A 144,179-nucleotide genomic window follows, 5' to 3' on the forward strand; every position below is an offset into this window, starting at 1 on the left:
TTACAATCACTTTATTTTTATCAGGGAGTCAAATATGTCTTATTCATCACATTATTTTTACGTAAATTCTTTTTTTGTTTTGTTCTTTTCTTATAGTTATTGTATTATTTAATATTTCATATACCATCATATAATTTTTTGTTAGCTTATAATTAAATTAATGTCTTGCTTATTATTATCCTTTTAATAGTATGTGATAAAATAAATGTTTTAATCTCGAAATTTGATATATTTTTATGCTTTTATCCTCTTATTCGTAATATTTTAATCATTTAAATTTGTCAGTAATATTTTTAAATATAATTAATTATTTTATTTTATCTATATTAAAATTAATTTAAAGTATAAGTATCCTCACACTACCTCTATTTTCTTTTTAATATACATTCTCTTTCCTACTATAAATGTTAATTAGTTTTATATTAATATTTTACCTATAACCAAAATAATGTCATATTTTGTTTTAAATTGTAACTTTTAATTAGTCTAAAATATTAATACATAAGTTATTTGATTATCATGTTCCAAATGTATTGAGTTCTCTTATAATTAATTTTGTATTAGATGCAGTTAAATTTTCTTTCTTTTTTAGCTATAAGATACAATTTAATTTTTAATTTTCATTAGTAAGATTACCAATATTAGAAATTTATTTTGTATTTTTAAAAATTTATTTAATCATAGAAAAAAAAATCTTAATTTTATAAACACATTATTTCTAAATATTGTAATAATATTTTTACTATCATTTTAATTCTTTACGTAATATGTTTTTAAAAAAGAATTTCATCTCAAACTCAAATAATTCTTATCATTTTATTTTCTAAATTGGACCACATTTTCAAAAAATTATGCTATGCATTCAAACTCAAATTAACTGCACTCGATTCAGATATTAATCATAAGTCCGAAATATTAATACATAAGTTATTTGATTATCATGTTCCAAATGTATTGAGTTCTCTTATAATTAATTTTGTATTAGATGCGGTTAAATGTTTGTTCTTTTTTAGCTATAAGATAAAATTTAATTTTTAATTTTCATTATTAAGATTACCAATATAAGAAATTTATTTTGTTTTTAAAAAAAATTATTTAATCATAGAAAAAAAATTCTTAATTTTTTTATCACATTATTTCTAAATATTGTAATAATATTTTTAATGTCATTTTAATTCTTTACGTAATATTTTTAAAAAACAAATCTCATCTCAAACTCAAATAATTCTTATCATTTTATTTTCTAAACTGGACCGCATTTTCAAATAATTATGCTATGCATTCAAACTCAAACTAACTGCACTTGATTCAGATATTAATCATAGAAAACTGTTTTCTTAGTTGTTTGAACATAATATATCCAAATATTATTGTAATATTTTCACTCTCATTTTACTTCTTTACATAGAAAAATTTTTAGTTTTAAGATACAAATTTAATTTTTCTAAAATTACCTATATTATAAATTTATTTTATAATTATAAATTTTATTTTTTATTATTGTTTTATTTTTCATAAATAAGACTTCAATTTTGTGGTATTATTCATAATTTGAGCATTCGCATCGTAGTTTTAAGAACTTTCTAATCTTAAATTCAAATAGTCTTTCCTTTTCATTTCTAATAGTAAATTTCTAATAAGTTAACATAATATTTCTATTTTTTAATCTAATATATAGTCTTATTACGTTTTATGTGGCTTTTCATTAACTCGAAACTTTATTTAATATCATTCTCAATTACTTTTCTTTAATAATATAAGATAAATATATAATTTTTTAATTATAAAATAAATATTTATTTTGTTTCAAAAATATTGCTAGAAAATTTAATAATATTTTAAGTATTGTATATTTATTTTATTTTATTTTCTAAACTTATGATTTATAAATGTCCTTGCATTATCTCTAATTTATTTTTATTATTCAATATTTTTAGTTTTTTATTTTACTATTAGACTTGAGTTATGTGGACTTATCTTATGACTTTTCTTATCATAATATAAAAACTTTCTCATCTCAAATTTAAATAAGTTTTACACTTTTTCCTATGATAAAAAATCTTAGTTTTTTTCTTCTATTATTCTTTATTATTGATTTTATATTATTCAATACCTAATATTATTACATTGTCATGTGAATTTTTATTAGTCTGTTTGAATTTAATATCTATTTTTACCACACTCATTCTAATATAATATAGATAATGTCACACATCCTTTTTGCACGCCTACCCCGAAGGGTAAATGCGCGAGGGAGTTTTTTCCAATTTAAGTGACAATATTCAAAATAGGATTATTTATTTAATTCAGAGTCGCCACTTGGGAAAGGTTTGGCTTTTGGTGTCCCAAGTCACCGGTTTATCTTGAATCCCAAATCGAGGAAAATATTCGACTTTCCAAATGAAGTCTGCGAACCAGAAATTCTAAGTAAGGAATTCTGTTGACCCGAGGGAAGGTGTTAGGCACCCTCGAATCCCGTGGTTCTAGCACGGTCGCTTAAATTGTTATAATGGCTAGATATCTGATTTAATACATGTTATTACTTATGTGCTTTCATTAAGTTTAAACCGTTTTTATTATTATCATTTTTATAGAATTACAACGTCGTGAAAATGCGTCTCGAACCACGTCACAGTCAATGCACCCATGGTTGTTAATACATTCCGACTCCGTTGAGATTTGAATTTGGGTCACATAAATGCGCACCCGAGTTTAAGAATGTAATTTAATTAAGTCGCGCCTAAAGAGTCTAACGCGTTTATTGTCTTTGGGGAAGGCAGTGAAATTCACTAAACAGTCCATCCCAAATTCTAAGTATTTTATTGTGACCAGTTATTGAGGGCCCCACAATTTGCATTGTTTTATTTGGTGAGGTTCATCTCATTTTATGAAAGGATAAACCTACAATGACTACATTTTTCTATTATGTCTCTATAAAATGAAAGAGAAAAGATCTTAATTTATTTACATGCTTGAGTTGTTATAGTTGGGTTTCGAATATGATTCATAAATTCTGAAAATGATGCAAGCAGGGCAGTCCGTTGCCAATGCGGGCCCAGGCCCAACGTGTATGACATAAAACTAGACCTGGGCCGTCTTATTCACATGTTACTACCTAGTTACATTATACTAGGCATGTTCTCAGTTTGTCAAATTAAAAAAAAACTTAGCAATCTAATTTTAATCCTAAACCATTTACATGCTGAAATTAACCAATATTATTTAACTAAACAATACTCCTACAAGTTCCGAAATGGCCTATTCGTTTGATTTTTAACTAGACGGAGTTGCTACACCATTCATTTATTTTTTAGGCAATATATAGATAGTTCAACCGTTAAGCTATCGTCAGATGTTCCACTATATATATTAAATAGCTACATGATTCTGATTTTGTAAGCTAAATAATTTATATATACAAATAAAATTCAGAATATAATTAAAATAAATTTAGAACTTCAACTCTTCATTTTTTCGTATTCATGCTTCCTGTTTCAGTTTACAATAATCAGCGTGTCAGTTGTGTACCTGATATTGGAAGCAAAAGAAAAGGGAGATCAGCAGAAATTCAGTAACATACAACAACAACAACCCCAACAACCAGTAACAACCAGCAACGAGAAACTTAGTGACAGATTTTAAAATCAAGACAAAAATCCAGAAACAACAACAACAGTCAACGGACAGAAGCAAAGGGAATCTTTTTAGATTTTGAAAGACTAGTTAGTGTTTAACCCTTAATTTCTGAATCTGTATATCAGAATATTTGGATTATATATCAGGTGTATACTCTTCTTCTTTTGAATTTCCAGAATGTTTTTCTTTTTATTTTTTCTAAATTCTTAATATTTTTTCGGAATTTTCTCTCTCTTAAAATTTTTCTTCTGTCTTCGCCCCCCTCAAAATCTGATCAAGTTCCTCATTTATATCTCATCCCAAACCCTTTAATCTATTAATAAAACCATCACTTTCTCCTACCAAACCCACTATATTCCCACTCATCCCCCACTACATTAAACAAATATATCAACTTTACTCCATTACATCTTGTCCCCCATGCCTAACATTAACAATTACCATATTCCCATCCACTACAATTTGTCTTGTCCCCCATTTATATTAAACAATTATATCACCCACACCCCATTACATTTTGTCCCCCATGCTTAACATAAAGAATTATTCAAAATGTTCAATTCCCAAATTACCCCTCCGACCCTATTGCAATTACCATTTTACCCCTGAACGTACTGCAAATTACCAAACTACCCCCATCAACTATAAACAATTCACCTAATCAATTTTAACCAAAATATAGCCAATATGATCAATTTCTAACAATGTTCAACAACAAATTCAAACTAAATGATGAACAACAAAGAAACAACTAAAATTATCTTGATTGAACAAAATCTCTAACAAAAAACAAACCTACTTTCAGATTCAACAACAATAACAACAAACAAATATATTCAGATTTCTAAATTCAATAATCATTTGAACTTAAAATCTAACAACTTTACAACCAACAATTCCTATATTAAAACTAAACAAAATCATGAAGCAAACTGAAGAAATAATCAAAAATGATAATCAACAAACAAGAAGATCAAACTATACTAATTTCGGATTCAAGATCAATCAAACAAAGTATGAACATAAATGAAAAGATTCAACAACAATAACAAACAAGCTTTATTCAACTGTGAATTAAACTTAAACAAAACAAATAAACATATTCAAATCACTAATCTTCAAATAATCAATTAATCTTTTTAAATTAAATCCAACAAAATTATAACAAAGATATATGATCCAAAAATTAAAAACCAAAACATAACTTCACATTAAATCACTGAATTAAAAACGAACTTCAAAAAAAATGAATACGAATTAAATCTATATTAACAACAAACAACGGATTCAAACGATTTAAGCTAACACTTTTCTATATTAAAACTAAATCCTCTTAAAATTAATAAAACAAACTGAAAAATAATTTAATTGAATCTTCAACTTAAATCTATCAACAATATAATTAATCAAACTAACAATTTCTACAAAAACAAACAAGAAAAACAAAACAAGTAAATAAAAATCAAGAACAAGAATCAAACATTTAATAATTTCATATCCGAAAAATATCAAACAAATTACGGATGGGAACGAAACTTAAACCAACTAACCGGATCGGAACGATGATGAACTCGAACGAAAACAAATCTGCCCGAAAACAAATATCGCATCAAAACCATTTGACGCCGAAGACGATCACGAACGGACAAACGAAGAACTTGAAGGACAAGTAACAGACAGCAGCAGCGCGGGCAGCAGCGAGCAGCAGTGGCGCAGGCAGTAGCGGCAGGCAGCAGCGCAGGCAGCAGCGTACGAAGAGAAAAAGACGCAGCAACAGTGGTGTTGTTCATCGAGGGAGGCAGCCATGGGAGCTCGAGCTCGAGATCGACGAAGACGAAGAAGATGAAGCAGAAAACGCAGCAACAGTGGTGCTAGACGAAGCAGTCACACAGCAGCAATGGCGGGACGCGAGGAGGAGGAAGGAGGAGTCGTTCATGGATGGTCGTTCATGTTGGTGAAGCCGCGGGTGTGTGTGTGTTACGTCGTCGTGGTTGTGTGTGTGTGTGTTGTCGACGTGGTTGTGTGTGTGGCATGGGGATGAAGGGAACGGGAGAGGGGCAGCCATGGGAGGGGCTTTGAGCTCTTTTGGAGAAGAAGGAGAAGAGAGAAAGAGAGGGGGGGGGGCGGATGAGTTTAGTCTAGGGTTTTCTCTTTTTTTTTTTTTTTGTAAAAAATGAAAAAATGAAAATGAAGAGGGGGAGTTGGGTTGTTGGTACTGGACTGGGTCGACCCGGTTTGGGATGGACCGGGTCATAGGGAAGGTTGGGCCATTTTTTGGGCCTGTGGCTTGAAATTGAAGAAGAGGCCCAATTCCGACTTTCTTTATATTTTTGCTCTCTTTTCTTCTTTTATTTTTCTAAAACTAAATTCTAAAACTCCTTAAATTATTATTAAGACTAAATTAAGTTATAAAAGTGCAAATTAACTCCCAATAACAATTAACGCATAATTAAGTAATAATTAAGCATAAAATTGTATATTTGGACATTAAATGCTAAAAATGCACAAGATGCCTATTTTTGTAATTTTTAATTTTTGTAAAACAAACTTAATTACTAACAATTGTAGGATTAAATCCTAAATGCAAAAATGCGACATATATTTTTTTTTGTATTTTTTATTAATTTAACAAATAAACATGCACAAACAAATACAAATAATTATCCAAAAATGTCACAGAATTCTCAGAATTGCACACCAAGAAAAAATCATTTTATTTTGAAAATTTTTGGGAGTAATTCTTTCATAGGGCAAAAATCACGTGCTTACAGCTGCCCCTCTTTGCCCGAAGACACGAAGGGTTTTTGTGCAAAGATAAAGTGAGCGATTTTTGCCCATCCGAGTACTCCGTGTGAAGTATTTTTTTTTAAAAGATTTGACCGAACCTTTTCTTCAAAGGTTTCCTACATATCCTGGGCTAAACAGGAATCATGTCAATGTAGTTCGGGAAACTTTGGTAGCTGGGACTACCCTGGGATTGCGATGCTTGCTGTTACTGCTGTTGTTGCTGCCACTGTTGCTTTACTGATCGCCTTATTACAACCAAAGGAGAATTGAAATTGAACTAACTACTTATGCGTGTCAATTGCTAGTTACAAGATCCCTATCTATAATTCCTTTGCAACTTGATCTTGGGTCTTAGCTGATTCTGCTTGTAGACTTCGATCCGAATCTTGATGCTCGCAAGTTGTAGGTGCCTGTTTATTTCTGTGGTATTGAGTGAGACGGGATTGGCGGAACTCGGGACTTTGATCAAATTTTGGAGCGACCCGCCATTTGTTTGTTTCAGTATTTGGGGACATCTTCTCCTTTTGTCCTTTTCTTCTTTTCTTTATTCAAGATTGAGACTCATCCCGTAGGTCATCTTGATCAATGCGCCTCGAGGTCAAACCTGCTGAGACAAACAAAACAAACGAACGAAAATTTTCTGCCCCAGTTTCACTAGGAAACTTTTGTGAGTTAATTGCCATAATAATCTACAGCACTGATGCGGGGATTGGAAAAAACCCTAGTCTACGAAGCGCAACTCAGGGATTGGAGCCCTAATGTTGCAAAAGGTAAAAATGCACAACTTAGGGATTGGAGCCCTAATGTCGGCTTAACAGAAAAACGCTCAGTTCAGGGATTGGAGCCCTAAGGCTGGCTAAACAGAAGAATGCTCAGTTCAGGGAGTGGAGCTCTAATGCTGGCTAAATGGAAACTTGCTCAACTTAGGGATCGGAGCCCTAAATTAAGAGGATCGCCAGGTTATGCTGGAAAGGGTCCACGGGTTATGCCGGGGAAGTCATCGGGTTATGCCAGAAAATTCACCGGGTTATGTCGGAGAAGTCATCGGGTTATGCCGGAAAAGGGAAAGAGGTCCCCGGGTTATGCCAGGGAGGTCCACGGGTTATGCCAGGAAAGGGAAAGAGTCCTCGGGTTATGCCGGGGAAGTCATCGAGTTATGCCGGAAAAGGGAGAGAGTCCTCGGGTTATGCCGGGGAAGGGAAAGAGGTCCCCGGGTTATGCCAGGGAGGTCCACGGGTTATGCCGGGAAAGGGAAAGAGTCCTCGGGTTATGCCGGGGAGGTCATCGGGTTATATCGGAAAAGGGAGAGAGTCATCGGGTTATGCCGGGGAAATCATCGGGTTATGCCAGAAAAGTCCACGGGTTATGCCGGGACGATTCATCGGGTTATGCCGGGGAAGTCGTTGGGTTATGCCGGAGAAGTCATCGGGTTATGCCGGAAAAGGAAAAAAGTCCTCGAGTTATGCCGGGGAAGTCATCGGGTTATGCCGGAAAAGAGAAAGAGGTCCCTGGGTTATGCCAGGGAGGTCCACGGGTTATGCCGGGGAAGTCATCGGGTTATGCCGGAAAAAGGAAAGAGGTCCCTGGGTTATGCCAGGGAGGTCCACTGGTTATGCCGGGAAAAGGAAAAAGTCCTCGGGTTATGCCGGGGAAGTCATCGGGTTATGCCGGAAAAGGGAGAGAGTCCTCGGGTTATGCCGGGGAAATCATCGGGTTATGCCGGAAAAGGGAAAAAGTCCTCAGGTTATGCAGGGGAAGTCATCGGGTTATGCCGGAAAAGGGAAAGAGGTCCCTGGGTTATGCCAGGGAGGTCTACGAGTTATGCCGGGAAATCATCGGGTTATGCCGGAAAAGGGAAAAAGTCCTCGGGTTATGCCGGGGAAATCATCGGGTTATGCCGGAAAAGGGAAAGAGGTCCCTGGGTTATGCTAGGGAGGTCCACGGGTTATGCCGGGAAAAGGAAAGAGTCCTCAGGTTATGCCGGGGAAGTCATCGGGTTATGCCGGAAAAGGGAGAGAGTCCTCGGGTTATGCCAGGGAAATCATCGGGTTATGCCGGAAAAGGAAAAAAGTCCTCGGGTTATGCCGGGGAAATCATCGGGTTATGCCGGAAAATGGAGAGAGTCCTCGTGTTATGCCGGGGAAATCATTGGGTTAGGAAAAAAAATGTAGGAAAGAATCGGGAGGAGACTTCCCTTTTGGGTTGATTATTGCAACATAGCCATTTCTAATCCTTGCGCATTTCCTTTTGGTTGCACCTGCCTCTCGCAGGGTTGTACCTGCTTCCTGCTTAGTTCGTTTTGTATTGCAACTGCTTCAACTTCAAACAAAGGAAAATTGTTAGTTTGAAATTGTGGTCGGTTTTGTGGCCTTCATTGTTTTTCTTGGTCCCAAGCCTCATTTCTGTTGAGAAAATTCGCCATTGATTGGCTTCCAAGGTGACCTCATTTCAAACTGATAAGACTCAATATTTCAGGATTTCACGATGATTTGTGCGTGTACGGCTCTGTTTCTTCTGTCTCACTATGCTTGGGGATTTTGAGGTAATCAAACGCCACGATCAGTCGGGATTGGACTGACGCATCACTGAGGCCGGGTATGTTCTCCACCTCTTGCCAGACAGAGCCCTGTGAAACCGGTCCTGCCACCTTTTCTTTCTAGCATGTTTTGGGGCTTAGGGTTAAACCGAAAAGGAATCCAAAGAAAAGTAAACAAAGAGCGAGGAAATGAATTTAAAAAGAGAAGCGTCCTTTTCGGGGAAAAGAAAGACTTATCTGAGGTGCATGTTGGCTTTAAATTGACATAACCTGCTTTTTAGACTGGATGCCCGACTCTCACGAACCTACATTTTCTCACGAACCAAACGGATCTATGTTTCCAAACCAGGGAACCTTGCCAGAACCTTCTGTGGTGAAATCCTCTTTTCGGCCGACAGCGCCCTTTGCGAGTTTTCGCTAGCCGACCTCTCTCATTTCTCTTCTTACCGTCGCCTTATAGTGCTCGTCATGAGTTTTCACTAACAAGACTCTCTCATTTTGATTTCTCTGCTCGCCATCGCCTTATGGTGCCTGTAGGTTTTCACCAATAAGACTCTCTCATTTTATTTCTCTCATCCTGACTGCGTCGTATCCGAGCAACTGCATCCTTTGATTTTGAAGAAACTTTTGCCGATTGATCGGAAGGACTTGCAACAGGTTTGGGGTCAAAAGAACTTGGATTGAATTACAACTTTGGAACCGTCCAGGCGGGATTATCGCCGAATTATTATAACGTCTGCCCCAATTTAACTTTTGGGGAAAAAACTGGATTTTTGTTTTGGTGTGACTGAACCCCATAGAGAGGCTGCCTACGTATCCTTTCGGAATCAAGTTAAACGTAGTTCAGGAAACTTTCATTTTTATTTTTTTTATTTTTTTTTAACTAGCACTTCCGGGTTCCAAAGAGGGTAATGAAAGAAAGGTAAACGGCTCAAAGGGTTAGCAAAGGATTCGAGTGTTTGGGTAGCGGGAATGAAAGCCTTCATCCTCTCAAATGTGCAAAAACATCGTCAGAGCAAGTTCAGACATAGTATCTTTTTACTGCATCCGCATTCACGGCTGTGTCGGGATCTTTTCCTTCAATATCACCTAGATACAATGCTCCCCTGGGCAATATCTTCCTGATGATGTATGGACCTTTCCAATTAGGAGCAAATTTTCCTTTCGCTTCCTGGTGATGTGGAAGAATGCGCCTTAACACCAGTTGACCTACTTCAAAATTCCTGGGTCGCACTTTCTTGTTGTAAGCACGGGCCATTCTTTGTTGGTACAACTGCCCGTGACAGACCGCAGCCATTCGCTTTTCATCGATCAGCGTTAACTGTTCCAAACGGGTTTTGATCCACTCACTGTCTTCAATTTCAGCTTCAACAATGATCCGGAGAGAAGGGATTTCTACCTCTGCCGGTATTACAGCCTCGGTCCCGTAAACCAACAAGTATGGGGTTGCCCCTACTGATGTGCGTACTGTAGTGCGATATCCCAGCAGGGCGAAAGGTAACTGCTCATGCCATTGTCTGGAACTCTGGGTTGTCTTCCTCAAAATCTTCTTGATGTTTTTGTTCGCCGCTTCAACAGCGCCGTTGGCCTTGGGCCGATAAGGAGTGGAATTCCTATGCGTTATTTTGAACTGTTCGCACACATCCTCCATCAAATGACTATTCAGGTTTGCTGCATTATCTGTGATTATAGTTGCAGGAATACCGAAATGACAGATAAGATTTGAATGTATGAAATCCACCACGGCTTTCTTAGTGACTGATTTGAGAGTGACAGCCTCGACCTGTTTTGTGAAGTAGTCGATAGCGACCAATATGAATCTGTGCCCATTTGAAGCTTTGGGCTCAATCGGACCAATGACATCCATACCCCAGGCAACAAATGGCCAAGGTGCAGACATGGGATGCAGTTCTGTGGGAGGTGTGTGAATTAGATCTCCATGCACCTGACACTGATGACACTTTCGAACGAAGCTGAAACAGTCCTTTTCCATGGTCATCCAGTAATACCCGGCCCGCAAGATTTTCTTTGCCAAAACGTACCCGTTCATATGAGGTCCACACACTCCTGCGTGTACTTCATGCATGATTCTGCCTGCTTCTTCGGTGTCAACACATCTTAATAAGTTGAGATCAGGGGTTCTTTTATACAATATCTCACCGCTCAAAAAGAATCCACTTGCCTGCCGCCTAATAGTTCTCTTCTGATCTCCAGTAGCATGTTCGGGGTATTCTTGTGTTTCCAAGAACCTCTTAACATCCTGGTACCATGGCTGGATACTTGGTCCTGCCTCGATGGCATTGCAGTAACCATGCCTTTCCCTGATTTGGATTTCCAAGGGATCGATGTGGGCGTTGCCTGGATAAGGTAACATTGAAGCTAAAGTGGAAAGTGCATCGGCTAATTCATTGTGACATCGCGGGATATACCTGAACTCTACTGATCTGAACCGCTTGCTGAGATCCTCTACGTGCTACCGGTAAGGAATAAGCTTGACATCTCGAGTTTCCCATTCACCCCGGGCTTGCCGGATAATCAAATCAGAATCCCCCATAATCAACAAATCCCCAACATCTTGATCGATCGCCATATTCATGCCCATGATGCAGGCTTCATATTCAGTTGTATTGTTCGTGCAAAAGAAACGAAGCCTAGCTGTAGCCGGATAATGTTGACCAGCAGGTGAGATCAAGATTGCCCCTATTCCTACACCTTTGGCGTTTACGGCCCCATCAAAGAACATCTTCCAAACGTGAGTGTTTTCCGAGACCACTTCTATGGTATTTATTTCTTCATCTGGAAAATAAGTACTCAATGGCTGGTATTCCTCATCAACCGGATTTTCCGCCAAATGATCTGCTAATGCCTGGGCTTTAATTGCCGTGTGGGTGACATAGGCTATGTCAAATTCAGTAAGCAAGATTTGCCACTTGGCCAGTCTTCCAGTAGGCATTGGTTTATGAAATATATACTTCAAAGGATCCAGCCTGCTTATGTGGTAAGTAGTGTGAGCTTGAAGATAATGTCTCAATTCTTGAGCAACCCACGTCAAAGCACAACACGTTCTTTCCAGCAAAGTTTACTTGGCCTCGTAGCCGGTGAATTTCTTGCTCAAGTAGTAGATCGCCTGCTCCTTCTTTCCGGTTATGTCATGTTGCCCGAGGACGCAACCGAAAGAATTTTCCAAGATTGTCAGATACAAGAACAGGGGTCTCTCTGGCTCTGGCGGGACCAAAACTGGGGGATTTAAAAGATATTCTTTGATCTTGTCAAAGGCTTCTTGACACTCAGCCATCCATTTGATCGTTGCATCCTTCCTTAATAGCTTGAATATGGGCTCACACGTGCTAGTCAGCTGGGCAATGAATCGACTGATATAGTTTAACCTGCCCAACAGACTCATCACGTCTTTCTTCGTTCTTGGGGGAGGTAGATCTCTGATAGATTTTATCTTTGTTGGATCTAACTCTATACCTCTCCTGCTTACTATGAAACCCAAAAGCTTGCCTGATGGGACTCCGAAGGCGCATTTGGCCGGGTTCAGCTTCAAGTCGTACTTTCTCAGTCTCTCAAAGAATTTCCTCAAGTCTTGGATATGATTGTCCCGAGTCCTGGACTTGATTATCACGTCGTCCATATACACCTCTATTTCTTGATGCATCATGTCATGAAAAATGGCAGTCATGGCTCTCATGTAAGTTGCCCCAGCATTCTTCAGACCGAATGGCATAACCCGGTAACAGTAAGTCCCCCATGGTGTAGTGAAGGCAGTCTTCTCGGCGTCTTCTTCATCCATCAACACCTGATGATATCCAGCGTAACAATCTACGAAAGACTGGATCTCATGTTTGGCGCAATTATCAACAAGGATGTGGATGTTGGGCAATGGAAAATTGTCTTTGGGACTCGCTCTGTTCAAATCTCGATAATCCACACATACCCGAGTCTTCCCATCTTTTTCGGCACTGGAACTACATTCGCCAACCACGTGGTGTACTGGACTACCCGAATTACTCCCGTTTTCATCTGCTTGGTGATTTCTTCTTTAATCTTGTCACTGACATCAGTTTTGAACTTTCTTTGCTTTTGTTGAACTGAAGGACAATCAGGGTGAATTGGCAACTTATGCACCACTAGATCAACGCCTAATCCTGGCATGTCATCGTATGACCAAGCAAACACATCTTTAAATTCAAAAAGGAGTTGAATTATCGCGTCTCGCGTTCTCTCGTCCGTGTGAATGCTTATTTTGGTCTCTCGGATTTCCTCAGGAGTTCCCAAATTAACCGGTTCGGTGTCATTCAGATTCGGCTTAGGTTTGTTCTCAAAGTGTTCCAATTCTCGATTTATTTCCTTAAAAGCCTCTTCTTCATCGTATTCCATTTCTTGGTTCATTATTTCGCAGCTAGACTGCATGTTTGGATCCGGGCATGAAGTCCGCAAGCATGTCATGTTATTTAAAACCGCATTATTAGAACTGAAAGAAATAAAACAAAAAAAATAATAAAAAATCAGAGAGAATAAATAAGATGAAAGATGAAATATTAATTTCATTTCATTGAATTTTGAAGATAATAGGTTTACATCAGAATTTAAGGACAAGAAACTAAAAGGAAATCATTCGAGTTACACCCCAAAATAACTCGTGATGCAGAAAAGGTGGCAAGACTGGTCTACCAGGATTCCCGCTTGATCGGAAACGGAGTAGCCTTCCAGTTTTGCAATTTGGTACCATGCCCCATGTAAAGCACCTCAGCGGTGCTCGAGCCTTCTCCCGGCTGAACCATATGGGTTTCGTACAACATTTGCCTCATAACCCCACAGATTTCTTCAATTTCCTCGATCGTGAAGGTCTCATCCTCTCTTTCTTCATTGTATTTGGGTCTGACGAATGTTCTGTAAAGATGCGGAATTGGCTGAGATAAAACCCAACCATTGCTCTTCCGTTGGTTTGCCCACATTACGTCAGCTTCTTCGGCGTAAAAACCAACACCGAAGAACTTTTCGGCGGCAGGTAAGGTGATAGGTTCGGTGATACCTTGCAACGATGCCCCGAGTCCCTTCCCCAGTTTATAACCATGCCTGATCATTTCCTTGGCAACCATAACTGACGCTTTTGAGAGGAAAGGTTGAGGGTAAGGGATTCCTTCTTCGCATTGGTTTGCGACCACAACCTCGAAAACTTGATAGACTATGTGTTCACTACCCTCCTTAGCTTCGAGGCATGGAATCGACGGGTCTCGATAAATTGAATGCTCATCCTCTCCGTGGACTATAATCTCTTGATTTTCATATACAAAATTTACCATCTGGTGGAGAGTAGAAGGTATGGCTTCCGCCGCATGAATCCAAGGCCTTCCTAGAAGGAAATTGTAAGAAGTATCCATATTTAGGACCTGAAAGGTCACCTCAAAATCCACAGGTCCAATAGTCAAAATCAAATCGATCTCACCTAGGGTGTCCCTTTTGATGCCGTCAAAGGCACGAACACATACGTTGTTGGGCCTGATTCTCCCTGTCTCGATCTCCATTCTTTGCAGAGTCGAAAGGGGACAGATATCTACTCCGGACCCGCCATCCAGCATGACCCTCTTCACATAGTACCCTTCACATTTAACTATTAGGTGGAGGGCCTTGTTGTGAGCGGCCCCTTCCGGGGGCAGATCATTTTTGCTGAAGGAAATCTGATTGATCATGAAGAATCTTTCTGCCACCCTCTCTAGCTGTTCCACGGTAGTTTCAATTGGGACGTAAGCTTCGTTGAGGGTCTTGATCAACACTTTCTGATGCTAAGTTGAATTTATTAATAGAGACAACAACGAGACCTGAGCGGGAGACTTTCGGAGTTGGTCAATTATCTCGTAGTCCGCAGTTTTCATTTTCCTGAAAAACTCTTCCGCTTCCTCGGCACTAACTGGTTTCTTGAGTGGGAAACGCCTCTTTGTAGAATCATTCAACTCCTCCAGGTTGAGGTATTTCTCAGTTGGGTTAGTTTCATTCACTTCTCCCAGGATTTCTTTTCCTTTGTAGGTTACTACCGCCTTGTTATAATTCCACGGGACGGTAGTAGGATCTGTCATGGGCCTCTGCGGCGCGCGTCCAATAATCACGGGCTCATTCAGCCTTGGTGAAATTATTGGCCCCCGTTCCGCATAGGTCCCTTTGGGCACATACATTTTAGATCCTTTGTTCAGCTCAAACCTTCTTGGAGGGCTCAATGTCACTTTTCCTTTCTTCGAACCTCGGGGGACATAAAGGACGACATCTTTCGAGGGTACTACCTCAGTTTTGGTTTCCACTGCTTTTTCTGTGTTTTGAGGGGGGGGGGTTTACTCTTCTTGTCCCCCTTTTCTTGCTTTGCATACGTCTTGGGCTTTTTCTCAATGTCAGTGATTGCAATGATGGCTTTCAAGACAGGATCAAACTCTTTATCTTCGCAGATCATCCCAATAATCGGTCCATTGTTGTGAGCCGGTAACGGGTTGTTAGTCACATTAGGAATGTCTTCGTCCTTTAACACTATTCGCTTTTGTTCTATGAGGTTTTCAACAACCCTTTTCAAAGTCCAACAGATCTCAGTGTCATGCCCTTCCACTCCAGAATGATAGGCACATCGGGCACCAGGTTGGTAAGAGGGTGACTCTGGGTTTTGTCTATTTGGGGGTACGGGTTGTAACAAACCTATTTGGACCAATTTAGGGAAATGGTTGGAATATGACTCACCAATAGGTGTGAAGTCCGTTTTCCTGGGCGGCTCTCGAGTGTGGGCGTTGTAGGGGAGATTATTTTGTGGAGGTCGGGGATTATACTGAGCTTGGTGAGGAGGTTGATTTCTTGGAAATTGAGCTCGCTTTTGGTGAAATTGTTGTTGTGGCCTAATATATGGTTGTGCATTCATTACTGTGTAGGGCTGAAGGTTCATAGCATAGGCCGCATCTTGATGGGGGTAGTAGTGTTGCGGGGCTCTTTCAGAGAAATGAAATCTGGACGGATGGGGTTTTCTTACACTCGAAGTTGCCATTGTTGCTTCTTCCTTCTTCTTTCGGTTTGCTCCTCCTCCAGACCCGCCTTGGATTGCTTGGGAGGTGGCCCTTATAGCAGACTGACTCAAGATTCGCCCTGTTTTTAAACCATTTTCCACCATTTCACCGATTTTGATGGCTTCAGCAAACGGCTTTCCCATTGCAGACATCATGTTTTGATAATAATCAGCCTCTTGAGCTTGAAGGAAAACACTGACCATTTCTGTTTCATCCATCGGAGGTTTGACTCTGGCCGCTTGTTCGCGCCATTTGATAGCATATTCTTGGAAGCTCTCTGAAGGCTTCTTCTTTAGATTCGACAATGAATTCCTGTCGGGGGCAATGTCGATGTTATATTGAAACTGCCTGACAAAATCCCTAGCCAAGTCGTCCCAAATGTGCCAACGAGATACTTCCTGATCCGTATACCATTCAGAAGCAATGCCGATCAAAGTTTCTCCAAAGTAAGCCATAAGAAGTTCTTCTTTTCCGCCCGCTCCCCGCAACTGGTTGCAGTACCTTTTGAGGTGGGCTATGGGGTCCTCATGCCCGTCATATTTCTCAAACTTTGGGGTTTTGAAACCCAAGGGCAGATGTACGTGCGGGAACATGCACAGGTCAGCGTAAGATACGCTTTTTTGCCCGGTCAGACCCTGCATATTTTTGAGAGTTTGCTCCATGCTTCTCATTTTTTTGGTCATTTCCTCTTGTTCAGGTGTTTTTTCGGCTTTCTCCTGCCCTGCGATAAACTCGTACCGAGACGGCTGAGGGTAAGCGTTGGTAGTGAACTGGCTAGGTTCCAATGGAAGAGGGGGCGCTTGAAATGTGAAGGATGATGAATCGAAGTTAGGCCTGGGTAAAACAGGTTGTGCCGTGGCTGAACAAGGCGAAGCAGTGAATATGTTTGAAGCCGCACCGGAAGCTAACACCTGAGGGCGAGACTCAGAAGGTGTTCCAGTAAAGTAGGCTGAGATGGTAGGAAATCCCAGTGGGGTATTTGGATAACTTATGGGGATGTTGGAGGTCCCACTTGCCCTAGGAAAAAGCTCAGGGAATCCAGGGATCGCACTTGGTGACTCTTTTCCATTGGCCCAGGCATCCCACATTTCCATCATGCGGAGACGTAGAATTCTATTTTCCTCAACCGTTGCTGACTCAGAAATTGGGATGGCTGAGATCGAACTTTCCTCCGAAATAGGAATCGTTGGCAGAGGAACTTCTAAAGACATTTCAACACTTCCTTTCGACCTTGTGAAGTATGTATGAGCACTTCCTCTTGATTTAGCGACGGGTGGCTGAACGTTTCCTTTTGATCTCGTGAAGTATGAATGTGAGGCCAGATTACCACAAAACCAAACCACTTTTCTAGGAACCTGAACTTATCAGCAAACAAACGGTTAGTTTGAAACAAATAACAGACAGGTAATCTCACATTGGGGTGTGATGCACCTATACAGTTAGGTGAGTTTCTACATGCTTGCAACAAAGACATGCGTCATTCCGGCTTCTATTTAGGCTTTTCTTTATTTATCACCATTTTTCTTTCTTTGTTTTTTTATTATTGTTTTCATTATTTGCAGTTAAAAATGTGACCGGATCCGATGAGGATTGCCTACGTATCACGATGCCGCGTGAATCAGATCTTGCGTAGTTCGGGATAGAGGAGTGTAAAAGAAGCACACATTTTATTACTGAAGCAATCCATTATAACCAACATTTGAAAAAGGGAAAATAAACAAACCTTGAAAATAAATACAGACTCAAACAGACTAATGCACCCTGATGCGAAAAGACGGACATAAGATGCTAAGATACAGACTCGACCTATGAATACATTAAGGTTTAGAGAATTGGCGCCCGCGGGGCATCGTTCGGCCTCGCCGCGGTCTTAGGTGTGAGATCCCTTTCAAGTTGTTCCAGCTCATGCATGGTCTGCTTGACATAAACCATTACTGCCGAGAGAACGGTAATGCTGGTCATGTTTTCACACCGTAGACACCTTCTGATGATGGCATGGGAAATGGTCCTAATCTTATCTCTGGTTCGCCTATTTTCTATAAGCAAGCATTTTATCTGATCACTGCATGTTTTCTCTTCATGTTGGCAACAGTTTTCTCGTGGTTGCGTTTCAATTGATTCAAGTATCGGCAATGCTTATCTGCTCTTGTACCCCACTATACCTTGAGCTCTACCATAACGTTTTTAGACTCTTCTAAACCATCTCGCCATTCCCTGACTTCATTTTTCAGCCCTTTTATCAACTGCTCGTCTGATCGACTCCTTGGTTGTTTATCAAGGGCCATTCTCAATTTCTGGATTTGGGCCCCAAGTTCTTCATTTTCTTGGGCCAATCTATTCTTTTCGCCTCGATCTGCAACAACCTGCATACTGTTATTGAATTTCAGACTTTCAACCTATTGTTTCAACTCACCGATCTCTGCCCGATAACCTTTCTCCTTTGCTAACCAGTTCCATTGCTCCTGGGATGACTCAGCGAAGTCTCTGAGATGAGGTCTTTTAGCTGGTTTCTCGCAGGACATGTCACCTCTAAACCAGGCGTGATACCCCGGGGAGACTTCTCCTTTAGCTGTATCCAACACACAAGTGTTTACCGTCAAATGTTGACACTCACTCCAGATCTGGCGAACTTCTTCTTCGGGGAACCGACCGTCCGGACTGATTTCAACCACTTGGGTACTCAAGTCTTCATCTTTTGGCACTACTTGATACCTCCCAAGTTGCCTCAAAACCCGATACGGTGCATAGGGTTGGATGCTTTTAAGTCCCATCAACAGAAAGTGGGGCCTGGTTGCCGGCATGTATATGATTTCCTCAATAGGCAGCCATCCGAGCGTCCACTAAATTTGGTCGGCAGTGAGAGTTCGGAAGAATGACGTCCAAGCTGTGACTCCCTCGGGCAGACTAACCCTTTCGATTCTTGTGTAGAATTCTCCAATACAAGTCTTCTCGGGCGAACCGTAACCCAAGAGCGGGGAGCGGTGGCACAAATGATCGGTCATCCACATTTGCAATAATAGGTTACATCCTTCGAAAAAGTCTCCCCCGGCTCGGCAAATAGTGAGTGCCCGGAAGATGTCAGCCATAATCATAGGCGCCAGAGTACTCTTATCATGGGTGAGCAAGGTACTGACGACCCCAACTACTTTTAGATCGATGTTTCCGTCTTTCCTTGGGAACACTATAAGGCCCAAAAAAGCTATCATAAAAGCTACCAGCCTGTGTTCATCCCACTTTTGTCAGTTACCTCTACTGCATAGTTTGAAGTCTGGCTTATTAAACCCGCCCACGTGGCCGTATCTAGCATATATGAGGCGGAGACTGCAGAAACCTTTGGCGAGATCTGGATGGTGAAATGTTCGGGGTATTTTTAGGAAATCCAGAAACCGGTGTACCGTGACGGCCCTAGGTGCAATCAAGTACTTGAACCTTAATGGAGCTTCATCACTTCCGATGTATCCCGCTATTTCTTCCAATGTCGGGGTTAGCTCAAAGTCCGAGAAATGAAATACATTGTGTGCTGAATCCCAGCAAGTGACCAATGATCTGATAACATCACCCCGAGGCTGGATGTCTAGTAAATCCGGGAGATCTTTCAGATACCTTTTTACTTTGTCTTGCCCTTCCTTGCCTAAGTCATTCCACCATAATCGCAACTCAAAAGGGATCTTGGTCATTATTGAAAAGGGTTTGTTTTGTATCGTGCTCATCCTGCACATTTATTAAGGTGATTATGTCAACGAAAAACTTTTATTAGACTCAAAAATAAAACTATCTATGTTTTTTTTTCAAGATTTTGTTTTCAAAAATGATGGACTCGGTTTTCAAACGCGGCCTTTTAGCACTTCGGGAACGAAGATTTTAAGGCTGCGAGGATCAACCGGTCAAAAAATCAAAAACGATGACCGTTTATGCAATATCAGCCTTCCGCCGTCCCTTTCGGGAACATTCGGCTGTTTTTGACAACAAAAGCATTACTTTATTTATTTTTTTATTTTTTTTAGAACGGTGACCCGATATTGGGAACATGGCCTCGCAAATCCTCGGGGACGAGGATCCTAAGGCCATTGGGAAACCTGGTCAAAATTTTAAAAAAATGACCAAAATGGTTGTTTATGCAAAGTCAGCCTTCCGGCGTCCCTTTCGGGAACATTTGGCTATTCTTGACAAAACGGCATCACCCGACTCATAAATTAAAATTCTGACAGTTTGGCTATTTTTGAAAAAGGGAAAGTTGGACCCGATGAGGGTTGCCTACGTATCTCACATCCTGTGAGAATCAAACCGGCGTAGTTCGGGCTTGATCAAGCGTAGAGTAAATAAACTAAACCCCTTCTGAATACAATCTTTTAAAGAAAAGAAAAAAAATATTTTTCTGGATTTTTATATATTTTTTTTATTTTTTTGAAAAGAGATAAAGACCAAAGAAAATCTTTTTTAAGGAAGTATTTGGACTATTAGTTTTAATTTATAAAAGAGACACTACAAAATAAACAACATTTTTTTTTTGAATTTTGAATTTTTCCCCCTTTTACTTTTAATTTTTTTTTTTTGGATTTTTCACCAATATATTTTTTATATGTTTTTTTTAATAATAAATCAAACTAAAAGACAAATTTTGTTTTCAATTTTTTTCTTTTTTTTTTAGAAAATTCCGGCGAGGTTTCGACACTACTTGGACATTAGTTTTATTTTTCCAAAAGTAGGTAATTATCTCCCTACGCTGCTATTTTTTTTAAAAAAAAATCGGTCAGCATGCAGATCTGAAGCAAATAAATGCGCCAAACAAACGGGATGCAACAGGATGGTCTTTTCATTTCAGGTTGCCTGTCCTAGACGGACCCAACCCCTGTATTGAGTCCCCTATGTCAAATGCAACATGATGCAAATAAGCGTTCCTACTAGGGATCCGGCAAGAGGTTTTGTTATACTAGGTTTATAACCTGGGTATATGTTCTAGACTGTGTACCCGAGCGGACAACTCGAGTCGAGGAGGGGGCAACTTACCGGGAACCAAAAGGCCATCCGGCTTCGTAACTTGTCCGAGCCTCTTTTTTTATTTCAGGGTATTAACACTAACAGAATAGGGAGTCTCAACCAGTAAGCACATCCCCGGAGGTGAAGAGAGAAGGGTTTCAGCACAGTTTATATACAGTTCAGATAATATCAAAGCAGTAAAAGACAACATTTAGCACGTTATGTCAAAACATGTAATAAAGATCAGATAATAAAGCCAAATATAACAATTATTCTAAGCTCGAATTCTTGAACCCTGAACCAAAGGTTCTGGGTTAATATCCCCAGCAGAGTCGCCAGAGCTGTCACACCTCCTTTTTGCACGCTTACCCCGAAGGGTAAATGCGCGAGGGAGTTTTTTCCAATTTAAGTGACAATATTCGAAATGGGATTATTTATTTAATTCAGAGTCGCCACTTGGGAAAGGTTTGGCTTTTAGCGTCCCAAGTCACCGGTTTATCTTGAATCCCAAATCGAGGAAAATATTCGACTTTCCAAATGAAGTGCGAACCAGAAATTCTAAGTAAGGAATTCTGTTGACCCGAGGGAAGGTGTTAGGCACCCTCGAATCCCGTGGTTCTAGCACGGTCGCTTAAATTGTTATAATGGCTAGATAACTGATTTAATACATGTTATTACTTATGTGCTTTCATTAAGTTTAAACCGCTTTTATTATTATCATTTTTATAGAATTGCAACATCGTGAAAATGCGTCTCGAACCACGTCACATTCAATGCACCCATGGTTGTTAATACATTCCGACTTCGTTGAGATTTGAATTTGGGTCACATAAATGCGCACCCGAGTTTAAGAATGTAATTTAATTAAGTCGCGCCTAAAGAGTCTAACGCGTTTAATGTCTTTGGGGAAGGCAGTGAAATTCACTAAACAGTCCATCCTAAATTCTAAGTATTTTATTGTGACCAGTTATTGAGGGCCCCGCAATTTGCATTATTTTATTTGGTGAGGCTCGTCTCATTTTATGAAAGGATAAACCTACAATGACTACATTTTTCTATTATGTCTCTATAAAATGAAAGAGAAAAGGTCTTAATTTATTTACATGCTTGAGTTGTTATAGTTGGGTTTCGAATATGATTCATAAATTCTGAAAATGATGCAAGCAGGGCAGTCCGTTGCCAATGCGGGCCCAGGCCCAACGTGTATGACATAAAACTAGACCTGGGCCGTCTTATTCACATGTTACTACCTAGTTACATTATACTAGGCATGTTCTCAGTTTGTCAAATTAAAAAAAAACTTAGCAATCTAATTTTAATCCTAAACCATTTACATGTTGAAATTAACCAATATTATTTAACTAAACAATATTCCTACAAGTTCCGAAATGGCCTATTCGTTTGATTTTTAACTAGATGGAGTTGCTACACCATTCATTTATTTTTTAGGCAATATATAGATAGTTCAACCGTTAAGATATCGTCAGATGTTCCACTATATATATTAAATAGCTACATGATTCTGATTTTGTAAGCTAAATAATTTATATATACAAATAAAATTCAGAATATAATTAAAATAAATTTAGAACTTCAACTCTTCATTTTTTCGTATTCATGCTTCCTGTTTCAGTTTACAATAATCAGCGTGTCAGTTGTGTACCTGATATTGGAAGCAAAAGAAAAGGGAGATCATCAGAAATTCAGTAGCATACAACAACAACAACAACCCCAACAACCAGTAACAACCAGCAACGAGAAACTTAGTGACAGATTTTAAAATCAAGACAAATATCCAGAAACAATAACAACAGTCAACGGACAGAAGCAAAGGGAATCTTTTCAGATTTTGAAAGACTAGTTAGTGTTTAATCCTTAATTTCTGAATCTGTATATCAGAATATTTGGATTATATATCAGGTGTATACTCTTCTTCTTTTGAATTTCCAGAATGTTTTTCTTTTTATTTTTTCTAAATTCTTAGTATTTTTTCGGAATTTTCTCTCTCTTAAAATTTTCTTCTGTCTTCCCCCCCCCCCTCAAAATCTGATCAAGTTCCTCATTTATATCCCATCCCAAACCCTTTAATTCATTAATAAAACCATCATTTTCTCCTACCAAACTCACTATCTTCCCACTCATCCCCCACTACATTAAACAAATATATCAACTTCACTCCATTACATCTTGTCCCCCATGCCTAACATAAACAATTACCATATTCCCCTCCACTACAATTTGTCTTGTCCCCATTTATATTAAACAATTATATCACCCACACCCCATTACATTTTGTCCCCCATGCTTAACATAAAGAATTATTCAAAATGTTCAATTCCCAAATTACCCCTCCGACCCTATTGCAATTACCATTTTACCCCTGAACGTACTGCAAATTACCAAACTACCCCCATCAACTATAACCAATTCACCTAATCAATTTTAACCAAAATATAGCCAATATGATCAATTTTTAACAATGTTCAACAACAAATTCAAACTAAATGATGAACAACAAAGAAACAACTAAAATTATCTTGATTGAACAACATCTTTAACAACAAACAAACCTACTTTCAGATTCAACAACAACAACAACAAACAAATATATTCAGATTTCTAAATTCAATAATCATTTGAACTTAAAATCTAACAACTTTACAACCAACAATTCCTATATTAAAACTAAACAAAATCATGAAGCAAACTGAAGAAATAATCAAAAATGATAATCAACAAACAAGAAGATCAAACTATACTAATTTCGGATTCAATATCAATCAAACAAAGTATGAACATAAATGAAAAGATTCAACAACAATAACAAACAAGCTTTATTCAACTTTGAATTAAAATTAAACAAAACAAATAAACATATTCAAATCACTAATCTTCAAATAATCAATTAATCTTTTTAAATTAAATCCAACAAAATTATAACAAAGATATATGATCCAAAAATTAAAAACTGAAACATAACTTCACATTAAATCACTGAATTAAAAACGAACTTCAAAAAAAAATGAATACGAATTAAATCTATATTAACAACAAACAACAGATTCAAACGATTTAAGCTAATACTTTTCTATATTAAAACTAAATCCTCTTAAAATTAATAAAACAAACTGAAAAATAATTTAATTGAATCTTCAACTTAAATTTATCAACAATATAATTAATCAAACTAACAATTTCTACAAAAACGAACAAGAAAAACAAAACAACTAAATAAAAATCAAGAACAAGAATCAAACATTTAATAATTTCATATCCGAAAAATATCAAACAAATTACGGATGGGAACGAAACTTAAACCAACTAATCGGATCGGAACGATGATGAACTCGAACGAAAACAAATCTGCCCGGAAACAAATATCGCACCAAAACCATTTAACGCCGAAGACGATCACGAACGGACAAACGAAGAACTTGAAGGAGAAGTAACAGACAGCAGCAGCGCGGGCAGTAGCGAGCAGCAGTGGTGCAGGCAGCAGTGGCAAGCAGCAGCGCAGGCAGCAGTGTATGAAGAGAAAAAGACGCAGCAACAGTGGTGCTGTTCATCGAGGGAGGCAGCCATGGGAGCTCGAGCTCGAGCTCGACGAAGACGAAGAAGATGAAGCAGAAAACGCAGCAACAGTGGTGCTGGACGAAGCAGTCACGCAGCAGCAATGGCGGGACGCGAGGAGGAGGAAGGAGGAGTCGTTCATGGATGGTCGTTCATGTTGGTGAAGCCGCGGGTGTGTGTGTGTTACGTCGCCGTAGTTGTGTGTGTGTGTGTGTGTTGTCGACGTGGTTGTGTGTGTGGCATGGGGATGAAGGGAACGGGAGAGGGGCAGTCATGGGAGGGGCTTTGAGCTCTTTTGGAGAAGAAGGAGAAGAGAGAAAGAGAGGGGGGGGGATGAGTTTAGTCTAGGGTTTTCTCTCTTCTTTTTTTTTGTTTGTTTTTGTTTTGTAAAAAATGAAAAAATGAAAATGAAGAGGGGGAGTTGGGTTGTTGGTACTGGACTGGGTCAACCCGGTTTGGAATAGACCGGGTCATAGGGAAGGTTGGGCCATTTTTTGGGCCTGTGGCTTGAAATTGAAGAAGAGGCATAATTCCGACTTTCTTTATATTTTTGCTCTCTTTTCTTCTTTTATTTTTCTAAAACTAAATTCTAAAACTCCTTAAATTATTATTAAGACTAAATTAAGTTATAAAAGCGCAAATTAACTCCCAATAATAATTAACGCATAATTAAGTAATAATTAAGCATAAAATTGTATATTTGGACATTAAATGCTAAAAATGCACAAGATGCCTATTTTTGTAATTTTTAATTTTTGTAAAACAAACTTAATTACTAACAATTGTAGGATTAAATCCTAAATGCAAAAATGCGACATATATTTTTTTTTGTATTTTTTTTAATTTAACAAATAAACATGCACAAACAAATACAAATAATTATCCAAAAATGTCACAGAATTCTCAAAATTGCACACCAAGAAAAAATCATTTTATTTTGAATTTTTTGGGAGTAATTCTTTCATAGGGCAAAAATCACGTGCTTACAGATAAAAATTAAAATACTTTCTCATCTCAAATTTAAATAATTTTTATCATTCTATTTTCTTAATTGGACCATAGTTTCAAAAAATTATGGTATGCTTTCAAACGTAAACTAACTAAACTCAATTCAAATATTAATCATAGAAAAATATTTTCTTAATTGTTTGAACACATTATATCTAAATGTTGTAGTAATATTTACGTATAAAATATTCGTTTGCACGATTTATCAATATTAATATGAATTTATTTTTCTTGTTATTAAAATATCTTTTGCTGATTATTTAATTTTTCTCTTACCTTATAATTAATTTGTATACTTTATGTAAGATCTTATTTTGCTGCTTGAATTTATTTCGTTTTTAAACTCAATAAATCTTTAATATCTTAAGTAATTTTTAGTTTTATTTTATATTTTAACTTACTCCAAAGTATAAATAGTAATAAGTTATCTCAATTTACTTCTTTATATTTTTGTTTCTATTATAGTTTTTAATTAATTTTTCACCTCCATATTTCTAGCTAACATAGAAGAAAATCTATGAGTGGATCAATATATAGATATAAATATAGATATAGATATTGATACAAATATACATATAAATTTAAATATAGATATATAGATTAGATTTGTCTAGATCTATTTAGATTATGTATAAGATTCATTAAACTACCTCCATTAATTATGTTTCTATATATAATTTCTAATTATTAATGTTGTCCTAAAATTGCCAAGTGGCTTCATTTTAGCTTGTCACTTGGCTTAACCACAATGCATACTACTCTCCTTTTAATATAATAAAAATATAGATTTTAATAGACTAGTGGCTACTATTGTTAAGATACCACTTTAAAAAATGGCTACCCCATACAATTTTTACAATTAGGGACCAAACGATTGAACCCTTAACGTTGCGGCCCATAAAATTACTGGTGCCTATGTGGACTGGACAAAAACTCACACTGTTCCTTTCTTGAAGCAATTGAATCTCGTTTTATTGTTTTTTCTTCTAGAGATAATGGTAGCCGCACGTCTAGTTTGTGTGCACCTTAACAAACTAGTAATTATTTATTACTTTCCACTATGACATATATCGACTAACTATGCACATCAACGTTTATGTTAATGGGAAAAAATTGCCTAATATTTTTTTTTTTATCTATGTTGAGATTTGAACCTTAGGTGTGTTTGGTATGAAGGAAAATATTTTTCGGAAAATATTTTTAAATTTTTTATGTTTGATTGGCTTAAATATTTTGGAAAATATTTTCTTCATGGACTCATTTTTCTCCAATTTGAGGAAAATGTTTTCCCAATCAAATAAAAAGAAAACATTTTCCAAAACTCTATCTCAACCTTCCTTACCCTATTCCCCATTCCTGCCAACCCCCACCCACCCCTCACCCCTTCCCTACCCAAACCCTCCCCTCCCACCCTACCATAGGCGGCTCAAGGGTAAGACAGCACAAGCAATGGCTTAGGGCACCCAAATTTTGGGAGCCCCACTTTCCCTTGGTAGTAATTTTAATTTTTTTATATAAAAATTGAGTATCTTAATGTCAAAAAGTAAATAACTTAATACAAAAAGGAAAAGAAAATTTTAATTTGTGATTAGCGCTGATAGTTGAGATTTTAATAATTTAAAGGGTATAAAGATATCTTTAATTTTTTTATTTTGTGGGTAAAATTTGATTTTTTATTTAAAGGGTATAAAAATATCTTTTATTTTTGACAAGAGTGAGTTGCTTTAGTGGTGAGCACCCTCCACTTCCAACCAAGAGGTTGTGAGTTCAAGTTACCCCAAGAGCAAGGTGGGGAGTTCTTGGAGGGTGGGAGCCGACCTTAAAGAAAATATTACAAGTAGAAGATAATACTCTGATCCGTATACTCAATAAGATAACAAGAATTAATTTTTGTTAAAGGATCAATAATGTATTAGGAGAATTTAAATGGATCGGATTAGCCATATTATCATTTAAAAAAGTTAAAAAAAATGATTTCAAACAAAAATATACAAATTTATTTTGTTAACAAATTAGGGCCCCTCATCGAGATTTTGCTTTAGGCCACCAACAATGTTGGGCCGCCCCTGCACCCTACTCCCAACATCCATCCTAAATAAAAATATTATTAAGAATATTTTACTTTCATATTGTAGATAAAATATTTTCCTTTTCATGATCTAAAAAAAATATTTCCTTTCATTTCAACAAAAAAACACTTTCTTTTCGTGATGTAGAAGTATTTTCTTTCATTTCAAGAAAAAAGTACATTCTTTTCATGACGTAGAAAAACTATTTTCTTTCATTTTAACAAAGCAAGTACTCTACTTTCTTTTCATGTTCCGTAGAAAGAGTACTTTTTTTAAACAAAAAAAAAAGAATATTTTCTTTTTAGTTATGAAGCACAAATTTCAACGTTGTTTTTGGGTGAGAAAAGTAAAGCAACACATTAGCTCTTTTGGGTTTATGTGAATTTTTTAAAATAAAAATTAAATTCTTGAAGAAAATAAAATCATGAAAACGTTGGGTATTTGTGTGTGTGTGTGAGGGGGGGGGATAGGAAACATGGGGATTTGGAGGAAGGGAGGTGAGGAGAGTAGCATAAAAATTATTTTTTCTAACAAAAATTTTATACTCTCTAACTAAACACTAGAAAATATTTTCCGAAAAAAGTTTTTCATTCACCAACCAAACAAGGGAAAATAAGTGATAAAACTACTCGAAAACATCATACCAAACACACCCTTAATGTCTCATGATTTTATTCATTCCACTTGGTTAACCAGTCGACCATACCATTGAGTGGAGCATCTGATTGTTTCACTGATGAGTCCAAGATATGAATTTTGTTTTACAGATTTCAAGCATGATATTTGAACTAAAGTTTGGTTATACAAGTAACGCAAAAACATTGTGTATCGTTTTGATGCTTGTGGTAGTTAGCATCTTTGTTGCCATGAAATTTCCATGAAAATCTGGTTTCATGCGTGAGATATTAGTCTAGCTACTTTGATCTAATGCAACCCATGCCATTGCTATTACAATATAATGATATCATCTCCCATTTTCTCAAATCATACAACCAACTTCCTCGTTATATTTTTTCCTAGAGAAACTTATTCCATCTATATATCCCCATGTGCCTAGAACGAAAAAGGAGAGGAAAGAGTAGAGAAGAGTGAAACTGAGAAAGCCTTTATATTTTTCAAATTGGTAATGCATGCAGATTCTTGTACGTCTTTCCTTCAATGGGCTTAGCTTGTTGAGTACTCACATTACCAAATTTTCTAGCAAAGGACTTCTTTTAGTGACATTGAGTACCAAATTTGGGAAGGTTGGAGAATGTGAAAATTAAATTAATCACGATTAACTAGTAGGAAAAACGATGAGAAACTTTGCTCCAAATTAGACTATATATGAAGACAAATCATGATGATTAAGCTACTCTTCCAGTAATCACGTTATAAGATAGGAAAAATACATACATACATATCATATACATGGATATTAATATATACTTGAGTTGTGGAAAACTAAATCACTTAAGATGCAATATGTCGTCCATCAAACTGTAGAACTTAGTCCATATAAACTACTATAAAGCTACAATTATCGTGATATATAGAGCAAACTGTGTAATTCAAATATCTACTATGGATCATGTGGTTAATTATCATTGTTTTCCCAATTAAAAGTGAGAAATTTAATTTGTTTCTCAGAGTGACATTAATAAGAGGCGGTAATGTTTTCAATCGTAACTTAAATTTACGATCTGCTAAAGACTTATAAAATGTTTTTTTATACTGGTGATAGAAAAAACTTAAACTCATAATTAAAATGATATTTTGTTCGTTACGTTGTTTTATACATTAAAAGTGTATGAAACTCTTACACTGTTAGATTATTTAAGAGTTAACAACTAAAAATAACTTTTTTTCTTTTCGTATAATCGTCAGTTAGAATAGCCTAAAGAGTGTAACTGACAAATTGGACGTAGAAATTCTTTCCATGCATATATTATAACTAGAGTCTATTAAGATTATCTATTTTATTTTATGTGAAAAATTAATTTTTGAATCTTGTAGTCCTAGACGTCTATGAGTATAACATCTATCATTGTTGAGTCTCAACTAATTCCTTCTCATCTACATAAAAAAAAAGAGCAATTTTCCTGTGGAATTCGTCTCAAACTTGCCAACGTACACGAATGAAACAATATTAAACAAATCCGCTTCTCTTCACTAATTCTGGAGTGAGTAACACATTAAAGAAAGACAAAATACTACTACTACAGTTGCGCGCTGTTGATTAATCAGCTGGAATTTAAAGAGAGAAATCAAAGATGGAGTTGGTAATTCTGTTCATCGCTTCCCTTTTTGGACTCCTCTTGCTGTACAATATGATCAGAAGGAAGATAATGGAAATAAGAAACATAACATCAAATGTGGTAGTGATGAAGGATCATAAATCCTATGGTAATACGGATGTTATCATTGTCGGTGCCGGCGTTGCTGGTTCTGCTTTGGCCTGCACTCTTGGCAAGGTACGTTCCATTATATATTTTCTCAACTCTCAACTATACGATACTTCTAGGCTTGTTTCTAATATATATCTGTTGATTAATTTTTCTCCTACGTATGTTTTGGTTCTGCTTTGAACTCCAGAAAGTGCAGAATTGCATCATTGGCAGAAAATTAACTATGTGAAGCAGACGTAATTAATTGCCCATAACTATAGAAAACTATGTGTAAGAAACTCTATTAGTCCTTGTATTGTAACGCAAAGTAACTTGGTATAACATGTTAAAATACACTACTTATTAATAATGTAATAAATCTTACACGTCAACGTATATAATTAAGTTAAATCATTCCAATTTTCTAAATAATGAAATTTGGCTTTCATCTACGCTCTAACTAATACTTCCTCTATTTCAATTTAGATGATTTAGTTTGATTTGACATAAAGTTTAAGGGATAAAAAGAAGACTTTTGAAATAGGTGGTTTAAAAGTTTACGGGCAAAAGCTTTGTAGGGCCATGATATTTATGTGACTATAAAGCTTTTCATTAAGGATAAAGTTGGTAAAATAGAAAATTTAAAGTTAAATTATTTCTAAATATAAAAATATATTAATCTTTTTTAAACAAACTAATAAGAGAAATGTATCATTTAAATTAAAACGGAGGGAGCATTATAATTTTCCTTTGATACTAATTGCAGGACGGGCGACGAGTTCACGTGATAGAGAGGGACTTGACTGAGCCAGACAGAATGGTTGGTGAACTTTTACAGCCAGGTGGCTATCTCAAATTAGTTGAGTTAGGCCTTGAAGGTAGGGATATAGCTTCATATATACTATTTCCTTTTTCAATTTAGCTGATTCCACTATACACGAAGTTTAAAAAAAAACAGACTTTTAAACTTATGTGACACATATGTTTTATGTAGTTATAAATTATTACGTAAAGGTAAAATTATTTTCTAATATGAAAATGAATCATTTTTTTTGCACAGACTAAAAAGGTAATAGATTTACATAAATTAAAAGGGAGGGAGTACAAAACTTAAAAAAAAACGAATTATTGTATATATCAGTTAAGTTTTATATTTTGTACATATATAGATAGATATGCATTAAAATTAATTTGATCGATCACCTTACCCAATCTTTGATTGATTGTAAAATTGTTTTGTTCGGTTTTTAATTCTAATTAAGTTACGTAAATTACGTATCTGCAGATTGCTTGGAAGATATAGATGCTCAAAGAGTTGGAGGACATGTTCTTTACAAGAAGAATGGAGAACATATTATGCTTTCCTATCCCTTAGAGAAGTTCCAGGCAGTAGATGCATCGGGGAGATGTTTCCACAATGGACGTTTCGTTCAGAAGATGAGGGAAAAAGCTGCCACCCTCCCCAAGTAATTTTCTCATATACTATATTGTTTAACCAAAAAGTATGAAACTCTTTGTTAAATTAATTTATTAAGTAAAAAAATAAGGAATTAATCCTAGTTAAAAATAATATCCCTATATCTAAAATCAGTTTATATGGATAATGTGGGGTCACGTTGAAGCAGATTTAATGTGATATATAATAAATGTTGTTATTATTAATGCGGTGAGAGCAAATAATAAATAATCATAAATGACACTAAATGTTAATAAGGAGGAAGATTCACCCAATAATGAAAGAGGTGAACGATTCCTTCTTCTGACAATGATGAATGACAAGAATATGAGAGAATATTATACACTTTTTCGGATCTGGTGAAAATGACAATATATTGAATGTAAGGATCGAATCTCTCTCAGAAAGTTATTTTTTGCATTTATCTAGAGAGCTTACTTTTCAAAAGTACTTATTAAATTGAATATCACATGCCTTTTGCCTTATCTCTCCTACTATTTATATGGGATATTCCCGAAAAATCCCTAAAAGGTACAACAGAAGGAATATTCAATAGAATATTTCATTGGTTAGTTCCAAAGTTGTACTAGCCATTACTTTTGTCCCTTGTTGCTCGACCTCGACCCTGATGACCTACTCAACGACTTGTTCTGTTCACCACTGACGACCTCAGCCAAACTGCCCATGATAAGTTACAATTCTCACGATAATCACCTCCTCGTGTTGAATTTCCTCGGTCGGATTTTAACCCATACAGTTAGTCCCTCCGCTTATTGAGGTCATCTTTTGGTTGACCTCATTGAGCGAATCGTTAGCCAGTTTAAGAGATTTGGGTGGGGAGGTCGAGTAGTGAGAATTGCTGCCGAGTTGGTGATGTGGCGCTTTGAGAGCCACACTTAATGATGTTGGTTCAGAAATGACGTCATAGCCCCATGCGTCATCATTACGCATCTTCCCGATGAATTGCATCATTTCCTGTGTCCCTGTTGTTTCGATCCCAGCGCATTTGACGATTATTTTTCTCGATCCGTGCACCAGTGTTCTCTATAAATAAAGGGGGGAAACCTTTTGAATGAAACTTTACATTTTCCAATCTTTTGAACCTACATATCTTCTTCTCTTCTTCTTCTTTCTGTATTCCTATTTGCAGAAACTTTTGCCATTATCACTTTGCACTTGTAATTTCTTCACATATACATAATAAAAGATGGCTAGTGCATCTTTCAACCCTGAGGGGACCTCTGATCCGGTTCCTTTATCAGTGGTCATGCCCTCTTATAATGAAGGGAAAGCCATTGTTGTAGAGGATGAAAGCTTTCCCACTGTAGAGGAAATTATTCCTCGTAATGATAGGTCCAGGTCGCATTTCTCAAAGTCGCCTGCAGACAACCCTAAGCCTGTAAAGTCCAAGATGGGGTCAACCCATCTTGCCAAGCTTAAGACCAAGTACAACATTCCTGCTCACATCGATCTGGTCCCAGCCGGGAACGACGTGGTTCAGATTCATCGTCCTGAGTATTGCGCATTTTATGCATACACGTTCCAAGTGGGATATTCTCTTCTTCTTTCCCCATTGGCGGAGGAGTTCTACCGTTACTACGACATCTGCCCGGCCCAGCTCTCCCCGTATATTTACAAACTTTTTCTCATGCTGATAAAGTACGCAGAGTTGGCCAATCATAGGATTTTTATCCGCCATCTGCTACATCTTTTCGCACCAAGCTTTCACAGGGGTACGATGATACACCTCCGCTACCGTGGGACCAAGAGATTGGTGGTGAAAATGGATGATAAGGCAAATCGTCGATTTGGGTTCAACTTCTTCTATATCAAGACCGAACACGTGGTGGCGAACCCTAGTGGATTCACTAAGGCGTGGAACTTCGCCCGTAAGTGTTTTTGCTAACTGAGTGTTTGTTCTCTCTTCGGTAACTTAATCATTCTCTCTCACTTTAGTTACTTCGACTTTAATACTGCCTTCTTTTCACCCCCACTTTTCGGTAATCGGGTACCTCGATCGGGTCTCTGCTCGCTGTGACTGTAGGCGAGTCCGCACAGACTATTACTTCTTCTCAAGCCCCGGCCCTGCTTGGCCTGGTCATTGGGCGGCTGCCCCATCAGTAGAGACTTCGTCCTCTACTGCCCCATTAGTAGAGCCCAAGCTGGCCACGGCCGTATTCGAGGGCGGCATGGCCTCGAACGCTGAGACTTTGACTCCTTCAGATGCAGAGATTACTCCCTTACTAGGGGTCACCGTGGAAGTAGTACGGCGATTAGAGGCAGCAAAGGTCGTACCGAGAAGTGATCCGTCACCGTCGGGACAGGCCGACGTACCTTCTTCTGCCGAGGAGAAGGGGAAAAATATGGTCGTGAATGGATATGAGTCCGATTCCGATGTCAACCCCGAAGAGGTGCGGATGTTTAATGAAGGGTTTACTCGGGTAGAAGTGAGAACTGAGGGGTCTACTCTCTCCATAATCATTCCTTTGGATTGTGATTTGTTGATGAATACAGAGAGTGTAGTTCCTTCATTGGTTCCTCTCTGCTCTGGCGCCAAAAACATGGACTCTACGGACGTTTAACGATGTCGATCTATCGTTAGGCATCTCTAGAATGGCTTTTAGGGTAAGTTTGTTCGTTCTTCTTTTATTTTGTTGTTCTCATACCCTACGCCTTTCTCTTTTTTGTTTTTACTAACTCTTTTCGTTTTTCCTTTTTCACTAGACTCTCATTTTGGAGATTGAGAGTGCCCGTCGAGAGGAGAAGCGGAAGGTTGTTTTCAATAAAATGGTTTTAAAGTATTTCAAGTATCATGACAAGTATAGTGAGATGTGTGCCCGGTTCAGCGCGGGCGGTAATTTCCAGTCCCTTAGAGATAGGGCAGAAGGACGATGAGATTGTGAGGGTCATCGGCAGAAGCAGCGAGCTCAAGGTAGCATAGAGCCAAGGAGGAAGAGCTCGAGGTGAGCAAGGGGGTCATAGATGAGTGTGTCAACCTTTAAGCTCAAGTGGCGTCCCTGTGAGCCAAGCTTGATTAGATCTCGATCAGAGCTAACGGCTTAAGTGATGAGTTGATCGAGAAATTTGCAGAGCTTGAGGGGCCGAGAAGGCCAGGATGGCGGCTTTGGCGAAGGTGGCGGCATTAGAGGATACCTTCCGTGTCCTTAGATCTAAGCGGGCGAATTATGCAAAGACGGGCGCACTAAGGGAGGCGAGGTTTGATGAACGGATTAGTGGTCTTGAGAAAGATATTTCGGACCTAATTGAGCAGATCATTATTCTTGAGGCAAAAAAGGCGCAGTTACTAGCTCAACTGTCTTCATCTCATACTTCCACTTATCTCGATGTTCCACGGGATTTGTACGAGAAGTGGATTCATTCTGAGGCTCAACTAGACTTATTCAGGGGCTTGATGACGGCGGGAAGGGTTTCTGAGGCTGGGTTTGAAGATGTTCATGCTAAGGCGCGCGCAGCTCGGATCGCCTGTGGTTATGATCCTACTACGCCTAGGGCCGGTGATGGTGAAGATGACTTGGACGGGCTTGAGCCAGGTGCCTGGTATGATGATGAATATTCTGATGGCGAGGAAGATGATGGGAGCGATGTTGCTGAGTAATGCTTTGTAATCTTTTGCTTTTATTTTTGTGGGCGTCTTTTCGGCTCTTGTAAGATACCTGGTGATGGACACATTAACATATCACATTCAAGGGGATGTGCCATGGTGCATGCTATTCGCCGATGATATAGTTCTGATTGATGAGTCACGAACCGGTGTTAACGGGAGGCTGGAGGTTTGGAGACAAGCTCTTGAATATAAGGGTTTCAAGCTTAGCAGGACAAAGACGGATACCTGGAGTGCAAGATCAGTGCTGAGCAGAGGGAAGTGGGTGTGGATGTGAGGCTTGAATCACATGTCATCTCGAGTAGAGACAGCTTCAAGTACCTTGGGTCGGTTATCCAGGGGGGAATCGACGAGGATGTTACACACCGAATCGGGGTAGGATGGATGAAGTTGAGGTTAGCATCTGGAGTATTGTGTGACAAAAGAGTGCCACTAATACTCAAAGGTAAGTTCTATAAAGTGGTGGTTAGGCTGGCCATGATGTATGGGGCTGAGTGTTGGCCGGTTAAGAAATCACATATCCAGAAGATGAAGGTAGCAGAAATGAGGATGTTGAGGTGGATGTGCAGGCATGTAGGATGGATAAGATTAGGAATGATGATATTCAGGAGAAGGTGTGCGTCGCTCCCATTGATGACAAGATGCGGGAAGTAAGGCTCAGGTGGTTCGGTCACGTTCAGAGGAGAAGCCCAGATGCTTCGGTAAGGAGGTGTGAACGGCTGGTGGTGGAGGGATCTAGAAGAGGTAGAAGGCGGCCTAAGAAGTATTGAGGAGAGGTGATTAGGCAGGATATGACAATGCTTCAGATTTTCGAGGACATGACACTTGATAGGAACATGTGGAGGTCGAGAATTAGGGTTGTAGGTTAGGAGGTAGTTGAGTCTTGTCTTATGCCATAACTTTGGGAGACTAGTTCGGTAGGGATACTATTTTGATTTCGCTTTGTATCATTCTTCTTGATTTCATGTTGTTCTTTTATATATATATATATATATATATATATATGTATGTATATATGTATGTATATATATATATATATATATATGTATGTATTTTCTTTCATATTATTTTTGTGGTGGTACTAATATTGTCTTCTTTTGTCTTTTTGTCTTTTTGTCTTTTTGAGTCGAGGGTCTTTTGGAAACAACCTCTCTACTCCTTCGGGTAGGGGTAAGGTCTGCGTACACACTACCCTCCCCAAACCCCATTAGTGGGATTTTACTGGGTTGTTGTTGTTGTTGTATTTTTTTCTTGAACATTTTTCTCAATTGATTGCCTTATTTTAAAGACTTGTGTTGGTAGGCGTTAGCTCTAACGTGATCAACTGCCTTTGATTACTTCGAGCGAAGTCGAACGTTTCCATAATTAACTCAAACGAGGTTATTCTATGAGTCAAGTTTGAGTTAGGCCGAATGTAAATTGAATTCGAGCGAGGTCAAATATCACTCAACTAATTCGAACTAGGTCGAATGTGAGTGTCTTAATTAATTTGAACGAGGTCGAATGTGAGTTGATCGAGCTTTATTAATTTGAGCAAGATTGAATGCGAGTTGATTCGAGCGAGGTCGAATGTTACTCTTAATTAATTCGAGCGAGGTCAAATGTGAGTTGATTCGAGCTAGATCGAATGCGAGTTGATTCGAGTGAGTTCGAATGTTACTCTTAATTAATTTGAGCGAGATCGAATGCAAGTTGATTCGAGCGAGGTTGAATGTTACTCTTAATTAATTTGAGAGAGGTCAAATGCGAGTTGATTCGAGCAAGGTCGAATGCGAGTTGATTCGAGTAAGGTCGAATGTTACTCTTAATTAATTCGAGCGAGGTTGAATGTGAGTTTATTCAAGTGAGGTCGAATGTTACTCTTTATCAATTTGAGCGAGATTGAATGCGAGTTGATTCGAGCGAGGTCGAATGTTAATCTTAATTAATTCGAGCGAGGTCGAATGTAAGTTGATTCGAGCGAGGTCGAATGTTGACTCGTAGTTGATTCGAACGAGGTCGAATGTGATTCGATTTGAGTAAGGTCGAATGTTGACTCGTAGTTGATTCGAACGAGGTCAAATGTGAGTTGATTTGAGAGGTCGAATGTTGACTCGTAGTTAATTCGAACGAGATTGAATGTGAGTCGATTCGAGCGAAGTCGAATATTGACTCGTAGTTGATTCAAACAAGGTCGAAAGTGAGTCGATTAGAGCGAGGTCGAATGTTGACTCGTAGTTAATTCGAACAAGGTCCAATATGAGTCGATTCGAGCGAGGTCGAATGTTGACTCATAGTTGATTCGAACAAGGTCGAATGTGAGTGCATTGATTGGTGCAAAGTTAAAACTTGACAGAGACAGGCGAATATCATGTGCTTCCATGCTTTGCTTACATATATACATTGGAGGAGTTTACATCATGTGCTTATATGCTTTGCTTGCATATATACGTTGGAGAAGTTTACACATTTTCCGGGCTGGTATTCCAGTCCCAGTCTACCTAGTCCCTTTATTGTTTGACTTGGAGAAGTATTTGAGTGGTTGAGCAGTGAATTTGCTAACTTGTATTCTCACCTGCTTGTGCTTAACTTCGAAATTTCCTCCTTGTCACCTCGTTAAAAACCTTCCCGAGAAAACCAATTGGGACAAAATTCAGGTGAGGGAAAAAGAGTACGGCTTGGAGGACATCTTTCCTTAGAAGTTGAAGTACTTGAGGTGGGCGATGTTCCAGTTGTTTGGTAGTAGTTTTCCCTCCATTCTTTCTAGTTGGAAAGACCATTTGCTTTCTATCGCCGTAATTTTGTATGGGTCGTCCCAATTAGTCCCTAGATTTCCTTCTCGTAGATCCTTGCTTGCCTGTGTTTTGGCTTTGAGTATGTCGTCTCCGATTTTGAGCGGTCTGATCTTGGTTTTCTTATTGTAGTATCTCTCTTCCTGTTGTTTCTGAGAAACCATCCTTATGTAAACCATATCTCTTCTTTCTTCAGCCTCGTCGAGGTCTTGCCTCCTGCTTTCATCATTACTCGGTCCGCTCTCGTGTAAGTACCTTAGACTTAGTTCTTCGACCTCGACCGGTATTACCGCATCAGTCCCACAGACCAGTGAGTATGGTGTTTCTCCTGTGCTTGTTTTCAGCATTATGTTGTATGCCCATAGCACTTCCGACAACAACCTTCGGCCAAAATCCTTGGCGTTCTTGAGTTTCTTTTTCATAATATTCAAATATTGACTTGTTGGAGGATTCCACTTGCCTGTTGCCCGTGGGATGATATGGCATGGAGAGTATTCTTTTGATATGCCATTTCTCTAAGAACTCAACGATCTTTTTTTCCAGTGAATTGAGGTTCGTTGTCACAACTGATTTCTTTGGGGAGGCCAAAATAGAACACGATATTCCTCCATATGAAGGTGATCACTTCTTGTTCGCGTATTTGGGCGAATGCACCTACTTCCACCCACTCGGAAAAATAGTCAATTAAAACTAAAATAAATCGCACATTACCTCATCCCACTGGGAGGGGTTTGACGATGTCCATCCCTCATTTGATGAAATGCCAAGGAGAGGTGACTGAGTGGAGGTGCTCGCCCACTTGGTGGATCATAGGGGCGTATCTTTGGTATTGTTTGCATTTTCTTATGAAGTCGGCAACCTCTTTTTTCATTGTGGTCCAGTAGTAGCCTGCTCGTATGAGGCATCTAACTAGGGCTCGATTGCTGGTATGAGCTCTACAATGACCCTCGTGGACTTCCTCTAGAACGAGTCGCGTCTAGTTCGGGCCTAAGCATTTTGCTAGGGGGCCACCATATGTTCTTTTGTACAGGTCGTTGTTGATGAAATTGTACCTGGCCTCCTGCATTCGAAGCTTCTTGGCTTTTTTTATCGTCTGGAAGCACCCCGTCCTGCAAATATGTGACAATATAATTGTGTCAGTCCCAAGTCATGTTTATAGTTCGTACCTCGATTTTGTTGATCAACGAGCGGAGGAGAGTAACCATATTCCCTTCTCCGATTATGCTTTTAGTGGCCGCTGCTAGTTTGGAAAATCCGTCTGCTTCGATATTCTGTGCTCGGGGGATCTGGTCGAGCTGGCATTCATCGAATTCGGGTAACAGCTTGCAGATCTTGGCCTGGTATTTTTATAGTCTTTGTTCCTTTATTTGGAAAGTCCCTAGACTTGATTGACAATGAGATGAAAGTCGCACCGAAGGACGACTCGCTTCACTCCGTACTTGAGTGCTAACTTTAGCCCTACAATTACGACCTTGTACTCGACTTCGTTATTAGTCATATCTGGGCATCTTATGGACTGGCGAATTACTTCTCCTATTGGGACCTCGAGTACAAGTCCCAGTCCCGACCCTAACGCATTAGAGGAACCATCGCTATACAAAACCCATAGGTCGTGTATTTAGAGGGTCGTACGGGCAGTTTTCTTTTCGACTTCAGGCATATTTTTTTTGCTGAAGTCGGCAAAGAAGTCGGCGAGTACTTGTGACTTTATCGCCGTTCGTGACTGATACATTATATCTTGCTCGCTCAATATTTATGCAGAATACTCCTTAGGGGAAAGGTTGTGACTACCGAGATGGGGTGGCACTGGAAATAGGGTCTAAGCTTTTGTGAAGCTACGACCAAAGCCAGGGCCAACTTCTCGAGGTGTGGATACCTTGTCTCGGCATCATCTAGAGTTTTACTAATATAGTAAATGGGAGATTGCATACCTTTGTTTTCTCGGACGAGGACCGCACTCATGGCCACATCAGACACGACCAGATAGACGAAGAGACGCTCACCAGGTTCCGCATTAGCGAGTAGTGGAGGTGAAGATAGGTGTGCCTTTATCTCTTTCAAGGCCTCGATGCACTCAGAGTTCCATTGGAGTTCATTGTCTTTCTTGATCACGCCGAAAATTTACGACATCTGTTGGAAGACCGTGAGATGAACCTCAACGGGGCGGCTATGCGGTCGGTCAGCTTCTATACTTGTTTCTTATTGGTTAGGTTCTCTGGTATTCCCTCTATAGCTTTGATTTGGTTGGGGGTTGACCTCAATGCCTCATTGTGACACCAAGAAACCGAGGAACTTTCCTGAGGTTACTCTGAAGGCGCACTTTTCAGGGTTCAACTTCATACTGTATCGTCTGAGTATGTCGAAGGCCTCTTTCAAGTGGTCGATGTGATACTTCTTCCTTTTTGACTTTACCAATATGTCGTCAATGTAGACTTCCATTGTTTTACCGAGCTGGTCTTTGAACATTTTTGTCACCAACCTCTGATACGTCACCCCCCGCATTTTTCAGTTTGAAAGGCATCACTCTATAGCAGTATGTCCCTTGTTGAGTGATGAAAGTGATCTTTTCTTGGTCCTCCTCCTCCATAAGGATCTGGTTATAGCCCGAGTAGGCATCCAAGAAGCTTAATAGCTCGTGCCTGGTTGTTGCGTCAATGAGGTGGTCAATATAGGGCAGTGGGAATGAGTCTTTTGGGCAGGCTTTGTTTTGTGAAGTCTACGCACATCCGCTACTTCCCGTTCTTCTTTTTCACCATGATCATGTTAGCGACCCATTGAGGGTACTTCGATTCTCTAATAGAGCCATTTTCTAGTAGTTTTTCAACCTACTCGCGGACCGTATCATTTATTGCGGAGTTGAATTTCCACCTAACTTGCCTCACTAGGGGGTAAAATGGGTCGACATTCAACTTGCGTGTTGCTATCTCTCTCGGGATGCCCAACATATCTGCATGGGAAAAGGCAAACAAGTCTGTGTTGTTAGCTAAGAATTGATAGAATTTACCTGGTTCTTAAAGTTTATGGCCGATGTAGGCTTTTTTGTTGTGGTCGTTATCATCGAGTCAGACGGGGTCGAGGTCTTCTATGGTTGATCCTGTGGCTTCTACGACTTCAGGGTCTTTGATCACATCCTTCTCGTCCTCGCTCGATCTCGACCCTGTCGATTACTATGCTTCTTTAGCTTTAACCTTCAATTGTTGGGTATGTGCGCAATTTTGGATGATACGTTAGCATTCTCGGGCAGTGCGTTGTTCTCCACAGATGTTGAATACCTCCTAGGGGTGGGAAACTTGATAACTTGATATAAGATAGAGGGGACAACTTTCATGGCATGTATCCAAGGTCGACCTATGATGGCGTTGTACGTTGTGTCCTGGTCCATGATGTGGAACGTGGTCTCCAAAGTGACGCAGCTGGTCAGGACGGGTAGCGTGATTTCTCCAGATGTCCGCTCAACTGCATTATTAAAACCTGTCAGTGTAATGCAATATGGCACTATCCTATCATCAAGTTTCATTTGTGCGAGACCTCAAGGGTGGATGATGCACGTGCCGCTCCCATCATCGACCGTAATACATTTTACATCAGTATCTAAGATGCGTAAAGTAATGACAAGGGTGTCATAGTGAGAAAAAACCAAATTGTGGGTATCTGACTTATCGAAGATGATACTTTCTTCTAGTTCATCGTACCGTTCATGAGTGATTGACCGTCTGATTTTGCGGGTAGTGGTAAACTTCACGTTGTTGCTTGATGCGTCGCCGCCCCCACCGATGATCATTTGAATGGTTCAAGCTGGGAAGGGTGATTTGGGTGGTCCCTAGTGCTGTTCACATCCACGGGCAAAGTTGGCTCTCCCTCGGTCGCTCATCATCTCTTCAAGTGCCCTTGGTGAAGCATGTTCACGACTTCTTGTCTTAGGGCGATACAGTCTTCGATTTTGTGACCCTGCTCCTAGTGGAATTCGCAAAGGGCATTTGACTTTCTGGTATTCGGGTCGAATCTCATCTTCTGCAGCCATTTCACTTTTAGGCCGAGCTTCTCCAGTGCGTAGGGGGAAACACAGAAATTGTGAGCGGATAATAAGGGAGGCATACCTCTCTCCCTTCGGTGAGTTCCTGTTCGTAGCCTGGATGGGCCTTCGTCATGGCAAGGGGGTGGCATGAGGGTGCCTCTGATGTAGGGCTGATGTCTTTCCCGATTATGTAGGGGTTGATGTCACCCAAACTCATACCACAAATATAGGTTATGAGGCGGTCGAAGCAATAATAAATATCCAACGCAAGTCGGGGTCGAATCCATAGGGAGTTAGATTTTCGATTAGGTTTACACCTAGTGAGACTGTATGATGCCCAAGATTTCACTTCCACATATTTGGTTGTTGTTTCTACTTCTACTTTTAAGCTATTGAATGTAGCTATAAAGCTAAGAGACGATATTTTTGTTGTTGTTGTTTTTCAAGTTGATAAAAGGTCTAGGGCTGTGACTTCCACCTATGTGGTTACCTAATAGGTTGTAAACTCTAGGTCAAGTTTGATTAGTCAGGGTTGTAATATAGCAATCACACGCAATTATCCACTCAATACCTCTCGGTAATTGGAGTGATTTGGCCCAATTTGGCTTTCTCAAGTCCAAATAGGTATTGCACAAAACAAGTGATAAATACTCAAGTCGGGTCTTACTATCTCTAGATTCAACCCTTTAATTGAGGCTATCAATTTCTTGAGTTCACCCCAATTCCTTGTTAGCCAAGTTTTCCTAGCTTTAGTCTATCTTTCTCAAGTAGAGACTAAATCAATTAGGCATGAATCAATGTTTGCAATCATTAATTCTTAATTTCAAGACAGAACTAGGCTAAATATCACTAACTCAATCACAAACAAGCCGTAAATCAAACACACATTAAGTACCCAACACTAGGGTTGGGTCACAACCCTAGCTAGAAATTTAGCTACTTATGGAAAATGCAGAAATGAAAAAAGAAACTAAGATAGAATTCATAATAGATGATTAAGGGAAGAAAATCTAATGTTTAAAAGCTAATCTAGCATAATGTTACTCAATACAGCAAAGAAAAACGGCTCAGGTGCTCTCTCTAAAAAAAACTTAACCTAAAAATGACAAATATTCTATTTATACTAAGCTAAAAATATCTGACAAAATTACCCCTACGGAGGTTGTGCGGCCGCACAATTATGTGTCCAATCCGCACAATGAGACTTCGCTTGACAGGTTCCAGTTCTGCAGCCGCACAATTTTGGGTTGAGGCCGCACTCTTTCAACTTTTGCAGATCGCATATTTTTGAGTGTGGCTGCACTCTTGCTTCTGTGGCCGTACAATTATAGTGCGGTCGTCACTCCTTGATCTTGGGCTTTGGTTGTGCGAGACTTCTGCCGACCGCATAAAAATGAGTGTGGTCGTGGTCTAAATTATGTGGTCGCACAAAAATGGTGCGGTCCGCATTTCTTCCTGAACTTAAAGTCTCTTCTCTCTGATCTCTGTCTTCTACGGCCACACCAGAATTGTGTGGTCCGCACTTTGTGTATCATTTCTTTTCAAGGATTTTCTTCAGGATCTGCAGTCGCACTCAATATTGTGCGGTCCACATTATGCCATTTTAGCCTCATTTTGGTGTTTGTCCAAAATTACTCCTTCTTGAGTTGATCTTCAGCTCTTTAGCTCATATTTCAACACTCCTGCAAGTAAGCACATTTCATTAGTTTTTGGGAATACCTTTAAGCAATTTTGAGCTAAAACGAATGTAAAAGAGTACAAATAAGTAGTGGAAATCCCTACTTATCACTCCCCAAACTTAAGCTTTTGCTTATCTTCAAGGAAATAAGGTAATTCCCACCTTCACAAGACAAGAACTATTTCTGCTGGCCTAAAGTGAATCAATCACACATCAATTAGGACCAACTATTGCCCACAACACATGAATTAAAGCATCAAGAGTTGACTCTATTCATCAAGGACGCTCGCTCCATTATGTAGGTTATTGTGGATCCCAAACTTCTTCTCATATACTCTCCATTATCATATCTCACTTTAGAATGCAACACTCGATGCAAGGATTGTGAAAATTTCACTCATCTCTCTCAAAAGAATGTCACAAGTCTGGCTCTAAGTACCATAAACTTGCTCCTTATGTAAATCACCACTAATGTAAGCACACTCAACTTGAAATCATGTAGGGCTTTTGTGGGATATAATGAAGGCTTTTGGATCAAGGTAGGACTTGTTGGAATAGAATGGTTTCATCTTTCCTTAAGCACTCCATTTTCTCTTTTGGCTCATACTTTATCGATTCTTTGAGTCATTTTCTTTTTCCTAGGGGGAACTAGAGAGACGTTACGTCACTCTTTCTTGGCCATGATAATCATTTTTCTCCTTCTTTATTTATTCTATGCTCTTTCATTTTTGCTTTTCTTTGAATCCCTTCAATTCTTCACTTTATTCACTTTCTTTTTGTTCTTTATTTCTTTTCTTTGCCTTCCCTTTTCTTCATTTCTTTCTCTTCTTTGTACCTTTATATTACTTTCAAACTCCTCGTCTCTCCCCCAAACTTATTTTTTTGCCAATTTTTTGCTAAGGAAAGATCGAGTGCCAAAAGAGGGTTATTACAAAATGGATAAAGGCTTGTAACGTGGCTATTGAAGGAAAACGGGCTTAGGCTCAAATGGGTTGACTAGGGATATCACATTAGTAGGCTATGGATGATTTCAACTTTTCAAATTGGATCAAAGAGAGCCTACAATCATTTCTCAAGCCAAGCTACACTTAGAATTTCGCATAGAAAAACATTCTTGGCAAGTTCTAGACTATTAGCACGGGTACTTGGACTTGCATTTCAATACCTCACCTCTCATGATGTTGGATTGCTAAAGAGAGCGGAGTCGAGGGCCCACAAAAACCCTACTTAAGATTGAGAATCACAAATGGCTCGACTGAACCACTCGATGACTGCTTAAGTCAACACAAGAGTCAAAAGGTCACAACTAGAGCAATTTTCTGCCAACAACTTTGTTTTTAACCATAAGGCCTTAGGTAAATGTGTTGGTACCAAGTGAATCATTCTTGAGACGCTTTTATTCATTACTACTATATTTGCCTCAACATAAAAGAAAACGGACTCAATCCCTTAAGAAGGTTGTCACGCCATCCATCATTGGAAAGAATCACCCGGATCACACAAAATCCACCTTTGGAAAGAACCGTGGCATTAAGAAAACCAAATGCTTATTGTTCACTCAAAACGAGAAAAGAAGTTAACAAATCAAAAAGAAGATACTAAAATAAATAAGAAGTTATACTACTAAGGAAAACAAACTAAAGAAGCTATGAAGTAAACTACGGAAAGTAAGACAAATGAATATACAAACCAAAAGGAAATGCATATATACATAAGGGAAATGAATACATACATCAAATGAGAGGAAGAATATATACATAACCAAAGAGAAAATAAAGACGAAAGAAAAAGAGTATAAGAGTTATTACAGGCAAATATCAATGTCAAATCAATCAAAATGGACCACCACTGAATAAAAATAAGCATTGTCCCCAATGCTTAACAAAAATAAGAACAAGGAAGGGTAGAGAGTTAAGAGAACTTCCTATGTGGTCTTAATCTGCATGGCATCCACAACACCCTCGATCTCCTCTAGCTGTATCTCATCATCTCCTGGCTGAGGGACAACAGGGTTGCTGAGCAGCTGGAGCATCTCCTCAGCGGTGTGGGCAGTAGCATCCGGCTTCTCAGACTGGACGACTGTTGCCTCTGATGTCTCGGGTACTGCTAGTGTTGCCCGTGCTGCTAGCTCCATAAGCAGGTCCAATGGTAGATCTCCTGCAGATACTATCTTGGCAATCTCTTTTATCAACTTCTCCACTAACTTCTTTGACGCATGAGACTTCCGCATCTTCTTTGATTGCTTTCCCAACTCCTCAATGACCTCCCCATATGCCACCAAAGTCTCTATAATGGTCTTGTGGTTGTCCGTAATCTTCTTCAATGTTTCCTCCACTAACGGAGGTACCTGTGGTGCTGCTTTTGGGGTAGAAGACTGTGTTGTTACTGCTGGGGTAGAAGATTGTGCTGCAATAATACTGGATATGTCAGACAACTTTGAAGTAGTTTCATGCATCCAGTTGTTGAGACTCGCTAATGTCTGAGAGACTCACAACATAGTCTGTGGATAAGTGAATGAGATTGGCACTGATAATGGATCTGATGGTCTAGAAGAAGGTGGTGGCATGGCTGTTGTCCCGATGGAAGGACCGGCTGCTATGGACGGTGTGGCATCTGTGGAAGGCTTAGAAGCTGAATTAGTAACTACTACAGTTGGCTCCTCAGACTGGCCAGCAGAGGTAGTTGCCTTACCCTTGAACTTTGGGTTGTTAGCACGCTGCAGGTGGTACCATGAGAAAGGCTTCTTGGCCTTTACTTTAGTATCATACTTCCTTGGTTCCACCTTTTGATTATTGAAATACTCTATGAGGAAGTTCGGGTAAGGGTAGGATCTCTCATCTTTCTGGACAGCTAAAGTGATGTTTGTTAATATTATGGCACCCACATTGATTGGGTACCCAGCCATAATTGAAGCCACCAAGACTGTCGGGGAAGTAGGAGGTTGTTCTCATTTAAGCACGGATAATTACGGCCACACATGAAGGTCTACCACCTTTTTGCTTCAAAATTTAGGGTGGTCTGGACTATAGGAACTCCTATTGTGAGCCACGGAGTTGTTGATCCTCGAATAGCCAAAAAACCAGCTAGCCACGGGCGAGCTGCATCACCTATAGCCAGTTTTTCCAGATACTAGACTGCTTTGACTTCTTCAAAGCCCACATAAGCGTTTAGAGCACACGAGTCGAATCTGATTTTTAGGTTTCTCTCTTTTGTCACCTTGGTACCCTTCTTAATGTGAGCCACATTGGCATAATTCTGTAACCAAGTGCTCATTTGCATCAATGACATTGTGGGTGAACCATTTCCATCGCTTTCGCTCCTGGAATTGTCTAAGGACATTAGGGTTGTGAATGTCCAAATCCTTCATTAAAAACTGCCGCTCAAGTGAGAGCGATCTCTAGGGACACCACTCTCTGAATTTGTTAAAGGCTGTTAAGCTAATGAATCTGTCCTTTCATATATCTCTCCTCCTCGACCTCTCTAAACCCCCTACTGTAGTATCACCCCTACCATCATCCGAAGCATCATCATCATCATCTATATTGATTGGTGTAGCCGGGGCATGTGAAGAAGAGGGCTCAATCTTGGTTACCTGCCTCTGAACCCTCAAAAGAACTAGCTGAGGTGGAGGATTCATCACGGAGTTGGTATCTCCCTTGAACTTATTGTGATTGAGCTTTCGGCTGTGCTTGCACGGAGTTACCCTCAGAAGCTTCCTCAAATAGGAGATACTCACTGTTCTCGGAGGGTTCAGGAACTCTATTGGTGGTTTCTTTCTTGCTAATGGCTATTTGAATGTTACTCTTGCCTTGACCTCGGCCTCGAGAGGGTTTTGCCCTCCCTTTTGATGTATCTCTTCTACCACATGATCTAACCATTGTCTGCAATGCATAATGATAGGAATCAGTTAGAGTTGGAAGTCACAGATACATGCATAACAATTACAGGAAATCAGACTCAGATGAGGCAGTGCGGACTGCACAAAAATGAGTGTGGTCGCAGACTACAAAGTGCGGACCGCACAATTTTAAAGTGCGGTCGCACAACCTGTTGTGCAGACCGCATAATTTTGAATGCAGCCGCACAACCCCAAGTTCCGACTACTGGGTCTCTGATCATTTAACAGTGCGGACCGCACAATCTTTACTGTGGACCGCATAATTTTACTGCGGACCGCATATTTTTGAGTGCGGTCCACACAATTGAAGCATACAGATGCCTAACTTAGAGAACTGCGAACCGCACAAAGGTGTGTGCAACCGCACAATTTGAATTTCACGCGGCAGTACGTTAGGGATTTTGCAATTATTTTACAATTTAGACATGGTTTGCACAAATTGACAAGATTAGTAGTCTACCCAGTCCATATTGAACATATATGAAGCTACCCATATGATTTTGAAGTACACATTAATCATATTTGACATTTTTAGGCCAAAAAATAACTAAACTAATGAAAGAAAACAAAAACAAAAATTAAGAAAATTGAACAAAAATCTAACATGAATTGAACATACCAGTAGTGAATGATGTAGGTGATGAATTGAGTGAAGATTTAGAACTAATGGGATATGCAGTATGTTTGCTAGGTTTCAGAGTTCAAAGAGTGTAAAGTATGAATAGTGGTGAAAACCCTATTTATACTTTGACCAAGCAGGTCCAAAACGTACCTGAGTGCAGCCGCACAATTTTGAGTGCGGTCCGCACTCTTTACTTTCCCCTTTGAAGAAGCTTTGTGGTCTGCACAAAAGTGAATGCGGCCGCAGAATTTGTGTGGACCACACAATTTTGTGTGCGGCCGCAAATTGCTAATGAAATTTGACCGGCCATTCTTCAGAGATCATGCACTTTTGGTCTTCCAGTTGTGCGACCACACACAAAATTATACGAGCGCAGACTGATTGTGCGGTCCGCATAATTCTGGTGCAGTCTGCACTTTTGTGACACTTAACCCATTTTTATTGCACAGTCCCTGCAATGCACACCCGCTCCTGCATACACTTCAAAACTTATTATCACAAAACAAAGCCTATCTAATCTAAAGAAGGGAAACAAGAAAAATAAAAAGACACATGGGTTGTCTACCAAGAAGCGTATGATTAATGTCACGGCACGATGAAAATTACCAATCATTTGAAATGGAGAACTGCCACAATGTGGCCATCATCAACCTTGCCAAGATAATGTTTTACTCGGTGCCCATTGACTCTAAACACCTCATCGTTCTTATTTTTCAAATCTAGAGCACCAAACGGGGTTACATTCACTACTTCAAATAGGCCACTCCATTTTGACTTCAACTTGCCTGGAAACATCCGTAATCTGGAATTAAACAGTAGCACAAGATTACCTTCTTTAAACTCCTTATTGTGGATGTACATTTCATGGAGGTACTTTATCTTCTCCTTGTAAAGGGATGAGCTTGTATAGGCATGATACCTAAATTCATATAGCTCATTCAGTTGTGCCACCCTTAAATTTCCGGCAAAATCCCACTCAAGATTCAACTTCTTCAATACCTATATGACTTTATGCTCAAGTTCCACTGGAAGATGACACGCCTTTCCAAATATCAATCGATATGGAGACATCCCAATTGGCGTCTTGTAGGCCATCCTATAAGCCCAAAGAGCATCATCAAGTTTTCTTGACCTGGTGTTCACAGTCTTTGAAAAAATACTCTTGATCTCCCGGTTGGAGACTTCAACTTGTCCGTTTGCTTGAGGATGGTAGGGGATCGAGATTTTATGAGTGACATCATACTTGATGAGTAAGGTTTCAAAAGCCCGGTTGCAATAATGCAAACCCCCATCACTAATAATGGCCCTTGGGGTACCAAACCTTGTGAAGATGTTCTTTTTCAAGAATGCCACCACACTTCGAGCTTCGTTGTTGGGTAAAGCCACAGCTTCAACCTATTTTGACACATAGTTCACATCTACTAAAATGTAAGTGTTCCCACAAGAGCTCACGAACGGTCCCATGAAATCAATACCCCAAACATCAAAGATATCAATTTCCAAGATGGTGGTGAGGGGCATCTCATTATTCTTAGAAATCCCACCGGCCCTTTGACATTCATCAAAACGCTTGACTAGATCACTAGCATCTTTGTAGAGAGTAGGCCAGTAGAATCCACAACTCAACATTTTTGTTGTCATTCTTGCTCCACCATGGTGACTGCTATACGGTGAAGAGCGGCAAGCCTCAAGAATTCCCATTAGTTTTTCCTCCAGCACACATCGTCGGATCACACCATCGATACATATCCGAAAAATATACGGCTCATCCCAAGAGTATTCAAGGAAATCCCATTTGAGCTTCTTCCTTTGGTTTGAAGAGAACTCATTTAGTACAACGCCACTTACAAGATAATTGGCTAAGTTGGCAAATCACGGCATCCCGATCACTGAAATGGCTAGCAATTGCTCGTCGGGGAAGGAATCATTGATCTCAAGACCGTCATGTTGACTCTCCTCCTCCTCCGAATGGGGACAAGTGGTCCGCCCATTGATTTTCACTACCCTTGCGGTCTTGAATATCCATATCAAACTCTTCCAATAGAAGCACCCACCATATCAACCTTGCCTTGGAATATTTCTTACTCATCAATTACCGAAGTGGCGCATGGTTGGTGTGAACAATCACCTTTTTACCCGTCAGATACGGGCGAAACTTCTCCATAGCAAAAACAATAGCAAGCAACTCTTTTTCGGTCATTGTGTAGTTGACTTGGGCATCATTCATGATCTTGCTAGCATAGTAGACCGAATGGAAGATTTTGTTGATTCTTTGCCCCAAAACTGCTCCAACCGCCACATCACTAGCATCACACATGAGCTCAAAAGGCAAGCTCCAATCTGATGCGGTAATAATAGGAGTAGTAGTCAACTTGAACTTAAGCAATTCGAATGCCTTCATACAATCTTCATTGAAATGGAACTTGACATCCTTCTCCAAAAGTTTGCACAAGGGGTTCACCACTTGGAAAAAATCCTTGATGAATCGGTGATAGAACCCCGTATGACGCAAGAAGCTCCTCACTCCCTTCATGGATGTAGGGGGAGGGAGTTTGGAGATCACCTCAATTTTGTCCTTGTTGACCTCAATACTATGCTTTGAAATTTTGTGGCCGAGGACTATGCCTTCCTCGACCATGAAGTGATATTTCTCCCAATTCAACACCAAATTTTTCTCCTTACATCTAGCCAAGACCCTATCCAAATTGTTTAAACAATCATCAAACGAATTCCTGACCACGGAAAAATCATCCATGAAACCTCAAGAATATCTTTCACTATGTCGGTGGAAAATAGCCATCATACATCATTGAAAAGTCATCGATGCATTACACAAACCAAATGGCATCCGCAAGAATATAAAAGTACCATAGGGAGAAGTGAAGGTGGTATTTTTTTGGTCCTCATAAGCAATAAGAATTTGATTGTAGCCGGAGTATCCATCAAGGAAGAAATAAAAAGCACGTCCGGACAACCTATCAAGCATTTGATCAAGAAATGGAAGCAGGAAATGATCTTTCCGAGTGACTTTGTTGAGCTTCCTATAGTCCATGCACACTCTCCACCCGGTGACAGTTCTTGTGGGGATCAATTCATTCTTGTCATTTGTTACCACAATCACGCCCCTTTCTTTGGGACACATTGCACTATAGAAGTCCATGAACTATCAAAAATGGGGTACACAACCCCGGCATCCAGCCACTTGATTATCTCCTTTTTGACCACCTCTTACATTGCTTCATTTAGCCTCCTTTGATGTTCAATGGAGGGTTTGGCACCCTCCTCCAAAATAATCTTGTGCATACAAAAGGTGGGGCTTATGCCCCGGATATCCGCCAATGTCCATCCGATTGCTCTTTTTCTCCTTTGTAACACCTCCAATATGGACTCTACCTGCATGTTAGTCAAACAAGAAGAAAGGATAATCAGTAAAGTAGAAGAAGGCCAAGGAATTCATACCTGAGATGTGGAGGCATGGTTTTAACTCCAAAGTGGGAGGCTCCTCGGCTGAGGGCTTTATTGGAGGAGTCTTCCGATTTTCAAGATCCAAGGATAGCTTGTGGGGCTTATAAGTATATGACCCCATTTGTTGCAATGCATTCAAACATTCCACATAGCCATTATTTTCATCATTATCATCAAGGTTGAGCAAAACGACTTCCAAATTGTCCTCAACATTCATTGTGGCACTAGCATCATCAATTATCACATTGGTGACCAAATCCTCGAATGAACAAACTTCATTGCTATTCAGTTGCCTCATAGATTTGCACACATGGAAGACTACCTTTTCGTCACCCACCCGAAAAGTGAGTTCACCGGCTTCCACATCAACAAGAGCCTTCCCCGTAGCAAGGAAAGGTCTACCCAAAATGATAGGCACCTTATATTCCACTTCACAATCAAGAATTACAAAGTCCGTCAGGAGAATGAACTTGTCAACATGAACCAACACATCATTAATAATACCCAAATGTCTCTTCATTGTATGATACACCATTTGCAACCTCATGGATGTAGGTCTTGGTTGCCCAATTCTCAAAGTTTTGAACACTGAATAGGGCATCAAGTTGATACTCGCCCCAAGATCGCATAATGTTTTGGCAAATTTGGCATTTCCAATTGTACATGGTATTGTGAAAGCGCTCGGATCTTCCAATTTCGGAGCCATTAAGTGCACAATAGCACTTACTTATGTGTTATCTTGATAGTCTCACAATTCATTGATCTTTTCTTTGTTACCAAATCCTTCATGAACTTAGCATATCCTGACATTTGCTCTAAGGCCTCAACCAATGGCATATTAATAGACAAACTCTTTATCATATCAATTAACTTTTTGAATTTGTTCTCACTATTTTGCTTTACAAGCCTTTAAGGGTATGGAGGAGGAGGCCTTGGCATTGGTGCCTTAGCCTTTGGCACTACCGGTTCCGGCATGCCAATCACGTGTTCCCTAGACGGGTTCACCTCTTCTTGTATCTCCTCCACATTTTCATCAATATCAATTCTCACTTCTTCATTAGCTTGAACTATATTGCTTGGAATTTTATCTTCTTGAACCACAACATCATCATCCATAATTCTTCTTTGATTTGAGGTGGTTGCATCTCCACCTTTTCCACTTCTTGTAGTCACGTCCATAGCATGCCCTGTGTTGTTCCCTCCCTTCAGGTTCACCACTATATCACTTGGTAGTGCCCCTTTAGGATGAGTGTTCAAAGCTTACGAGATTTGGCCTAATTGAACTTCCAAATTTTGAATAAAAGTGTTGTGAGAGGCTAGTTGAGCATCGGAGTCGACGTTCTTTCCATCATTTGTTTAAACATGTTCTTAATTCTATCCATCTTATTATTAGAATAGCTCAGACCTTTATAAGGATAGGGAGGTGGATTGCTTAGTTGTTGGAACATCGGGGGCCTTTGAAAACCCAACCCCCGATTGTTATTGTTGTTCTACCCTCCTTGGTTATTGCCTCCCCAATTGCTTTGATTGTTGCCACCCCAATTGTCGTGATTATTCCTCTCCAATTGCCTTGGTTACCTTGATTATTCCAATTGCCTTGATTATTGTTACCACCACTCCAATTTCCTTGATTATTATTACCACCAATACAATTGCCTTGGTGGCCTTGGTTGTTCCACCCTCCTTGGTTTCCTTGTGACCGTCATTATTGTTGATTTTGTCCTTGAGCATTGTTTCTTTGGCCTTGATAATTATTGACATATTGCACTTCTTCTTCTTTCTCATTGAACAAATTACCTTGGTCATACCCACTATCATCTTGCATGAATTGTTTCGGATGGCTTTGTATTTGTTGACCTTGTTGTCATCTCTTGTTTATTATCATATTCACACCTTCCATCGCATTCACTTGTTTCGGTCCTTGAACTTGTTGAAGCTGAGATTTGGCCAATTGGTTCATTGTAGTTGTCAACTCGGCAATAACTTTCCCATGATCATGTAGTTTCTTGTGCAGGTGAATGACATTTGGGATACCTTGAGGAACATTGGCTCTACTTTGCCATGCCGATGAGGTATCTGCCATCTCATCCAAAATTTCACATGCTTCGGCATAAGGCGTGTTTATGAAGTTTCTATCGGCGAGTTGGTTAACCACACATTGATTTGTTATTTTGATCCCCCTATAGAAGGTTTGTTGGATCATGGCCTCGGTCATATCATTGCTCAGGAACTCTTTAACCATGGTACAATATCTTTCCCAAATATCGTGCAATGGCTCATTGGGTTCTTGCTTGAATGCAAGAATCTTATCCCGAAGTGTTGCTATATTCCCTGGAGAGAAGAATTTGGCAATAAATTTTTATTCCAACTCATCCCATGTATGGATGGAATGATTGGTCAATCTCTCTAACCAGTCCAATGCCTTTCCCCGTAGAGAAAAGGGAAATAGCCTCAACCGTAGCGCGTCCTCGGAGACATTGGTTTACTTGCTCCCACAACAAGTATAGACGAACCCTTTGAGATGCTTGTAAGCATTTTGACTCGGAGCCTCGGTGAAAAATCCACGGTGCTCAAGTAGTCTAAGGAGTACATTGGTGATTTAGAAGTTTCCCGTCCTAATGCGGGGCGGGACTATAGCACTTGCATAACCCTCATTTGGCAATACCCGGTGACCTACCGCTCTTGGTGGAGGTGGTGGAGGGAGGAGAACATGATCATGAGGCTGTCAGCCTTGCCTATTTGCTTGAGGTTCAAGAGGAACCTCATCCATTTGGTCATCATCGATGTCCTCCTCCATTGGCAAATTTCCGATAGGCTCGTTGTTGAAAGCCATTCTCGTACCTAAAATCAATTCAAAAATAAAGTTAGTAACTCGGAAGGAAAAGAAGACAAATCATACAAAAACCTAGATACATAGCTAAATCCGTTTAACTCCCCGACAATGGCGTCAAAAATTGATGTCACTCAAACTCAACCACAAATATAGGTTATGAGGCAGTCAAAGCAATAATAAAAACCTAATGCAAGTCGGGGTCGAATCTACAGGGAGTTAGATTTTGGATTAGGTATACACCTAGTGAGATTGTATGATGGGCCCAAGATTTCACTTCCACATATTTGGTTGTTATTTCTACTTCTACTTTTAAGCTATTCAATGTAGTTATAAAGCTAAGAGACGATATATTTTTTTTGTTGTTTTTCAAGCTGATAAAAGGTCTAGGGCCGTGACTTCCACCTAGGTGGTTACCTAATAGGTTGTAAACTCCAGGGCAAGTTTGATTAGTTGGGGTTGTAATATAGAAATCACATGCAATTACCCACTCAATACCTCTCGGTAGTTAGAGTGATTTTGCCCAATTTGGCTTTCTCAAGTCCAAATAGGTATTGCCCAAAACAAGTGATAAATGATCAAGTCGGGTCTTACTATCTCTAGATTCAACCCTTTAATTGGGGCTATCAATTTCTTGAGTTCACCCTAATTCCTTGTTAGCCAAGTTTTTCTAGATTTAGTCTCTCTTTCTCTCAAGTAGAGACTAAGTCAATTAGGCATGAATCAATGTTTGTAACCATTAATTATTAATTTCAAGACAGAACTAGGCTAAATATCACTAACCTAATCACAAACAAGCCCTAAATCAAACACCCATTAAGTACTCACACTAGGGTTGGGTCACAACCCTAGCTAGAAATTTAGCTACTCATGAAAATGCAGAAATGAAAGAAGAAACTAAGATAGAATTCATAATAGATGATTAAGGGAAGATAATCTAATTTTAAAAGCTAATCTAGCACAATGTTACCCAATACAGTAAAGAAAAATGGCTCAGGTGCTCTCTCTATAAAAAACTTAACCTAAAAATGACAAAAAGTTCTATTTATACTAAGATAAAAATATCTGTAAAACTTGCCCCTACGGAGGTTGTGCGGCCGCAATTATGTGTCTGGTTCGCAAAATGAGACTTGGCTTGACAGGTTCCAGTTCTGCGGCCGCACAATTCTAGGTTGAGGCCGCACTCCTTCAACTTCTGCAGACCGCACATTTATGAGTGTGACCGCACTCCTGCTTCTGCGGCCGCACAATTATAGAGTTGTCCGCACTCCATGATCTTGGGCTTTAGTTGTGCTACACTTCTTCGGACCGCATAAAAATGAGTGCGGTCGCACTCTTGATTATGCAGGCGCACAAAAATGGTGCGGTCCATATTTCTTCTTGAACATAAAGTCCCATTTCTCTTATCTCTATCTTTTGCGGCTACATCAGAATTGTGCGGTCCGCACTTTGTGTAGCATTTCTTGTCAGGGTTTTCTTCAGGATCTGTGCCGCACTTAATATTGTGCGGTCCGCATTGTGCCATTTTTACCTCATTTTAGTCTTTGTCCAAAATTACTCCTTCTTGAGTTAATCTTCAACTCTTTAGCTCATATTTCAACACTCCTTCAAGTAAGCACATTTCATTAGTTTTCGGGAATACCTTTAAGAAATTTTGAGCTAAAATGAAAGTAAAAAAGTGAAAATAAGTAGTCAAAATCCCTACTTATCAAGGGTCCTACTAGATCTTTCCTATTGTCGTTTCTCCAGCCTTTCTGGACTCGGCTTGTACTGAAGTTAGCCGTTGGGTTGGCCCATTCAGATCGTCTTCATCGGCTCGAACTTCGGCGCAAATAGGCATTGGATATTTTGTCCCAAGTGGACATCGGGGGATATTTCATGAGGCGACTTAGCAGCTTTCTGGTCGCCCTCTCATCGGTTCTATTCAGCCCGTTTTGAAAGGCTTCCACGGACATTCCTTCTGATACGTTTGGTAAGGTCTTCCTTACTCGGTTAAATCGAGCAAGGAATCCCTTAGTCCCTCTCCGGATGATTTTTTGATGGCAAATATGTAATTTACTCTTGCCTATGCCTTTTTTGCTCTGGCATAAGCTGTTATGAACTTGTTGGCCATTTCCTCGAATGTTTCAATCGAGCGTGCGGGCAGCTGCGAATACCAAGTCAACGCACCCCCGGTGAGGTTTTCGCTGAACTTCTTCAGTAAGATGGAGGATACTTGCTCTTTGGCGAGGTCATTGCCTTTTACTGTGGTGACGTAATAAGTCACATGATTTTCAGGGTCCATTGTGTCATCATAAATTTTCAGGTACGATGGTATTTTGAAGGTTTTGGGTATTGCGTATGGCGCAACTTCGTCGCTGTGGCTGCTCAACAAACCGACCGATGTCCCTTTTCGGTAGGAGTTTTAGGGCTCCTGGTATTTTGTCTACCCTTTCTTGATGCTCTTTCATTTGGTCGCAGAGCATTTTGTTCTCGTTCTCCATCTCCTCTATTTTTCCCAGAATGGTTGTGAGGGTTTCGTTACCTGCATCACTAACATTGTGAGTAATACCTGTTACAAGGGGGCGTGTTGCTCGCCTGTCGCTGACGCAACTCTTGCATCTTCTCTGTTCGGCCTTTGAGCGGGCTTGTCAAGAATGTTGGCCAACATGTTTGTCAACCACGCCTCGAGTAGTCTTTTTACTGCTGGTGGTGCCTCTTCCGTTGTGGATGTAGAGGCCCCTTTACCGTGTGAGGTCGTGATGCTGCCATGAGGAAAGGGCGAGCTGTTTCGCCGGGGAGACGTATTTTATATTATGTCCTCACCCTCTATTTCATCGACTTTGTTGATGGTGTGGAGGAGATTAGCAATGAGGTCAGTTATTGCTTTCCTCTTTTCCTTTCCATTACCTGCCATGTTAGCTTTGTGTACACAAGGAAGTGTCGTGTGTTTTGTTTTGTTATAGATCTAGAGAAAACTAAAATTTTAACTAGAAAATTCCCACAGACGACGCCAAATTGTTTAACCAAAAAGTATGAAACTCTTTGTTAAACTAATTAAGTAAAAGGATAAGGTATTAATCCTAGTTAAAAATAATATCCCTATATCTAAAATCAGTTTATATGGATAATGTGGGGCCACGTTGAAGCAGATTTAGTGTGATATATAATAAATATTGATGTTATTAATGCAGTGAGAGCAAATAATAAATAACCATAAAGGGCACTAAATGTAAATAAGGAGGAAGATTCACCCAATAATAAAAGAGGTGAATGATTCCTTCTTCTGACAATGATGAATGACAAAAATATGAGAGAATATTATACACTTTCTCGGATCTGGTGGAAATGACAATGGACTGAATGTAAGGATCGAATCTCTCTCAGAAAATTGTTCTTTGTATTTATCTAGAGAGTTTACTTTTCAAAAGTGTTCTTATTAAATTGAATATCACATGCCTTTTGCCTTATCTCTCCTACTATTTATATGGGATACTCCTGAAAAAACTATAAAAGGTTTAAAAGAAGGAATATTCAATAGAATATTTCATTGGTTAGTTCCAAAGTTGTACTAGTCGTTACTTCTGTCCCTTGCTGCTCGACCTCGGCCCTGATGAGCTACTCAACGGCTTGTTCTGTTCACCACTAACCAACCTCGGCCAAACTGTCCATGATAAGTTACAATTCTCACGGTAATCACCTCCTCGTGCTGAATCTCCTCGGTCGAATTTTGACCCATACATATATTCCATGCAAATTAAGATATCATGTTATTTGCACCATATTTAATTAGTTTCCCGGACATATATATGGTATAAAAATATCTCATATTATTATTTACTAGTACTTCCTTGATAAGGATTTGAATTATATATGTTAATTTAACGTTTTTACACTATTAATATAGTTTAAGTTGCGATAACATATTATTTATTATTTATTTTTATTAGGACCCATTAATTCTTATCATAAACATTGAATTTAACTTATTTATATTGACTATACTATCAAATAATTTAATTTATTGTAGCTGGTTGTCTTCGATCACTTCTTTTTCTTTTTTCAGGCTACTAATTTCACTTATTATGACATTTATCTATAGTTGCCTCTAAGTGATGGTGTAGTTAAAAAATTAGAGTGTATATAAGTTAAACTTACATAGGGTAAAAGACTGAAGTTTTGTCAATATACTCCTGTTTTGGGGGTTTGTAGTGTAAGACTTGAAAAGGGAACAGTCACGTCTTTGATTGAAGAAAAGGGAAGTGTGAAAGGAGTAAATTACAAGACAAAAGATGGACGAGAGCTAACTGCTTATGCTCCTCTTACAATTGTTTGCGATGGTTGCTTCTCAAATTTGCGACGCTCCTTATGCAATCCCAAGGTAAATTATTTCTATTTAATTAATTATGTTTTTCCAGCTTGTTAAGTTTAAGTTAAATATATAGTAAATTTTACATCATCAGATCGTTCTTATTTATTGTAGCAGGTATCTATCTTATTTTAAAGATTACTGTTTACCCTTTAAATTGAATAACAATTAAACTTATAATGTGATTTTAAGGATATGTGATTTCACCCAATATCAATTGATAAACGTGATTAGTAATGTAAATTGACAATTAAATAAAGCAAACCAGTGTTTAAACAGAATTCAGCCCTCGAGCTTGAATACCCTCGAGCTAGTTTGTACAAGAACAGTTAAAATGTAACACACTAATGAATAAGAGAGTGTAAACTAAAGAGAGAACATTGTATTGCTTTGATCTGCGTGAATGTGAAGTGTCTACAAATTATGAAGACTCCTCTTTATATAGTAGAGGGATCCTAATTATGGTATAACTATAATTACAAAAGAAAATCACATGATTAGATAATTAACCGCCTTTGATTTGATCCATTCCGAGATCCCCGCCGTGATCTTCGACCAGTCACGGATATCTTGCTTTCCCGTTATTGTGCTTCGCTCGGAGTCTACCCTATTTGATCTCGATCATTGCCGGCTTTGACCTCGGCAGGTACTTCGATTCTCGAACACAGTACCTTGCCTTCGTCACTTTGATCCGCTCCACTTCGAGGCTAACCCTCGAAGCAATTCCCTGATTTCGATTAAATAGTAAAATTGGGTAGGCCCGATTTTAACAGTATACAGATAGTCCCCTCATTTCTTGGAGTGTAATGAGAAGAAACGAATTGAGCCTTCGATTTTATACCTCGACCAGTTATGACGTCACCCTCGTGACATAAGCGACGAAAGCGACTGAAGTGTCCCGTCGGTACAGTTTCCTAGATCATTAATGAGCATTAGTTGGCGGTCGGCCACCAATGTATGCAAACCGTTGTAGCGAATAGTATAAATAGGTCTTCCTCATAATTTCTCAAACTCTACTTTCAAACTTCTCTTAATCTTCAAAGCGCTCTACTTCTTCCAAGTTTTTCAGTTCTGCAAATCCTTCAAATCCCGTTGTCAACCTTCTCTAAAAACAACAAATCTTATCTTCTTCTTTCTCTAAACCATATAAAATGGCAAAAAGGAAAAAGCTTCTTCATCATGGCCGGCCAGTGATAAAATGCCGGTGGAGCCACGCCTTGAGGAGTGCGTTCCTGGGGGTGTGATCTTATTTCCGACTTCAAAGTCGAGAAAACTTCGTCGGTCCCTGGCCAATGTGAGCCAATGTTGAGATATATATGCTCGATAACTGAGGGCGACTTCGAGCAGGTGAAGAAAGATTGCCATTGGGACGATAAAGAGGTGGTGATTCCGACTCTCGAAGAAGACATCACTACTCATGTGAAAGGGTTTCTAAATGTTTACAATTACCCTTTCATGCTGCCCTGTCGATCCCGTCATCATCGACCTTTTCTGTTAATACCAAATAACCCTAGGTCGGATCCATCCCTCTTTTTGGCGGATCATCATTCTGCTCCGATTCTTCGAGAGCAAGGTCGAAGAGATGCCTTTCACCCTCAACCATCTCATCAGAATGTACAGCCATCGTCTCTATTGAGGCGGGTTGATAAAGCTTCAACGTTGGGCTACCAAGGTGCTGTTCTCGAGCATAGAAAAGGACAAGGATCAAGGATGGATGGGCCGGTTCATTCGAGTGATGACATCTGACATAATTTCAGCCGAGAAGATTCCATTCCCCGAAGAATGGAACATGAAGCATAAGTACAAAACCACCTATAGCTTCTATTTATTGTTTTGTTTCTTTTGCCTTTTCTTATCGACATCCTATGATGTAGTGGCTTCTTAGGTGCCAGGTGCAATTCCGAACCTCGAGAGTTGGGTTTGCAAACTAGCTTTAACCTCTTCTTATGCTGAGCGCTCATGGAGCAATTTGGCAAAGGGTCGATGGGAGGCCAAAAATCATGGTAATCTTCTTTACACGCATTTGATGCTCTTCTCTGAAATGTTTCTTTTCATATTTACTTGGTTTCCTTTCATACAAGTCTCGTAGACATTTCTGTCATGAGGCCTCCGTTTGGGGAGAAGGAGGTACCAAAGCCGGCGAAGGATAAGAAGAGGAAAAGGGTCTCGACCATCGAAACTCCAAAGCCTAAGAAGAGCGGCTTGTAAGTCGAAGAACGACACTGTCGTCCTGCCTGTGGATGTAGTTTAGTGACTAAGAGATGAAGAAGAGGAAAATAAAGATGATGGCTTCGAGCTGGTGCCCGAACAAAGAGGAGCACCGAAGCCCCGAGGGCCGCTGAACCGGCGATGGTCAAAAAGACCCTGCCTCGAACTGAAGAGATATCAAAAGAGGGACCAAGCAAAATCCCCGAGTCGCTGGAGGCTGAAGATGCCTCTCACCGAAATGAGCAATCGGTGGGCGTGCCTGAAGGGTCTGGCTCCGAGGCCCTTCAAGATAAAGGGAATGCCCCAAGTGACTTGCATACAAACTGACGATACACCGATGTCGCACCCCCTTTTTCTCGCGAAATCAGGGTTTTTGACATTTTGGTTGGGATAACTCGTTCCTTTTGGGAAAGGGGTTTGCATTTTTGAAGAGTCTCTACCTAACGATTTAAGGTGAGTTAGGGCACGTATAGGGTTCGTTTATAACTACGTTTGGTAACCAGAGACAGGGTAAGGGCTTGAAATTATCCTAAGGGGAAGGTGTGAGGCACCCCTCAGGATCCACTAGTGTGGTTCCCGGCCAAACAGCTTTTGTGAATTTGTACAACTAGCAAATAAACAAGTGTGGCTCAAATAGTAGGGGATTTAAGTTAAAATGCATAAGTGTTTGAAAAACAATTAATGAAAAGCAAGATTTTTAAAAAAGAATTACAATCTAAGCATAGTTGTGAATGTAAAGGGGGTATCCTAGGTTTGTTTATAATATGGATCACATCAATGCAATACCCGGTATGACACTCCTCAAAGAGGAGCTATACGTGGTATTGATGCACCGGTCATCATATCCATATCTACCCTTTCCCACCCCGTGAAGGTAATTAAAGCGAGAGTTGGTCTCGACCCCTATTGCATGCTGTTACCCGTCTTTTCCTATAATCCTGGAGGAGTTTAGGATTTCTATCCTATGAGGGAGGTTCTAGGCAGACCCTCAGGTTTAAAGGCAAAATACTAGGCGACAAATAAGAATACATAGGACTGCATTTAGGGGGTAACATAGAAAACGGATAGAAGGCTTAGATATACCTCCACAAGTAATGCACATAGACAGCACGACTCATACACAGATAAGGTCCACATTTGAACTCAGAATCCTAAAGCATGGTATCTAAGTGATTTTAAAACATAACAGAGGCAAGTTTGATTTGTAATTCAGAAAAGGGGTCCTAATAAGTTTTGCCTACTGATTTTAAACCAGTTGATAATTAAGCAGCATACATAAAGAAGCATGTTTCCAGCTATCAGGGTTACATGGAGAAGACTGTTTGAATTTATTACTAAACATGTTGTTCTAAATGTTCAGAATTCTGGAATTATTACTAGCTGGGTTAATCTATCAATAATTAAACTAGAGACGCCTAAGCGGATGTGAATGCAATTATACAGACATGATATCTAGTGCACAAAAATGCAGAGTGATGTATATGCAGGACCCGAGCAGGATTTTTTCTAAATGCATAAGTGTTGCATACTTTCAGAATATGTAGAAGATATGGAAATAACCTGTTTATTACCGTTGTTTTTATCCTAAGGTAGGATCTCTAAGTGTGCATGGCAGTGCATAACATAATGGTAAAGTGCTAGTTAGTAGCGGATTTTAATACATGATTTTATAAGGATGCACATGCTGAAACAATAAACATGGGACCTAAGAGAATGATTTCTAATGCAAGTATGAATCCTAAGCATGGTTTCTATTGTGCAATTAGGAATATAAACCTAATAACATGTTTTCTACCCTTAACAACTATAGCATGCATATTTACCCCATCCATTTTCACTATCCATCCCCAGAGAGTTTTTACAATACTTATTACAAACCGTTTGCAAAAATCACATAATTGAAATAATAAAAGAAGAAGTTATACTATAGGGAGCCTACGGATAGGCCCAGACTCTCCAGAATGCCTCAAATGCCATTGGTTCACAGCCTTTCACATGATCCAAGTGTGTCAGAGTTCCCTAAGGATCTCAAGGGAACCTGGGCAGTGCTCACACCCGAATTCATAACCAAATTGTGTAAGTGCAGTGTGGAAGAGCCAGCCTTAATGTGTCAGAGTTCATAGGGAGCTCATAAGGGTCCCTAAGCAGTCACACATTAAGGGGTAGAACCTAGACTTCTAAGAGTATATGTGAGAGTTCTTGACATAGGTTTAAAAGAGTTGAGTTGGAAACAATTTTGACAATGATTATTTTGAAATAAGTTTTGGAAAGCAATAGAAGAGTTTGCCTTAGTGAAAACCAGTTTGAAGAAGAAAAGAAACAAGACAATCAGCAACCTCAAAACCAAATCAATATACATAGTTCAAACACAAACAGGGAAAGGAGGAATTGGGGACAAGTAGCTCATGTGTGAAAGCATATTTGCACACAGGTTAACACTAGAGAAGTACTACAGAACTTAAATAGTCATAGCAATAGTCTATCACAAAGTGTTCGTGCCCGGATTTTAACCGCATTAGATTAAGGGGTGCCAAATAGAGTTACACATTAGGTTTAGGGGAAAGGATTCAGGATCACATAGTAACTTGGTGCCACGAACACATGCTTATAATGTATTGGGGGTTAGGGGGTAGGGCAGAATAGTAGTAGAAAATGTAAGAAAGCAGTAGATATGTTGAATTACAGGGAAGGATAATCACATGGCAAAATAGGCATGCTAATTGCAAAGGAGACATCAGAACCATAAGTAGAAGCATAAAAGAAATAAAAGGAAGTGCAATACAAATAGAGACATATTGTTTTGGATGTTGTAAGTTAAACTGAAAACATACCAGTAAAAATGAGAGAATAAGTGCAGAGTGAGGAGTGAAGAGCAGTACAATGAAGGGAAGTATAGCAGTTGTGTGTAGAGCAGTAGAGCAGTAGAACAATGGAGCAGTAGAGCAATGTAATCACTTCGTTTTGGCTTGCAGCTGACTGAGTATCAAGTAAACAGCAAGAGAAGCAAGAGAGTATGTATGTATGTAAGAGAGAGTTCAGAACAGTGTCATTGTTCCTCTCATGCTAAAGAGAGGGTAGAGTATTTATAGTTTGAGAACAGGCAGGAAAACACAATTATAGAAATAATACAAATCAGAATCAATTAAAGACCCGGACTCCCTTCAATTAGGGAGTCATAATTCAAACGGGTACAAGTTGTATCAAATAAGGAAACGAATTACTTATAAGACTGATTTTACCATAATAGAGGTTGTAAAAGCATGTAGCATGTAATAAGGACTAAGTACAGAATATTTCCAAGTAAGGAAAGTACACATTAAATAACTAATAGCATATTTGTGCACATAAATAAGGTAGAGTACAATTTTAATTCTGAAAGGTAGTTCCAAGAATTATGAATGAGATTGAAAATCACAGGGAATCAGCACTAACTAAGGAAAGTATCACAAAAATAAGGAAGCAATTCAAAAAATCAGTATAGAATTACAAGGAAATACACAAAATCACAGATTCAGGGAAGATATCGCAGGTCACAAAAATCAATATAAATGTGAACAATCAATAAAACAAATAGTCGGACCTATTAAACGATAAATAACGTATGTTGAAAAAAATCAGAGAAACCCTAAGAACAAATTAGAACAGGAAGCACAAGAGCATATAGAACATACATGAAACCTAGAATGTTCATGAGAGACATGCAAACATATTGCAAACAGACTCAAACTTCAAATTGAACCCGGAAGTATTAGGGTTTCTTAACAAAAATGAATCGAGTAAAAGGAAAGACTCAGGTGATGTTTAAACATGCTAAAAATCACAAAGTAATTGCTAAAAATCAGAAAGAAATTGTTTTAGCAAAAGGGTTTTGAAACCCTAGTCTGGAAAATGAGGAAATCATTTGAAATCAGAGAAATCTTTTGACGAAAATAGGTGAGAACCTTAAAAGACACATAGATCCATCACAGATCTAAAAAGATCGGAGGATTTAAAGCTAGGGTTTCTAGAGAAAACCCAAAAGAGGAGAAGAGAGCTTAAAATATCACCGGCCTTTGGTCGGAAAATGTAGAGATCTTACTCGAACGGCCATAGGTGGCCGGAAAATATGGCATGAGACCGGAGATGGGAGTGGATCGCCTCAAGGTCACTTGTAGCATCCACCGGTGACACAGGTGCGAAAGACGGATCCATAAGGTCGATGAGAGGTGGGAACTTCATGGTTTTCGGCGAGGAGATGGCCGGAGAGGTGAGAGACAGAGCTTAGAAGATGAAGGTTCTAGAGAGAGAGATGAGAGAGTTGAAAGATGTAACGGCAGAGAGTGAATGAGAGAATGAGAGTTTAGGGGGGTAGACTATTAGGTTAATTATGGTAAGAGTGAATCTAGATCGTTGATAAAAAATGAACAACGGCTAGGACTCAACAAGATTGGGTCGGGTTAGGATAGGGTATTGGGCTTGGCTCTGGTAGGTTATTTAATTGGGTTGGGATATGGTTTAACTTAGGTTATAATTGAAATAAAAATGGGGCTATTTGTTAAATACCTAATAATTTGAATAAAATAATTTATAAATTGGCTAATAATTATACAAAAAATGAATTTTATGCATAGAAAAATAGTTAAAAATGATTACTTAGTATTTAAAAATACGAATGCTTAATTTCTGGTCAAAATAGTATAAAATTATAGGACTGGGCTATAATTGCAAAGTTATTGTAATTATAGCCAAAAGGTGCCAATTTGGGCTAATTATGAAATAATTTGGTTTAAATAGGACCATAAATAATAAATTAAATGAAGAGATGCTTTTGAAATCATTTGTAATGCCATTTTGTAATTATTTATTGGAATAAAATGCTAGATAAATTAATAAAAATATAGAAAAATTGTGGGAAAGATACCAATTTCTATTAATGCATGATTTTAAAGGTATATATGCAAATTTAAAATATTTTGGGGGGAAATTGGGTATCAACAGCCGATCCTCCATACATTTTCTGAGGGGCAAATTCGGGAAGCGCATGCCATGGGGACCCCCGATGTAGAAGGAGCCCACGGAAGGGAGGACCTTTTCCGTGGTTGCTTCACAGGAGTCGAAGATGCCACCAACCTAAGTAAGGCATCGAATATCTTTGATGAGGCTCAACGACTCTTGAGTCGGGTAACTCTCAATTCCCCTTATTGATATTACACCTGTGCTTATTTTCATCTTGTCTAATTTTCTTCCTTTCTACACAGGCCTTGACACTTCACCGAAATGCATTTTCTAAATCCCGGGCAGAGCTGGGCCGATGTGAGGCCGATCTTCAAAGGCTCATGGAGGAGAGAGATGCCCTTTAACTTCTCACCGGGCCAAAAAAAAGAGGAACTCAAGGTCCTTCAAGCTGAATTGTCCATAGCCCATAAACAGCAAACTGATCTGATTGAGCGGGTAATGAAAAATCTTTAGACGTTACCAATTCGGGGATGACGATTAATACTTCGATCCTGCAGGTTCAGCAGAAGGCTGAGAAGATTGAACAGTTCCGTAAAGAGGCCAACATGATGAAGGCGGAGACTTTGGAGTAGAAACAAAACATGGACCGCCTTGCCTCGGAGAAAGAGACTGCTCGAGCCCAATTGTCACCGGCCAAGCGTCAGCTCCAAAGCATGGAGGAAATCTCAGCTCAGGCCAAGAAAATGGAGAAGCTTGAGGCTCGGTTAGCCATCAAACTGGCAAAAGCCAAATCCGAGGTTGAGATGGCTAAATTCGATGTTGAGGCGATCACGGCTGTATACCGATCCTATGCCGAAGCCGCTCAAGCTCGAGCAAAAGAAATTTCTGATGCGACTCAGGCATGAGCATTCTACGTTGCCGAGCATGCCAAATGCCAGTCTCGGAGCGAGACTCTTGAGGAGATTTATTCTCATGGGTTTGACCTTGCAGTCGAGATCGAGAGTGCGAAAGAGCTTGAGGCTGAAGCTAAAGCGTTGCTCTCTTCTGACAATGATGATTCTAGGAGCGTGAGTGGTTCTAAGGGCGATGAAGATGAAGATGAGGCCCCGGGGAGGATTAGGCACTTAGAATTTTTTCCCTTCTTTGAATTTTTTGTATAGGATCCTAACCGATTCATGTAAATATTTTCATATACAAAAGATTTTTCTCTCTTTGATTTGTCTTCATTTCAATTTCTGCCCCGTAAAAATTCCGTTTTGACCATGTCTTAAAAATTTTCATAAGTATAAGACTTGGGCAATTTGTTCGAAATCGGACTACTGTAGTCTTTATAATCAAGTGAGTATTTGCTCGAACTCGAAGTAGGACGACCCATAGGTTTTAGTTGAGTGAGGATGATTTCTCAAACTCAAAAATGGCCCTTAGGCTATTGAATTAGGCCGATATGGCCTTAAAAGAATGGCTTTTCTCCCTTTTTGGCTAAAAACGTTAATCATAAAAATTTGTTTGTGCCTTAGCACGAGATAAATCTGTTAGGGTTTTTGGGGGTTAGAGTTATCAAAACCCTTTGCTTTGTTACGCCTTAGCGTAAAATGATTTTGTTCGGGAGTTCAAATGATTTGGTACCCCTTAGGGTTTTTCGGGGGTTAATATGATCGAAACCCTTTGTAAATTTACCGAGGGTAGCCTTTTAAACTAGTTTTATGAAGATATTTGAAGGTCTATTTTGTTACGGAATTCGGACGTCTCCGAACCGTGTTAGTTTGGCTATAGCCATTAACTTGGGATTTGCCTCTTGGGCTTGCTTCTCGATTATGCTTCGAACTTGTTCGAAGTGTCAGTCCCAAGTAGGGCGGTCGTGGCCTATAAGTCGAGGGATGCCCTTTTAAGGTCTTATGATCTCGAGATATTAGTAATTCGAACATGTCGATTTTTTGTACGGGAGTCCCAAAGTAGCTCGGCCTTCGAGCCAGTTTTCGCAATAGATCATAAGTACAAAATCGTGAAGTAAAATTTTCTAAGACACGAAATATTTGGCAAAGAAAAATACTTCTCTTCATATATTATACGTATGTACATGTTTGCTTTTTAGGGCTCGAATAATCTATATGGGCACGGTTTGTTTGACCGTTTGACCCTTACAAAATTTTACCTATCGAGACCCATTTGACACAAAGTATCCTCCTTGTAATGAAGTTGATATCTGAGGGTGATGCCCCCCAGTATTCGAGGTTGATTGCGAAGAAACCTCAGATGCAGTTGAATTGTCCCCAGGTAGCACAAATAATTGTTGCCTCATTAAAAACATCACCGAAAAAACCCATTTGGGACAAAAACCGATCTAAGGGAAAAGAGTGCAATGCGTGCTTTAAAACCTAAGGTATTTGTGTTGAAGAATTTCTCGATGCCTTCGATCGAACACCTATAGATGGTTAGTATAAAATATAAATGAAAAATGTAGAAGGTTGTACCTTTAGCAGTAATATCGTTTGAGAAGTGATACATTTCAATTGTTTGGTAACTGCTCGCCGTCCATTGTGCCAAGTTTGTAGGACCATTTTCCCACGATATTGAGGACCCGATACGGTCCCTCCAAGTTCGGATCGAGATTTCCCTCATTTGGGTCTCGAGTGTTGATGGTGACCTTTCTTAGAACTAAGTCCCCGATTTTGAAAAAGATTGGCTTTTCGATTGTAATATCTTTCAATTTGCTGTTTCTGGGAGGCCATTCGAATGAGGGCAGCCTCCCGTCTTTCATCAAGTAATTCGAGGTTCGTATTCATAGCCTTGTGATTAGATTCTTCCATTGTATACCGAAACCTGAAGCTAGGTTCCCCGACTTCGACCAGAATCAGAGCTTCGACACCATAGACCAAAGAAAATGGTGTCACCCCCGTAATGGATTTCAATGTTGTTCGATATGCCCAAAGGACCTAGGGTAATATTTCTCTCCATTTTCCTTTAGCGTTGTTCAATCTTTTCTTGAGGTTTTGTATGACGGTCTTGTTCGTCGATTCGGCTTGTCTATTACCACAAGGATGATATGGTATTGATAGAATCTTTTTTATTTTGTGGTCTTCGAAAAACTTTGTCACTTTGCTTCCGACGAATTGCTTTCTATTGTCGCATACGATTTTTGCGGGCATCCCGAATAGGCATATAATATTGTCTCAAACGAAGTCTATGACTTCTTTCTCTTTGACTTTCTCGAAGGCCTTTTCTTCAACCCATTTAGAAAAATAATCATTCATAAATAAAATGAATTTAGCTTTAGCTAGGGCCGATGGTAGAGGGCCGGCGATATCCATCCCCCATTTCATGAACGACCATAGGGATAGAACTGAGTAAAGTTGCTCCACAGGCTAGTGGATCATCGGCACATACCTTTGACATTTGTTGCATTTTCGAACAAATTCTTTAGTGTCTTTTTCCATATCGGCCCAATAGCATCCTGCTCTGATGATTTTGTGAGCCAACGACTTGGTACTGAAATGGTTTTCGCAATTGCCCTCGTGAATTTCTTATAGAACGTAATCGGTGTCTCCTGGTTCCAAACATTTTGCTAATGGACCATCGAACGTTCTCCTATACAGTGTTCCATCCTCAGCCAAAGTGAATCATGTGGCCTTAGTGCGTAGAGTCCTTGATTCTTTAGGATCCGATGGAAGCTTCCCGTTCTTAAAGTATTCGATGTACTTATTCCTCCAATCCTAGGTTATACTTGTGGAATTTATATCAGCTTGTCCTTCTTCGATTACTGACCTTGAAAATTGTACGACAGTCCCCAAGCCAAGCTCATCACCCTCGATTGACGACCCCAAATTTGCAAGGGCGTCGGCCTCATTATTTTGTTCTCGAGGTACGTGTTGTAGCGTCCATTCTTTGAATTGATGTAGAGACACTTGTAATTTATCTAAGTACCTCTGCATCCGATCTTCTCGAACCTCGAAAGTTCTGTTGACTTGATTTACCACAAGTTGGGAGTCACACTTGGCCTCGATGACTTCCGCTCCCAAGCTCTTAGCTAGCTCGAGACTTGCAATCATGGCCTCATACTCGGCCTCATTGTTAGTCAATTTTGAAGTTTTTATAGATTGCCTAATTGTATTTCCTGTGGGTGGCTTCAAAACGATGCCCAACCCGAACCCTTTCACGTTTGAAGGCGCCGTCTGTGAAGAGGGTTCAAACCCCCGAAGATGTACCCAATTTTAATAATAATTCCTTTTCGACTTCGGGTATGAGGGATGGCATGAAGTTGGCCACGAAGTCTGCCAAGATTTCAGACTTGATGGTTGTTCGGGGTTGATACTCGATATCGTACCCGCTGATCTTGATGGCCCATTTGGCCAATCGGCCCGAGAGTTCAGGCTTGTGCAAAATGTTTTGAAGGGGATAGATGGTTACATCACAAATAGAGTGATACTGAAAATATGGTTTTAATTTCCTAGAGGCGCTTATTAAAGCAAGTGCTAATTTTTCGAAGTGTGGGTACCGGGTTTTGACTTCTCCAAAAGTCCTACTAATATAATAGACAAGAAATTACGTACCTTGTTCTTCTCAAACTAAGACTCCACTTACCGTTATCTCCGAGACTGCTAAGTATAATTAAAGTTGCTCGTCCGTCTTTGGGGTGTGAAGCAACGGCGGGCTCGACAGGTATCGCTTGAATTCCTCTAAGGCCTGTTTACATTCTGGGGTCCAAGCAAAATTTCTTTTTTTCTTAAGCAAGGAGAAGAACCGATGGCTCCTATCTGAGGACCTTGAGATAAATCGACCCAAAGCAGTTATGTGTCCTGTTAACCTTTGTACAACTTTGACATTATCAACAACTGTGATGTCTTCGATGGCCTTGGTTTTATCGGGGTTGATTTCGATCCCCCGATTTGATACCATAAAGCCGAGGAACTTCCCCGAGCCGACCCCGAATGCACATTTCTCCGGGTTAAGCTTTATGTTGTACTTTCTCAGTATGTCAAAGATCTCCTGTAAATGTTTCAAATGGTCCTCTGCTCGCAGGGACTTAATAAGTATATCATTAATATAAACCTCCATTGATTTACCTATTTGTTCTTCGAACATTCGATTTACTAGGCGTTGATAAGTAGCACTAGCATTTTTTAGTCTGAATGGCATTACATTATAGCAGTAGATGACGTATTTAGTGATAAACGAAGTCTTTTTCTGATCCTCCGGGTTTATTTGTATTTGATTGTACCTGTAGTAGGCATCGAGAAAACTAAGGATCTCGTGGTCGGCTGTGGCATCGATCATGCGATCGATATTCGGTAAAAGAAAAGAATCTTTAGGACATGCCTTATTTAAATCTTTGTAGTCTACGCACATTCAAAGTTTATTCCCATTTTTAAGGACTACGACTACGTTTTCTAGCCACTCGGGATATTTTACTTTCCGAATGGATCCTATTTTGAGAAGTTTTGTTACCTCATCCTTGATGAATGTATGTTTTAACTCGGACTGGGGTCTTCTTTTTTGCCTTACCGGGCAGAACTTCGGGTCCAAGCTTAATCGATGAGAGGTAATCTCCGGTGGGATCCCTGTCATGTCAAGGTGGGACCAAGCAAAACAATCTATATCTTTTATAAGGAATTTAATGAGTTTTTCCCTAAGCTCGGGGGTTAATACCGTGCCCAAGTATACCTTTCGATCGGGCAGATGCTCGATCAGTATGATTTGATCTAGCTCTTCGACCGTCGACTTCGTTGCATCTGAATCATCGGGGATCACGAACGTTCGAGGTATCATATAATCATCATCCTCAAAAATTTCCCGCTCCTCTGATTGGGCCGAGGTCGATGACTGTGGTTGATATTTGACTTCTTGTTTTCCTTTTGACTCCGATTTCTTTGTCAATGAAAGTGTTGATACCAGTATCGTTGATTGCAAACATCTCTCTGGCAGCGGGTTGCTCACCGTACACCGTTTTGACTCCTTCCGAAGTTGGGAACTTCAGAACTTGATGATGCGTTGAAGGTACCGCTCTCATATTATGTATCCAAGGCCTTCCGAGCAGTACGTTGTACCTCATGTCACCCTCGATCACATGGAAATTTGTATCTTGGATCGTTCCAGCTACATTTACTGGCAAAATGATCTCTCCTTTGGTGGTCTCACTCGCCATATTGAAACCGTTAAGTACCCGAGCAGCGGGTATGATCTGATCTTGGAGGTCGAGTCGCTCTATGACCCTTGATCGAATAATATTTGCTAAGCTACCTAGATCAATCAATACATGTTTAACATGAATTTTATTCATAAGAATTGATATTACCAGTGCGTCGTTGTGAGGTCGATCCCTTCCATGTCTTCGTCGCTAAAAGACAAGTTATCTTCTGGTAAGTAGTTCCGAGTTCGCTTTTCTCTAGTGATTGTCACTTTGGTGCATTTGAACATTGGTCCTTGAGGGATATCGATCCCGCCAACAATCATGTGAATTACGTGTTGTGGTTCCTCCTGCTCGTTCTACCTATTCGAGTCTCTGTTTTTGAAGTGGTTCTTGGCCCGATCACTTAAGCATTCTCGAAGGTGACCCTCATCGAATAAACGGGTTACCTTCTCCCTCAACTGTCTGCAATATTCGGTTCTATGACCATGGGTACCATGGTATTTGCACATTTGATTGGAGTTCCTTTGAGGTGGATCGGTCTGCAAGGGTCTAGGCCATCTAGTATCCTTAATCCGACCAATGGCTAATATGATACCTGATGCATCGACGCTGAAGTTATATTCTAACAGTCGAGTGCCTCTTTGGATTCAGTATCCCTATCGAAACTGCTCTTACTCATGAGACCTCGAGAACTCTATACCCGATCATTCCTTTTGTCATTCCAAATGGGGTTGCATTCGTGCCCGCTATTTTTTCGATCTCCACTGTATGGCTAATATATGTCTTTGTTCAATCGGGGTTCCCCATCGATGTCTTTTTTGACTTTATCTGTGGATATGTTGTGATAAATCGAACCAATCGGAGCCCCAATTGATCATCTTTGACCCTAATTTTTATTGATACCGATTATGTACATCGGCTCGAGTGACAGCTACATATTCGATCAAATATTGCTTCAGTTGTTGTTAAGCTATGGAACTCTAAGTATTAAGACCTTGTGTAAAAGCTTGAACAGCTCAGTCATCAGTGACTGGAGGCAAATCCATTCTCTCCGTTTGGAACCGAGATACAAATTCTCTGAGCATCTCGTTGTCCTTTTGTCTTACCTTGAAAAGGCCCGATTTTCATGTTGCAACTTTGATGGCTCCGGCGTGGGCTTTCACAAATGAATCTGCCAGCATAGCAAACGAATCAATAGAGTTGGGTGGTAAGTTATGATACCATATCACGGCACCCTTTGATAAGGTTTCTCCAAACTTTTTCAACAGAACAGATTCAATCTCATCATCTTCTAAGTCATTCCCTTATATTGCACATGTGTAAGAAGTAACATGCTCATTAGGGTCGGTGGTTCCATTGTACTTGGGAATTTCTGACATACAGAATTTTTTTAGGATAGGCTTCGGTGTCGCACTCGGCGGGAAAGGCTTCTGCATGAACTTCTTCGAATCCAAACCCTTTAGAATGGGGGTGCCCCCGATATTTGGTCAAATCGCGAATTGTACGTTTCTACCTTTTGTCATTAGCCTCAATTTTCTTTTCACCTGATTCGATTCGCTTAGTGAGCTCCTCGAGCATTTTCATGATGGCAGGATTAGTCCCCGATTTATTGGCGTTTGATTTCTCCGGTACAGGTTCGATTCTATGAATAACTTCTTGTGATGTTTCGAGCTCCATTCTGCTTGGAGCACGATTCTGATTTTGGAGTTGCGTTATCGCAGCTTGTTGAGTCTACAACATTTCAAATATCATAATTCTGCCTTTTTTACCACACTGTGCATTCTGATCGGCTACTCAAACATCTCTGCGAATGTTATTTTCAAGGTCGACACCTGAATTCCCTTAATAGCAACACGGGAACCGACGTCAATTGGGGTAACGACTTGTGGTCCATCGGGGTTTACTGGAGGTTCTCCATTTCTCGGGGCGACTACATTCTCGTTTCGCCCTTTAGACCAAGGCCGTTATTTGCATGTGTGGGTGCTACTTGAGAATTCGACATGTTGATCCTGAAATCAAAGATACTTACAAGAACAAGCGTAAAGCAATGTGTGTTATGAAAGATTAATACTAGGCAATTACTTTTATCCTTGGCCCCACGGTGAGCGCCAAACTGTTTACCCTAAAAATTGGATAATAATTAAACTTATAATGTGATTTTAAGGATAAGTGATTTCACCTAATATCAATTGATAAACGTAAAGATTAGTAATGTAAATTGATAATTAAATAAAGTAAACCAGTGTTTGAACAGAATCCAGCCCTCGAGCTTGAATACCCTCAAGCTAGTTTGTGCAAGAACAGTTAAAATGTAACAAATTGATGAATAAGAGAGTGTAAACTAAAGAGAGAATATTCTATTGCTTTGATCCGCGTGAATGTAAAGTGTTTACAAATGATGGTGACTCCTCTTTATATAGTAGAGGGGTCCTAATTATGGTATAACTCAAATTATAGAAGGAAATCACATGATTAGCTAATTAACCACCTTTGATTTGATCTGTTCCAAAATCCCGTCGTGATCTTCGACCAGTCACAGATATCTCGCTTTCCCATTATTGTGCTTCACTCGGAGTCTGCCTTGTTTTATTTTGATCGATGCCGGCTTCGACCTCGATAGGTACTTCGATTCTCGAACACAGTACCTTGCCTTCGTCACTTTGATCCGCTCTACTTCGAGGCTAACCCTCGAAGCAATTCCCTGGTTTCGATTAAATAGCAAAACCGGGTAGGCCCGATTTTAACCGCATACAATTGCATATCTGACATCATAAAAATATTTACTTGTAGATATTCTTTGAATGACCTGATAGTATAAAATATTAACTATGTATATAACTTAAACTCCTTCTTCTTATTGTCTCTAAAATTTAAAAAATATATTTCCCACAAGGGTTGGCTGAGTGGTTTCCACATAGGAGACCTGGGATCAATTCTCCTTACTAGTAGTCTCCTCAGTCAAAGCTCGTCACATCGAGCTTGCTAGTGCGGTTTACATCATCTCTTGTGTGGTTTGCGACCTATTGCATATACCCGGTGCAAGCCCAAAGGATAGCGGCTATGGATTTTTCTAGAAATTTTTCAAAAAAAAATAACAAATATTTTGTTTTGTTAATTGTAGATGGATATCCCTTCTACTTATGTTGGATTAATTCTAAAAGATTGTCAACTCCCATATGCAAACCACGGAGTTCTTGTCATGTCAGACCCATCACCAGTAACATTTTATCCAATCAGCAGCACTGAGATTCGTTGTCTGGTTCTTATTGCTGGTCAAAAAGTACCTTCCATCGCTAATGGAGAAATGGTCAATTATTTGAAGAATGTGGTCGCTTCTCAGGTATGTATCTCTAATGAATTTTAAGTTAAATATAGATGTATAAAAACTATTTACAAAATGAAGCATTAATTTTATATCCACCAATAGTTTTACCATTTCAACTCTGCATTTCTCTCATTAATAATCCATGTCAATAAATACTTACTCGCACCCGGTATTTTTATCTAATCATGATTAAGTGATAAAAAGTTTATATACAAGACAAATGTCAAGCATTCATTTGTTTGGTGTAAATACCAGGTGCGAGTAAATTTTTACCATCTCTGTCTCCATACTCATTCAATTCATACCTCCATTTTTCTAAGAGATTATTACTTATTACTCTTAGGGGTACACAAATCAAACCGGAAAACTGCACCAAACCGAAAAGTTAAACCAAACCGATTAAAAAATCCCACTTGGTTTGGTTTGATTTGATTTGGTATTGAGTAAAAAAATCGAACCAAACCGACATATAAATATATAATTTTTATATATTCTTTTAAGATTTAATATAGAATTTTCTTTAAAAAAATATCTAAAAATATTTGAGATTCTCTTACGGAGTATAATATTTAATGAAAATATGACGTGCTCCATATTTATTACCTTAAATAATTGGTGTATGATCACTCTCTTATCAAGTGTTACTGAAATGAGTCAATCACTTTGTTCTTCCATATTCATATGTCAAGATCTATTAAATTCTTATATCTTTTTCGAATTTGAAATGATTATTATTATTTAGGTATCCTATTAATTTTTATTTTTAATTACTAAATTTGGTTAACTTTGAAAGTGTATATTAACAAAAAATTATTGTCAAATGATTGAAAAAATAACAACCATGTGTTACTAAGTAAATTCTCCCATAAGAATATTTAATAGATAATACATTTGTCAATTTTTTAAATTTTTACTAAACATATATTTACTCATAAAAAATTTAACAAAGTAAGATTGAAATAATATTTAAGTAACAAAAAACCCGAAAACCCCGCCAAAACCGAACCAATCCAAACCGATATTGTATTGGTGAAAAAATAATAATACACATGGAGTTACATTTAGTTGATAGGGCATAATACGTGGAACAATGAAAAGAAGACAGCTGGAATATTACAATTAAAAGATGTATGAGTTACAAGAGGTGCAAGCAAATCACCCACGAGACGAAAATGACACATACGCTCAAGCCTAAATTAGTCAATGAAGAGACATAGACGGAATGAATCAAGATAGTAAAAAGGAAAGATTCATGAACCTTCAAATAATAAGGAGGGAGAATCAGAATCGTTACAAAATCTTCATGAACAATTACGATTATCAATTATAACGGGTCATTAATACCATTAATGCTCATAATAATTTATCCATTAATGGAAGAAAACGTTATATTTATAAACATCTATATAAGAGAAGAGGTTTTCACTTATAAAAGATATCTAAGATAATATTGGAATATACTCTTTACTTTTTTGCCTTCTCAAACTTCTCTACTTTGACTTTGCAATCAATTATTTCTTTAGTTGTTTTTGTTATTTTCCTTTGATATCATTGAGAAAGTGAAGCAGAACTTGGTTATCAGAATCCCGTTTTCTTCTAAGACTAAACTTTGACCGAAAGATATATTTTTTGGTTAAATAAATTGGTTCCGTTACAGGAAAACTGATAATCTTTTCACTTTCCAATTCACTTTTCTATCAAACAATCATGTCAACTGCCAACGACACCATCTGAACCAACATAACCAACATAAGAGAGGAACTCCAATCCCTTTACCTCAAAATTATCCTCGACAGTCCCGGGAGGGCACATCTCAAAGATCAACATCACATACGAATGATCAACAATGCATTAAAATAACTAATTGCGGAACACGTCAACAATGCTCCTCAAGATTTTGTCAGTGGATTGCCAACTGTACCACCAACTCCACCTCCAAACAACACTGCAACTATAGAAACCCGCATTCGGGACTTGCTAATTTGGGAAGCGGAGAAACTCCCAGCGAATCTCATGATGGAAATAGCGCAAGGAGCAGAATGATCGCATAGAACAAATTCCTGGTGTGCTACCCATGATTAAAGGAGTAGATATTGACAAATATTCACAATAGCCCTAGAAGCCAAGTGCAGCTCCCTTGCCGATTCCAAAGAAATTTAAAATGCCCGATATTCCAAAGTATGATGGAACAACTGACCCACGAGATCATGTAACTGCGTTTACAACTGGCGTGAAGAGCAATGATTTAACTAAGCAAGAAATTGAGTCAGTGCTGGTCAAAAAATTTAGCGAAACGCTCATGAAAGGAGCACTAACATGGTTTTAACTTTTACTAGAAAATTCTATTAATTCTTTTGTTGAGCTTGTAGATTCATTTATTAAAGCACATTTGGGAGCTCAAAAAATTGAGAAGAGGATGGAAGACATCTTCAAAATAAAACAAGGAGATACGGAGCTACTCAGGGAATTTGTAGATAGATTTCAACATGAAAGAATGTTGTTACCACGGGTACCTGATAATTGGGCAGCCATGGCGTTTGCAAGTAACTTAAATGAAAAAAGCTTAGAATCCACGATGAGACTCAAGGAAAGCTTATGAGAATTCCCTGCTACAACTTTGAATGATGTTTACAACAGATACAGTACGAAGCTGCGGATAGAAGAAGACACTATCACTCGGTCACGGAGTGATGAAAGAACAAGTTCGAGGCGACCGAAAACCAAAAAAAGGTCTGGTAAGAACAGGTATGAACCTTACATGGGACCTGCAGGATGAGATTCACGTTCTAAACAAGAAAATCCAAGGTATGGTTCTAGATCGAGGGATAAAGACGCGGGTTCATCATCCAAGTTCAAAAAAGAGCGAGATACGTGGGACAACAATGTTAATACTAAGGCAAAGATTGGTGATTACAGTTTCAATATCAGTATTTCTGAATCGGTAGTTGTTTTAAGAAGTATGAGAGATAAGGTGCGGTAGCCAAAAGAAATGAGATCAAACCATAACAGAAGAAATCCAAATTTTTGGTGCGAGTTTCATAATGAATACGGTCATAAAACAACAGATTGCAGACTGCTACAGGGTGAAATAGAGCATTTGTTAAAACAAGGTTATTTAACTGACTTGTTTAGTGAGAAAGTTAAGCAAGCGTATATGAAGAATAGACAAGAGCCTCCAACACCTCCATCACCAAAAAGGATGGTTAATGTGATAAGCGGAGGTGAAGAGGTCAATGGTGTGACATATACGGCTGCAAAAAAGACATCAAAAGTCACGGTTACCCACGGAAAGCGAGTTTGCCAAATTTTAAAGGAAAACGCTATAACATTTGATGATGTAGATGGCGTGATGATCCCTCACAATGATACACTGGTAATATCTTTACTCGTATATGATACTAATGTGAAATGAGTTTTGATTGATTCAGGTAGCTCCGTAAATATCATTATTCTGAGGTTGGTAACGAGATGCAAACTGATGACAAAATGGTACCCAAAGCACGTACCTTATCTGGATTCGACAATTCAAGCATTATTACAAAAGGAGAAATAATGCTTACCAGGAGTTGTCAAAGGCATGAAATTTCAAGTGATAGATACGGACATGGCGTATAATATGATTCTTGGCAGACCTTGGATTCATGATATGGATGTTGTTCCATCTACTTTACATCAAGTTATTAAGTTCCCTTCACAATGAGGGATTGGACAAATCCGTGGTGATCAACAGGCTTCCAGAAGTATCAATTCAGGGGCGAATTCGAGCATAGTGACCGATGGTGCAGACAAAAAATAGCAATTACAGAATTCAGTTAAGGACTTAGCAGCACAAACCTCAACTGAAGGTGGGAAATGGACGTGGATTCAAGGCCTGATTTCATTCAAGAACTAGAAGAGAATGAAAACATCAAAATAACAATAGAAAAACTCGAAGCCAGTGGTTCTGTTTATACATTGGCCAGACAGAAAAGTTTACATTGGAGCGAACTTGAGCCCAAAAATGAAAGGTAAGTTAACTGAATTCTTAAAGGCTAACGTGGATTGCTTTGCTTGGTCGCATTCAGATATGAAAGGTATACCACCGAAGGTGATGACCCACAAACTAAATGAAGATCCATCACACCCACCTGTCAAACAGAAGAAAAGGAAGCAGGGATCCTTCAAAATCAGGTGATTTAGGATGAAGTACAAAAACTTTTAAAAATTGGATCCATACAAGAGGTAAAATATCCTAACTGGCTAGTTAATACTGTAATAGTACCAAAAAAGAATAGGAAGTGGCGAGTTTGTTTAGATTATACTGACTTAAATAAAGCTTGTCCTAAAGACTCATTTCCTTTACCGCATATAGATCAACTAATTGATTCTACTGCAGGACATGAGTTGTTGAGTTTTTTAGATGCCTATTCAGGATATAATCAGATAAAAATGGGTCCTTTAGATGAGGAAAAACTTCCTTTATCACAAACAGGGGGACTTACTGTTATAAAGTCATGCCTTTCGGACTAAAAAATGGTGGAGCCACGTACCAAAGATTGGTAATAAAAATGTTTAAAGAACACCTGGGAAAAACTATGGAAGTCTACATCGATGACATGCTAGTCAAGTAAGCACAGGGGGGGATCATATCCAACATTTGTCAAAAAAAATTCAAATTCATCGCAAACTCAATATGAAGTTAAATCTCGAAAAATGTGCTTTTGGCGTGTCGTCAGGTAAGTTTTTAGGTTTACTTGTTTCTAAATAGAGGTATAGAAGTAAACCATGCATAGATCAAAGAAATTGAAGAGATACCAGACATACTCACGAGCAAAAAAGAGGTGCAGAGGCTGATAGGAAGGATAACAGCTTTGGAAAGATTTATTTCTAAATCTTCGGAGAAAAGTTTTTAAGTTTTTTTTAGTGTTGAAAAATCAAAACCACATTGAGTGGACTAAGGAATGTCAACAAACACTCAGAAATCTAAAAGCATACTTGTCAAACCCACCGTTGTTGGCTAAACCGAAGGATGGAGAAAGGCTACTCATCTATCTCGATGTATCAGAAATGGCGGTAAGTGCAGTGTTGGTACATAAAAACAAAGGTAAATAATCTCCAATTTATTATGTTAGCAAATCTTTATTGGATTCTGAAATTCGATATCCTCATTTAGAAAAACTTACTTTAGCACTAATCATGGCATTTAGATAGTTGAGGCCGTATTTTCAATGTCACCCTATCTATGTAGTGACCACTTACCCCTTAAGGAATATATTGCATAAGCAAGAACTATCAGGTAGGTTAGCCAAGTGGGCTATAGAACTTAGTGAATATGATATCGCCTACAAACCTAGAACTGCGATAAAATCACAGGTTTTGGCAGATTTTGTGGCAGACTTCAGTCCAGGGATAGTTCCTGAAGCAGAAAAGGAACTACAGGTATTCACCGAGTCTAATTCGGGTACTTGGACCCTATTCACTGATGGCTCCTCGAGTGTTAAAGGAGCGGGTTTAGGCATTGTTCTAATCCCACTTTTAGGAGAAACCATAAGGCAGGCAATAAAGTGTCATCCCATTACTAACAATGAAGCAGAATATGAAGCTGTAATTGTAGGTCTAGAATTGGCACAAGAACTCGGAATAGAGCAGATCATAATCAAAAGTGACTCGCAGCTTGTAGTTAATCAAATGTAGGGGACTTATATAGCTAGAGAAGTGCGGATGCAGCAATATTTGTTAAAAGAACGAGAATTAATTAGACAAATCCAATCTTGGAAAATCATGCAAATACTCAGGGAAGAAAATGTAGAAGCAGACGCATTGGCTAATCCCGCATCTGTTGCAAAAATAACAAATGAAGAAAATGCTACCGTAATACATTTGTTCCATTTAGCACTCGATCAGGATAAAAATGAGGTAAATTTCAATAATTTAACTTGGGATTAGAGAAATGAGTTCCTTAATTTCTTGCAGTACGAGATTTTACCTGAAGATAAGAAAAAGGCTCACTCACTTCAATAAAAAGCTGCCCGTTATTGTTTGGTTTGTGGCAACCTGTATCGAAAGATGTTCGGAGGGCCTTTAGCAAGATGTCTCGGACCTTCTCAAGCAGAATATGTGATGAGAGAAGTACATGAGGGACACTGTAGAAATCATGCAGGAGGAATATCCTTGGTTAATTAGAGCAGGGTATTCTTAGCCAAAAATGGAAGAAGATGCAGAAAGTTTTATGGTTAAGTGTGACAAATGCCAACGATATGGCAACAACATGCATTGCCCAGCAGAGCTATTGCATCCAGTTATTTCACTATGGCCTTTTATGAAATGGGAGATGGATATCGTAGGTCCACTGCCACAAGCCAAAGGAAAGATACGATTTTTATTCGTATTAACAAATTATTTTACCAAGTGGGTAGAAACAGGTGCCTTCAAACAGGTGTGGGAGAAAGAAGTCAGGTACTTTATTTGGCGAAACATCATATGCGAGTTTGGAGTTCCAAAGGAAATCGTATGTGATAATGGCCCACAATTCATAGGTGCAAAAATCAAAGAATTTTTCCAGAGTTGGTAGATTAAAAGGATAACATCAACATCTTACCATCCTGTGGCTAATGGACAAACTGAATTGACAAACAAAGTTATTATTAATAACTTGAAGAAAAGGTTAGAGGAGTCAAAAGGTAAGTGGCTAGAAGTGTTATCAGGAGTCTTATGGGCCTACCGAACGACATCAAAAACCTGTACGGGAGAGACTCCATTCTCACTTGTGTCTGGTTCTGAAGCCTTAATCCCAGTTGAAATAGGTAAACCAAGTACAAGATACACCCAAGCAACTGAAGAATCAAATGAGGAAGAGATGCGAATAAATCTAGATTTGCTTGAAGAAAAGAGAGAAGCGGCTTTAATAAGGATGGCAGTACAGAAACAAATTATTGAGCGATATTACAATCGGAAAAGCTCATCTTAGATACTTCAAGATTGGGGAATTCGTCCTCAAAAATATTTTTCAATCGACAAAAGCGGCCAATGCAGGAAAGTTGAGTCCAAATTGGGAAGGACCCTACAAGATTCGAGGCATTGCTGGAAAGGGTGCTTATGAGTTGGAAACCATGGAATGCAAGGTGCTATCTTCTAATTGGAACATTGTTCATTTGAAGAAATATTACTTCTAAGCAAAAGAAGTACCCACGGTCAGGTATCGCTTAACTATGATTTTATTTTGTTATCGTGCACTAACAATTTTAGATAATAGGTAAAAAGTTAGCCCACACCAAATGATGATATTAGACCTGAAATACAAGCGGGATACAAAATTATTCTCGGTCTGTGTTACAACCTTTCTGATGGAAATAAAAAGGGTTAAAAAGTCATCATCTAAAAATATACATCCGAGTCTCGTATGTATTTTCCTTTTCAGGAAATGGACCAAATGTAAGGAATAATCAAGTGCTCGAATTTCATACTTCAAAGCTCTAACACTTGGAGGACTATAGATATGAAGGCAAAGAAGACTGAAAGTCAAAGAAAACTAAAGAAGTTAAAGTCATAATTCAAGCCTGGGTCAACCCAAAAATCAAAAGTCAAGAGCCAAAAAACAAGAAGTCAAGAGCCAAAACAAGCCTGATTCAAGAAACCTTTGTAATAAGCTTTGATAAAGTGTAAACTCGCAGACATAATTTACCAAATCTTGCGAGTACTTAGGTTATAGGCAATGATTAGTCATGGGTTGCAAGATATACTCTAGAATTTTTTTAAATTTGTTATAAGAAAAACAGTTATGAAAGAGTTGTAGATGTCATACAAAAAAGTTAATTGAATACCTATAAAGTGTTATGTAATTTGAAAGTTCAAAACATGAAACTTCCTATAATTATTCATGAAAATTCTTCAAAATATATATTTTCCTATTTCTCTCATTTACTTACACCAATATGAAGTTGAGACGTCTTCTTCTTTAGTGTCATTTATAAAAGGGTCCTCTTTTATAAAATTCGTGTCTGTGCCAAAATCACGAAATATTAAAGCATTCTTAAATGCAAGTCAAAGAGTAAAATAAAAACTCAAAATTAAACGAAAGATCATATATTAAACTTGGCTAAAACTAAGTATATCCTTAGTTAAAACCAAAATGTTTGTTGGTGAACAAACCCCAAACGAACCAGGGTAAAACTAACCATTCCAACAAAAAAAATCTTCCTATCAAAAGTTCTAAAAACAAACTAAGTTCTGAAAGAACATTAAGGGGCAGAGTCCAATGTGGCATTATCAGCAGCGGGAGAGGCAGAATCCAATATGGCATCATCAACAGCAGAAGAAGATTCAACTTGAGCAGAAGAAGCTTGAATACTAACTTCACCAGGAGTAAGCTCATCACCTTCGGGAACGCCGACCTCAGGTGATGAAAAGCTCTGACTTTGCTAAGTTTTTTCAATCGTTTCCTTAGCCTTGGCGATCTCAGTATTCAAGTCAAAGCCTTTCTGGCTAGCCTCCATCAAAGTCTCGAGGCGAGTATTTAGAAAAGCCCAACTTACATCAAGTGTCGTTTTATCCTCAAGGGCTTCGTAATCTTTCTCCCACTGGACAATTTTAGCCATCAACTCTTCTTTCTCAATCAAAGAAGCATCATAAGAAGCCTTCAAATGGGTAAGATATCTCTCTAAGAACTGGACCTTATCAGAAAAGACACGAAGGTTTTCTTGAGCATGAGTGAGTGCTTGAACTAGATCCCCGGCATAAGTCTCCTTCTGGTTAAGGAGTTCTTTCGAACCCCTTATCTCATCGGTAGCTTTAGAAAGTTGCTCTGCGAATGAAGACTCAAGGATGTCTTTGTCTTTGCCAACTTGACTTGAAGAGGCTTTCTCAATTGCCAATTCCGCTGCCATTATCCTTACTTGTTGTTCCAAAGCACACTTTTCTTCAGCTAAATCTTCTTTCTCCAATTGAAGACCCTTATATTGTTCCTTCTAGTTATCCGCTTCAGTATGATAATCATTAACTAGCTGCTCAGGGTGAACAATTCTCTTCATGAGCTCGGTTCCTATCAAGTTAATCTAAAAAAGAAAAGAAAGAAGCAATTTGTCACACAAAAATAAATAACCACAAGTAAAAGAAAGCTAAGACTTGAACCTTCAACGATGAACGAACAATATCATTTATCCATGTCAAAGAGCTGTAGCTTTCTAACTTTGACTTCTCAGCTGGGCCAAGTAAAGGTTTAAACCATATGTCAGCTTGACCAGATTTTTTCAACAGATTACCATCTTCAGGGACTTCTATGGTAACCTTTTTCACCACCGTATTACTACTAGAAGTACCAACTTCAACGTGAGAAGTAGTAGCAACAGGGACAGTTGAAGAAGTAAAAGCAACCACAGGAGGAGTAGTAGCAGCAGCAATAGGAACGGTAGATTGAGAATGATGGGGACTGACACTGAAAGGGAAGCAATGGGTAATTCTTCAGAAACGGGACCAAAATCTTCACTATCGAAAACATGGGAGAACAGCTAATCATTAGAGTCACGAGGAGGAGCATTCATCTCTTCATCAGAACTCACTAAAGTAGCACTTTCAGGATCATTCAAGGGAACTGAACTGGGAGGAGGCTGGCTTCATCATCTGAAACAATGCGTCTCCTAACTCGAGGTCTACGAACTAAAAGACCTTCCTCTCATTCTTTTTCTTCCTCCGAGCCACGGGCTTCATCAACCTTCCTCATTGAAGAGGAGCTCAGAATTTTTCTTGAGCAAGGTTCACCGTAAGTCTTGCAGATGAAATAGAAGCGGGACTAACACCATGAATAGGAAATCCTAATAAAAGAAAAGAGTTCACAGTAAGAAACTCTTAAACTAGCAAAAGAGTACAAGAAGAAGACTAGGTAGGAAAAAGTACTGTGTGTCCTAACTTTCCATCCAAATCTCTGAGTCCTTATCTCCATAGGAGCAACAGATAATAACTTTCATACCCAAGCACAGAAGTTGGAAATCTCCTAAAAAACTTCCATAGTTGCTGAAAAAGTAGGCATGATTATACATGAGAGTTCCTTTTGAAGAAGGAAAAAGATAAAGATGCAAATACTTACGTGCAAAATTCCACTTTTCTGGAAAATGCATGTTTTCTTCACCCACCAAAGCACTAGTGGGAGCAGAAACGAAGCGAGCATACCAGCCTCGATCTCTATCATCCTCAGGGCTAACCAATACTCTCTTACTTTTGGCCACAAGGGAAAAAACTCGTTCACGAAATAGTTTGAGAGAGTAAAGATGGAGTAGTTGACGAAAAGTAAAAGGCATAGAAGCCAAGTTTGATAAATAATGGAGGTATACAACCGCTCTCTAAACAATAGGACCAATTTGTCCTAAACACACATTGAAGTAACGACAGAACTTAATGATTATTGGGTCAATAGGAGGTTTGAAACCTAAGGTAAAAGGATATGTATAAACGAATGAATAGCCATCTTGATATGAAGTTATTGTTTGGTTAGATCCAGGGACTAAAATTGGGAAGTCGGGTTTCCAATTACATTCTCTTCGAACTAGAGCGAGAAGACCAGTCGTAATCAGAGTTGGGTAATGATCAGCACGATCAAGGAAAGCAGCCATGGAAGAGATTTGACTCTTCATGGATTCACTATCAGTCACAAAGGATAGCTCTTAAGGAACAATTCATCAACAGTGGGTTCGCGTAGGGCTTCGGTTGAATCTTTATATTTAGAAGAATATCTTGGGGTTGCAGAAGCCCTAGGTCTAGAAGCAGATGGATTGGTAGCACTACTTTGAGAGGGGGAACTACGATTAGAAATAGAACTGAGGCTACACAATCTTCCACCTCTTTTACTCCTAATAAGAACAGTTGAAGGGGCAAGTTCATCAACAATTACTACTTTGCGAGGATCGGGATTTGGTGAAGACATGGTTGAATAAGGAACTAATAAAGTAATATACGCTGAAGAATAAGAATAAGTGAAGAAGAAGAACATTGTAGGATAAAGGTTCGGTGAAACTAAAAGACACGTGAGGTACCTATAAGAAGAAGCAACCGTCATATAAAGTAAGTCATGATAAAACATCATAATGAATCAGTCACTTCGTGACTGACGCAGCTGCAAGAAAGCCCTAAAAAGTGTTGAGGAGTCACAAACCCAGTCATCAAAAGTCATGTAGCACATGCATTAAATAGAAGTGATATATGATGCGTTAGTTCTGAATAAAACACAATGATGCTTGGGAAACGGCGGCATAAGAAAAATCCCGCCATAAATACATACCACTTCCCAGATATTCAATTGCAGAATATTCGGCAAGTGGGGGGACTATCCGTATTGGTGAAAAAAAATAATACACGTGGAGTTACATTTGGCTGATAGGGCATAATACGTGGAACAATGAAAAGATGACAGCTGGAATATTACAATTAAAAGATGTATGAGTTACAAGAAGTGCAAGCAAATCACCCACGAGATGAAAAGGACGCCTATGCTCGAGCCTAAATTAGTCAATGAAGAGACACGGACGGAATAAATTAAGACACTAAAAAGGGAAGATTCATGAGCCTTCAATTAATAAAGAGGGAGAATCAGAATCGTTACAAAATCTTCATGAACAGTTACGATTACCAATTATAACGGATCATTAATACCATTAATGCTCATAATAATTTAGCCATTAATGGAAGGAAACGTTATATTTATAAACCTCTATATAAGAGAAGAGGTTTTCACTTGTAAAAGACATCTGAGATGATACTGGAATATACTCTTTATTTTTCTGCCTTCTCGAAATTCTCTACTTTGACTTTGCAATCAATTATTTCCTTAGTTGTTTTTGTTATTTTCCTTTGATATCATTGAGAAAGTGAAGCAAAAGTTGGTTATTAGAATCTCGTTTTCTTCTAAGACTAAACTATGACTGAAAGATATATTTTTGGTTAAACAGATATGTTGGTTTGGTTTGGTTTTAATAAAAGCTGAACCAATCCGGTCGGTCCATTACACCCTATTTACTCTTTTAGTTCCCGGGAATGTCAATCCATTTTTTTTAGTCCATCAAAAAGAATGATTTGATTTCTAAATTTGGAAGCGATATGATTTACCTTCAATTTCTATAGCCACATAAGTATTATGATAAACATGTGTACAAAGAAATAGATTCACACGGATTGTTAATTTTTTGCCAGGTACCTAGTGAATTGAGGGATGCATTAATAAGAGCGATTGGCGAGGAAAACAACATAAGAAGAATGCAATTCAGAAGCATGGCAGCAAATACTTGTACAATTCCAGGTTCTCTTCTAATAGGAGACGCCTTCAATATGAGGCATCCTTTATCAGCTGGAGGAATGACTGTCGCTCTTTCCGACATTGTTGTCCTTCGCCATCTTCTTAAACCTCTCCCTAATTTTACTGATGCAAACGCTGTTCTTCAACGCTTTTACACTCTTAGAAAAGTAAGTGTAAATCAGTTATTTTCCAAGAGAATGACTTCCAAATCAGTATAAATTTTTATATTTTTTGTGGTGGTTAACTTTGTAGCCGGTTGCATCAACAATAAACATATTGGCTGGTGTAACATACCAAGTTTTCAGTCCTTCACTTGATCCATCAAGAAAAGAGATTAGGGAAGCATTTTATGGTTATTTAAGGCTTGGAGGGATTTTTACAAATGGAGCAATTGGTTTACTTGCTGGCCTAAATCCAACGCCTCTCGGCTTCGCTTTTCAATTCATTGCTGTGGCAGTATATACTTTTGGTCGATTATTGCTTCCGTTTCCTACTCCCAACGCCATTTTGCGCGGGGCCAGATTGCTTTATGTAAGTATAATAACAAACTTAATCCAGACAAAATTGTGGTATAGTACTATTTATTAGCTGCAGATTGTTTTAGTGACAAACTTTTCTCGTAGCTAAACAACAAGTAAATTTTCGGCTAAATTTTCAAAAACGGCAATTTTTTCTGCGGATTAAAATCCATCACTAAATTGTTTTAGTCAGTCGTTAAACCCTTTTTTTTAAGTACTGATAATCTGACTCTTTGATTTTTCAGGTCGCAATTGATATGATATTCCCCATTATTAAAGCAGAAGGAATTAGACAAATGTTCTTCCCAGCTAGCCTTCCAGCCTACTATAGTGCACCTGCATTAGCTCATAAAAGTGACCAATAATGCCACGATTCCAAAACTCTGGCAGATATTATATATTATATTATATTATATTATATTATTAATAAGAGACAATAATACCATGTAATTAAAAGAGGACTAGTTCAAAACTTATGAGTTATGAAGATTGAGATAGGATAATAAATCTTCACTTCTCTTCCTATAAATTAAATTGATGCTACAAGCTAAAATTTGAATGTAAACTAAATTGCCTAAGACTAGTCGTGAGTTTAATTAATAGTTACTCATGACTATATATGTGTATAAGATATTTTAAAAAGGAATAAACGATTTGATCTTTGGATTTAATTTAGTTTTCGCCGGAGTCAGATTCTTTATGACATTTCAATATCCGTCAAGTACTCCAATTTAAGTTGATTATTAAGTTCCTGTTTTGAACTATTTTCTATAAAAAAGGTAACAAGCTCTACATTACAACTTTAGGGATCTTCAATCAATGTATGTATTCGCTCAAATCTGTACGCTCCAACTAAATTTGGCTCGCTTATGTACACTTCAGTCTTCAATTTGTGGTTGTCCAAATGTATGTAATCTTGAGGAGCTTAAATTGAGAAGAGCTGGACTTGAACTTTGACCTTTAGGGTAGTCACATGACTAATGAACAAAACTTTAAGGGGTCGTTTGGTAGGGTGCATATGAATAATACTGAGTAAGGTGTATTAGTAATGTTGGTATTAGTTATTGTTGCATTAATTATGCTAACATATTTCTTATTCATTGTTTGTTTTGATTATTAAGGGAATGCACAATTTCTAAAATAATTATTTGTTTACAAAAATGCCTTCAATATTAGTCCATCACTCTATCTTTTTAAAAGAAACATATGTTGAGGAATGTTTTTATACGAAAAAAATTTTAAAAAAGTTATTTGATTTGTCTATCTATATTGTAGTATATAACTGAATATTTATTTATATAAGAAAAAATATGCTTAGTATTTATTTATTTACTAGGAAAATAATTTTATTTCTCACTATTTGGATTATTTTAAACTTGTATTAATATAATAGCATATTTTAATTAAGCATAAATTTAGCATATTTTAATCAAGCATTGTTAATGCCATGATTTTCTATGCATTAGTTATGCATAAGATTACGGGTGTCAATGGATTTTTGAAAATCGACTAAATCGATCGGACCGTACCGCACCGAACTAATTTTTAGGTTTCTTTTAAAAAACATAAGTTTATATATAAATCTATAACCGTACCGATAATTAGGGTAGGTTTTTTATTTTATAAAAATAAACCGAAAATATCGAACCGTATCGAAAAAGTTTTATATGTAAAAAAATATATTTATATAGTAAGTTTAAAAATAATAAAGCACTAGATTTTTTTGGGGGGCTTTGGAATTATGAAAATTGGTACAATCCAACAAGTAATTAAACATAAAATACTAATTCCAAAAACCTATTATGCTACTTCTACTTAAACTAAGTTATTTCACGTATCTGTATTAGTAAGACACAAAGTATTCTAGCGATTATGATTAGCAAACTACAATGTATTGAATATGTTTCCTTACATATAATTTAAATTTATCTTTTTGAATATGTAATCTTCTATAGACTTTATTCTTGAGTCCCAGCTTGGTTAATATTTTTTCACTCGTGTGATTTATATTTTCTTTGCTTTCACTTGATTTCTTTTACATTGCTGTAGAATAGTTGATGGATCTATACTATAGTCATCTTTCATTTTTTGTTAATTCATCACCCTTTAAACAGTAAAAATGTCTAGAGAGTTTTGTGAAGTCCTATAAAAGAACGTGTGTTATTGCATTCTACATCTACTAGTAAATTTTACATGACATTTAAAAAATATCGAAAATTAACCAAACCGTACCGATACTGAAGAGAAACCGACATGATTAGGACGGTTTCAAAAGGTCTAATTTTGTTATATATAATAGAATAACCAAACAATTGGTATGGTACAAATTTTATAAAATAACTAGCCGAATCAGTCCATTGACATCCCTACATAGGATTATACCAATATATTCAAAAAATGTATTGAACAAGGTATTATTAATATACAAAACTAATGTATACATTATTTTATCTAATATATCCTACCAAGCGACCCCTAAATTTAACAAGTTTTACCTATGAGCAAAACTTCTTACTTTTGACCTTGAAAATTTGTCTGATCAAGTGACCTGCCCCAAATGCGAAAGGTTAAAAGCCAGCCCTTATAGTGTCCTATTTTGCCATTTCATGAGTTTCAAGGTTGCTCACAATGGTCATAATTAAGTTGAGAAAGTTGCACTAGCTTTTAATGGTGAATTGTGATTATGTTTTAATGAGCAGCCTTAAAATTGACTATTTGTGCAAATGGCCCCTAATGAAAGGGGTAGGCCCAATGGATTTCACTCAGAGGCCCAAAACACTATAAGCTCATGAATACGAATTCCGATTGATTTCTGCCCCGACATTTGAAATTAGGGCAGTCTCTTCTCTTCTAGGATTTTCCATCTCTCTACGGCGAATTTCTCGGCGATCTCTCTCCATCGAGTTCGAGTGGTAAGTTCCCTTCTTTCTTTTCTTTCTCGACTTCCTCCTCTCCTTCCGTCATGAATGAAACTAAATCCCTAATCATTTTCATGTTGAAGCGCTTATTTTTAATTTGATGCTATGCTTTGTGTCTAATTTCACTGCAAAAAGAAGTCCACTCCGATTCGTATAGTATGAAAGGAAATTTAATTGAAAATGCCCCAAAAATTTGATTTTTATTGTCATGATTTTGTGATTGATGATAGTCTTGAATTTCAAGTCTAATGAATTCCTTCTACTTATTAAGTAAAAGTCTTTTATGAACCTTATCTGATTATTTATCATGGGTTGGTTTTTCTGCAATCTTGGAAAATTTTCTGCATCCAGTGCGTAAAGATATCCTTTTTTCTGTATAAGTGAATTATGAGGTTGGTTTTGCATAGCTCGTTAATTGCCATATTGAAATTCGTTGCAGTTATGGTATCCACTAATTTTATATATCACCTATAGATGCAAGACACTTCTAGTTTTAGAGAATCCCATTTTATCTTAAAAGGTAAATTATCGAGTATTGGGATGAAATCTGCATAAATCGGAGTGGATATTAAGGTGTTCATGTAGCAAATCCCAAACTAGTGTGGGACTGGGGTGTTCTCGATTTGTTGATTGTTACATACCAAAATGCGAGATTTTTTATTGGGCCATTTACGGTTTTGCATATTAAAAGCATTTATGTTGTATTTTAGACTACGTACTTTGTTGGCAGAAACCATTGCCTCCCCAATACAGTTATGGGATCTGCTAATTTTATATGTCACCTACAGATAGAGTAAAATCTAGGATTTAAAAGCAATGGCTGCATCACTTGACATATATACATATTTATAGAATTCTTCCTGTATTTGGTATATGTATATATGTACAAGGAGCTGCTTATATGTTGGTTCTGGCTCTGCCTAAAAGACATCTTTATTTGACCATTTGCAGTTTTGAGTGTTATAGGGGGTGGATATGGATTTGGAGACAGAGAACAGAATTGCGGCAATTCTGTTGAAAGAGGCTGCAGAATTGCGGCGGCAAGCGGAGTCAGATGGTGCACTTTCTTATCTTCATCGGCCTAATGTCAGGGGGAGACCAAATTCACGGTTTTTAACAGCAACTGTTCTTGGAGTACAACAAGGCACACATCGCTTTTATTTCCCACTACGAGTTCTAGATTTTTGTTCTGGTTTGATCCATTATTTCTCATTTCCTGTCTTTGAAAACTCTTTCATCTAAAGTGATTCAATATTTTCTGCACTTAATTGGAGTTAGTGTCAGTTATTCAGCTAAGATCACTTTCTATAGGAAGAATCTGGTGGTATTCTCTGCCAGCATCTAGCTGAGCAAATTTAGAGTCTAGCGACAATAGATATGCAAGCTTAGAGTAGCCGACTGGTGCCACGATTTATAAGTCAAAACAAAGTATGAAAGCTTAGAGTATGATTGATTTTAGCCTTGCATTTCGTAATTCTTTAAGGGTTGGGAGCGCTATAACAATTTACTTCTGCATGAGAAGAGTTGAATGAAAGACCACAATATCATAAGAGTATTTACAAAAGAATCAGTGACTGAAAGAAGTAGAAGAAATAGGAGACAGAAGCCTCTTACTAATTATAGAAAAAGAATTAACCAGGTCAGAGACCATGTAGAGGAAAGGACATTCTGTTGAAAGAACTGTTTTTTCCACTTTGTGCATGCGGGCACTGCTCTGTCATTAGTATCTCTTGTAAGAGTATTAGGCACTCACGATATTACACAAGCACTTGGCACCTACAGTCAAATTTTGTACAAGATAATATAAGTACTACTTCATGCATATTCGCTACTGATTTAAAAGAAGAAAAAACCAACTATTTCATGCATATCCTTGTGTTTTTTCCTCGATTTTGTTGTGTGAATGTTGTGCTGCCTTAGTAGGTTCTACACAACTAGACTTTTGAAAAACCTACATGAACTAGGGGTTAGACCGGAAAATGTGAAATATAGTTTATCTGAAGGGTAAAGTTATTCTTCACATATAGACAAAGCACTATTCTTTCTCGGACAGGTTTCTTATATTAGAGCTCATAGTCGCATCTTTTGTGGCTCTGAAATTTACTAATTGCAGCTAACCGAGCTGTTGAAGTAAATGAAATGTGGAAGTTAAGGCAGAAAGAGGTGGAGCTTGAGAACAGGCTTAAAGGGAGGTTGGCAGATAAGAACAGAGATACAAAGTGTCATAGCTCTAGTCTCTCGGAAAGGAGGTCACGTGAGAGATGTGATACTGATTCAGGCACGAGTGGATCAAAGAAAAGAGAGAGACAGGATTCTCATTCCAGTGAGGATGATGGCTTGAGAGATGCTGAAATTGAAGAGTTTTTACATTCAAGGTCAATCTTTCTCTTAGAACATCTATTTGTGCATCTCTGTGGCTGCATGCATCGAGTCTTAAACTCCTCACTTCCTTGTCCTTTTCTGGTGTCACAACTTCGATGTGTCTCACCTTGCTAATTGAACAGCTTGTTATTGGCAGGGTCAAGCGTGGCAGGGGAACTGTGGGGTCACGAATGGATGAAGCTGGCCCTTACCTTCCTTCTAGTCCAGATCCTAGAGAAAGAGAGTCAGCAAGTCCTGATATGAAGCGAAGCAAAGGATGCGGATATCATGTTGTCATTGGTCCAGAGAAGCCCGTCTGGCTGAATTCCCCGGGTTCTTCAGACAATGAATCTCTGTCAGAAGACATGACAAAAGTCCGAAAGAAGGCTAAATCCAGTAAACACCACCACCAGTGTAGGAAACATAGATCAAAAAAGAAGTCCAAGGATAAGGAGGATAAAAGGAGGAGAGAGGAGAAAAGGGTCAAACTTCATAGATAGATACTATCGCCTAATCAGTGTATATTAACTTTTTCTCTTCCTTGTTGATTCAGAGGTTCGTTCAGATGTTAAGCGTCAGAACTTTTATTCCTGCTTCGTGGAAGTTTCATTGTTGTGTAATTTTGTATATTTTGCTCATTTCTCCTGTAAAGATGGCCTTTTACTCCATTTTCACAGCACTCCTTCAACTTCTCACCTCCACTTTAACGAAACTTTATCTAAGCTTCTTCAAGAAACAGTTGTCAGTGTAATTCGTGTATTACATCTTGTAAGTATGGCTGGACAACTAATTGATTTGACCTCGACTCTCCTGTCTAAAAATCAGGGGGCCACCAATGAGTGAAAATATTTAAAGGTATTGACCGTGAAATTACGAGTCATTACTTAAGAAGAACTAAGGAGCCAATATGAGACCAAAAGCTCGACCATTCAGAAGTAACCCAAAAGCTGTAAACATCATTTTAAGTTGTTAACCATTCACTATCGACAGCAAATCATACTATCCCTTGAAACTGAGCAGTTGGCTAATATTAGCAGCTCCAGTTTCACTTTGAGAGTTCCCATCCGCCATATCTTTAGGTACTTTACTATGGTACAAGCTATTTGATGACACTCCTATCTGCCATCTTAAAAATGATTTACTCTTGAAAACAGCCGATAGCCAGCCACAAAGCTATACGCAAAACTCAGCACTGTATCATAAATTGATCCAACGCTGACATGATAACGTCTTTATATCAGAAAGCACCTTTTTGTAACTTTTTTGAGGCCTACATTTCTTCAGTAGAGAAGAGTCTTGTACAAAGCGTCTCGAATGTTCTGCTATAGTTGTTTGGAAGTACAGTAAAACACATCTCTTAAATAAGACATCAAAATTTTCTAATTATACATTGTCTACAACTACATAATTAACAACATATATATGATTATGAATCCTCCACGTGGTGATCCGTCTCATCAAATATCTCCTCCTACAAAAAAAAACACAGAATTGACATTTAGATACCTCGGAGCTGTAAAAGTCATGGAAAGTATTGAAATCTAAAAGCTCTACATATAACAAAGTTTATTCAGTTCACCTGTAAAAGCTCTTCAATAACATCTTCCATAGTTATTATACCAACAACCTCTTCTTCTTCTGGGAGTTTTGGCAGGGGATTTCCATCAATTCGCAGAATGTCCGAGTACATATCTCTAGTCCACTTTTTGCTCCTAGAACTTTTGAATGAAGCATTTCCACCATTAGGGAAACTCTTCCACTTCTGCAATGATCGCTTTGTCTTCAGACTCTTCTCCAGGGGAGGCTTTTCACCATCAATGTCTACCCTGACATCCTTCACGGGATCTAGAGAGCAAAGAGAAGGTGGGATGTCAAGATTAGAGAAGGTTTACATGCGAGAAAAGCAAAATAATCCAGCAAGCAATACGTACTCTCTGCAGGGGATTTGCTATCAGGATGATCCATATCCTTGTTGCACTGTCTTACAACCACAGCCATGTGGCTATGACCTTTCTGAAACTCATTCAGGATGTCATCCAAATGCATAGTATCTGGAACCCTGCACCATAAGAACGGGAAATCGTGAAGGTGTTTATGAGGGATATGGGAAGAGCATAAAACAATCAATCACACGCAGTAATTACAACCTAAAATGGATGCAAGCATCATTGACACAAACCAGATGCCCTTCCATTCTTGGGAAAGCTTAGACGACATAAAACACAAGACTAAAATTATCTTATCTTTTAACACAGGTGATACAATCATTAACAGCATTTAAATTGCCCTCCCTCTAGAGTCAAGTTGAATGTCGTTTTCACTTTCATGAGCCAACCTTTATCATTTTTTATGAATGCGATTCTAAATAATTTTAAAAATGAAATTACCCAATTTTTTCTGTATTTTCATGTTCCATGTAATTTATGAATAAATGAACTTTTTTCAAATAAAGTAAAATCATTTTTTTATTCCAAATAGAATACAGGATGAACCAACTCTCGGTGAATGGAGTAACGACATTCAGTGTGAAACCACGGAAGTAAGAGATGCAGTGAAATATATAATGGAAAAGAATTGTCAACTGTCCTGCACTATAATGAATAGACGCATACAAGAGATCTGAAATCTTATCCTTGCCCCTTAGTTTTTGAATTCATTAATCCTTCCACTCAAACTGAGTTTTAAAATTAATTGAACATACATCTTCTTCCAAGATTGTTACACTCAAATCTCTCACAGAAATTCCTTCAGGAAACCAGTTCTTTCCTATTTTTCACTATTTAGAGACCCACGTAAGCCTAAAACTCCTAGTAAAATAGATAAGCCAGTTAAAACACATTATAAATTTAATTATGACCTTTGTTTTTGATATGCTGTTATAAGTCAGTTAACATCAAACAGAAATCAAGCGTGCAGCAAAAATTGTTCCACAGACGCACAGTGATTAACTCCCTCCCTCTGTTGTAATGCATATGTGGAAACATCACCTACCACGTTATGTGGGTTCTACCCTCAAATCATCAGATCAAATATCAGTCCCTAGAGGAAGTTAGGGCCAACTGATGCTAGTCAGATAGATGTCTAAGCGAGTTGACTAGCTTGAGTTGGGAGGAAAACTTGCATAAGCAACATTACTAACTAGGAGGACTTCTTTCATCTGTAGCTATATTGCAAGTATCAGGAACAGGAAGTGTACTAGTTCACTCTTTATAGCAACTTAGCCAAACTTGGATAAGTCATCTAACTCATTTATATCAGGAATTTTCTGCTCATTATCAATTCGAGGTTTAAGCTTCTTTTTTATTGGTGATGTCTAACTTGTACCCACAACCTACAGATTTCTGTAGCATAGTTCCGGAAAACGGATGTACAGACTCGGATTGTAAAACTATAAAAAGAAGGAAGCATATGAAGTGGGAAAAAGTACTTTTTTATGATTTTAAAGTGGGAAAATTGTACTTTACATGACAAGACCTTAAGCATATTTTAGACCTAAAAATACTAGAGACTACCAATTAGCAGCATGCAGCATAGACACAGAATAACAGTCTGCCTCATCTTGCATACTAACTGAACGACAGGAAAGGCACTAAAACTACATAAGTTCTTTTTCACTTCTTAGTTTCTGGAGATTTTCAGAGTGACCCACTCTAGGCTGAACAGACTATGAAAAGGTGTACATGCTAAAATAACCCGGGTTACTGAAAAGAAAGACGGCAAAAAGAATTTGAATGTAAGTTAACTATATGCTAGCAACTGATTAAAAAAAAAAGTTAAACTTATGCTAGCAGCAATCACAAACCAAAGAAAGCATAAGAGTAATTTGCTTTTGCAGCCATGTAGTTTGCCAACACATAAAGATATAAAACATACCTTGGGATTCTTCGGATGGTAACGCTTTTCACAGGAGTTTCATCTTCTGGATGGACGGTCAACAAGTTCTTGACCTACAATGTCATAAAACAAGTAGGCAATTAAGGTATTAATGACGAAAATGGAACATAGAGACGGAGTCACTAAAAAGTTGGCAACATGGGGAAGTGAAATCGAAGTTCATGGAGAGGAATTGTCTTATTTTCTGTTGAAATTAGGCAAAAAGATGCTTCCAACTATGTCGAGGGTAACTGCACAAACAAATCAACAAGTACCAGAATTAGCCCTATTATGTTCGTAGGTTGGTCATAGTAGACTGGTATCCTGCTATGCCCTTTCTCCAAAATCAAGTTCATCAAATTCCTGCACATAAATAGGAGAGTATATAGTATCAAGCAGCTGAAGAGGCATACACAAATCTATAATTTACATTGACATCTAATAAATATAGAAACCTGTCCAGCTTCGCATTGATATCGATGGCAAAGATTTCAGATATCGGGGTCATCGCATCACTAGCTGTTTTGTCATGCAGCTCAAGAGCACCAGCAATTATCGTTGTCTCATCATGTGTTAGTTCTCCGCCTTTACCAGCCTGTTTACAAGTAACTCACGGTATTAGAAATATACAATAACCAACACATGATGAGTAGGAATCCTAATTCAAGTGGTTTCGAGGTAGAGATTCTCTAGATCATTGAAGAAAAGTAGAATAAAGAAAAGAGGAATCCAAATTCAAGTGGTTTAAAGGAAGCAATAAGTCAATTAGAAGATAAAGGAAATAAAAACAGCTAGATCTATGTCGCAATGTGTAAGAAGCACAAGCACACAACTGTATCAACAACATAGCTTCAATTAATTACCTCATTCCCATGCAAATTTACTAGAGTTTTCAACTCAGCTCGTCGGAAAAGTGCTCTATTTCCATGTCCCAGAAGAAAGTCCAACAGCTGGAAATCACAGCTATTAATTAAAACAAACAACTACCATCCCAAATCCAACATTTGATAAACTAAGTTGGAATACAGATCGCACTCAATGTCAGAAATTCAATGAAATTTAACATAATCATTGCAAAAAAAAGTATACCTTGCTTATTGGATAGGCAATAGGAAAACAGATCCAAACAAGCACACGAACAACTGGGGCTGTAGCTGCACCAATGGCCAGTCCATACCTTGAGCAAACAGATTGTGGTATGATCTGCCCAATCACACAAAGGAAAGCAGCACATGCAAATCCATCATGTGGTTTCACCAAACAGCTTAATTCTTTGGTTTTAAAGAAAATAATACGTCTGAACTCTCGATAAGTTGTGTTGTTAAGAACAATACATTTTTATCAAATTCCTCCTTTAAATAAGCATCACAAAAAGAGGAATAAAAAGCATTTTTCACAGTGGAGTCTGTTTACATTCCACCCAGACTGTCCAGTAAGCTAAATGGCATCTTAAGTCATCCATGGACAATTATGGGATACAGAAAGTAATCCCCAATGCAAAAGCTCACTTGCTCGTTTCAGCAATGTTGCAGAAGTTTCTTACTATATATTTCCTACAAAATTTTAAGGACAATTAACTGCACTTACTTGAGTGGGAGGGAGTGACAACAATTTCAACCCAAATTATTAAAATAACCATAAAGCAACTAAGGGAAAGAACTAATGACCGCTAATAACAAATGGCATCGACTCTCCTTAGAATCTCATAATGTAATTAATGTCAATTTGGCCATCAGTATAAATTCAAGATAGATAAAGGGCAGGGGGCACACATGCCATATGGCACCCTATTACCCGTCCCATCCGGGTGGATGAAGGGAAATGCCCCGGTCCACCCTTCCCACCCAACTGCCATCCCTAAATCCATATGTCCCGATTTAATCAGTTTTGAAGCTTATACTCAACAAAAATAAATCCTTACCTCACCAAACAGAAGAATCAACGTGACAGAAATCAGTATAGCACCCCAAGCCGTCACTAGACTGTCAAGAAAGATGGGAAGTGCCTGAAAGGATATCGCACAATTTTTAAAAGCTAAATAAGTATCCAAATAAAGCAAGAATTGCTTGTTGAAAAATACAATGATAATCTTGCATACCTCCATAGCAGCAGCATTGCAAATAAGCAGAGTGACAAGCAATAAATGCTGATTTTTTACAACAGGCAAGATCTTCTCTGTTAATATAAAGGCAAAACATATGAATTGTCAAACCATGATTCCCAAAATAAACACCCTGATGCAACGCCACCAGATCATTTCACAAACTTTAAAATAACATATCTTATCCTCTACTTCTACAACCTATTGACAGCAGATAAAACCAATTACGTATTAGTTTATTACATGCGTAGCTCTCTGGTCTCTCTTCATCATTCTCAAAATCCCTCTTTTCCAAATCAACTAACTAAAAGCAACCACAAATAATGTAAGGAGAAGCAGTATCATAACAAATTTAAGTTTGGAATTCAAGGTTACTCAACTAGTATAAGAATTACCAAGAGAACTCCTAATTTGCACTAAAAAACAAATTATTTAGACCTGGAATGAAATAACTCCAAATTGAGCATAATTAATACAGAGATTCATATAGCAACCCCTACTAGTTTTGGATTGCAGCACAGATTATTGATGGATGCATTGAAAGGTTACCTAAGGAAAAAAATCATTTTTTCTACTCTCTTCTCTCACCTAGCGAATAACAAAAATGATATAACCCAAAGATAACTAAATTTATTGCTCAAAGATTTAGCATTTATCATCTATAAACATCCAAGAACATTCATTAAAATAGACAGTATTTGCTATATTTGCTAATAAAAGGCAGGATAAATGAAATAATACCAGCATTTTTACGATCACATGGAGTTCCAGACTTAGCGAGGACTTCGAGATCAACTAGGCTGAGGGACATGAGTCCTAGCGTAAGGCCAGACATTAAACCAGCGAAACATACCAGAAAAATAATTATCAAAATATGTATGAAGAACCCTGTCTCGCAACATCTATACTCCACCGCCATTCACCGTACGTCTTCTCCCAAAAACAAACCTAAAACCTAACTCTTCCAAATATGTAACCCTAGAAAGCCTCAAAAAAACCCTAAAAGATTTAGTGTTAGAGAAACACAAGCCAATACTGTATCACCTCCATTCTCGAAAATATAAAGCTTTTCCAAAATAACTTCACACCAAAAATCCGTTCCCACAAAAAGAAGAAAACAGTGCAACTGCTTAGCTCACAATTTCCTCGTTTTATATATAGAATTGAAGAATTGAAACGATAGTTTGCAGATGCTGAGGGTATATAGTATATACTCTACTATTTTTTTAATATAATGCTTTTGGTATATAGATTTGTGTATTTATAGAAACAAGCAGGATTCGCCGGCGGTGGAAAATTACGGTAACTACGGTGGAGATTATGGATAGGTGTTCGCCGGAGGTGAGGTAATATAAATGTGACGTGTGAGCTTGTGAAGAGATGGTGATGGTGATACAGCTGATCTGTTACTATAGTTGTGTCCTTGTCATTATATTATTATGATGGAAATACTCAGATTTTGCTCTTTTTCTTTCTTTATTGGTTTATGACTTCTCCTTGACAATTTTCTATCTTTTTACACCTATGTTTTCCTTTTTCTTCAAAATCTCCCAAAGTTATTCCAAGAATATATTCCTCCACACATTCAAGAAATTACACTACAAACAATTGGGAAAATATCTACTCTGCTCCGCTCGTTTACTTTTACTTATCCATTATTTATCATAATATTCATATTAATTGGTGTATAATTTTAATAGATTTAAAATATATTTTAAAATAAGTAATTAATGCAAAGAATAAAACAAAAAAAATAAATTATTTTTTCCTTAATATGCTAAAGTGGACAAATAAAATTAAAAATTTATTTTTAGAATATTGGGCTAACAAAATGAACGGTGAGTACCTTTCCTACTCACCTTTTTAAAATACTCCTATTGAAGTACGAATTGGACAGTGGACAACTTCCATTCTTGGCTTAACAATGAAACTAGTAATATTTGTAGTGGATTTTTCTCTTGCTCGCTTTATTGATCTTTTAGATACACTTTATTTGCTTGTATTGATTTGGTAAAGCAAAAGAGAACACGTATCAATATGTAAAATACCTTTTAAATATTTACATAAAATAATATACGTGCCCACTTGAAAATTGTTACGTTGAAAGTTTAATAGTCAGAGAAACGTGATCATAGGTTGATTTTTGTTTCGAGTGGAGACGAACTTTATTGTGTTCTCCATGTAACCAAGCACAAATTATTTGCCCCCTAATTTTGCTACTTCCTTTAGAAAAAATTATTATATATGAGCTGGGAAAATAAATTCTCACCAACAAGATAAAAGTTTAACCAAACAACTGCACTATTAAAAATATTTGTTCGAAACACAATATAATCACATATTGGCGATAAAAATAAAATAAAAATAACAAAAGCATATATTCTCGTAAAGTTATCAAGAATTGTATGTATGATTTAATTAGAGTTCCAATATTATTAAAGTTTTTCTATATAAATGTTATGGTGGAGTATGATATAATTAATATTATCCCTGCTGCTGTCCCATTCCACACGAGTTTCGATTAATAAATTGTTGTGCCTTTAGCCAAATCCTTAACTTCGACTTTTGTAATGGTCTCCTGGTCATGATCTCCGGCATGTATGACAGCTGCGACCCAACTAGGTAAGGTACATAATATTATAATTAAAAAATACATAATAAAATATTTATACTGATTTTATTTTATTAATTGACAATTTAGTTAAGTGATCATCCCAACTCTAATTCTAAAAAGGATAAACGGTCGTTGTAAATATAATCCGATCTAAAAGTTCGGAGTCGAATCCCACAGAGAACTAAGGCTTAGCTATAGCTGTTTAATATCACTAAAAAGACAAGTTTGAACAATTCCGAAGTTATAATATTAAGATTTTTATGTCTAACTAATTAACTAGCAAATACTAGAAAGCGGTAAAATAATCAACTAACGAGACAAAGAGTTGGAGACTAAATTAAGGAGGTCTAGAGTTATGATTTTCTCAATTGTCGGAATCCTTCTAGCTATGTTCCCTACAATTTTGCCAATGTATTTGTAAAGATGCAAAGCCATTAGAGGAGTAGAGCTCAAGCTTGAGCTACAATGGTGGAACCACAGACGGTTCTCGAAGGAGAACAGGGGAAAGAAGAGTCGGTTAGTGTAAAAATGAACTAACTGATTTGTATTAGAAACTCAACTGAGTATATATACATATTACATGTGGGACCCAATGCTAACTATCTAAAGATATGCTAATACACACCTAACTAATTGTTAACATAATGATAAATACAATGCACTATCTTAATACCCCCCCCCTCAAGTTGGAGGTGAAGATGTCACAACCAACTTGCTCATCACTGCTGCATGCTTGACTCCAATAAGTGCTTTGGTTAAAACATCAGCCAGTTGATTATCAGTCCCAACATGATGAAGGGAAACCAGACCTTCTTGTAATTTGTCTCTCACAAAGTGACAGTCTACTTCAATATGTTTGGTCCGCTCGTGAAAAACAGGATTACGAGTTATGTGTAGAGCTGATTGGCTGTCACAAAACACTGCGACAGGGGGAAGGAAAAGGAACAATAAGCTCAGTAAACAGTCTGCACAGCCATACCAGTTCTCCAACTACATTTCTCAGGGCTCTATACTCTGCTTCAGCAGAAGAAAGAGAGATGGTAGCTTGCTTCTTGGAGTTCCAACTAATAGGACTGTCACCAAGTAATACTAGATAACCACTGACAGACTTCCTAGAATCTGGGCATGCAGCCCAATCAGAGTCACAATACCCTCTAACTGTGTAATCTGGATTTGCAGATAAGGAGATTCCAAGAGAAGGATCAGCTTTCAGATATCTAAGTAAGTGATAGGCAGCCTTGAGGTGAGGTTCTCTGGGATCTTGCATGAACTGACTGGGGTGCTGGACACTATAGGCAATGTCCAGCCTTGTATTTGTTAGGAAGTTCAGCTTGCCTATCAAGGTTCTGTAGACAGAAGGGTCTGCTAAGGGTGTACCTTCCTTGGTTTGAAGTTTGAGTGTAGGATCCAATGGTGAGTTGAAGGCACTAACATGAAGGCATTCATACTCCTTCAGTAGGTCAAGAGCAAATTTTCTCTGAGAGAGTATCACACCATCCTCCTTGTAGAGGACCTCTAAACCCAGGAAATAATGCAGTTGACCCAAGTCCTTGATCTTGAACTGAGCATGTAGAAAAGCCTTCAAACAGTTGATTTCTTCTGGATTATTCCCTGTGACAATAACATCATCTACATAGACAGCAATATATATAGCAAATGAGTCAGATTTCTTGTAAAACAAAGAGTAATCAGTGAGGGAATGTACATAGTCCTTGGAACATAATGCCTCAGCCAACTTGTTATACCATTGTCGACTAGCTTGTTTCAAGCCATACAATGATTTGTGCAGCTTATATACTAGGCCAGGTGTGTCAACCAACAGTCTAGGAGGCAGGTCCATATACACTTCCTCATATAAATCCCCATGAAGGAAGGCATTATTGACATCAAGTTGGAAGATACCCCAATGCTTCTTCACTGCAGTTGTTATAAGTGCTATAATAGTTGCCATTTTGACAACAGGTGAGAAAGTCTCAGTGTAATCAACACCAGCATGTTGTGTATACCCCTTTACTACAAGTCTGGCCTTGAACCTCTCAATATTACCATCAGCTTTGTGTTTGACCTTGTGTACCCATCGATAGCCTATAGGTTTCTTCCCTGGAGGTAAGGGAACTAGGTCCCAAGTATGGTTGGCATGAAGAGCTTCATACTCTAATGACATAGCTGCTTGCCAAGTAGGATTCAAGGCTGCTTCTGCATAAGACTTTGGTTCACTATCATGGCAAACACTTTGAACAAGTTGCTGACTATCAGGAACCAATGAGGTGAAAGAGACATGATGATGTTTGGAGAAAAGAACATTGAGAGAAAAGGAAGAATCTAAATTGGATGTAGTAGCATGAGGAGTTGGATTAGGAGGAGGATGAGCAGTAGAGTATAAGTTGGGTAAAGAGTACACATAGTCTTTAGATGAACAGGTAAATGATGTTCTCTAGTAGACCTCCTGGGTTCATGAATTCCCTAAATGTGAGGTGGTAGAGGAATTACTGGAGATTCTGGAGAAGAAGGACAACTGGGAGGTGATATTGTCACAGGTGAGGGCACATTGGAGGTGTGAACTGAATCTAGTAGTGATCTAGACACATAGTCACAGTCATTAGGGTGTGTTGTAGGAGGTGGAACATCTACTGTGCAAGGAGCAGAATTGAGTACTAATGGAAAAGAAGAGGAGAAAGTAGGTAGGATAGCAAAGGGGAAGATGTGCTCATGGAAGATTACATCTCTAGAAACATGAATCTTTTTGGTATCCAGATTTAAAACCTTGTACCATTTAGTTTCATAAGGATATCCCACAAAGACATGGGGAGTGGTCCTAGGTTCAAATTTGTCTCTATGGACTTTAGGTATGGTAGGAAAACACAAGCATCCAAAGCTTCTCAAATGAGAATATGTTGGTGCTTTATTATAGAGGATCTCAATTGGGCATTTATTCTTTAGGTAAGTGGTGGGAAGTCTGTTTATAATGTATGTTGCAGCCAATACACATTCACCCCAGTATTATAAAGGTAGCTTGGACTGAAAAAGGAGTGCCTTGGTAGTCTCCAAGAGGTATTTATGTTTCCTCTCCACAACTCCATTTTGTTGAGGAGTACAAGGACATGTTTTTTGATGAACCATTCCCTTAGACTGAAAGAATGACAAGGCTTCCATGTTGACAAATCCTGAACCATTATCAGATCTAAGGTACTTGCCAGTGGAATTGAAGTGGGTTTCAACTAAGGATATGAAATTTTTGATGACTTGCAAGACATTTCTCTTGCTACTCAAGAGGTAAGTCCAAGTGGCCCTGCTATAATCATCCACTAAGTTGAAAAAATATTTACACTTATCATGAGTAGCAATGTGGTAGGGTCCCCAGAGGTCTGCATGAAGAAGTTTAAAAATGAAAGTAGTAGTGCTAGTCCTATAGGGAAAAGCAAGTCTTGGTTGTCTAGTCATAGGACAAATGGAGCAGAGGAAAGGTTGTTTAGTTGAGAGCTGAACAGTGATAGAAGATATCCCTCTCATTTTGATAAAGGGCACATGGCCTAACCTGTAATGCCCCAACAAATCACCTTGATTCTTGTTAGACAAAAGAGAATTTGAAGAAATGCATTGAGTTTTATTACTGATGGAATTGTTTACAAAAGACTATGAATTGTAAATGGAAACATTTAGAGATGATGTAGAATGCTGACAGTGTAAACTATTTACATCAAAAGAACTAGACAAAACAGACTAGGAAACAGGTAAAGAGGCATGTGTAGCAGAACATGAATTCTTCAGACAACTTGAACATAGAAGGTACAAGCCATCTTTGACCTTACCAATCTCCAGAGGCCTCTTCATTGAAGGAGTCTGCAGAAGACAAAGAAAATCAGAGAAGACAATCAAACCTTTAAGTTGAGAAGCTAAAGAGTGAATTAAAATAAGATTGTACTTGAAGGATGGAACAAATAGGACTCTATGTAGAACAATATTTGGTGCTAATGTGGCAGTTCCAATTTCTGTGACTTTAACTCTATAGCTGTTTGGTCGTGTGATTAACATAGGGTATACTAAGGTTTTAATATGAGTGAGTAAAGATTTATTGAAGGTTATATGGTTAGAATCCAGAGTCTAGGATCCAAATGTCAGCCCTTGACTTAAAACATTTACATGAAAGTAGGCCATAATCAATAGAAAGGACAGAAGCAGAGCAGGCAAAAATACCTACGAAGTTCACAGCTCCACCAGTCACATTGTTGTCTGAACTATCTCCTCCAGTGCTGGTCTGAAAGTGTTGAAGTAAAGTCACCAACTGCCCATACTGCTCCTTAGTGAGACTCACATTGGAATTGTTAACTTGAGTCTGTGTTTCTTCACCTTTCATAGAAAAAGAATCGAGTGGAGCACTGTGTATAGTAGCTGCAGTCTTTTTACCCTTATTGTACTTAGGATTCTGATTGAAATTCTACGGATAGCCATGGAGTTTGAAGCATTTCTCTCTAGTATGGCCAACATGTTTGCAGTAATCACAGAAGGGGCGAGGTCTAGTACTCGCGGAGGAATTGTTTGGAGAGTAGTTGGTTATGAAATTGTTATGTACCGGTGTTCTGTTGTTGAAGTTGTTGTGTGAAGTTACATTAGCATTCAAAGAAGCAGAGTCTACCATGAGTTGATTATGTGGCTTCACTTCTCATTGTTTTTCTTCCTGAATTGACAAGGAGAAGGTCTGTGCTGTGGAAGGCAGTGGATTCATCATGAGTATACTACCTCGCACTGTAGTATACAATTCGTTCAGACCCATGAGAAACTGAATGAGTCTTCTATCTTGTTCAGCCTTGTGCATATTCTTTTTAGCCCCACAAGTGCATTGACAACTACACTGTGACTTGGCATTTATAATGCTTAATTATTCCCAAAGCTTCTTCATTTTCGTATAATATCGAGTAACATCAAGGGTTCTCTGAGCTAGATCATTGATTTCCTTTTGGATTTGATACAATTTGGTACCGTTAGTCTGGTCGTACCTATCTTCCAACTCTCTCCAAAGTTCAAAAGCATTATTAGCATACTCAACACTATTAGTGATTTCCTTACACAGAGAATTCAGAATCCATGAGGTTACCATATCGTCGCACCTTTCCCATTGACGAAATTGCGGAGAATCTAGGTCTGGTCGTTTGTACTCGCCAGTGATGAATCCTACTTTATTTTTGACTGAGAGGGCTCGAAGAATGCTTCTTATCCAGGATCGGTATCCAATGCCATTGAACGGTGTCGTCACCAACATCGCGCCAGGATTATCCGATGGATGCATGTAAAAAGGGCCGCTAGAGTTGACTCCGGGATCAGTACCGACGACATGAGTTGAATTAGTCGATTCAACTCCAAAATCATTGTTTGGATCAAGGTTATCCATGAGAAAACAGTATCAATTTGTTGGAAAAAAAAAGGAACGAGAAGAAGAGAATGTCGGATCGAGAAAAATTAGGGCAAAAGACGGAGATTGTGACTGTGGTTCTAGAATCTAAAGAGAACTAAGAGAGATTGGAGAGAATGGAGAGTAGAATACCTTGCTCTAATACCATGTAAAGATGCAAAACCATTAGAGGAGTAGAGCTCAAGCTTGAGCTACAATGGTAGAACCACAGACGGTTCTCGAAGGAGAACAGGGGAAAAAGAGTCGGTTAAGTGTGAAAATGAACTAACTGATTTGTATTAGAAACTCAACTGAGTATATATACATATTACATGTGGGAGCCAATACTAACTATCTAAAGCTATGCTAATACACACCTAACTAATTGTTAACATAATGATAAATACAATACACTATCTCAATAGTATTCTCTACTGATCGTGAGCACTTTAGGTGCCGTAATTCTCTCTCGAGCAACTACAACAAGTTACTAGACATATTCTCTCGAACTATGCTAGTTGGCTTTATCTAACCGCTCATTATGACCACATCAAGGCTTTGTTATTTCTAAACCTGCATTTAAACCCGCTGTATTGATTTCTCACATATGTTAGGAGTGACGTTGTTCAACAACCACCTAAATATGTATCCTTTCTCAAGCAACACATAATAAATAGGCACAGTCAATTGATGGTCATTCAATCAATAATAATAAACACGTAGTTGAACAAGTAGAGAAATCCAACGGCTCAATTATATAAAAACATAACAAGAATTTATCCTATAAAAGGTTCTATTAAAACCCTAGATAACAAATTAGTTATTCATAATAGTATGTAAAACTATAATACTAAAAGTCATAACCAACAATGAAAAATAGGAAGAGGAAGGAAAACTCGTAGAAGAATTTCTCGCCTTGCTCCTATTGTGTCTCTGCCTCCTTAGGTCGAATCTGTGTCGAAAATCTGTCCAACCTTATCAAAATATCGTTTTCCCATGTATATATACCAAGTAGGGTTGGGCCAAACAATTATACCTTCTCCTACGCGAAAAAAGGACAATTTTTCAGGTCTGGATGCTCGCAATCGCGGTCCGGGCGCGGTATTTCCCCAGTGCACTGCCTCAGTCCGCGTCCAGGTCCGCGATCGCGATTTCAACCGCGTTTTTCACCCTGTTTCGTTTGGGATTTAGAAAAACGTAAAACATGAAAGTTGTATCCCTTTGAGTTAGATTTCCAACCATATATTGTGGAGCCCAAATGCAGTTCTGAGCGAAAAGTTATGTGCATTTTACTAGATAGTGCGCAATATGCCTACTCGAATTTTCGTTTCGTTGCTCTATCATCCGTTGATCCCCGAATACGATCTCGACTTAATTCCTTGGGCTTTTACTCAGACTTCAAAGCTCTAAATCACTTGAATTCATTACATAATATTTATATAGCTCGGAATTACTCCTACAATGCATAAAACACACAATTAGTGCAAAACACTAGCGATGAAAGCATAAACTCAATTAAAGTGCAGTAAATTAAAGTGTAATAATCGACTAAAATACGTAATTATAGCTTATCATCGATAAGCATGTTTAACAATGTAGTGCACGCAAGTAATGGTTATTGTCATTTGTCATTAAATAATAATAAAAGCTGGATCCTCTCTGGTGGGGACTACAGAAAATGTGGGTCCACATAATGTCTGTTACGATTTGGTTCATACTAGTCAAGTTGTAAGTTCGGAACATGGAACATGGTCAATTTAATAATTGTAAACAGACAACAAATGCTGGCCTGAAACTCACTGCCTTGTTTGGCAACTTGCCAAAATTTGAATTTAATGGGAGTAAATTTTACCTAATTTTATAATTCTGTTTGGTAAGTTTTGATCTCAAGATCAACTTTGATAAAAGAAAGAGTAATCCATCCGCTCCTTTCTGCTTGCCTAGTATGTATTTTGTAATCTCTTAAGAAAGCATTAACTAAAGGTATTTATTTTACTAAATTAGTAATAAATCCCAAGAACAACATAGATGATAGTAATTTATCTAACTACTAGTACTGGAGAAATTCAAAAATAGCCAGATTTACAACTTGTCGTTCAAAAATAGCCTAGTTTTAAAAGTAATCAAAATTTAGCCAGTTTTCATGTAAAGATAAATCTGAGCAAAAATACTATTCAAAACCCGGAAAATACGCCAGTATATTATACTGGAGTTCCAGCATAAGTATGCTTGAACTCCAGCATATTATACTGGAGTTCCAGGATAAGTATGCTGGAACTCCAGCATAATATGATGGAGTTCAAGCATAAGTACACTAGAACTCCAACATAATATACTAGAGTTCCAGCAAGTATAATTGTCCAGTATAATATACTGGAGTTTGGAGCACCGGTGCTCCAGTCTCCAGTATATTATACTGGAGTCAGCAAAGTATACCGATTCAGCATAATATGCTGGAGTTCATACACAGGTGCACCGAACTCCAGTATATTATGCTGGACCGGTCTCTGTTGCAGCAAAATAGTGGCTATTTTTTATTGACTTCGTAAACGCTGACTATTTTTGAATGACCAATCCGAAAACTCGTTATATCGTGCTATTTTTACTACTAGTACTCCAATAAGTTTGTGAAGTGATTACTTAATGATAATGGTAGAATTGAAAAAAAAAAATTGATTATCTCTAGCATCACTAACATGAACAAGTAAAAGAAAAAAATCTATAAAGTATTTTGATCATGTTCTCAAAAGATGTTTCAGTTAATACATAGTACTACTTGGTGTTTTTAATTTTTATACAAACATGCATCTACTTCCATAAAAATTTTAATTGATTTAGTGAGATCCTGATTGATACCCAGAACACATACCCGTACATTATTAAACAAAAATCAGTTTGAACTAAATCTGCATCAGTTTACAAACAACAATACAACATTATAGAATATGGTCGAATTAAATCTGAATTTCAATTCGAAAAAACTTATTTCTTCTTTTCGTGGTTTTTATCGGGGAGACAAGAGACAAGATCAGTTTTTAAGAGTATTTAAGAGAGTTAAAGGGACTTGTTGCAATAAAGTAAAAATATATTTCCATAAACTTAAAATACATAACACATATCTTTACAAGGGTGATTATCATTAAACCATTGTTAATTATTACATATTCTTACCTTAATTTATCACTTAACTACAATAAACTAGACTAGTTTGATGTAAACACCCCGATGTGAATTAATTTTTACTATACACTTCAATCAAACCAAAAGGTGCCTACATTTAAAGAAGTTCATAAAAAATATTACTTCTAGTCCACAATATTTGCCTGCACGCTTTTAAGAAAGATATTTAATAATTTTAATCATGAATATATGTCTAATTTATTGTACATTTCTCCTTAAATACTTTACTTGATTAATACCACATCACTAATTGGACAATATACGTAATTTGAAAAAGGATTCAATTTATCAAAACCACTAATATTCGGATTGAACAATTACCCTACAAATTACTCTACTTCTAGAATAATTTAAATCAAAGATCTCTGGAGTGAGCGATCCTGATATTTGCGCTACAGCAAATTATTGGCAACTTTCTACCAATTGATCGTTGGCTCTTTCCCGAGACAAATTTATACGTACACTTCTGTTGAATATAGCTTAGAACTTAGAAGTACGTAAAGTCATTGAACAAAGTAAACGAGTGGCTTATCCACTGTTGTTAGATAAAGATACTATTCAAATCACCTAGCCGCTGGGGCGGATACACAATAGTTTGCCGGTAAAACCTAATAGCTTTGGATCATGTTCTATAGTACTTTCTCTGTTCATTTTTATTAGCCCATATAATTTTGCATACCTCGTAAAAAATACTAAATAAAATACATAATTTTTTATGATACTCGTTATATGGGTTAAAATCTGATTACAAGATGATTGTCCTTAAAAGGAACGATAAGAGATCGACCAAGCCGGAGTCATACCCACAAGGCGTAACAACGGCGAACATCTCGGCCACTGTCGAGATCGAGCCGTCAGAAGGCCTGCACGACAGCACATACGTCGTACTACTCGGGCAAGTAAGGAAGAGTATAGTCATAAGAGGGTCCGTTGGGTATAGACCGTTGGATAAAGGGGGAGGTTAATATATATATGAGGGGAGAAGACAAGAAAAGGAGGATTTTGGGAAGAAAAGAGAGCAAAGTATCAAAGATAAGAACACGAGGAGATCCTCAACAACAAACCAACAACCCAGATTTTGGCTACAACTTTTTGTAATTATCATCGTTGAATCAACAAAGATAGACCTCTTGGTTATCAACAACTTTTCCTCTTTTCCTTCTTTGCTCTTACAAGTACGGTACAAACATATCAAAGATGTAAGCCCATTATTTACATTTGATGTCTGTCAATCTTCTTAAGGAATCTTATATAAACTTGGCCTCCTTCGATTGTGATATTCAACATGTTTGGATTTAGAGTTAATTATATTCGGCTAAGATTTACCTTTCATTCTGTATCTCATCATTAATTAGTTTAACTAAAAGGTTCAACATTTTTTTGGTCAAACAATTTGGCGCCGTTTGTGAAAATTTCTTAGCCAAATTTTTTAGTTTCCTTTAGATCTAGAACCAGCCAAGTATCACTACCAGGCTGTCATGGCCTCACCATCTCGACACAAACACCAACTCAAAAGAATGGTAGGTAGGTCTTTGAGATAACCGTACCAATCTAGGTCAGATCTCTACATAAAATAGAAGTTGTAACCGATGTCTATGCAAAACCCACGGCTCACCTGTAATGACGGGTTTGGCACGCCATATGCATGTTTAAAATAGAATCACGATCACTATGCGTTTGGAATGACCGCAACCCTATTTTCATATCCACACACACCAGACGAGTTGTGAACAAAGTATGACATATTTCCCTTGTTTATGCAAATCGGACGAAGTCGGACCGGGACTCGGTTTCGACATCCCAACGGGCAAGGTAAGTCCAACCCACGAGAAGCCTAGACGCGGCTAACGATGGAGCCGAACACGGCCGCCAAACCTGAAATCATCATTCGAGTACGGGGCGAATCGAGCAACCCTACGGTGCTATTCCTCTTTTCACCAACTTACCAGGCAAAGGTAACAGGCAATTTCGTTTGGACTTCACTTACCACGATCTCTTGTTGGTTCAGAGCAGGAACACAAACGCTCTCACAGGTATGCGAACAAGGAACGGGCGCCACCAAAATACCCCATGAAAAGGTTCCATACCATACAACTTCGCAAGCAGTGACCGAGCAAAACCCTACAAGTCGTACCGAATTACAAATAACTGAAATGGTTCAGCACAGGTCGACTATCAAGCAAATCTCCAGAACAGGGGGCTCACCTGCAAAACACGTAGTAATCCCCAATGAAACGCATAGTAATCTCCAGTGAAATGCACGGAAATCTCCAATGAACGTAAGTTTAAGCACACTGGGACTCACCCGCGAAGTGCCTAATATTCTCCAGTAGAAGCAAAAACAAGCACACTGAGACTCACCCCGAGGCATGCCTAAATAGCATGGCGACGTATAGTCTTCTCCAAAAATAATATAATAGGTTACAATTCTACCTCGCTCGAATTAACACCTTCATGGACACTAGCCATCGTCAAATCAACTAGGTTACAATTCGATCTCGCTCGAATTAACACCTTCACGACCACTGCCATCGTCAAATCAACTAGGTTACAATTCGACCTCGCTCAAATTAATACCTTCACGGCCACTGACCATCGTCAAATCAAATAGGTTACAATTCGACCTCACTCGAATTAACACATTTACGACCACTGGCCATCATGAAATAGGTTACAATTCGACCTCGCTCGAATTAACACCTTCACAACCACCGGTCATACTTAAATGGATCACAATTCCAATCTCGAATTTACACCTTTGCGGCTGTCGACTGTCAGCCATCGCCAAGTAAAAGCAAAAATCCATCCACCCGAATCAATAGATTGAAGTTCGACCTCGTTCGAACATATAAGTCAGAAATTGACTTCGCCCAAGACGACGACTCCAAGTTAGACCTTGTTCAAACATATAAGTCAGAAATTGACTTCGCCCAAGATGGCGACGCCAAGTTCGACCTCGTTCGAATGTACAAGTCAGAAATTGACCTCGCCCAAAATAACGATTCGACTTTGCTCGAATACATATGAAAAATCGAATCCACCTAGGTCGGCAAATTTGAACTCAATCCCACTCGAATGTTCAAGTCGAAAATAACTTCGTCCAAGACGGCGAGTCTGAATTCAACCTCGTTTGAATCAAGGTTGATTCGGCCTAAGTCGGCAAATCAAAAGTCAACCTCTCCCGGACTTGCAGATCCAAAGTGGCTTCACTCGGACTCACACGACGAGATTCTACTCGATCCGGGCAGGGTCAGATTCTCAATCAAAAAGATCAGGGACTCGTCACAAAGAAATTCAAAGGTTTACACCAAAACGGAAGATATGTAACAAATGAGGAAAAGAAAAAATCAAAAGATACACAAACAAAGGCGAAACAACTATTTCATTCAAATATGTGTACGTAACATCTGTACCTTACAAAAGACCAAAACGGGCCCTTAGAAACAAAAGAAATAAAAAAACAACAAAAAAACTATGAAAGCTGCAACAAATTTTCACTCGGCGTCACCACCGTCATTGTCTTCAGTAAACCCATCTTCAACATTAGCATCCTCACCAACCTCTAGTGTCGCGGGGTCGTAGCGGCAATTAACACGAGCCTCACGTGCCTTCGTCCGAGCTTCTTCAAAGGCAGTCTTAAAAACACTGCTTGCCTCCCACAAACCCTTGTATATATCTCGTTGGGCCTCGGCATGGACCCACAACTCATATGAGTAGCAAGGAACAACGGCAGAGGTAGATTCAACCTGAGCCAACAATTGTGCCTTCTCGACCTCGAGTGCAACGACCCAGTCTCCTAGGCTCGAAGCCTCCCGATCAATTTCACCAATACATTCCTCGAGTCGTGCCTCCCTCAGCATGGCCATTGCCCTCTCAGATTCCTGCTCAAATCTAAGGATGCGGATAGTGTCCTCTAGCGCTGCCGCTCTCGCCAAAGCTGACGTCCGAGCATCTTTGGTGCTTTTCCATCTCGGCCACTTTCTTCTCCAGCTCGGCCAATTTCCCCATCCATTCTGCACTCAAAACTTCAACTCTGGTAGCATTCTGCTCAAGTTCGACTTGTAAAGACAACATCTTTGCCTGAAGGTCCGCGCACTCTGCACCCTTGCCCACCTCGAGCTCCTCGTTCTTGGCATGAAGCAGCTCCTCAAGCTCACTGCATCTGCGAATAGACCGCATCAGGTCCTCATCTCTCTTCTCTAACTCCTCCCTGGTAGACTGGATAATGGCACCCGCTTTGAGTTGCTCGTGCATCTCACGACACCCGTTACGGTACTGTCGATACTTCTCGGCCATCTTCAGAGAAATCACGGCCCGCATCTCATCTCTACGAGCTTAACCTCCATCATGTAGATCTGAAAGAAAGGAGGGAGTAAAGGAGTTAGTAATATAAAAAAACGAACGAACGAAGTTTGCCAAGCAAAGGAAACAAAGAGAAACTCACCCTCAGGCCTAGAGTGGCCACACCATGTGACAACTCGGAGTCCCTGACATCCCGAAGAGCTTCGCTTTCACCGACGGAGAAAAAAAGATTGAACTGCGGCACAAAGTCCACCGTATCTTGCAACAGGTTGAGTTCAGATGGAATTTCGAGTATTCAAGAAGGGATTCCCGCTTCTACTATGGTCCGATTAAAGCCCTCCTCAAACATCTTCATATCATCAGGATCAATGTCAAACTCAGATTCTTAGTCGTCAACCACGACACCCTTCCCCCTCTCACTGGCTGAAGAGGGGGCGCGGTTCGGCCCCGATGTCGAAGGGCCACCTGAAACAGTAATTGCGGCCTCGGAACATCAAACCCTTGCACGCTCTTAACGGGCGTCGTCTCCACGGCTGGGTTGGCGCCAACTCCGACTTCAATCATCGCCGGGGCAAGGACATCCCTCGAAGAAGTTTCAGCTGGGGAAACTCCTTCCAACACCACCTTCTATCTCTTCAGTGGGGCCTCCCTACTACTTGTGCAGGAGGATTCACCCGTGGAACGGACTGTGGGAGTTGGAATCTCCGGCGTAGTAACCTCTGAGCGCGCAACTTTGGCCGCAGGTGCAGGCCAAACAGTAGATCTTGGTACTTTTCGGGCAGCGGCCTTCGTCGCAGGACGGGTAGAAGGCATCGGTTGACAGAATGCGAGCGGAGGAGCCCTCATTCTCCTCACTCCTCCCCGACCTACCAGTAACGAGGAATTTGATCGCACAACGACAAAGTTCTTAAAAAAAAGCTAACTGCAAAGCAAAGAGTGAATTAAAGCTATAACAAGTCAACTCACTAGTAAGAGGCTTGCACCCAAACTTCTCATGAAAGAGCGCCCACTCACGAATTCCCACCGTGTGGGGGAGAATTGCGCTCACCTTGTCACGGCCCAAAATCTAACTATGGTCGTGATAGCGCCTATCGTGTTACAAGTCAAGCCTACTTCCCAAAATATTACTACTAAACTAATTATAAGAAATTAATAAAACATTTCAACATTTAAATTTTTTATAAACTAAATCAACTCTAAATATAATATGAAAAAAATACGGAAACGAGCCCCAAACATCGGGCTGTCACTAAGTCATGAGCGTTTAAAACTATAAACTAAGATATATAAACTGCCTAACTGTCCAAAAGAAGAAATGACAAGAGGAGTAACAAGGTCCTGCGGAATTAGCAACTACCTTGCAATCTCCACAGATAACCGGCTTGAACTCAATGATCGTCGCGCTCTAACTCACCTGGATCTGCACATAAAGTGCAGGGTGTAGTATGAGTACAACCGACTCAGTAGTAACAGAAATAACTAAGGAACTGAGCAATAGTGACGAGCTAAGCAAAACAGTCCAATTATTTATTTTTCACAACTTTAAAAATAACAGGAATAAACAGGTAAATTCCATAACTCAGTTAATACCACAAAGAAATTTTAACAAATAAATGCAGCAACAACAAAAGTAAATGCAACCTCACAGCAATGTCATTCCATCACTCAACACTCGCACTCAGCACTTAACACTCAATACACTCAACACTCTACGCTTACTGGGGGTGTGTACAGACTCCGGAGGGGCTCCTAAAGCCCAAGCGCTAAGCACGCACAACTCACGTGCTACCATATCACTACCTAGATCCGCACGGTCAACTCACGTGCTATGCGGACAACTCACGCGCTATGGTATTAATATCTGGACCTGCACAGTCAACTCACGTGCTACGCGGACAACTCACGCGCTATGGTATTAATATCCTCACAACCAGGCCCTCAACCTTACTTAATCATGTACCTCACTAGACTCACCATCATCAACAAATAAGGGGACATATCCCACATCAAGTATCACAACATATTAGCAAATACTAGAGACTGAGGTAAACATGTACAATAATTTCTATGACTGAGTACAAATAATGTGAGCATGAATAAAGCCTAAGCATGATCTCTAACATGAAGGCAGACAAGTTCAACCACAAGTAACTACGTAAATACAAATGATGACCATGAGGCCTCACGGGACGAACCAAGTCTCTATCCCTCAAGGTATACACCCACACGCCCGTCACCTAGCGTGGGTATCACCTCCAAACAGTTGTGAGCACGTGATTTTTGCCCTATAGGAATTACTCCTAAAAAATATAAGAAAACCATTTTTTCCATTTTTTGCAATTTTATAGGATTTTGTGAAAATTTGTGCTAATTGTTTGCATTTCTGTGCATGTTTAAGTTTTATTTAAATCATAAAAAATATCAAAAATACAACACATTGCGTTTAGACTTTATTTTTATATTTTTAGGATTAATCAGTAATTGCTTATTTTATAAAAATTGAAAATCACAAAAATAGCTCATTTTTACATTTTTACCTTTAAATCTTTAGGTAATTGATTTTTCTCTTTAATTTAGAATTAAGTTATTTTTATAATTTTTATAACCAGATAATTATTTTAATTTTGTATTTTAGATTAATTTAGGAATTTAGTTTTGGTATTAAAAAAGAAAAGAAAAGACAAATAAAAAGAAAGGGATTAAAAGAATAGAAAACAAATGGGGTTAATTGCAAAGGCTGATTCAATTGGGCTAAGCTTTGGTGGAGCCCAAATCTCCCCTCCACCCGTTCCAAATCCAAGTCCAATCCCCTAACCCGGTCCAGCTCCCTTGTCTCCACCAAATGACCCCGTTTCGAGCTTCATCATCTCAGCCATTGGATTTCAATGATCCAACGGCCCGGAACTCGGGTCACCCTGTGTATAAAACTTTCTGAACCAAGCCCCCCAGTCAACCCCCCTTCATTTCCATCTCCCTCTGAACTCAAACCCTAGCCGCCTAAAAAAAAACCACCACCTTCGCCGCTAACCACCACCGGAAATCGCCTCATGGCGGTTCCGGTGGTCCAAACCTCCCCAAATTTTTACCAGACAACTCCCTTTCCCTCCTCTTTCCAAATCCCTAAACCAATCCCTTCAAATCCCCACCAATCTCCTCCGATTTTGGATTTGGAATTCAACCCCAAAAACCCTAACTCATCCAAACAACTCCAAATTAACACTCTATAGTCCCAGGCCTCCCCAAACACAAAACCCTTAACGATTTTCCCAAATAATCTCTGGAACTCGTCGAATCTAGAATTTAGGTTTGACCTAATTTTTGATTTCGGGGATTTCTGTGAAGCTTTGTTCGTCTTGGTTGGAAGCTCGCCCAAATAGGTTATTCTTAACCAAAATAACTGTTTGGGTCAGTTTCAAGCCTCGTCGAAATGCTGTTGCTTGGCCAAGTTCGTCACGTTTGTTCGGTTGGGTCATTCTAGCCATTGGCTCTGTCCGGTAAAGCCAATACCCTTCTTTGTTTTACTTTTTCTTTCCTTTTTTTTCTCGTTTTACTTCTGTTTCTGTTTTTTTTTCTTCCTATTAGTGAATTTCTGATTACTTGTTTATTTTCCATTTAAATAAAGAAGTTTAGTTATAATTCTGGTTCATTAGGTTTTCATTCTTCCTTCTCTCTTGATTCTGCCTGTTTAATCAATAGTCTTAGGGTTCATCGTTTAAGCATCTCGCCTGAATCACCAATTAGTTAGTTTGTTAGGTTTGTTGATATTGGTTTATTTTGGTTAGTATGGTAGCTTCCCTACATTGATCATGTTGCATTAGTGTTAATTATGTTGATATGATGGTTTAATCCTTGGTAAAAGGGCTCATTATTGCTTAATTTGTGATTCATGATTAGTATTAGATTCAAATGTCTTCAGCTCAAATGATATGGGAATTTAGGTTAGTCAAAACTCATGAGAATTAGAATTTGTTTTGTGATGTTTGATTTTCTTTGTTTTCAATTCAGACTTTGTGATTGTTTGCCTAGTTAGTAACTATTAGGAAATTCTTAGGGTGATAATTGAATAATTAAAAACTTGGGGGCTATTTTGAGAATAGAAAATCAAATTTTCTTTTTAGGAAGCTTCTAGAAGAGGAGCAGCTGTCCCTATTTGGTTAGCACAAGTGTGCTGAGCCAATAAGGGGCAGCCAGCTATCCCGGGTAGTTAAAAGATGCCTTTTGCAGGCTGGGAATAATTCTCATTTTCTGTTTTAGGCACATGGCCTTAGAGGCCTATAAATGAGGGCCTTTCCTTGACTCAAAATCAGATTTTCAAGCATTATTCTGTGCACCTAGAACACTGAAAATACACACACACTGAGAGAGTTTCAGAATAAAAAAAATACAAAAAAAGGGTCTCGAGTACTGTTCCATTGGTTAGTTGATTTTCAATTTTCTGGGTTTAAAAAGGCTTGAACACACTGCTGGTTTTTGGGTTCAAACATGGATTAAGTGGGTTGTATTGTTGCTGATTACTACTTGTTTAAGCTTTGGTGACCTCCACATTTTGTTGCTGAAGTTTATTTTGTTGTTTTGGCTATATCCAGGTATGTAAGGCTGAATCTCTAAATGATATACATGAAGTTTTGGGACTCCTTGGCAGTTATCACTTTTCAGATGTTTTTTTGGCTTTTAAGTGATGTCATAAGTTCAAGGCTATTTCATTTTGTTTTCTTTCCCTCTATGTTTTACTTTCAGCATGTTAGGAACTAGTCTTAAAAAATGTACATAGTAATTGTTTGTTCTAAGTATGGACTGTATTGTGACATTAAGCATCAAGGTTCCATGTGGGGAGTCTGTCCTAGGGATTCGATTGTTTTTGTTGATGTTCTGTTAACTCAGAATAGAGTCTACATATTTCTAGTTGTGCTGATGATTACTCCTCAAAGAATAGTCAATGCATTCCAGGTTTAGAATTACTGTTTAAAGTTAGAATGGTTGTTTAACATATGTGGAAGCATGAATAGTCATAGGCCAAATATTGAGTTATTTTTCAAGTGTTGTAACACCTCTTAATTCCAGAATTTGGACTATGATTTTAGTATTGTGATAAAGGTAGTTCTCGGGGTAAACAGAATTTGGACTATGATTTTAGTATTGTGATGTAATTTGATATGATCATGAGTTAGTGATTAAATTGGTTTGTAATTAATCTTGCTATCCCTATAGTGTGTGAATTGATCGTGTGTTGAAAATTGGTTGTTCAATAGTCATTGGGTCTGATTTGAAGGCTGGACCATTTCGCAACCTGAATTGTGGACTGCTAAGGTATTGGGCTCATTTTTGGCCTAACTTAACTGCAGGGAAGTGCTGGCTTCCCATTCCAAAGCGTGGGCTCAACTTCGAAATACAGCCCAATGTGTTCTTTTAAAAAAAACATCAGCTGGACCACAGTTGGTTTAATTTTGGGCCTGTTAATTTATCTCAATGCTTTAGATTAACTTTTTGAGGTGGATTAATCAAGGACTTTATAATCCTCTAATTGAACGCAATAAAGTGAGGTGTGACATCTTTATTAAATCATTTATGTCATTCACAAATACTATAACTAGTTATTTAAAAATAAATATTCATAGAAAAGCCTTTAGGTGCGTTTAAAATATAATTATGGTTGTATACATATTCGCGTGACATGATTACAATTCTAAAAACCAATTCGGAGTATGCGTTCGCGCAACTTCGAACAAACTTTCTTAATAATAAAATGGTTGCTAATAGGTCGCTAATTTAATTTGGCCCATATAGTGCGAGGTGCGCCATCCACAATCAATCATACATGGCCCTCGTATTAATTTCATGACTTAGATATAATAGTGACAAATGCTCGTAGTTGCTTTAGGCCCGTTTAATATATCATTGTGATTGTGGACACGTTCGCGTGACATGATTACGATTTCTAAAAAACAAAACCGGAGTATGCGTTCGCGCAACTTCGGCCAAACTTTCTTAATAATAATAAAGCGTTACTAATTGTGGACACATTCGCATGACGTGATTTTTGACGCGCCAAACAAATGGGTACATATGCGCATGGCCCGTTTCAAGATAATTTCTTAATTAAAAGATACAAATGCACATAGGTTCTAAAATCAGTAATCAAACAATTTGATTAAGCCAGGTATGATTAAAGCAATCGTGCTATAACCACGGAATCCGGAAATGCCTAACACCTTCTCTCGGGATAACCGAATTCCTTACCTGGTCTTCTGTATTTGCAGACCATAAATAGAGTCAATTTCCACGATTTGGGATTTAAAATAAACCGGTGACTTGGGACACCATAAATTATCCCAAGTGGCGACTCTGAATCTAGTAAATAATCTCATTTCGATTATTGTCACTTTAATTAAAAAACTCCCATATATACCCTTCCGGGGGTAGTAAAAAGGAGGTGTGACAGCTCTGCCGACTCTGCTGGGGATCAAACCCAGAACTTCTGGTTCATGGTTCAAGAATTTGAGCTTGTTAATATGATTTTAATTGGCTTTATTTATTGTTAATATTACTGTATTCTGTGAATCTTTTGTGCTAAATGCTATCTATTTATCGCTTTAATATTGTTTGAATTGTATATAACTGTCTTTTTACGCCACCCCTCTGAGTCTTCTGAGAATGGTGCACACGTTCGCGTGGCCCGTCTTTTCTGTAGAAGTTATACCAAATAAGAACGGGGTTGGGCTAGCAACAAGGCCGGGTAGACTTTAGTGCTCCCGGTAGATTACCCCCTCTTCGGCTCGAGTTGTCCGCTCGGGTAAGCCAGGTCTAGAACACAAACCCAGGATTTATACTTAGAAAAACACAGCCTCATGCCGGATCCCTAGTAGGAATATTTGTTTGCTTCATATGCATTTGACTTAGGGGACTCAACACAGGGGTTGGGTCCGTCTAGGACAGGTGTACCCAAAATAACGGACCATCCTGATGCATTTTATGTGCTATGTGAACATTTGTTTGTTTCGGCATGCATGCTGGCCGCTAGGGAAAAATAATTCAAAAGAAAAATCATGAGTGATGTAGGGAAGGAAATAAAGCTCGATTCTAAAAATCCCCGTTATTTGAAAATGTCCTGAAACTCTGCCGAAAATTTTCAAAAAAAAAAAGAAGGGAAAAGAAAAGAGTCGTTTTAAAAGAGTCGATACTGTGTCCTTTTCAAGTGTGTCAAAACTGACCGAACTACGCAGGTCTAATTCTCACCGGATGTGGGATACATAGGCAACCTACATAAGGTTTGGCCTTATTTTTCAAAAAAGAAAAGAAAAGAAAAAGAGAGTAAATGGTTAAATGAATGTAGTTTGGGGTTTTGGTAAAAAAAAAAAAAGCCAATCCAGCTTTGGTAATGTCTTAAGTCGTTCTTGCCGAGATAGCCTTAGAGTATCTTCAGTTATCGAAGGGCTATTTTCGTAAAAGAACAGACAAGTCTGTCGGTAAAGTGTCATTTTTCCGTAAAGTAGTTCTCCCCGGCCTCAAATTTTATTTGGAATTGGGAAGGGGCCACGTTTGCAAAAATGACCATTTTTTGCTAAAATTAGCATATATGGGAAGGAATCATGGTCCGTTGATTTTTCTTTTAAAAATTGAAAAACCTGTTTTACAAAAAGGGTCTACCAGAGTCAAACCTAACCTTAATCTCCCATAGGTACAAATGAACACTGCCCAGAACCCGTCAGAAATGGCCATAGAACAGGATCAGTTGCAGTTGCATATGTGGTGGAATGATCTAGATGGAGATGGTGAGAAGTGGGTGAAAACACAGTTGGGTGCCCTTATAAATATTTTGGAAATCAAACCACGGGAAGATCTAATCAAGGCTTTGGTAACTTTTTGGGACCCTGTCCATAATGTTTTTCGTTTCTCGGACTTTGAGATCACCCCTACTTTGGAGGAAATGGTCGGGTATATTGAGTTTGGCCGAGATTTGAGGAAACAACAACTTATATTTCCAAGGGCTCCTTCAGTGCACAACTTCTTTGACCTCCTGAATATCAGTAAACAGATAAAAAAGGCCCATGTAAGCAAAGGGTGTTGTTCTTTCTACTTCTTATACTTCAGGTTTGGGCATTCAGTTGGGTTCGAAGCGCATGAAAAGGGTTGGAGCAACAAACAAGATAAGGGCCTTTGGCAAACTCATCATCGGTTCGCTTTTATTGTGGCATTTTTGGGGATCATGGTCTTTCCAAATGCGGAAGGGATAGTGGATATTCGTATGGTTAGAATTGCACAAATCCTTACTACCAAGAAAGATCATACACTTTTTCTATTAGTACTGGAAGACATTTATCGAGCATTAACATTATGCAAAGCCGAGGCTCAATTCTTTAAAGGTTGCAATATTCTTCTACAAATGTGGTTGATCGATCATCTCCGCCATCACCTCAAGTTCATGAGTTATGGTTTGAGCACGGATAACTTCATCAAGAGTTATGAGTAAAGGGTGAAAGACTACAATGCGCCAAAAGGGTTTGAAGCCTGGGTCTCCCACTTGAAAGCTCTCAAAGCAAGTCAGGTCGAGTGGACTATAGGATCGCTCCCGATGACAGAAGCCATATACATGACGGCTACCAAGGGTTATATAAGGTTGATGGGTGTGAGGAGTGTCCATCCATATGCACCGCAGAGGGTCTTAAGGCAGTTAGGAAGATATCAAGTGGTGCCCGAAGATGAAGATCTAACCACCCAGGTCATTGAGCTACATCCAGAAGCTGCATTTCCTGAAACTCTAATTCAGCAGGATTGGAATGGTTGCCGGTATCTGAAAATGGAACCCAGGTATCAGATGTTGCAAAGGGGGAAGTGGATCCAAATTATGTTGCATGGTTCAAGAAAAGGTCTTATGTAAACAATGAACCAGAGCCTGAGCCTGAGCCCTAGCCCGAGAGGCCTGCCAAGAGACCTCATGTTCAAGATTTTGATGATAAAATCCAAGAAAGGTTGGCTTGGGGAGAAAAGGGGAAAAAATATCAAGCCGCGATTCACACCTTGGAAGAGAAACTGAGAAACATGGAATTCAACAATGATCTCCAAGCACAAGAAGCTGAAGGTGAAAGAAGAAGGTTGGCCCAAGAAAATGAAGTTCTCCTAGCCTAAGTCCGAAAAATGAGAATAGTAGCTGAAAACCAGGGCAGAAGCAGAAAGGATGAAAAGCTCATCTACAGCCTTACACAAAAAGTACGTGACTATGAGGATGATTTGCAAAAGACTGAAGCTGAACTAGCGAATGCCCGAGCCAAGTTAGCTAAAAATATGGAGGGACGGGCTAATTTTGTTCGGCAACTGAAGGAGAAGTATGACAAAGGAATTGTTAGTATAAAGAAAAAGGCCAATGTCCTTGAGAACGCAATGGCCAAGCAGGCAAGAGACTTCAAAGAAGAAAGGGAGCGCTATTATGCCCTGATGGCACAGTTAGAGAAATACCTACAGCATCTTCAAGAGCAAAATCATACAGGTGAACAAGTTTTAGATGCCAGATCTCAGCATATCGGACGGTTGCTACAGGAGAAGGGTATTATCAGGGAAAGGGTTAGGAGAATTGCGGACTACATTGTGATGAAGTGCAATGAATGTGAAGACATGACTAAGTCCATGTTCTTCGCTTCAGTTATGATTTTTGTCCGACAGATCATGGATGACTTGTTTTGCCTCTAAGAAGATATGGCGCAAAGGACCGCAGCAAGGCCAACTGGAGCAGCAGTCGAGGCACTTATGTATTCTTGACTTTGTTTGTTCGAGTCTGTATTTTGTTAGTTCATTTTCGAGTCTGTATTGTCAGTTTCTTATACATTTGTTAGTTCATTTTCGAGTCTGTATTTTCAGTTTTCTTTTGAAATTTGTTGGTCCACTCATCGAGTCTGTCAGTCTTTATGTTTCAATCTGTATGGGAAGTTGTCGTAATCAAGATGTTTTGTTTTAATCAAGATGTTTTATTTTATTTTATTTTATGAATTTTTTTTTAAAAAAACCCCAAAAATGTTTTTTATTTTTATTTTGCACATGTCCCAAAACTACGCTTAGTCTGATTCATGCGGCGTCATAATACGTAGGCAATCCCCATAGAATTCGTTCGTAACCATGAAATTAAAAGAAAAAAAGAGGAGAGAAAACAAGAAAATTACTGGGAAAAAATAATGGCGAAACAAGAGAGGAAAAAATGAGAGAATAAAAGGATAAAAACAAGAATCAAGCAAAGAAAAGCAAGAATGAAAAAAAAAGAGAAAAAAAACTGCAAAATGGAAATTAGTAAAAGTCGGGATGACGCAAGCAGCCGTTCAAATGCATAATAGAAATGGTTAACTGCTTAGGTGCATTGCATCACCAACTTGCGGTTGTCTATCTGCTAAGTTCTTAATCGCTAAAAAGTTTGCTTGTTGTCATCAAGTTCAGGCAGGTGGTTAGTTTGTTTGACATTCTGGCAACTCACATGTACAATACTAGGTCCAAAGACAAGTTGATCATGGCTGGCCAAGAACTGGATACAAGTGTTATTGATCCGTCAAGGGAGGGAGAAGAGACTGATGCTAATCTGAAAGAGGAGTTACATAAGTTGAAACACCAAATAGCAAAGATGTACCAGGCATGGATGAAAAGGCATCCACTACCATCATATTCTGCCAACCCGGCTTTCGTTCTGCCGCTAGCTCAATCCCAAGAACCTCCCACTGTTGATTCATCTCCAGGATTCCCCCATTACCACCACTATCAGGGCGCTACTTCCCAAACCACACAAGCATCACCAGCTAAGCCAATCCCATACCCCCTCTACCAGCCACCCCTGTTTTCGTAGCACCCCCACCCGTTACACTCCATCGATCCTCCAGTGAGTTGTTATTCCAAACCCAAGATAACCAATACTATCCCCCGGAGCCTACTTTCAAGGCCCCATATCATTACTCCTACACTCCTCATTTCGAACTCCCTGTCAAGACTGAGAAACCACCTAAAACCTAGAGCAGGAGGAGATGTTCAGGAAGGTAAGAAGACTAGAACAGTCATTCAAAAACATGCAGGGATTGGGAGGCCAAGTGAGCGTAGCTGTTACAACCCATATCCACATGTGTTAGTTCATGCCATATATTAGTTAACATAAATCCAAGAAGGAATTATCTTTGAGATGATAAGAAGTTAATCTTATTGGTCTTAAGTGATACAAGAGTGTATAAGGGTGATTAACCAGTATTAGAAGTTAAACAAATCAAGGATGTTGTAACTCGTATTTTCAGGTAATCTAGCGGTGCTTAATACACTCAAGAGTTCATTTATTAAGGTATTTTAATTATATAATATCCGTATCATAAGTCTTGAAGTCAAACGAGTTATGAAACAAAAGTCGACAAAAGTTGTCGCAACTTAGGTTCATAATTTTACTTAAACATTAGGTCAAATGTTTCTAATCTTTTCTCATAATTTACAAGGAATTACGGGGTGATCTACCAACAAAATTAAATATCTATGAGTCTAGTTTCCAGCGCATTAAAATGTTCATCGATACGATCTCGAAGTAGAGAGATATTCACGTTTTCGCGAGACTGCGCCAAGCACCTCTCTCTGGGGCCCACTAAGGTGGTTTAAGATATTTGGACCTATATAGGATGCCTCCAACCCGTTTTAAGTCATTTCTTCTCACTATTTTCAGACCTTAGAACCCTAGGAACATCCTCTCAAGGTTCTCTCAAGATTCAAGACCCAAAAAAGGGCAAACAACACAAATCAAGTGTCGGGAATTCCGTGGCGCTAGTAAGTCTCTTGTTCTTCTTGTTGTTGCTCATTTTTGTGTCGTTCCAGCTCGTGTGGGAGGTTGTTTTAAAGGGTTTATGTTCTGTAAATACTCCCTCATGTTCTTAATATCAATCCTAGGTGATTTCAAGCCTTCTAAAGTGATTCTAGTGCCGAAAAACACTAATTGATCGCTAGTTTCGCTTTTTTGTTGTTGTGGCAGCATTGGAGGGATATTTCATGGAAATTTAAGGTCAAATTGGAGTTGTTCTTTCTGTATAAAGGTAAGGAACCTCTTACTCTATATGTATTTAAGATTATCCAAGTTGCGGCTAAGCCATTGAAGCTAGAACTTGTGAAATATATATCGAAAGGCTTGGTAGTAATGTTATTGTTTTGTGGACTGTTTTGCGTTGCTGTTGGGCTGCGTATTTTACTACTGTTTTGTGGAGTTTTGGAGGAGGAAGGGTGTGGAGAAACACCATATATATGTAGGGTTATGGGCTGATAGTTATTCGTAACATTTCCAGGTTGTTTGACACGACTACGGTGGTCGTCGTATGTATGGAGTGATTAGGCTGTGTGTGGACTATTTTGGGAGGCTCAATATGTTTATTATTGATGTTGTTTGGGCTGTTTGGTGACTGTTTTGAATGGTGTGAGGTCATATATATAGGGGAGGTGCTGTCCGTTTCATCGTAAAATAGGTTGTGGTCGATACATAATAGTTATGACGCTTAAATGATAACGATAGTATTGTTTCTCTTATTGTAGACTAAGGAGTTTTGACAATTGCATAGCTTGAGATTGGGGCAGTATATACAAGGTATGTGAGGCTATCCCTTTCCTTCTTTTGCACGACTCCGATTGTACATAATGTAATGAACGAGCTTCCAAGATACTCTACTCTTAGAAGCTAGCAGTACTTACATTGTTTTCCCTCTTATGGAACGATTGATGTTAATGTTGCTTCTCTTATTCTTATGTTATCAATGTTGTTGGTACTTCCTGATTCTTATAAGGTTCATAGTGAAGAGTTAGTCCTAATAACGTGTACAGAGGATACCGACCTTACGTCACTCCGAAAGGTTTAGAATGTGATTCCATGAGTCGAGCATGCATTATATATATGTATCTATTTTACTCTACCGAGCCACACTATAGTTGGCTGGGTACGGCACCTATTGTGCAACCACTGATCAATTGGGTTTTACCGAGCTCCTCGTGGCCGGGTACGATTCTACCGAGCCTTATGATGGTCGGGTACGTTTTTTTACCGAGCCTATTATGGCCGGGTACGATATGATGATGATGATGCCCACAAAGGCGAATGTTTTAAGGGTTTATGTATTTATACATATGTATCATGCATTTCATGTAAGTAGCCCTCAGAGGTACTAAAATGTTACAGGTTGTATATTCTCTATCCTTGCTTACATTACTGATCGTATTTATGGTTCCCTGCCTTACATACTCAGTACTTTATTCGTACTGACGTCCTTTTATTTGTGGACGCTGCATGTCGTGCTGTAGGTCCTGATAGACAGGCAGGTGCAGCTCCCCCACCACAGTAGGCTGTCCAGTTCAGCGGTGATTGGCGAGATCCCTTCTCCGGACTTGCCTTGGTCTTGGTATGCATTTTTGTTATAGACATTATGGGTATGTCGGGGCCCTGTTCCGGCTATGTTGCAGCACTTACGTTCCTTTAGAGGCTCATAGACAGGTGTCGACTCATGTATAGTTTGGTATGCCTTGTCGGCTAGTTTTTGTTGTATAGTCTTTCATAGTAGCGTGGTAGCTCATACCTTATATGTAGTTTCTTGATTGTCTAGTCATCCCCTGCTTTGTATGTTCATGCCGTCATATTTTATTGCTGGTTGTCCATGATCCAGGTCTACCATTTATATTGATCTCGTCAGCCTTAAAAGATAATAATGAAGGTTAGATGAAATGTACGTTGGTGCTCGGCAAGTGTGGTCGGGTGCTAGTCATGGCCCTTCAGTTTGGGTCGTGACAAACTTGGTATCAGAGCAAGTCTGTCCTAGGGGTTGTCTATGAGCCGTGTCTAGTAGAGTCTTGATTATGGATGTGTAGCGCGCCACATTTATAATCAGGAGGCTACATGACATCTAGGGTTGTTACCTTCTTCCTGAATCTAGATCGTGCGTAGAGTTGAGTCGTAAGTGTTCGTCTCTAATATTCACCTTGTTTTTTTCAGTGATGCCTTCGACTAGGAAGCAAACGATTAGTAGACGGCTTGATACAGCAGCGGGAGAGGGTACCAGTCAGGTGCCTCAAGTCAGAGCAGGACAAAGTGAGGCTTAGAGTGAGATGCCCTCTCATACCTCATCTACTCCATCTCCTCCAGAGGATATTAGAAGGCACCCAGCGCCTCCAGTTCCTCCGTCTGGCACTCCAGACCAGGATATGCGGAGTGCTTTGCAGTTATTGACTAGCTTGGTAGCTGCTCAGGCTCAGAGGCAGAATACAGGTGCTGCTGAGAAACCAGTTAGTACAAGAGTTCGTGATTTTATTAATTTAGACCCTCCAGTGTTTACCGGATCAGACCCCAAGGAGGACCCACAGACTTTTATTGACCAGGTTCATCGTACACTTCGGGTTATGCATGTTAGTGATACAGAGGCAGTAGAGTTGGCTTCTTATCGGCTACGGGATTTAGCGGTTCTCTGGTATGATAGTTGGGAGAGATCCAGGGGTCCGAACCCTCCTCCAGCTGTGTGGAAGGAATTTTCTGAGGCCTTTCTTCGTCACTACTTGCCAGTTGAGATACGACGAGCTAGAGCTGATAAGTTCTTGAACCTTAGACAAGGTAATATGAGTGTACGAGAGTACAGTATGCAGTTTGATTCTTTGGCAAGGTATGCTCCCCATATGGTGGCCGAGATGAGTGATAGGGTGCATATGTTCGTGAATGGGTTGGGACCACATCTGATAAATGAGTGTACGACAGCCTCCTTGGTGGAGGGCATGGATATTTCCCATATTCAAGCTTATGCCCAGACCCTAGAGGATCGTAAGCGCCAGCAGAGGGCAGTTAGGGAGCAGGATAGAGGCCAGCATAAGAGGGCGAGATTTGCAGGGTATTCTGATGACTTCAGAGGCCGCATCAGGCCACAGTTTTCGAGGAGTTCGGCGCCACCTGTAGCTAGTGCTCCTCCACAGTTTCAGAGGCCTCGATATGATCGATCCTATTCTGGTCCAGGTCAGAGTTCGCGGGCATCTGGCTCGCAACATCACAGGGATACTAGTCAGATGAGACCCCCAACACCACATTGTGATCAGTGCGGCAAGGCCCACTTTGGACTGTGTCGTCGAGGTTCTGATGCATGCTATTCGTGCGGGCAGCCTGGCCATATGATGCGGGATTGTCCTAATAGAGGAGGTGATGGTATGGCTCAGCCGACTGGATCTGTGTCTGGTTCTTCCTCATCAGTTCGACCTCCAGCACGGGGTTTTCAGCAGTCGACAGGTCGTGGTAGGGGTAGAGGTGCAGTGCCGAGTTCGAGTGGTGCTCAAAATCGAACCTATGCTCTAGTAGGTCGACAGGATCTCGAGTCGTCTCCAGATGTTGTTACAGGTATTATATCTGTGTTTTCTTATGATGTATATGCGCTGATTGATCCGGGATCTACATTATCATATGTTACACCCTTTGTGGCTAATAAGTTTGGCATTGAACCTGAATTGATAAGTAAACCCCTTGCGGTATCTACTCCGATAGGAGATTCTGTGATTGCTAGAAGGGTATATAGAGGTTGCACTGTGATGATTTGTAGTCGTCAAACCTCGGCAAATTTATTTGAGTTAGAAATGGTTGATTTTGATGTGATAATGGGAATGGACTGGTTGGCCTCATGCTATGCAAATGTTGACTGTCGTACGAAGATGGTTAGGTTCCAATTTCCGGGTGAACCCATCATTGAATGGAAAGGGAACATTGCTACACCGAAAGGTAGGTTTATTTCCTATCTTAAGGCAAGGAAAATGATCTCAAAAGGTTACATTTATCATCTCGTTCGCGTTAGGGATGCGGAGGCGAAACCGCCTACTTTACAATCAATCCCTGTGGTCAACGAATTCCCAGATGTTTTCCCAGATGAACTCCCAGGCCTTCCTCCTGAAAGGGAGATTGAGTTTAGCATTGATGTGTTGCCTGACACTCAACCGATCTCTATTCCTCCATACAGAATGGCCCCGGCAGAGTTGCGAGAGTTGAAGGTGCAGTTGAAGGACTTGCTGGATAAGGGCTTTATTAGGCCTAGCACTTCACCTTGGGGTGCACCAGTCCTATTCGTGCGGAAGAAAGACGGGTTGTTACGGATGTGTATCGACTATCGACAGTTGAATAAGTCTACTATAAAGAACAAGTATCCACTTCCAAGAATTGATGACCTGTTTGACCAACTCCAGGGTGCCAAGTATTTCTCTAAGATTGATTTACGTTCAGGGTATCATCAGGTGAGGGTTAGGGAGAAGGATATTCCAAAGACGGCCTTCCGGACAAGATATGGGCACTTTGAGTTCTTGGTGATGTCGTTCGGGCTAACAAATGCCCCAGCAGCTTTTATGGATCTCATGAATACTATATTCAGGCCCTATCTTGATGTGTTCGTGATTGTATTCATTGATGACATTCTAGTGTATTCTCGTTCGGAGGCGGAACATGCGGGCCACTTGCGGATAGTATTACAGACGCTTCAGGATCGTAAGTTATATGCTAAGCTCTCCAAATGTGAATTCTGGCTGAACTCAGTAGCATTCCTTGGCCATGTGATATCTGATGAGGGTATTAGTGTCGACACTCAGAAGATCGATGCAGTAAAGAATTGGCCGAGACCTACAACACCATCAGAAGTCCGCAGCTTCCTAGGGCTAGCAGGATATTATAGGCGGTTTGTAGAAGGATTTTCCTCTATATCATCACCATTGACTAAGTTAACACAAAAAGCTACCAAATTCCAGTGGTCTGACACTTGTGAACGTAGTTTTCAGGAGCTGAAGAATCGATTGACATCTGCACCAGTGCTCACTCTTCCTGAAGGAACAGAAGGTTATGTGGTATATTGTGATGCCTCAGGTATAGGTTTGGGGTGCGTATTGATGCAGCATGGGAATGTGATTGCTTATGCATCAAGACAATTGAAGAAGCATGAAAAGAATTATCCAACCCATGATTTGGAATTGGCTGCAGTAATATATGCTTTGAAGATATGGCGGCACTACTTATACGGCGTCCATGTTGACATCTACACAGATCACAAGAGTTTACAATACATCTTCAAGCAGAAAGAGTTGAATTTGAGGCAGCGTAGGTGGCTTGAATTATTGAAAGACTACGACGTCGAGATATTGTATCATCCCGGTAAAGCCAATGTTGTGGCAGACGCTCTCAGCCGTAAATCAATGGGAAGCTTAGTACATATTGAGGCAGGTAGATGGGGGTTGATTAAAGAGCTTCATCAGCTAGCCAATATGAGAATCAGATTGTTAGACTCTGATGACGGAGGTGTTACTGTACAGAATACATCAGAATCATCTTTGGTAGCCGAGGTAAAAGCACGACAATATGAAGATCCTATCTTAGTACGATTAAGAGAAAGCATTCAACAGTGTAAAAGTATGGCTTTTGGGATCGGAAAAGATGGGGCACTGAGATACCAGAGCCGATAATATGGAAGAAATGACATGGGAAGCAGAAAAGGAGATGAAGTCAAAATACCCTTACTTATTCCAGAATGAAGATAACAAGGATGCTGGTGGAAGACAGGATACATTGGAAGAAGAAACGGCTCTATGAGGTAAGCAATAATTTGAGAATACTCCTCCTTAATACAAAATGGTGATATGTAGATAATGTAAATACGCATAATGCTTTGTGTAGCCTTGTGAAGCCATATGTTGGGCTTAATTACTTGCAAGTTTTGCTAGTGACCATTTTATAGGGGAAAATTGATCGGAAATTTCCATTGGAATCCACGATGATTTAAACTCCCCATAAACCCTTACATTCGAGGACGAATGTTCCTAAGGGGGGGAGGGTGTTACAACCCATATCCACATGTGTTAGTTCATGCCATATATTAGTTAACATAAATCCAAGAAGGAATTATCTTTGAGATGATAAGAAGTCAATCCTATTGGTCTTAAGTGATACAAGAGTGTATAAGGGTGATTAACCAGTATTAGAAGTTAAACGAATCAAGGATGTTGTAACTCGTATTTTCAGGTAATCTAGCGGTGCTTAATACACTCAAGAGGTCATTTATTAAGGTATTTTAATCATATAATATCCGTATCATAAGTCTTGAAGTCAAACGAGTTATGAAACAAAAGTCGACAAAAGTTGTCGCAACTTAGGTTCATAATTTTACTTAAACATTAGGTCAAATGTTTCTAATCTTTTCTCATAATTTACAAGGAATTACGGGGTGATATACCAACCAAATTAAATATCTATGAGTCTAGTTTCCAACGCATTAAACCGTTCATCGATACGATCTCAGAGTAGAGAGATATTCACATTTTCGCGAGACTGCGCCAAGCACCTCTCTATGGGGCCCACTAAGGCGGTTTAAGATATTTAGACCTATATAGGATGCCTCCGATCCGTTTTAAGTCATCTCTTCTCACTATTTTCAGACCTTAGAACCCTAGGAATATCCTCTCAAGGTTCTCTCAAGATTCAAGACCCAAAAAAGGGCAAACAACACAAATCAAGTGTCGGGAATTCCGTGGCGCTAGTAAGTCTCTTGTTCTTCTTGTTGTTGCTCATTTTTGTGTCGTTCCAGCTCGTGTGGGAGGTTGTTTTAAAGGGTTTATGTTCTGTAAATACTCCCTCATGTTCTTAATATCAATCCTAGGTGATTTCAAGCCTTCTAAAGTGATTCTAGTGCCGAAAAACACTAATTGATCGCTAGTTTCGCTTTTTTGTTGTTGTGGCAGCATTGGAGGGATATTTCATGGAAATTTAAGGTCAAATTGGAGTTGTTCTTTCTGTATAAAGGTAAGGAACCTCTTACTCTATATGTATTTAAGATTATCCAAGTTGCGGCTAAGCCATTGAAGCTAGAACTTGTGAAATATATATCGAAAGGCTTGGTAGTAATGTTATTGTTTTGTGGACTGTTTTGCGTTGTTGTTGGGCTGCGTATTTTACTACTATCTTGTGGAGTTTTGGAGGAGGAAGGGTGTGGAGAAACACCATATATATGTAGGGTTATGGGCTGATAGTTATTCGTAACATTTCCAGGTTGTTTGACACGACTACGGTGGTCGTCGTATGTATGGAGTGATTAGGCTGTGTGTGGACTATTTTGGGAGGCTCAATATGTTTATTATTGATGTTGTTTGGGCTGTTTGGTGACTGTTTTGAATGGTGTGAGGTCATATATATAGGGGAGGTGTTGTCCGTTTCATCGTAAAATAGGTTGTGGTCGATACATAATAGTTATGACGCTTAAATGATAACGATAGTATCGTTTCTCTTATTGTAGACTAAGGAGTTTTGACAATTGCATAGCTTGAGATTGGGGCAGTATATACAAGGTATGTGAGGCTATCCCCTTTCTTCTTTTGCATGGCTCTGATTGTACATAATGTAATGAACGAGCTTCCAAGATACTCTACTCTTAGAAGCTAGCAGTACTTACATTGTTTTCCCTCTTATGGAACGATTGATGTTAATGTTGCTTCTCTTATTCTTATGTTATCAATGTTGTTGGTACTTCCTGATTCTTATAAGGTTCATAGTGAAGAGTTAGTCCTAATAACGTGTACAGAGGATACCGACCTTACGTCACTCCGAAAGGTTTAGAATGTGATTCCATGAGTCGAGCATGCATTATATATATGTATCTATTTTACTCTACCGAGCCACACTATAGTTGGCCGGGTACGGCACCTATTGTGCAACCACTGATCAGTTGGGTTTTACCGAGCTCCACGTGGCCGGGTACGATTCTACCGAGCCTATTATGGCCGGGTACGATATGATTACCGAGCCTATTATGGCCGGGTACGATATGATGATGATGATGCCCACAGAAGCGAATGTTTTAAGGGTTTTATGTATTTATACATATGTATCATGCATTTCATGTAAGTAGCCCTCAGAGGTACTAAAATGTTACAGGTTGTATATTCTCTATCCTTGCTTACATTACTGATCGTATTTATGGTTCCCTGCCTTACATACTCAGTACTTTATTCGTACGGACGTCCTTTTATTTGTGGACGCTGCATGTCGTGCTGCAGGTCCTGATAGACAGGCAGGTGCAGCTCCCCCACCATATAGGCTGTCCAGTTCAGCGGTTATTGGCGAGATCCCTTCTCCGGACTTGCCTTGGTCTTGGTATGCATTTTTGTTATAGACATTATGGGTATGTCGGGGCCCTGTTCCGGATATGTTGCAGCACTTACGTTCCTTTAGAGGCTCATAGACAGGTGTCGACTCATGTATAGTTTGGTATGCCTTGTCGGCTAGTTTTTGTTGTATAGTCTTTCATAGTAGCGTGGTAGCTCATACCTTATATGTAGTTTCTTGATTGTCTAGTCATCCCCTGCTTTGTATGTTCATGCCGTCATATTTTATTGCTGGTTGTCCATGATCCGGGTCTACCATTTATATTGATCTCGTCAGCCCTAAAAGATAATAACGAAGGTTAGATGAAATGTACGTTGGTGCTCGACAAGTGTGGTCGGGTGCTAGTCATGGCCCTCCAGTTTGGGTCGTGACAGTAGCCTACAAAGATTTGTGTCTATTTCCCGATGTTCAGTTGCTTGTGGGATTCAAGATGCCTAAATTTGATCTATATGACGGGCACAGAGACCCGATGGCCCACTTGAGTGGATTCTACAGTAAAATGAGAGGAGCTGGTGGGAAAGATGAGCTGTTGATGGCATACTTTAGCCAGAGTCTGAGTGGCACGGTGATTGAAGCCTACCCTGCAGCACTATTGAGTAGCGAGAGAGGATCGAAGCAACTTTTACCCGATTTAGGGTCGGGATCGATTTCGACAGAGAGCTAGAAGTTGGAGTCGGGTATCTATCTAATTTAGGGTTGTGTACGTGTTCCAAATTACATGCCTAAATATTTTTGGGTTTTTGTTTTACTTCTACTTTTATCAAACTATAATGGTGAATTAAACTAGCATAATCTAAGAGTAAAATGTTGCGGGTTGCTCAAATAGTTTAAAAGACACTAGGGTAGTGACTTCCGCCTAGATGGTCAATTAATGGGTACTTGAGTCTAAGGCATGATTGACATATTTGGGGAGTATGGTATAACCGTTGCACGATTTTACCCACTCTACACCTCTCATGGTTCGAGTGATTTTGCTCGAATTGACTTTCTCAAGACCAATTGGGTATGCAAATTTGCGCAAGCAATCAAGGTTCAAGTCAGGTATTACTCTCGAGGTTTAACCCTTTAATTGGAGCTATCAATCTCTTGAGTACGCCCTAATTCCTTGTTGGACCAATTTCAGAGACTCAAGCTCTCTTTCTCAAGAAGAGCTCAAGTTAACTAAACACAAACTAGTGTTTGCAACCACTAATTCAACAATTAAACATGAAATTAACCCAAATATCAAACACTCATAGTCAATCTAGCCCTAAAACATAAGACCCATCAATTACCCACACTAGGGTTGAGCCCCAACCCTAGCTTATGGGTTTAGCTACTCATAATTGAAGAAGAAAAGCAAGAAATAGATGAAGAAAAACTCATATTAATTAATTATTAAGATAAACAATAAGATTCAATGTTGAAATGTAGATAAAATTGCCCAAAATAGCTAAAGACGTCAAACCCACGAGCGCAGCTACAGCTAAAAACTATCTGATACCCTAAAAATGGGAAAAGAAGCTATTTATACTAAGCTGAAAAATCTAGACAAAAATACCCCTGCGGGGCTAGTGCGGACCGCACAAAATGGTGTGCGACCGCACTAAGGCTCTGCACTTGAAAACCCATCTCTCTGAACTCAGGCACTGCGGACCGCAGATAATGGACTGCGGCCGCGGAGGCTTCTAACGGTCCGCATTAAATGGAGCACGGACCGCATTGGCTTGAAACTCGGAAGTTGGCAACTCTCTGATCCTTCTTACTGCGGACCGCACTAAATCGAGTGCGGCCGCATTGATCCTAGTGCAGCCGTATTGCCCTTTTTGCATGAATTCCACCTCTCTAAACCTCCTTATACAAACCGCACAGAATGGTGTGCGGCCACATTGAGCCTGTTTTGCCTAAGCTTTGTCTTGTCTTGGTACTTGTGCAAGTTTCACTCCTTTTGAGCTGATCTTTGACATCTTGTCACTTTGTTGATCAAACCTGCAATCAAGCACAACTTGTGAGTCTTTTAGGACTATTTTGTATGAATTTCTAATCAAAACATAAGCAAGAAGGAGTATAAAATTCATCAAAATCCCTAGTTATCAACTCCCCCAAACTTAAGCTTTTGTTTGTCCTCAAGCAAACAAAATAAGACCCACCCCTTAAGAGAACATCCAAGAAAATTTTAGCTGTCCTAAAGTAACCTCATCTAGCATCAATTGAGACTAACAATTGCCCTCAATACAAATGAATCATTAACAACTTTTACTCTTTGAAACTCCATGGATTAAATGCGACACTAGAGCATCAAGAATTGACTCAACACATCAAAGAACTCTTTCTATTAATTTGGTCACTGTGGAACCCAAACTCACACATCCTCAACTCTCCTTTAGCAAACCCCACCTTTAGAATAGTGGCACTCAGAATGAGGTTATTGGAAATCCACCCATCTCTCTCAAGAAAAAGTCACAAGTCCGTCTCTAAGTACCATATGCTTGCCCCTTATGTGAATCACTATTAATGTAAGCTTCATTCAACTCAAGATCATATAGGGTTTTTGTGGAGACATTGTGAATGCTTTTGGTTCAGGGTAGGAGATGTTTGGTCTAAGTAGGTTCCATCTTCCCTTAAGTACTTCTTTTCTTTCATTTGACACACATTCACTTGACTCTTTGAGTCATTTCACTTCTTTCTAAGGGATTAGAGAGACACACTTTCACTCTTTCTTATACATTTTAAACCTTTTCTCCTTTTTTCAACTTTTCACACCTTTCATTTGTTGCTTTTCTTGAGTCCCTTTTTATTCTTTTTCACATTGAACATTCTTTTTATCTTTTTACTTTTCTTTCTTTTTCAATGCCTTTCCTTTTCTTCATTTTTGTACCTTTTTACCACTTTGTTGCAATCCTCGTCTCTCCCCCCAAACTTATGTTTTTGCCATGTGCTAAAGGAAAGATCGGGTGCCAAGAGAGGGTATCTTCTAGAACGGGTATAGGCTTGTATTATGGGTCTTGAAGGGAAAAGGCCTAAGGCTAAAAAAGGTTGATTAGGGATCTTATCATTAGTAGGTTGTGAAAGTGTTCAATCTATCATTTGGACCAAGGAAAGCCTATAATCATGTCTCAAGTCAAAATTCACTTAGGATTTTGCCTCAACAAACATTCAGGGAAAGTTCTAGACTAATGGCTCGGGACTTGGACTTGCAATGCAATTACTCACCATACAAGCTATGGGGTCGCTAAAGACATAGAGACGGGGGCCCACAATGACCTTCGATAAGATTTGAGCACACACTGGTCCCAAAAAACCACTTGATGATTATCGATCAACACAAGAGTCTCAAGGTCACGACTTTCACCATCCTAAACACAACAATTTATTTTTGACCATAAAATCAAAGGCAAATGTGCTAGGCCCAAGTGAAGCTTTGATTGAGGCACCCTTAACTACTAACTACTAAAAACCAAAAAGAAAAACGGACTCAAATCCTTAAGAAGGTTGTCACACCATCCATCATTCGGAAGAGCCACCCGGTTCACACAAAACTCCACCTTTGGAAAGAACCGTGACATTAAGAAAACCAAAGGCTTATTGCAAACTTTCAAAATAAGAAGCTACGAATCATAAATAAGAAGCTAAGAACGAAAATTTGCGAAAAGTAAAATGAATATATACAAGAGGGAATTTGTCGAATTTACAATAGATGGGATGAATATGTACAATGTAGCATAACTTTATATACAGACCCAAAGTAAAATAAAAGTGCGATAAATTTAATGAAATGTTAAAATTATATACAACCCAAAGATGAAAAAATAAAGAAAGCATAAAAAGTATCGAATATATATACAATCATCCGAATGAATCCATAAAAGTAGGGCCTACCCCCTCAAATGAAAGCTGGCATTGTCCCTAATGCCAACTAAACTAAATAAAGCACCAAAAAGAGAAAGGGAAAAAGGATATAGGGACTCCCTATGGCCTGTCTGTTTGCAGGGGCTCCTGAGTGGTCCTTGGGTCCTCACTGTGCTCGGGAACCTCAGACTGGTTCCCTGTGGCCTACTGTTGTGCTGCTGGGACCTGGGCCTGGACAGGCTCCTGAGGTGCATCATGTGGCTGACCGGAGGAGGCCTCCGATGGTCTGCCAACTAGATGACTGCATCGTCCGCTCTGGGAATCATCCTCTTCCTCTTGGGAGGCCTCTGGGACTGCTCGGGCTGGGGATGAGCTGATGATACTAGGTCCTATAGCAATTACTCCAAAGTCAGATGATCTGCCTTCATTCTGTCAACATCAACCCTCAGTGCCTTTACGGACTCCTTGGAAGTCCGCGTCTTTCTCAACTTCTTGTACTCCTTAGCAATCTCCTTAAGAGCCTGGCTGTGCAAAGAAACTACATCTGTGAGAACCTTCTGAGTGTCGAGGATTTTCTTTTGGTTGGCTAAAATCTCCTTGAGAGCACCCTCTATGGACTGGGGGACCTGTGGAGGTGGAGGTGCCGACTGAGCCTCTACTATGGTAGTGAGGGTAGACAACTTGGATGACACAGTCTGCATCCAGTTATTGATACTGAGAAGAGCTTGGCTCAGTTGGTGGGCAGTCACTGGATAGGCACGGGAAGAAAGGATCTCTCGGTCTGCTGAGGTGGATGTGCCAGGAGGGATATCAATGGAGGTGGAGGCAGGCTGAGCAGGAGACACTACCACAACTGGCTCTTCAGACTGGCCAGTTGGAGAGGTAGCTGTTCCCTTGAAGTTCTTGCTCTTACGGTTATCATCCCCCTGTATGTTGTACCAAGAAAATGGGACCTCCGCTTTGACCTTGTTGTCGAATGGCCTCTTTTCAACTTTTTAGGTCTCGAAAGTACATAGTCAGAAAATTGGGGAAATGGTAGTTTCTGTCATGCTCACTGACCACTGTTGTGATTATCCTAGACATAACATTTCCCACATTGATTGGGTACCCCGCCATGATCGAAGCCACCAAAACTGCCTGGTGAAGAGGAAGGAGTTGTCATGAGTCTTGGGGTCCAAACTGCTACATACAAATGTTTCCCACCCCCTTGCCTCAAAGTTCAAACTACGTCTCAGAATCTTGACGCCCTCAGTCAACCAGTCGGGGGTGGTACCTGGGATTGCCAGATACTGTGCTAGTCAGGGACAGACTTCCTCACCCATTTCCATTTTTGCCATAAATAGTGTCTCATCCTCTTCATCAAAGCCAAGGTAGTCATTTATTGTTTTCCATCAAACAACACCTTCTAATTTCGCACCTTGGTCACTTTTGTGCCCTTTTTGATATGGGCAACATTGGTGTAGAATTCCTTGACCAAGTGCTCATTGGCATCTACACGTTCACCCAGAAAGTACTCCTAGTTAATTCTCTCCCTAAACTGCCTCCTCACATTGGGGTTGTGAGGCAGTAGATCTCTATCAATAAAACTACGCTCCTGGATTAATTTCCTCACCGGCCACCATTCCCTGAATTTATGGTATGCTACCTCACTAACAAACCGGTCTTGCCATACCTCCGGTTTCCTAGTTCTAGCAATACCTCCCACTTGAGGTTCACCCCCTTCTCCAACTACTTCTTCTCCTCCTATTTCCTCTTCATCACCTACTGCACCCTCTCCAGATAATGAAGTTATGGGAGAGGTGGAGTATTCATCCCCACCGCCTTCAGCTGAGCCCTCAGACGACCCAGAAGACACATTTACTAACGCTTGGGTAGCGGGGGAAGTGGGAAGAGTGTCTCTTAGTCTGTTTCTCTCCGGCTACTCAGGGATGTATTCTGCGATTGAGTCTGAAGATATCTCCCCGAAGGGCTCGTACTCACTCCCAGACATGTCAATGGCCCTATCAGCAGCTTTAATCATCTTCCTCATATTTTTTATGTTTTGCCAGGCTTGAACAGTCAATCTTACCATTTTTTGTTTCCCTCCTCGGGAAGATTCTCCTCTGCCTGGTTGTTTAGAGACCTTACCTCGTTGTTTCACCATAGTCTGCAAACACAATCAAATGAGTTTGTTAGTATCAGTAGATAGTTGAAAGCAGTGTTGCAGAATGAGTTACAGATTATTTTAGAAATCATGCAGTGCGGACCGCACAAAATGGTGTGCGGACGCACATGGGTCATTGCAGACCGCACATAATGGCCATGCGGTCCGCATAGAGGTAGGGTTCAGACTACCCACTCTCTATATTCAGGCAATGCGGACCGCACAAAAGGTAGTGTGGCTGTACTGGGACTACTGCGGTCCGCACAAAATGTAGTGCGGCCGCAGTCCCCAAAGTTCAGCTTTCAGGACTTTCATCAATGTGGTCCGCACAAAATGTTACTGTGGACCGCACACAAGCAACGCGGATCTCACTGAGTGCCCAGCTATGGCACTAAGTTAGGGTTTACAAGATTTTGATTTTTAAGCCCAATTTTCACCTAATTAGTGTCCCTACATGTTACCAAGTGTATTGAACTAACTGAGTCTATTTTAATCAACAGATTAACTACCCTAACCTAATCAATGAAGGAAAATAAAGGAAGAAAAGAATAACAGTCAAATAAAACAAAAAGGAAAAGAAAATAACAAAATTAAAGCAATTAAAAAATAGATTTACCAGATGTGAAATGAAAAGTTGACAATTAGTTCCGAACAATTAATTACGAGCAAAGGGGTTGATGAACAGTGCTTTAAGGGTTGAAAGAATCAAATGTTCGAAAAGTATAAATGCTGGGCCTCGAGTACTATTTATAGAAAAAATCCTAGGGCCCAACTTACCTAGCCTAGTACGGACCGTACAAAATGGACCACGGTCCACACTACACAGCCTTTTCAAGTTTTACACAGGCTACCCACTGCAGTCCGCACAAAATGCCATGCAGTCGTAGTGGTCCAACGCGGACTGCACAAACTGTACTGCGCCGCGGTGGCAATTTTCAGAGAGTTGGACATTTCCTCCTTTACCAGTGTGGTCCGCACTAAATGTAGTGCGGCCGCGTCACAACTTTAGAGACCTGAACGCTTTGTTTCCACTATGTCCTCCAACATAATCCTGTAACATCTCACAACCAGTTAGCCCAAAAATCAATCCTACACTACAATGAAAATCAAATAAAAACAAGAAGAAAAACACATGGGTTGCCTCCCAAGAAGCGCCTGATTTAATGTCGCGGCATGATGCAGGTTATCATCACATCATTTGAGATGAAGAAGTGCCACCACATGGCTGTCATCAATTTTTCCAAGATAATGCTTGATCCGGTGCCTATTAACTCTGAAGACCTCTCCATTTTTGTTTTTAAAATCAAGATCACCAAAAGGGGTCACCAACACCACTTCAAACTGTCCATTCCATTTTGATTTTAGCTTTCCCGGAAACAGACGTAACCGAGAATTGAACAGGAGAACCAAATCACCTACTTTAAACTCCTTTCCACAAGCATATTTATCATGAAGGTACTTCATCTTGTCCTTGTACAAGGACAAACTGGAGTAGGCATGGAATCGGAATTCATCAAGTTCAATAAGCTGCTCCACACGAAGATTGGCTGCAACATCCCACTCAAGATTTAGCTTCCTCAAAGCCCACGTGTCCTTGTGCTCTAACTCGACCGGTAGATGGCAAGCTTTCCCAAACACCAACCGATACAGAGACATACTAATCGAAGTCTTGTAAGCAGTCCTATAAGCCCATAGAGCGTCATCCAACTTCTTTGACCAATCGATCCTATTTGCATTAACCGTTTTTGACAATATGCTTTTGATTTCCCTGTTGGGGACTTCAACTTGACCACTTGCTTGAGGATGATAAGGAGTAGAAACTTTGTGATTGACACATTGAGAGCAAAGTGTAGAAAGCTCAATTGCAAAAATGAGGCCCCCCATCACTTATGATTGCACGCGGAGTACCAAACCTTGTAAACATGTTTTTCTTGAGAAATGCAACAACACTCCGGGCCTCATTGTTGGGCAAAGCCACGGCTTCAACCCACTTTGAAACATAGCCCACCGCCACAAGAATGTAGGTGTTCCCACAAGAGCTAACAAATGGGCCCATGAAATCAATGCCCCACACATCAAAAATATCAACCTCAAGGATGGTATTGAGAGGCATCTCATCTTTCTTTGAAATTCCACCCGCTCTTTGACATTCGTCGCATCTCTTCACAAAATCACCTGCATCTTTGAACAAAGTTGGCCAATAAAACCCACAACTAAGAACTTTAGAAGCCGTCTTCGCCCTGCCATGATGGCCACCATAGGGAGAGGAATGACAATCCTCCAAGATACTCAATTGCCCTTCCTCCGAGACACACCTTCGGATCACCCCATCCATGCAAATCTTGAACATGTACGGCTCATCCCAATAGAAATTCAAACTATACCGCTTGAGCTTCTTCCTTTGTTAGAAGAGAGCTCACACGGGATTATACCAGTCATAAGAAAATTAGCAACATCGGCAAACCATGGCATATCATTCATCGACACCGAAAGGAGTTGTTCATCGGGAAATGGATCATTGATCTCTAGGCCATCACGAGGCATCCCCTCCTCCTCCAAGAGGGACAAGTGGTCTGTCGCTTGGTTCTCACTACCATTCCGGTCCACAATCTCCAAATCGAACTCTTGAAGTAACAAGACCCATCGCATCAGTCTAGATTTGGAATCCTTCTTCGTCATCAAGTACCGGAGTGCGATATGGTCGGTATGAATAATAACCTTAGCACCCATAAGATACAGCCGAAATTTTTCCATTGCGAACACAATAGCCAAAAGTTCTTTCTCGGTCACCGTGTAGTTAATTTAAGCATCATTCATTGTCTTGCTCACATAGTACACGGGATTAAAAATATTGTTCACTCTTTGACCCAAAACTGCCCTAACTGCAACATCGCTCACATCACACATGAGCTCAAAGGGTAAGCTCCAATTAGGCGTGGTAATGATAGGAGTGGCGGTCGACTTATGCTTGAGAAGTTTAAAGGCTTGCATACATTTTTCATCAAACACGAACTTAGCATTTTTTCCAACAACTTGCACAAATGATTCACTACTTTCGAAAATTCTTGGATAAATCTCCGGTAGAACCCCGCATACCCAAGAAAACTTCGAACTCCCTTGACAGATGTAGGGGGAGAGAGCCTTGAAATCACTTCGATCTTTGCTTTATCCACCTCAATGCCATGCTTCGAAATTTATGCCCAAGAACAATTCCTTCTTCCACCATAAAGTGGCATTTCTCCTAATTGAGGACAAGATTGGTTTCTTTACAACGCGCCAGAACTC

General features: G+C 39.2%; 3 protein-coding genes across 7 annotated transcripts; 2 read left to right on the forward strand and 1 right to left on the reverse strand.

Annotated features, from left to right (window-relative positions):
* Nucleotides 1-29,632: 29,632 nt before the first annotated feature.
* LOC104224029 (squalene epoxidase 3-like) lies at nt 29,633-88,735 on the forward strand. Of its 2 annotated transcripts, XM_009775577.2 has the most exons (8): nt 29,635-30,076; nt 30,756-30,867; nt 31,275-31,455; nt 58,538-58,706; nt 75,083-75,301; nt 87,440-87,709; nt 87,795-88,073; nt 88,306-88,735. In XM_009775577.2, exons 1-8 carry the CDS (start codon nt 29,876-29,878, stop codon nt 88,423-88,425), a joined length of 1,551 nt encoding a protein of 516 aa, XP_009773879.1. In that variant the 5' UTR covers nt 29,635-29,875; the 3' UTR covers nt 88,426-88,735. The 2 variants fall into 2 exon arrangements, with proteins under 2 accessions (XP_009773880.1, XP_009773879.1); XM_009775578.2 differs by lacking the exon at nt 75,083-75,301 and having other exon boundaries at nt 29,633-30,076.
* Nucleotides 88,736-90,872: 2,137 nt separating this feature from the next.
* On the forward strand, nt 90,873-94,018 carry LOC104224030 (uncharacterized). 4 transcript variants are annotated; one of them, XM_009775582.2, is made up of 4 exons: nt 90,873-90,972; nt 91,930-92,122; nt 93,092-93,353; nt 93,497-94,018. In XM_009775582.2, exons 2-4 carry the CDS (start codon nt 91,954-91,956, stop codon nt 93,837-93,839), a joined length of 774 nt encoding a protein of 257 aa, XP_009773884.1. In that variant the 5' UTR covers nt 90,873-90,972; nt 91,930-91,953; the 3' UTR covers nt 93,840-94,018. The 4 variants fall into 4 exon arrangements, with proteins under 4 accessions (XP_009773884.1, XP_009773883.1, XP_070027235.1 ...); XM_009775581.2 differs by having other exon boundaries at nt 90,875-90,972; nt 91,945-92,170; XM_070171134.1 differs by having other exon boundaries at nt 90,875-90,972; nt 91,945-92,122.
* A 525-nt stretch (nt 94,019-94,543) lies between these two features.
* LOC104224031 (DUF21 domain-containing protein At2g14520) lies at nt 94,544-100,763 on the reverse strand. Its single transcript, XM_009775583.2, has 11 exons — nt 100,055-100,763; nt 99,311-99,387; nt 99,134-99,217; nt 98,302-98,415; nt 98,076-98,162; nt 97,668-97,807; nt 97,488-97,575; nt 97,213-97,286; nt 95,271-95,398; nt 94,919-95,184; nt 94,544-94,810 (listed from the first exon to the last, which is right to left on the reverse strand). The coding sequence occupies exons 1-11, from the start codon at nt 100,230-100,232 to the stop codon at nt 94,766-94,768; spliced, it is 1,281 nt and encodes a 426-aa protein (XP_009773885.1). The 5' UTR covers nt 100,233-100,763; the 3' UTR covers nt 94,544-94,765.
* Between the last annotated feature and the right edge of the window lie 43,416 nt (nt 100,764-144,179).

Source organism: Nicotiana sylvestris, chromosome 1, assembly GCF_000393655.2.
Source record: "Nicotiana sylvestris chromosome 1, ASM39365v2, whole genome shotgun sequence".
NCBI classification, from domain to species: Eukaryota; Viridiplantae; Streptophyta; class Magnoliopsida; order Solanales; family Solanaceae; genus Nicotiana; species Nicotiana sylvestris.

Excerpts from the sequence above, each read along its gene's own strand:
- LOC104224029 (XM_009775577.2), top strand. The coding sequence starts at position 29,876 with ATGGAGTTGGTAATTCTGTTCATCGCTTCCCTTTTTGGACTCCTCTTG. Across the intron at positions 31,456-58,537 it reads AAAGCTGCCACCCTCCCCAA|TGTAAGACTTGAAAAGGGAA; the intron begins GTAATTTTCTCA and ends GGGGGTTTGTAG. Across the intron at positions 75,302-87,439 it reads AGAATGTGGTCGCTTCTCAG|GTACCTAGTGAATTGAGGGA; the intron begins GTATGTATCTCT and ends ATTTTTTGCCAG.
- LOC104224030 (XM_009775581.2), top strand. The coding sequence starts at position 91,954 with ATGGATTTGGAGACAGAGAACAGAATTGCGGCAATTCTGTTGAAAGAG. Across the intron at positions 92,171-93,091 it reads AGTTCTAGATTTTTGTTCTG|CTAACCGAGCTGTTGAAGTA; the intron begins GTTTGATCCATT and ends TACTAATTGCAG. Across the intron at positions 93,354-93,496 it reads GAAGAGTTTTTACATTCAAG|GGTCAAGCGTGGCAGGGGAA; the intron begins GTCAATCTTTCT and ends TGTTATTGGCAG.
- LOC104224031 (XM_009775583.2), bottom strand. The coding sequence starts at position 100,232 with ATGGCGGTGGAGTATAGATGTTGCGAGACAGGGTTCTTCATACATATT. Across the intron at positions 99,218-99,310 it reads GCAATGCTGCTGCTATGGAG|GCACTTCCCATCTTTCTTGA; the intron begins GTATGCAAGATT and ends ATATCCTTTCAG. Across the intron at positions 95,185-95,270 it reads TAGCAAATCCCCTGCAGAGA|ATCCCGTGAAGGATGTCAGG; the intron begins GTACGTATTGCT and ends TTTGCTCTCTAG.